General features: G+C 39.7%; 1 protein-coding gene across 1 annotated transcript; it reads left to right on the plus strand.

Moving 5' to 3' along the window:
• The first annotated feature begins 11412 nt into the window (after nt 1-11412).
• zbtb10 (zinc finger and BTB domain containing 10) lies at nt 11413-103280 on the plus strand. Its single transcript, XM_060822803.1, has 5 exons — nt 11413-12660; nt 59006-59978; nt 72807-72875; nt 90474-90649; nt 95092-103280. The coding sequence occupies exons 1-5, from the start codon at nt 11875-11877 to the stop codon at nt 95440-95442; spliced, it is 2355 nt and encodes a 784-aa protein (XP_060678786.1). The 5' UTR covers nt 11413-11874; the 3' UTR covers nt 95443-103280.
• The last annotated feature ends 40899 nt before the right edge of the window (nt 103281-144179 follow it).

The raw sequence follows: 144179 nt of genomic DNA on the forward strand, positions 1-144179 counted from the left end.
TCTTACACCTCTTACTGAAGAAAGAAGTAAATGCAAACTTCCAGTTCACTGGAACCACATCCCCTATCTAAGGAAGACTGGAAGATTATCACCAACTGTTCTATAATTGACAGTCTCACTTTTCATAGTATCATTGAATACATCCATTAAGTCCTGGTAACTTAATATGTTTAAGTGGAGGCAGCCTTTCCAGTACCTTCTCTATTAATTTTCATCTATGTAGTATTTCAATACTCCTTATGACTTTTGGCAGTATCACCTTCTCTGTGAAAATAGCCACAAAATGCTCATTTAGCACATCAGCCATGTCGCCTGTCTCCACATATAAATTCCAGTAATTTCTCCTAATCTGCTCCACCTCTATTCTTCAAATGTTTACTATTTATGTAACTAGAGACTATTTTGGATTCTCTTTTATGTTAACTGCCAGTCTCTTCCTATTGTTTCTCTTTGCTTTCCTTAATTTCTTTTTCATTTCTCTTCTGAACAATTTATATTTTACCTGATTCTCACTTGAACTATCAACCCGATATGTGTCATATCTTTTTATTGCTTTATCTTACTCTCAATCTCTTTCATTATCCATGGGGCTCTGTCCTTGTTTGCTGAATCTGTCTCTATCTTGGAAATGTAACTCAATTGTATCTGCATCATTTCCACATTACTGTTTTACCTTGCCAATCTTCCATTACAGCTAACTGAAGACAATTTTCCTACTGGCATAACTGGCAAAAGCTCAATTTGCATTGGATGTAATCTACACTGGAAATTCATGCAACTTGTTACCATGTTAATTGCCTTTCAGGAGGTGTTGGTAAGCTGTCTTATCAAGTTGCTGGTTCAGGCACATCCACAATGGTGCCAGGTAGGGAATTCAAGGATTTTGATCCAGCAACAGTGAAGGAACAATAACATAATTCATGAGATTTGGGCCAGCACAAATTTCCCATTCCTAATTGCCCTTGAGAAAATTGTCATGAGCTGCAATCATGAATTATTGCAATCCTTGGGGTGTAGGTACACTCAGGGCCAGGGATAGAAATTGTGTGCTCAGCTCTGCACCTAAAACCACTCCTATAACATGAGCAGTGATGCCATCTCCAACCTGATCACAGTGGCTCTAACCCAAGCACAGCAGTCCCACACTCTTGTCCTGAGAACAAGTGACCCACCCCCAATTCCCATTTATTGAGCCCTCTTGTACCTCACTGGCTGGGTTCTGAGGAACACTCAGCCTTATTAGAAAGGGAAGACTTTGCCCCAGTGACACTGAAGGAGTAGCAATATGGCTCCAAGTCAGGATGGTATGTAGTCTGGGATGGGAGCTTGCAGGTGGTGTTTCCATGCAGCTACTACCTTTGTCCTTTTCAATGGTCAAGACCACAGGTTTAAAAGACGCTATTAAAGGAGGATGAGTGAGTTGCTTCAGTGCACCTTGTAGATATACACACTGCTGCCACTGTACATTGGTGATGGAGGGAGTGAAAATTAGAGATGGTTCAACTGTTATTTTAAATCTACTCACACCAAAAAGCACTTGAGTTAAAAAATAAATGTGGTTTAGATTTCCATATCAAACCTATTTCACTGTAATGTTGCAATGTAGAATATGGATGAAAAAGAAATCAAAGCTAAAGCTTATGTGAGTAGTTTGGTTCAATGTATGACTGATATATTGAACAATGACAAATACACTGATGTTCGAAATTCTAATTCACGTCAATTATTTTTGGTACATAGTAAACCGACTGAAGTTTGAGGACTGCATAATTGCTCTAGTCCATTATTCCATGAGTCACAAAAATACATTTTCCAGGTAATTAGATTTCTTTTTCTCATTCATTCAGGGGTTGTGGGTTTCACTGGCCGAGCCAGCATTTCTTGCCCTTCAGAAGATAATACTGAGCTGCTTTATGAACTGCTGCAGGCTGTTTGCAAACCCTTGACCCAGCAACATTAAAGAAAAGGCAATATATTTTAAAATCAGGATGATGAGTGGCTTTCAGAGGATCTTGCAGGTGACCGTGTTCCTTTGTATGTGCATCCTTGACCCTCTCAAAAGCAGTGGTCATGTTTTGGAAGTGCTATCTAAGGATCTCTAAGAGATTTCTGCAGTGCATCTTTCAGATTATACATATGGCTGGTATTGTGCATTGGCAGTGGATTGAATGACCATTTATGAATAGCCAATCAAGTAAGCTGCTTTGTCTTGATAATGTCAAACTTATTGAGTGTTGTTGGAGCTGCACTCATCTAGGTGTGTGGAGAGTATTCCACTTCACTCCTGATTTGCCTTTTGTAGATGGTGGACAAGCTTTAAGGAGTCAAGAGGTGAGTTGTTTCCTGCAGCTGATCTACTATTGTAGCTACAGTATTTTTATGGCTAGTCCAATTTAGTTTCTGGTCAATAGTTGTTGACAGAGGGGAATTACCAGAGTGGAAGCATCATTGAATGTCAAGGACTGATGGTTAGATTCTCTTCTGTTGGATATTGTCAATGTCTGGCACATGTGTAACATGAACGTTACTTGCCACTTGGTAGCACAATCCTGAATATGGTCCAAGTCTAGCTGCATTTGGACATGAACTGTTTGAGTGTCTGACGATTCATAAATGGTGACCAATTAAATCTCTCAGGTTTTAAACAATGAGATCTAATTACCTCATAAAACACTTATTGGTTTATTATAACAACATTTAATCAAACAAAATGACACCACAGTCGGTAACATACAAGTACAAATGCAAGTACACACTTACTTACTTCAGAAAAAGAGAAAAAACATAAATCAGAAACCATTGCTTTATGAAAAAAAACTGGTCAATGAATTATTCTTGAAGGCAAAAGAATAAAGCATAGAATGTTCTGGAGTCTGTTGCTGTAAATGGTTGCCTCTGAAGTTTGCAGGGTCTTGAATAGGTTTCTTCAATCTGTCTTCAAAAGAACAAATATATTTGACCTCTAACTCAACAAACAGGATTTTGAGAAATGAGAAAACAGTGGGCAGCTTGTCCTTAGCTGGATTTCCTTCAACTGAGTTTATTTTTAGCAGACTTTCTACTGTCAGAATCATTTATTTAAGAAAGGCGGTAAGGAAACATTAGGGAACTACAGACCTGTGAGGCTGACAATAGTGGTGGCAAAGTTATTGGACCAGATTCTGAAGGACGGATTTACATGTATTTGGAAAGGCAAGAACTGATTAGGGATAGTCAACATGGCTTTGTGCATGCAAAATCATGTCTCACTAACTTGAGTTTTTTGAAGAAGTGATGAAGAGGATTGATAAAGGCAGAGTGGTGGACGTTGTCCATAAGGACTTCAGTAAGGCTTTTGACAAGGTTCCGCAAGGTAGACTGTTTAACAAGGTTAGATTACATGGAATACAAAGAGAACTTGCCATTTGAATATAAAATTGGCTTGAAGGTAGAAAACAGAGGGTGTGAAAACAGAGGTTGCTTTTTGGACTGGAGGCCTGTTACCAGTGCATGCCACAGGATTGGTGCTGGGTCCACTCTTTTTGGTAGCTATATAAATGATTTGGATGAGAAACTAGGCAGTATGCTTAGTAAGATTGCAGATGACACCAACATTGGTGGCGTAGTGGACATTGAAGAAAGTTACCTCGGGACCTGGATCTGCTGGGCAATGGGCCAAGAAGGGGCAGATGGAGTTCAATCAAAATAGATGTGAGGTGCTACATCTTGGTAGGACAAATCAGACCAGGACTTATACACTTAATAGTTGGGTCCTGGGTAGTGTTGCTGAACAAAGAGACCTTGGAGTGCAGGTTCATAGTTGCTTGAAAGTGGAGTCACAGGTTGATAGGGAAGTGAAAAAGGCATTTGATACACTTGCCTTAATTAGTCAGCGCATTAAGTATAGGAGTTGGGAGATCATGTTGTGGCTGTACAGGACATTGATTAGGCCACTTTTGGAATACTGTGTTCAGTACAGGTCTCCCTGCTATAGGAAAGATGTTTGTGAATCCTTTTCAAGTTTCACAACGATGTCACCAGAGTTGAACAGTTTGAGCAATAGGGAAAGAGTGAATAGGCTGGGGCTATTTTCCCTGGACTGTCAAGAGGCTAAGGGAAGGTCTTGTTTATAAAATCATGAGGGACAGGGATAGGGTGAATAATCAAGGTCTTTTCCAAGGTCAGCTTGGAAAAGTTGGACCAAAGGGTCTGTTTCTGTGCTGTACATCTCTATGACTCTCCATAAAACAAGCTGCTCTTCTTCTTTAAAAACAGTCTGAGCAGTGGTCCACAGAAAAGCAAGCAGTTTTCACCAATGATGCCTTACACAAAAGCCGTGTTTTAAAGATTTCCAATGTCCAAAATGAACTTTCATTGACCTTTTTTGAAGAAAGTGGCACAGTGGTTAGCACTGCTGCCTCACAGCGCCTGAGACCCGGATTCAATTCCCAACTCAGGCGACTGACTGTGTGGAGTTTGCACGTTCTCCCCGTGTCTGCGTGGGTTTCCTCCGGGTGCTCCGGTTTCCTCCCACAGTCCAAAGATGTGCGGGCCAGGTAAATTGGCCATGCTAAATTGTCCGTAGTGTTAGGTAAGGGGTAAATGTAGGGGTATGGGTGGGTTGCGCTTCGGCGGGTCGGTGTGGACTTGTTGGGCCGAAGGGCCTGTTTCCACACTGTAAGTAATCTAATCTAATCTAATTTAAACCATGAAGTGTTGCACAAAACTTGAAAAATTCATTTTCCACAATCCTTCAAAATAAGTCCTCCAAATGATGTTAAAGTGTTGTTGCTACAATGGGAAAGAATGTTTTCAGAAGGAAATTAATCAGTTCAAAAACCCTGGCAGACATTTCAAAAACTTATCTTAGAAGGAAGATAGCTGAAGAGATAGTGGAGGCATTAATGGTGATCTTTCAGAAATCAATAGAATCACAGAGGGTCCCAGAGGACTGGAAAATCATGAACGTGATACCTCTGCTTAAAAAAGGAGTTAGGCAAAACACAAAAAATTACAGAACAATTAGCCTAACCTCGGTCGTGAGCAAGATCCTGGAATCCATTGTGAGGGATGAGATTTCTGAATACTTGGAAGGGTATGCTAAAATAGGATAAAATCAACATGGTTTCATCAAGGGGAAGTCATGCCTGACAAATCTCCTAGAAATCTTTGAGGAAATACCGAGCAGGTTAGACCAAGGAGAGCCAATAAATGTTATTTGCTTCTGCAGCTGTACAGGGTCCTGGTGAGACCACACCTGGAGTACTGTATGCAGTTCGGGTCTCCAAATTTGAGGAAAGACATTCTGGCTATTGAGGGAGTGCAGCATAGGTTCACGGGGTCAATTCCTGGAATGGCGGGATTACCTTACACTGAAAGACTGAAGCGACTGGGCTTGTATACCCTTGAGTTTAGAAGACTGAGAGGGGATCTGATTGAGACATATAAGATTATGAAAGGATTGGACACTCTGGCAGCAGGAAACATGTTTCCACTGACGGGTGAGTGCCGAACCAGAGGACACAGCTTAAAAATAAGGGATAGACCGTTTAGGACAGAGATGAGGAGAAACTTCTTCACCCAGAGAGTGGTGGCTGTCTGGAATGTTCTGCCCCAGAGGGCAGTGGAGGCTCAGTCTCTGGATTAATTTAAGAAAGAGTTGGATAGAGCTCTCAAAGATAATGGAATCAAGAGTTATGGAGATAAGGCAGGAAGAGGATACTAATTAGGAATGATAAGCCATGATCATATTGAATGGCGGTGCAGGCTCGAAGGGCTGAATGGCCTACTCCTGCACCTATTGTCTATTGTCTACTTCAAGAAGGCCTTTGACGTGGTGCCGCACAGGAGGGCACTAAGTAAGATAAAGGCCCATGGTATCAGAGGCAAGGTGCTAACCTGGATAGAAGCTTGGCTGTCTGGCAGAAAGCAAAGACTGGGGATAAAAGGATCCTTCTCAGGATGACAGCCGGTGACAAGTGGTGTTCCGCAAGGCTCGGTGTGAGGACGACAACTTTTAACTTTATGCATTAACAATCTAGAAGGAGGAACTGAGGGCTTTCTGGCTAAGTTTGTAGATGAAACAAAGGGAGAAAGGTAGAACTAAGGAGGCAGAAGGATTTGGACAGGTTAGGAGAGTCAGCAAAGAAGTGACAGATTGAGTACAATGTGGGAAGTGTGAGCCATGCACTTTGGTTGGAAGAATAGAAGCCTGGCCTATTTTCTAAATGGGGAGAAAATTCAGAAGTCTGAAATGCAAAGATACTTGGGAGTTCTAGTCTATTGCCCCCTCAAAATAAACTTGCATGTTGAGTCAATAGTTAAGACAACAAATGCAATAATGGTATTTATTTTGACAGGACTTGAATATAAAAATAGGGACATACTTCTGAGATTTTAAGGCTATGGTTAGATTATATTTGGAGTATTGTGTGCAGTTTTGGACCCCTTATCTCAGGAGGGATGTAGTGACCTTGGAGCATGTTCAGAGAAGTTCATGAGAATGATCCCAGGAATGAAAAGCTCAACATGAGGTACATTTGAGGACTCGATGGAGTTTGAAAGGATGAAGGGGAATCTAATTGAAACATACAGAATACTTAATGGCCTGGTCAGAGTAGATGTTGGGAAGATGTTTCCATTGTAGGAGAGACTAGGACCTGGGGGCATAGCCTTAAAATAAAGGGAAGACCTTTTAGAACGGAGTTAGAGATACTACTTTAGCCAGAGAGTGATGCATCTATGGAATTCATTGGCTCAGAAGGCTGTGGAAGCCAGGTCATTAAGTATATTTAAAGCTGAGATAGATAGATAGGTTTTTGGGGATCCAGAGTTACAGGGAGAGAGGTAAGAAACTTATCAACCATGATTGAATGGCAGGGCAGACTGGATGGGCTGATTTCTGCTCCTTTTGTCTTATGGTCTTACTATTTTCTCACCATTGTAACACGTTCAAAAGTAATACTGTGCATTTCAAATTTATTAATCAAGGATTAATTTAGTTTTGAATGGTCATGTTTTTCATTATTTACAACTGCACATAAAATATGACAGTCATACATATGGCTTGTGCTGTTCAGGCTGTTTTGATGTTTATCCAACAAATAAGTAAGAGTTTGAGACCCCTAGTTCTGCCTTGTTCCCACATCCCTTTATGTCTGTTTCCTTTTAAATGCTTATGCAACGTATTCTTAAATGTTGACATACACTTTGTTTAAAATAACTCCAATTATTATATTCAACAATTTCACAACCATGTATAGAAAAATATTTTATTTTGTTTCCTGACCCATACCTCACATTTCATTTAAAACTCCTCTATCAAATAATTACATAGCTTTCAAACTTGTAAAGAAAACACTTTAAGGCTTCATCTGTATTTTTAGTTCCTGGTAAATCTGTACTTAGTCTCTTGATCTGCAGTTGGGAGCTCCATTATTCCAGACACAGATTTATCATTATCTTTCAAACATCCTCATTCTTTATCATTTGGGATTGCCAACATTCCAAAACTTTATTATTTTGTCTGCTTGAACAGTTAAATGATTACATGTGTATTGAAAACTTGTAAATGTGTTATATGGCTTATTTGCTAGCTCATCTTTTGATTAAAGACTTGTTAAAATATAGGCTAGAAACCATTAAGTCATGCTTACAAAAGCAAAATACTGCAGATAGTGGAAAGCTGAAATACAGAAAAAAAAGTTTCAAATGCTCAGCAAATCATACTGTGTAGAGAGAGAGAAAACAATTAATGACTTGATGAAAGATCATTGATCTTAAATATCACTTTTTTTCCTCTCTCCATAGCAACTAAGATGTCAGAAATGACTTGCAAGGATGTTGTCAGGGTTGGAGGATTTGAGCTATGGGGAGAGGTTGAATAGGCTTGGGCTCTTTTCCTTGGAGTGTTGGAGGCTGAGGGGTGACTTTATAGAGGTTTATCAAATCATGTGGGTCTTGACAGGGTAGATAGACAAGGTCTTTTCCTTGGGGTGGGACAGTCCAGAACAGGCGGGCACAGGTTTAGAGTGAGAGGGGAAAGATATAAAAGATACCCAAGGGGCAACTTTTTCACGCAGAGGGTGGAGTGGTGGAGGTTACTACAATTGCACTATTTAAAAGGCATCTGGATGAGTATATGAATAGGGAGGGTTTGGAGGCATATGGACTGGGTGCTGGCAGGTGGGACAAGATTGGGATATCTGGTCGACATGGACGAGTTGGACCGTGCTGTACATCTCCATGACTACTTACTGCTGATAGAAACAGACAAGCCAAAAATCTATGACAGATATCCACAAATGCAGAAAATTGTTTTATAATGTAGTTATAATGCCATATAGGGAGAAACTGTTTCCCCTTAGTAGAAGGGTTAATGACAAAGAGGTGCAGTTTACAGCAAGGGACAGGACATTGAGAGGATTTGAGGAGATTTTCATCCAGAGGGTAGTAGGTATCTGGAACTCACGACCTAAAAGGATGGTAGGACCAGGATCCCTCAAGACATTTGGGAAGCATTGAGATGAGCTTGAAATGCATAAAAACACACAAGGGGAAGGGAAGTGTGTGTGGTGGGGTGGGGGGAGGTGAGGCAAGTAAGTTTTAAAAAAAAAGCAACAAATATTGCTTGAGAAAATTCAATGGCTCCGGCTGCATCTGTAGAGAGAGAAAGCATAGTAAATGATTAGAGTCAGTGAGTCAGATCTAACTTCTGACTGCACTTACTGGACTCAATGCTATGACTCTGTTTTCTTTCTCTCTCCCCCCCCAGAAACTGCCAGATCCATTAAGTTTCTGCAGGAACTTGTGTGTATCTTTCTCTGCTTCTTCAGTACAGTTCTCTTTTGGATCTGTAACATATGTGGTTTGTGGTTTTTTGGTTTTATTTCAGAACAGATGCTACAGTTTGACAATGGGCCAAAGGGCCACCTTCCTTCATCATGCGATCACAAGCAATGAAAATCTGCAGACAAACATTTCTTTATGTTTGTAAAAATCACAACACCAGACTGTAGTCCAACAGGCTTATTTGGAAGCACTAGCTTTTGCAGTGCTACTCCTTCATCAGGTGGTTGTGGAGTATAAGATTGTAAGACACAATTTATAGCAAAAAGTTTACAGTGTGATGTAACTGAAATTATATATTTGATAAAAATCTGGGATTGTTTGTTAAGTCTCTCATCTTTTAGAATGAACATGTTGATTTCAGTTCTTTCATATGTAAATCGCAGAACATTTAAGAGTTAAAGTTTACTTGAGAATGTAACAATTGGTGGCCCAAATAATGCATTGAAGGTGTGAGCTGCCCTGTGTGAGGCTGTCTGTGGCACAAAGTTCAGACTGATTCAAATCTAAAAAAATGGATTTCTAGAATCTTACATGGATTTATGCAGTTTTTGAGCAAAGTAAAATGTAATTCTGCAAGTACAAATTCACCCCACAAACACACGTGTGTGTGGTGGTTATGAGTGTGGAGAAAGGAGTACAAGTCTGAGAGGGTGTATGTGTGAGAGTATATGGGTGAGTGTCTATGGATGTAGGAATGTGTGTGTGTGTGTATATATATATATATATATATATATATATATATATATATATATAAGGCCAGCCCCATGGGTACTGAATTTGGCTATGAGCCTCTGGTTGGCGACTTTTCAGTGTGGCCTGACCCAAAGTCCACCTTGGAGGACAGCCACCTGAAGGTCAGAGGTCAAATGTCCTGGACTGCTGAATTGTTCTCCAACTGTGAGGGAACACTTCTGTCTGTTGATTGTTGTGCAGTGTCAATTCATCCGTTGTCTCTGCTTGGTCTTGCCAATGGCAATGTACCATGCCTCAGGGCATCTTTTCCTGCAGCATATGAGATAGACAATGTTGGGTGCATCAGGTTTGTCCCCCTGTAATGGCAGTATCCATGTCAACATCCTGACACTTCTTGCAGCATCCATGACAAGGTTGTATGGTGATGTCCTGAAAGCTGGACAGTTTGCTGCAAACAATGACGTATTTGAGGTTTGGTGGCTGTTTAAAGGCGGAGGTGGGGGGGGGGGGGGGGGGGGGGGAAAGGTGCTCATTCTCAATGATAATGTGTTGCAGGCTGCAAAGAACATGGTGGAATTTTTTAAAAAATTACACCTTAAAATGCATTATCTGGACTAGCATGACATTAACTGTTAAAGTTCACTTTCAAAATGTTCTGCAATTTACATATGAAAGAACTTAAACTAACATGTTCATTCTAAAAGAGGAGAGACTTAAACAATCCAGGTCTTTTCAATACATAAGTTAGTTATATCACACTGTAAACATTTCCTTTAAATTCTGTTTCTTACAATCTTATACTTCATAACCACCTGGAGGAGCAGCATTGCTAAAGCTAGTGCTTCTAAATAAAGCTCTTAGACTATAACCTGGTGTTGTGATTTTTAAGCTTTGCACACCCCAGTCCAACACCACATCTCAAATCATTTATTTCAAAAGTATCCTTGCCCGTGTATGTAGTCACAAACAGTTCTGCATATCAAGGAAATAAAGCACTGGTGTTTGACTGTCCAAAGACCTCTCCAACACATACAATACCACAACTTGCATACCAAGATAGTGGAATTCTGAATTCAGTAAAAATCTGGAATTAGGAATCTAATGCTGACCGTTGTGGATTGTCGGGAAAAACCCATCTGGTTCACTCATGTCCTTCAGGGAAGGAAACTGCAATCTTCACCAGGTCTGGCCCACACGTGACTCCAGACCCCAGCAACATGGCTAACTCTGAAATGCCCTCTGGGCAATAAATACTGGCCCAGCCAGCGATGTCCACATTCATTAAATGTATTTAAAAAGGAGATGGGGAAAATTGAGAGATATGGGGGGGGGGGGGGGGGGGGAGAGGGGGAGAGAAATTGAGAGATGGGGGGGGGGGGGAAATTGAGAGATGAGGGGAGGGGGGGGGAGGGAAATTGAGAGATGAGGGGAGGGGAGGGGAGGGAAATTGAGAGATGAGGGGAGGGGAGGGGAGGGGAGGGGAGGGAGGGAGGGAAATTGAGAGGGGAGGGGAGGGGAGAGAGAGGGGAGGGGAGGGAAATTGAGAGATGAGGGGAGGGGAGGGGAGGGAGGGGGGGGGGGAGGGGAGAGAGGGGAGGGGAGGGAAATTGAGAGATGAGGGGGGGGGAGGGGAGGGGAGGGGATTGGAGGGGAGGGGAGGGGAGGGAAATTGAGAGATGAGGGGAGGGGAGGGGAGGGAGGGGGGGGGGGGAATTGAGAGAGAGAGAGAGGGAAATTGAGAGAGAGAGAGAGAGAGAGAGATTTACGTACCCTCGCATCGACATCAAACTGAACACCAGTGACTGGCTGCTTGACCTGGAAGCGGAGCCCGGCCCCGGGGGGGGGGAAGCAGGCGGCGGTGGCGCGCGCGCGGTGCAGTCTGGGAGCTTTGCCCGTTGGCGTCCGCTGCGTGTCTCGCGGACTCTGAGCCGCTGGCGCTGGCGGAGCGCGAGCGGCTTGACCCTGGACCGTGCGCGAGGAGGAGGCGGCGGCGGGAGGCCCGAACTGAACAACATCTGGGAGAGGGGGAGGAGGCGGCGGGGGAAAAATAAACCGCCGCTTGACACCTTCCAGGACAAGGCCTCTCTCCCCCCCCCCCCGCAACTTTATACCTTCCGTAATTCATCCGACCTCTCCGGAGTGATCGCTGCTGCTGCTGCTGGGGGAGGAGGAGATTGAGGCTGTGGTTGGGAGGAGGGGGGTGGTGGAAAAAAAGGTTATCGCGGGAAAGGCAACCTCCTCTTCCACCACCACCACCCCTTCCTTCCCCCTTCACCCCCCCCCCCCCCCCCGCAAACCCACTCCGGCCAACGATCGGATCAGCGACCCCTCCCGTCCCCTCCCTGATCCACCATGTCCGGCGAGAGGAACAGGCGATCGCTGGCTTTCCGCACCGGAGCCGCCGCCGTCAGGATCGACCCCGAGCTCGGGCCTCCTCACCACCAACACCAAAACAACAACAACGGCAGCAGCAGCGGCAGCGAGGCCTCGAACGGGGCCTTCCCGTCCGTCAGTCCGAGCAAATCGGCCGCGCTGGACGGCGCCCAGGCCGAGGCCCCCCCAGCTCCAGCCCCAGCCCCCTCCGCCGAGGAGGACTGGGTCGAGACGGTGGTGGTGGACGACGAGTACCCGGAGCAAGAGGTCTCCTCGGTGCGGGTAGTCGACGGCGGGTCGATCAGCAGCAACGAGTCCGAGGAGGAGGAGGAGGCGCCGGCGGACGGGCAGCTGGAAGGGATGGACGGGGGGCCCGGCAGCAAGGAGCGAGCCGCGACGCCCGATGAAGGAGCCGGAGGCGCCGTGGGTCAGGAGGACGAGGAGGAAAACGGCGGCGGCGGCGGCGGCTGCAGCAGGAGAGGATTCGGGCTGACCCTGCTCGGGCGGCCCCAGTCCTTCCTGCTGCCCCAGCAGCGCACTTTCCAAAGGTCGTGGCTGCAGGAGTTCCCGTGGCTTCAGTACGAGCAGGAGACGGGCCTTATGTACTGCTCATGGTGCCTGCGGGCCAACAGCGGGGCGGGGAGCAACAATAACCGCAACAAGTTCGTGAAGGGAAGCCGCAATTACAGACGAACCACGCTGCTGCGGCATCACCTTTACACCGAGCACCGGCAGAATGACCCATCGGCTGCTGCCTGCATGGAGGTGAGTGTGATTATAAATCACAACTGCAAAAGGCGGTCTCGCCTTCCTCTCCAAGTGGGGGAGGGTGATAAGTAGCCATTGCTGATCCTGCGTTCGTTCAGATTGCTGTGACTCCATTTACTTCAGGCTGAGAGCGCTGATGGCTCTTCAGGTTACTCCGAGCTAAAAAAGACGATATGGTTTCGAATGCTCTTTCCCTCTCCTCCCCCCACCCCCGCAGTTCCTTAATCCATTTTCACAACAGATTGAATTCAGTTTGGATCTATTGATTGGAACGGAATTTGATCTTGTACCCTGTGCCCCGTGGATTGGAACACAACACGGCGAGAGATCACATTACTGATCAGTGTACGGTGTATTTGGAAGCGGACGAAAAATGCAAGCAACAAAATAAAGTTTCTTTTGTGGGTGGCACTTTAAAAGAGTTTTGTTGCCCCCGCATAGTATGATGCCGTCTGGTTTGAGAATTTATTTTGTAGGAGTGCGTGTTGTCTTGCGTTGGTCAATAGTATTTTTCAGTTTGGTAAATTAAAATTCATTCCACTTTTCCTTGCATTGCAAGGAAGCATTCTAACATTTTAAACGATTGTATTGCTGTTTACAGTATACCTAAAAGTTGTTAGGTATGGTATTAAAACATATTTTTTTGAAAAATAAAAATGTAGATCTTGGAAATCAAACAAAAACTGAAAATACTCAAATGTTGCAAATTGGGCAGGCTCTATGGAAAGAGTTAAAAATCACACAACACCAGGTCATAGTCCAACAGGTTTAATTGGAAGCACAAGCTTTCGGAGCACTGCTCCTTCTTCAGGTGGTGAAGGAGCAGTGCTCCAAAAGCTTGTGCTTCCAATTAAACTTGTTGGACTATAACCTGGTATTATGTGGTTTTTAACTTTGTACACCCTAGCCCAACGCCAGCATCTCCAAATCTATGGAGAGAGTACACTAGTTGCAATGTCAACTGTAAAGCCTTCATAAGGATTTAGCAAAATGTTTTGAAAAATGGGACAGTATAGCTGAGGCATTACAATTTGGTTCAGTGTATAACCCATTTTAATCTTCAAGGTGGTCAAACTTCGTTATAGATTGGTTCTACACTTTGAAGGTTCTAAATTAAACCTACCAACTATGATCATTAGTGACATGAGCCTCAGCTTACGATATTTTGATCAGGAAACCATCAGCCACTGATGTCTTTTCGGAGTATTTTCGAGAGCTACAGATTATATAATAAAATTTGCAAATACAATTGTAAAATTTGCAGATGCCTATTAGTTTCATTCTGCACTTTGACTCTGTAATAGAGACATGAAAATCATGTACAGTTAATATCCAGAAGACTTTAAAATTGCAATTTTCAGATGTTGGTTATAGTCTATTCATTGTGATACATAAATTGGACTAACTTTGATTGAATTCAAGAACTGTTTTGAAGTAATTTGACCAGTGTTATCTTTTTGAATAATACCAAGTCTGTTCAGACATAGGTTTGTCAGTACTCTTGGTGTTTCGTTATGTTACAGGGCTCATAGCAATGTTAGAAAGTAAATTGTAAATGCAGTCATTGATAAGTGGACCAGTTTTGAAAAAAAAGAGGAATGTTCTCACTGGATCATTAATAGTAATTGTCAATTCATATAAAACCTTCTTGTCTTGCTGCAACATGCCTTTTTTGACAACTCCCAAAGACAGTGTTATGGAGAGGATAATTTGAAAAGGCACAGCTGCCTTGTGAAAGGTATTGTACCAGCCTAGAATAACAGTCTGTCTCAAATTAATGTAATTGCATCTATCCCAGATGAGCTCACTGTCACTCATTTACTTACATTATCTGAAAGTCTTGTTCCTTGATCAGTTTCTTCAGTTTTCTTCCAATGCATGTTTGTTTTTATAGCACTGCAGATGAAAATAGTCGAGATAGTTTAATCAGATAATATTTATTGATGTGCTCATGAAGTACATGAATATTTTAAAATGACATTGATGTATTTAGAATAACAGTTCAGATGATGTAAAGATTTTGAGTGGTCAGCAGTGACTAGTCGGGTCATTGATGCAGGGATCCCACCTATTCGCAGTGTGTTTTGATGATTTAGATGAGGGAACTCAATGCAATATTTCCAAGTTTGCAGGCAACAGAAAGTTGGTTAGGAGGGTGAATTATGACCAGAATGCGGAGATGCTTCAGTGTGATTTCAATGAGTTGAGCGAGTGGGCAAATGAAGTATAGTATGGGTAAATGTGAAGTTATCCATTTTGGTCCCAAAAACAGGAAAGCAGGGTTATTATTTCAGTGGTGATAGATTGACAAAAGGGGAGGTGCAACAAGATGTGTGTCATTTATACCAGTCTCTGAAAGAAAGCATGCAGGTGCATTAGGTGGTGAGGAAGGTAACGTATGTTGTACTTCATAGCAAAAGAATTTGAGTACAGGAGTAGATTGCTGTAATTGTATAGGATCTTGGTGAGACAACCTCTTTATTTGAAGAGGATGTTCTGGCTGTGAATGGGGTGCAGCAAAGATTTACCATATTCATAGCTGCATTGGATGGTCTCGCGTATGAAGAGAGACTGGATTTTTGGTTTGAGATCGGAAGAATGAGAGAAATCTATAAAGTTGTACCAGGGTAAATTCCAGAAAGGATGTTCCCTTTCCTGGGGAATCCAGAATCAGGGATCATAGTTTAAAGATGGGGATAGACTACTTAGGATGAGACAAGGAGAACATTTTGTTACAGTGTTGAGCCAGTGAAATCCTCTGCCACGAAAAGTGGTCGAGGCCATAATATTTGTTGTTTTCGAGAAGTTAGATATAGTCTTTAGGGCTAAAGGGTATGGGGAGAAATTGGGAACAGGATACTGAGTAGGATGATCAGCTATGATCATGCTGAATGGCAGAGTAGGCTGAAAGGGCAAACTGGCTTACTCCTGCTCTTTTATATGTTTCTACATCTGTTAGCGAATCAGGGATTCTGAAAGCATAAGTGACTTTGTACAAAATTGATGAGGTTTCCTAGTTTGACTTGAACCCCAAGATTGCATTGTTGGTTATTGTGTAACATTTCAGTGCATTTGAAGATTGTTTTTTATGCAATTTCTATGTTGAATTCTTTTTGGGAGGGATTGTAATTAGTATTTTAAGATAGGCAGATGACAATATATAGCACTTTTCTGAATAAATGGAAATAATTGTCTTGATGAAATAATGCAGGTTAATGTTTGCACCATGTTCCTGTAGGGAGTATCCCTTTAGACACCTGAATAAGTATTGTAAAAAAAATTGGGGTTTTAAATCTTATTGAGAGGTCACATGTTTTAATAAGGAAGTTGTGAAATATTCTTGAAGACTTTGATTATTCACTGTTTACTGTAGAACTGGTCAAATACACTAGAAAAATCCACAGACCAACTTGTTTTCAATGCTGTTTTATTTCTGTTCAAAGCTCTGTCTATTAGGCATTTACTTTGCGAATGCATCATCTTGATTGGCCACAACAAAATTTTTTTAAGGTTGTCAAGCAGTGTTTTTAAAGGAAGCTATATTCCCTAGAGAAGCATTTAACAAGATTTCAGAGTGAGAGATTTTTGTTTTGCATTTGGGATCCATTGGTTTCCCAGTAGAGTTTTAGTACATCAAGATTATCTTTCTTAAAGTTATTATTTTCCTAAATGTGCAGTGGCTTAAGACTAAATGGAACTGCCATGGCTAGATTTAATCATTGAATTTTCTGTTGCCAAAGCTAAGTCTCTTTTAGGAGACTTTACTGTAGTTGTGTTACTGGAAACTATTTATAATCAATATCGTCTCTTGAAAATCATCACTAAGTGATACTTTCTGGGACCTTTGTGATATTTGCTCTCAATGTTAAGGAAATGTCTTGTGCAAGATTTAACAGTTTGCATTCTCGGGTGATATCTCAAATTTATAAAGGCAAATTTTCAATGTTAGTTGTATTATTTTTGACAAGTTTTAAAAGTTAATAAATATGTTAAAACTGTGCTACGCTAGTATTTTTTTTATTTTCGTGTTTGCCCTGCATGTACCTTTTCTTTCTTGTCTTACTCGTGATAGATGAGAAGTAGGCAAAGGCTTTATGTAGAGTCACAGTGTCATACAGCACAGAAACAGACTCTTTGGTCCAACCAATCCATGTCGAGCATGATCCTAAACTAAGCTAGTCCCATCTGTCTTCTCCTGGCCCAAATCCCTCCAAACCTTTCGTATACATGTATCCATTCAAATGTCTTTCAAATGTTGTAATTGTACCCGCATCCACCACTTCTTCAGGAAGTTCATTTCACATGCAATCACCTCTAAAAAAATTTTTACTTCTTATGTCTTTTTAAATCTCTCTCCTCTCACCTTTAAAATGTGCCCCCTAGTCTTGAAATCCCTCATCTTAGGGAAAAGACAACTACCATCAACTCTTATCTGTCTGTACCTCTTATTATTTTATGAACTTCCATCAGGTCACCTCTCAACCTCCTACGTGCCAGTGAAAAAAACTCCCAGCCTAGCCAGCCTTTCTTTATAACACAAACCTTCCATACCTGGCAGCATCCTGCTAAATCTCTTCTGAACCGTCTCCAGCTTGATAATATCTTTCCCTATAGCTGGGCGAACAGAACTGGATACAGTAATCCAGAAGTCCTATACAACCTCAACATAACGTTCCAACTGCTATAATTAAAGGACTGAGCAGTGAAGGCAAGCATGCCAAACACCTTTTTAACCATCCTGTCCATATGTGACACAAACTTTACAGAATTATGTACCTGCACCCCGGTCTTTCTGTTCTACGTCACTACCAAGGCCCTTCCATTAATTGTATAAGCCCTGCCCTGGCTTTTTATACCAAAATGCAATACCTCACACTTGTCCACATTGAACTCCAACTGCCATTTTTCAGCCAATTGACCCATTTGATCAAGTTCCCTTTGTATTCTTAGAAAACCTTCTTCACTGGCTACTATGCCACCAATTTTGTGAGATCAAGAATGTCTCAGTCTCTGCCTTGAAGACATTTTAACATCCTGGCCTCCACTCCGATCCGTGGCAATGAATTTCACAGGTCCACCCGTCTCTGGCTGAAGAAATGTCTCCTCATTTCTGTTCTAAATTGACCCCCTCTAATCCTAAGACTGTGCCCACGGGTTCTAGTCTCCCCGCCTAACAGAAATAACTTGCCAGCTTCCAACCTTTTAAGCCATGCATTATCTTGTAAGTTTGTATTAGATCTCCCCTTCTAAATTCTTAATGAATACAATCCCAGAAATCTCAGCTGTTCATCGTATGTTAGCCTACCATTCCAGGGATCATCCGTGTGAATCTCCGCTGGACGTGCTCCAATGCCAGTATGTCCTTCCTGAGGTTTGGGGCCCAAAATTGGACACAGTATTCTAAATGGGGCCTAACTAGAGCTTTATAAAGTCTCAAGCACATCGCTGCTTTTATACTCCAACCCCTTTGAGATAAATGACAACATTACATTTGCTTTCTTAATCACGGACTCAACTTGCAAGTTAACCTTTAGAGAGTCCTGGAGTAGCACTCCCAGATCCTTCTGTACTTCACCTTTATGAATTTTCTCACTGTTTAGAAAAAAGTACATGCCTGTATTCTTTTTTTGCAAAGTGCAACAACTTGCATTTGCTCACATTGAATTTCATCAGTCATATCTAGGACCACTTTCCTAAACTGTCTAAATCTTTTTTGCATGTTCCTCTGTCGCTTCCAACAATGTTCTGGGATAGGTTTGATCAGGTCCCGGAGATTAATCCACCTTTATATTCTCTAAGACCTACCGAACTTGCTCTTCTGTAATGTGAACTGTTTTTAAAACATCAAAGTTTATCTCTCTGCATTCTCTAGGCTCCATTTTTTTTCCACAATAAAAACTGATGCAAAATATTAATTTAGTATCTTTCCCATCTCCTGGAGTTCAACACAAAGACAACCTCCTTGATCTTTAAGAGACCCTACCCTCTCTCTAGTTACCCTATTGTTTTTAGTGAGTTTGTAGAAACTCTTTAGATTATTGTTAATCTTACCTGCCAATGCTAGCTCAAAACCCCTCTTTGCCTTCCTGATTTCTCTCTTAAGAATGCCCCTACATTCTATGTATTGCTTAAGAGATTCAATTAAACTAAATTATCTACATCTCAAAGTAATAATCTGCATCTGCTGTTAGTATGATGGACACAAGTTTGTAAAGTGATAACTGGCTCAGTTTCAGGAAAACTAATACATGCAATTGATGTATTGTTTATGTGGATCAGTTAGATTAAAAGTAACATTTCAAAGTTCGCATTTAAATGGTTGAGAAGTTAAATTAGCATTTTACTCATGCAGACATGGAAATTAAAGGCAGTTGGTTAGTTAAATGCATTTAGCTCATAAAATAGCATTCTCAATACCTTTTGGACAGCTAAATTTAGCTCTGATGCATTTTAATTTTAGATAGTATACTCAAGTTTTCTCTTGCTTTCTTATTCTAAGCTTCTGTTAGACCGTACCAAGTTTGAGGATATGATTATGGGCTTAAATTTGCAGTTTTTGCAGCAGACTGAAATCATCCAAAATTACTTACTTATACATCCAGTACTAGATCTAGTAATGTGTTACAATATTTTATGGAACATTGGGTTTTACTTATTGAATAAATCGTTTCCCTCAGTTCACGTATTGGGATATTCATTGAGTGATCTGGATTACATTTGTATCAGATTAAATGAGTTGGAACAGCTTACTTTTAAGGTAATAAAGTTTTTGAACTAGGACTGATGAAGCACATCAGTATTGGAACATGAGCTGACACAATTAGGTAACACCTAACAAATGTTGTCAACTAATTGTGGGAATAAACTGGTAGAATTATTAGAAATCAATGCGATTATATGGATTATTGCATATGAATCAAGGTCACACATTTTGGACATCAACATTTTCATTGTTTATATTAGATATTAAATTTCAACTGGAGCTGCTTCTGTCCACATGTTATTATTCAGTAGTGTTCCATCTCATTCAAATTTGCTGTATTATGGTGAGCTTTCTGGTCATACTGTATTGCTGGTTCTTAGGTTTCAGTTCTTTGTTGATTGTAAAAATCAGGAACATGTTCCTGACTGAGCTGAATAATGAGAAGAATCCTGTGTTTGATTCCTGATCTTGACAGAATTTGTTAAATCCCATATCACATAACCCACTTTTGAGATATGCAACGTAAAGGCAAGTACTGTCTTCAAAACCATTTTCCATGAATTCCATAATTCTGTTGCGTCATAAGAGTCTGCTTTCTCAAAGGTGTAATTTCAGGTTGCTACAACCACAATTTAGTTTTTAAAGAATCAGGATAGTTGGTCTTTTAAAGAAAATACTTCTTTTTTTGATCCTACTTGAGCAAAATTATATTGCCACGCTAACGTTTTAATCAGATTTTGAACAATTGTTCTTCTAAACACCTAATATATCAGGTAATTTATTTTGGCACAAACATTGTCGCAGAACAAATGTAAGGATGCAGATTTGCTGCCTGTTTTATTGAACGTAACGTAAATATATGCAGTAGTAGTCCATTTGGCCTCTTGAGCCTGTTCTGCCATTGACTAAGGTGATGGTTAATCTGATTGTGGCCTTCATTCATTTTCCTGCTTAGCTACATGTCATTTGACTTCCTTTACATTAAAAAATTGTGACCCCGTTTGGGATAGAGTTCCAAAGATTAACAACCCTCTGATAGAATAAATCATTCCTAATATTTCTCTTAAGTGAAACCCCTTTATTATGATGCCGTTCCCTTAGTTTTAGATGCCCCAAGAGGAAGATATCCTGTAACATCTACCCTACTAATTCCTCAATATCATATTTTTCAATAAATACAGGCTGAACCTTCCCTCCTTAAAAGTTGTCTCCCACAGCTGATCTAAATATATTAATTCCATTGAATATGATGAGTAGTATGCGCTATGAATATGGATACAGAGTTGGAAAGTTTATTCATATTAGCTTTGACAAAGGGTCAGTTACGCAGCTCTTTTCTTTCCTTACAGATGCTGCCAGACCTGCTGAAATTTTCCAGCATTTTTCTCTCTTGGTTTATTCATATTAAAACTACACTGCCTCTCCATAGCTGACTTGGATCAGCCAGTCTTTAAGTTGTTAACCTGGCATGGTTCTTTGATTACTGAAGAACTTTTTCTGAGCAAACTCTGTTCTTCCTTCACTTAGGGCTGAAACTGCATGCAGTATTATAAGTGGGGTCTCACCAATATCCTGCACGGTTGTTGAGGATTTTTCTATATTTTGTCCTTTCCCCTTGCTAAAAGGCCAGTAGCTAAAAGGCCAGTACTTTATTTATCTACATAACTACTTTTTTGATTCATAATGAGGTCACCCAGATCCCTCTGTACTACAGAATTCTGCAGTCTACCTTTCCATTTAAATAATCTGTTTTCCCATTTTTCCAACTGAAGTGGACAGCCTTATATTTTCCTACGTTATATTCGGGTTGATTTTTGCCTACCCGCCTACCCTCATTATATCAGTCTTTTTGAATCCTCGTTGCAACTTGCCTTCCTCCCTGTAGATTTGGCTACTGTACAGTTGGTCCTTTCATCCAATTCCATTACACGAAATTTAATGCTTCCTTTTGTCTTTCCTGCTTGTTACATGTTCAAAAACCTCTAACGCTCTTTCGCAAAACTATGTTGACTGCACTTGTATTCTGATATTCTCGATGTCCTGCTATTACCTTCTTAATAATGGTTTCCAGCATTTTTCCAATGACAGCCTGATTCTTGTGGGACTAGGCCAATCGCAGGGACAGCTCAAGAAATGTTGTTTGATGGTCTGGAATCAATTGGTCTAAAAATCTTGCTCTTTGAGAAAAAGCGCACCATTTTAGAAACTAAGAAATGCTTCCTCTAATTTTTAAGGTGTTAATTGTCAGATTATTGTTACAGCTACTCTGTCATGCATGCAAATATTCATTGGTTGAAAGACAAAGATACTTGCACAGTTATGAAGTATGTGATTGATGGAAGACCTCTGCTTGAACCATATTAATGAAAGTACTACTCACCTTAATTTGACCAACGTTAGTCACATTCCTCACTATTTCCATTCAACATTTTGTTCTGAGCTTGAGCTGTAATTCTATAAAAATATTAAAAATTGTCTCCCACAGCTAATCTAATATTTTAACTCCATAGAATATGCTTAGTATGCACTATTTGTATAAATGTGTTATTGGAAAATTTAGACAAAAGTGAGACATCCAATCCCTGTACACCTCCATCCACCATGACCAGGGCCTCCAAGCCCTCAGTTTCTTCCTCTCCCGGCGTCCCAACAGTACCCTTCACCGACACTCTCATTCGTTTGGCTGAACTGGTCCTCACCCTTAACAATTTCTCCTTCGAATCCTCCCACTTCCTCCAGACCAGAGAGGTAGCCATGGGCACCTGTATGGGCCCGAGCTATACCTGTCTCTTTGTCGGCTATGTAGAACAGTCCATCTTCCATAGTTACAATAGCACCACTTCCCACCTCTTCCTCCACTATGTTGATGACTGCATCGGCGCCATCTCGTGCTCCCGTGAGGAGGCTGAACAGTTCACCAATTCACCAACAGATTCCACCCCGACCTTAAATTCACCTGGACCATCTCTGACACCTCCCTCCCCTTTCTGGACCTCTCCGTCTCTATTAATGATGACTGACTTGACACTGACATTTTTTACAAACCCACCAACTCCCACAGCTACCTGGATTATACCTCTTCCCACACTACCTCCCGCAAAAATGCCATCCCGCATTCCCAATTCCTCTGCCTCCACCGTATCTGCTCCCAGGAGGACCAGTTCCACCACAGAACGCACCAGATGGCCTCCTCCTTTACAGATTGCGATTTCCCTTCTTACGTGGTTGAAGATGCCCTCCAATGCATCTCATCCACATCCCGCACCTCCGCTCTCAAACCCCACCCCTACAACCGTAACACGGACTGAACCCCTCAGTCCTCATTTTCCACTCTACCAACCTTTGCATTAACCGCATCATCAGCCTACATTTATGCCACCTCCAAACGGACCTCACCACAGAGACATATTTCCCTCCCCATTCCTTTCTGTTTTCCGCAAAGACTGTTCCCCCCGTGACTACTTGGTGAGGTCCACGCCCCACAACAAACCACCCTCCCCTGCCACCGCAGGAATTGCAAAACCTGCGCCCACACCTCCTCCCTCACCACAATCCAAGGCCCCAAAGGAGCCTTCCATATCCATCAAATTTTCATCTGCACATCCACCAAAGTCATTTATTGTATCCGTTGCTCTCGATACGGTCTCCTCTACATTGGGGAGACTGGACGCCTCCTTGCAGAGCGCTTCAGGGAACATTTCCAGGACACCCGCACCAATCAACCCCACCGCCCCGTGGCCCAACATTTCAACTCCCCCTCCCACTCTACTGAGGACATGCAGGAGCTGGGCCTCCTCCACCGCCGCTCCCTAACCGCCTGGAGAATGACTCATCTTCCGCCTCGGAGCACTTCAACCCCGGTGCATCAATGTGGACTTGACCGGTTTCCTCATTTCCCCTCCCCCCACCTTACCCAGTTCCAACCTTCCAGCTCAGCACTGTCCTCATGACCTGTCCTACCTATCAATCTCCCTTTCCACCTATTCACTCCACCCTCCCTCTGACCTATCACCTCCATTCCCACCCCCATTTGCCTATTGTACTCTTTGCTACCTTCCCCCACCCTCCTCTCTGACCTATCATCTCCATCCCCACCCCCATTCACCTGTTGTGCTCTTTTCTCTCTCCTTCTCCCTTGCCCCTATCACCATTTAACTCTCCACCCTCTATTCCTGACGAAGAGCTTTTGCCCGAAATGTTGATTTACCTGCTCCTTGGATGCTGCCTGACCTGCTCTGCTTTTCCAGCACAACTCTGATCTATTGGAAAATTTAGTCATGTTAAAACTAACGGCTTATATGAACTGTTGGATGGGGTGATTCAGATCCAGCCAGACTTGAAGTGGTTAAACTAGGATGGTTGTCTTGCTATTGTGTTCAGTTCTTGGTCTAAAAAGAAATAAGCAAATGGATAGTTTGTATTACTTGTTATTATGGGTAGGCATTTCAGTGGTGACTTTATTATTTAAAGCCACATGTCTACTTATAGCTGTTACAGTAACCATGTAATGTGAAGGCAGGTCTCTTATTTAGGCATGTTGGAGGGTTGCATGCAAGGAAAATTGTGATTGTACTGGAGGAAGTAAGTGGGAGAATGCTTTGACCCCAAGAATACTGAAGCTATGTAATTTTTTAAAATGTACACTTTTATGTTTCATTCAAAATTTTGGAGATCCGGACTTGCGGTATTTTAATTTTTGTTTTTAATTTAGAAATTAGTGGCCAAATTTGGATATTTCACAGTGTAGCATTGGAAGTTTTAAGAATTTGACTAGTTGGAAATGTTGGTGAGATCATCAAATTGCAGGTGAAAAGTCTTAACAGTTGTGATCATCATCTGTTGATGCCTTATTGTGTTTTGTGTATATAACTTTTGCAAATGTCAGAGAAATGATTTATAGCAGCATGTGTTCAGGAAACTGGTGACACCTGCCATTCGCAATGCAGATATTTGGGATTTTGCTTTCCATGTACTCAATTTAAAAAAATAAGCTAGGTATTCACATGTTAAGTCGCTGCATAAATACTTAAATCTGTTGAAAAATTGATTTTTCAAATTGATAAGCTTTGATGAATCGCTTATGCCTGAAACATCGATTATCCTGCTGCTCGGATGCTGTCTGACCTGCTATGCTTTTCCAGGTCCACACACTCGACTGTTGATCTCCAGCATCTGCAGTCCTCCCTTTCTCCTATTAATGTAAAGTAGATGTCTGGGCTCACACTGGAAATTTCAGAAAGATAGATGATTCAAAACACTTGATGCAATTTCATCCAAACTACTACAAATTGGAAAGGTATTTGAGAGGGACTCTTTGAAGGAAAGATTATAGGCAGTCCCCAGGTTGAGAACGTTTCCATTCATGTGTCTGTTCACAAGGTGATTTGGAAACAAGTTGGAACAGAATGATTAATATAAAATAGCTGTTCATAAATACAGGAAATGTTCTTCTGTTGGGTTGAGAATGTGTGTAGGGTATAAGCAGGCAGGGAAAGAGTTAAGTTTTGAGTTTTTGTGACACGAGGTTCAGCTGAGCACGACTCAGATCAGATAAGAACTTGCAGTTAACATTGGGGTTCTGCAGGTGGGGTAATGGGTTAACAGGGTGGAAAAACACTCATTATGTAGAGCCATTTAACAATAATGCAAGCCTCCAGTATGTGAGGTTAGTTCAATCAGGTGAAAAGTATTCATTTTGTGAAGCTAGTTATTCATTGTGTTACAGCAAAAGACTTAGTGTTTACTGTTGATGCCTGCTGATAGTAACAGCCACCCAATTAATATGTATGTTGCCTTATCTGGATGCTCCTCCCTGTAAAATGACTACATAAGCTCACTGAGAAACTGCTGTTCGAGAGCAGCCGTGAACTCATGTTCCTGTGCACATGGACAATCTTCTCTCAGAATAAAGATGAAGGAGGTAAAGCCACTGCTGTGTCTCTGAGGGGAGAAACAGGATGACAGGGTCTTTAAAATTACAGCTATGTATATGATTTTGCATTTATAAGTCAACCATTCATAAATTGAGGACGCCCTGTAAACTATAGTTTTTTATGATAATATGGATATTGAATTTGACCCAAATTGAAATATTTACTTTTTCTGAAGTAGGTGAAAGTACTAGGAAGCCCAGTTTAGGCAATAAGGTTATTTTTGATTTCATTTTGTTACTTAACACTCCCTGTTTTGCACAATATAGGAAAGTTTAAGCTTGATAATCAATGATATAATTTTAATAATTCATTATCATTCACTGTGTATTAAACATGTCTGCAGCAGAGAACCCACCTGCCTCCATGATTATTGATTGGAGCATTTTCAAGTTGGAAAACAAAATTAATGAAGCATATTTCTTCAGGAAGGTCATCTTTAGTGCTTTCTTGATGTTGTGCTTTGAATAACCTCAACAATCCAAATGATTTTAGTGAAAGCACCTTTTGAAATTGCAATAATACAGTTGGTAATCTGGGAACCATGACAGAAATTTAGGGTAAACAGAACAAGCACTTTCCACCACCAGATGATATTGTCCGTGCATTTCTGTACGTACAAGTACATTTCAGTGATGTCTCTCATTAATGAAGAATGCACTTCGAAGTTAGTACACTGAATTTTCACTAGGTTGAATACTGTTATCATTTGATGTGAGGCGAAACAAATTAGAGGTGTATTACTTCGAACTTTCGCCAATGATCCCATTGAAACAGATGTTTCTGAAACATCTTGCCTCGGTAAGCTTTGAGGAGTTGTTATCTATCAGTTAGAGAATCTTATATACAGGCACAGCCTCAAGATTAGTAATCAATCACTTAGGAGTGAAGATAAATATCTTCAGTCAAAATGAGAATGTGTATAAGGTATAAGTAAGTAGGGGAAAAGTTCTGAGTTTTGTGAAACAAGAGATTCAACTGAGCATGACTCAGATCAGATAAAACTCGCAGTTAATGGGGTGCTGGAGGCAAGGGTAATGGGTTAACAAGGTGGAAAAACATTCATTATGTAGAGCCACTTAAGCAATACCAGAAGCATTCAGTATATAAGGTCAGTTTAACAAAGTGGAAAGTATTCATTGTGTGAAGCCAGTTAAAATTAAGAACATTCATTGTGTAATAGCAGATGGCTTAGTTTTTACTATTGACACTCGCTGATTGTAACAGTCACCCATTCAATATGTATGTTGCCTTATCTGCATGCTCCTTCCTGTAAATGACTATAATTCCTTAAGAAACTGCTTTTCAAGAGAGAAGACCCAAGTCCCTGAGCTCATGGGCGATCATTCTCTCTTCCTACAGGGCCCCAAATAAAGATGAAGGAGGTAAAACTATACTGCGTCTCTGAGCATTTTGCTTTGACTGAGGGAGGAAATGGGGCAACAAAAGAATTGTGAATTTTTGGAATCATCAATCGCACAGGTTGTGAATGCTCCATTATTGAATATGCTCATGGTCAGGATCTTTGTATTTGAGAATCAAGGTTCATGATGAAGGTAGGGAAGTGGTGTTAGGGTTGAAGACCAGTGTAGAATAATGGTACAGATCTTCTGATCTACTTTTTTGTGTTTTCATATGTCTTAAGACATACAGAGAGTAAAGAATGTTTTGAGATTATCTGCAAGTTTAACTCGGACCTTTCTGTGTGGCTAAGAAACAGAAACAGGCACAATGAGTCATACGGCACGGAAGAGACCCTAAGTTGAATAAGTTTCCCAAATTAAATTAGTCCCACTTGCCTGCTTTTGGCCCCGATTCTTCTTAAAACTTTCCTATTCATGTACCCATCCAGATGTCTTTTAAATTTTGTAACTGTACCTCCATCCACCATTTCCACTGGCAGTTCAGTCTACATATGAGCCACCCTCTGTTAAAACAGTTGCCCCTCGTGTCCTTTTTAAATCTTTCTCCTCTCACATATTCAAACTTAACTCTTTCCCTACCTGCTTATACCTTATACATATTCTCTCTCACGCATTATTAACCTCCGGTGCTGTAGCTGGTTAATCCTTCTTCCCTGCTTTAAATAACAGTACAATATTTGCAGTTCTCCAACTTTTTGGTACCAACTACTGTAGCCAGGGCGGACTGAAATACTTTGAATCAGTCTGTCGGTGCTACATTGAGGAATGTGTGGACGTACACGCCAAAGTCCCTTTGTTCCTCAACATGACTTATTTCCTTACATTTAATGTGCAATCTCTTGCCTTGTTATACTTCCAGAAATACATTGCCTTGTTTGAAATTAGATTGAACTTCACTTGCCATTTTTCTCTCAACTGATAAGAGCAGCTATAACCTTCTATCCACTAAAGCTTTCCAACTCACTGTCAACCCCATGGCCAATTTTTGTCAACTGCAAACTTGTCCATCATACCTTTGTCTAAATCATGAAAAAACACAACACTAAATGGGGTCCAGTACTAAGCCCTGCAGAATTGGACTGGTACAGCCTTCCATTTGGCCAAATACAGTCAATCATTACTTTTAAGTTTCTGCTAATGTGGATTCAATTTGCTTTGCTGAATCCTGGGGCTTTTACTTTGTTAACAGCCTGTGAGATTTTTAATCAAAAGTCTTGTCAAAATCCACAGACCCAATCCACAATATTGCCCTCGTCAACACTGATTGTCACTTAAATAATTCAAATCAAGCTATTCAGATCTGACCTTCTAACAAATCCATGATGACTTCCCTTGCCTTTCTAAATGTACCGTTCCTCAAAATTAATCAGAATAATTTTCCCACAACCAAAGTTGCCTGGCATATAACTGGATTAGTCCTTCTTCCCTTTTTATGGGACAGTACAATATTTGCAGTTCTCTAACTTTCTGATACAAACTACTACAGCCAGGGAGGACTGAAATGTTTTGATTCAATCTGCCTATGTTTTCTTTGTTTATAATTGTGTGTTCAATTTCACTGATGCTTTCTGTACCTTTCTAGGTTTTTCTGCAGTATTACGACATACCGTTCACTTTTTGTTAATTACCTTTTAGGGTCCAGCTAGCTCCATTGATGTAATGGCAAGTTCATGGTTCAAAATAAACACCAGTAGTGGGCTGAGGTGGACATGATCCATCTTCACGCCATGCAGTTGAGGCCAACACTAAAAACAATTCAGGGTGAAGCATCAACCAAAAATGAACCAAGATCCTGCCTTCAGATCGGATGATGATGGTGATTACTCTCCTTGCATTCTATCATTCCAGAAGGTTCTTTACAGGCTTTCTCCTGTTGGTTCAATTCTGGAGTCCTTTTGCAGGTTGATTTGTGTGCAAGTTGAGACACAATGCAAGACAATATAAAATAGATGTTTCTAAGTATGTGGAAACGTTTCTGTGTTGGATCTCACAAATTAATACTAATACACCCCTGTAGGTGATCGCATTTGTAAGTACAAGCATTCATTAGAGAGATATTCTTAAGTTGGGGGTCCTGTGTATTTGGCTATTCCACCATTTTTCTTCAATGTGTCCACTTCTCTGATAGTAATGTGTCTTAAAGTAGCTGTTTTCAGTCCACTTTTACCAAGTCACTAAATTTAACTGGTGCATTTCCAGTGCTTATTCCATAAGTTTCAAAGTTTTAAAACAGGAACTTCTTGTCTGTTATTATCTCAAACCAAAATGATGATTCCCTACTAGGAAAAAGATCTTTGGTATTTGAACTTATGGAATAAGCAGTGGAAATGAAGTCTATCATTTGATCAGTCCAATGGTTTATTTTGGGATGTTCAAATTTTTTTTAGCTGCTGTGTGACATGCCTAACAAGGATTGAAGGTGTGGGTAGGGGGTGACAAGTAGTCTGTTCTAGATTTAGTTTTAGGGAATGAAATTGGGCAGGTGGAAAGTGTGACTGTTATTCAGGTAAATTTAGTGTGTTTATTAAAATTTTCGATTGCATGAAGCCAAGTTGCTTTTATTAGGCAGAGAAATGACTTGGTACTTTTGACGCTCGCTGATAGTAATGGTCACCCAATTAATATGTATGTTGCCTTATCTGAATGCTCCTCCCTGTAAAATGACTGTGAGTTCATTGAGAAACAGCTTATCCAGAGAAGACCCATGTCCCAGTGCACATGGGTGATAATTCTTTCCCCCCTCCAGGGCCAAGAATAAAGAAGATGGAGGTAAAACTACTGTGTCTCTGAGCATTTTGCTTCGACTGAGGGGGGGAAATGGGTTGTCAAGTGGCAATGCAAGTGGCATGCCTTCCATTATTCGTCAATGCATTGGATGCAAGAATAAGCAGATTCTGAGGGAACTATCTACAACATGAGATTGTAGCTTGACTGCTGTCAGCGGTTCTGGCCACTTCATTACAGGAAAATTGTGTTTGCAGTGGGAGAATGCAGAATAGACTTAAGATGTTGTCAGAATTGGAAATTTTTAGCTGAGAAAGATTGGAATGTCTGGAGGTCTTTTCCCTGAATTAGAAGGGGCTGAGATATGATTTAATTGAGGTGCATAAGATCTTGGGTTTTGCAGAAAGGGACAGCCAATTTATCACAGCAAAGAGATTTTTTAAAAAAAAGGCAGGGGCCATGGATTTGAAATAAATGGTAGAAGGATTAGAGAGAAGATTAGGAATCATTTACTTTAGCCAAGGGAGAGGGATCTGTACTGCGCCTGAAAAGTTTATGGGGTGGGTTGTTAAATACGTTATTGTGATGTTCACTTACTGCTATATTGTAAGGCATTTGTTTGCTAAGACTTGTGCATGTGGTGCCAATGCTAATGCTGCAGCAGTACCTATTCTGAGAGTTCTATGGAAGAATACTGAAACAAGGGAAATTGATACACAGGCAAGGATCTATTTCGAATGGAGAATGTGTCTACCAGATACAATGGTAAATGCCAATATGTTGGTGATATGCTTGACTTATAGAGTCATAGTCATAGGGAGGGACAGCATGGAAACAGACCCGTCAATCCAACTCGTCCGTGCTGACCCAATCTAGTACCACCTGTTAGCACCTGGTCCATATCCCTCCAAACCCTTCCTATTCATATGCCCGTCCAAATGCCTTTTAATGTTGCAATTGTACCAGCCTCCACCATTTCCTCTGGCAGCTCATTCCATACCGTACCACTCTCTGTGAAAAAGTTGCCCCGTAGGTCTGTTTTATATCTTTCCCCTCTCACCCTAAACCTATGTCCTCTAGCTCTGGACTCCCCAACCCCATGGAAAAGACTTTGCCTATTTACCCTATCCATACCCCTCATAATTTTGTAAACCTCTATAAGGTCATCTCTCAGCCTCCGACGCTCCAGGGAAAACAGTGCCAGCCTGTTCAGCCTCTCCCTATAGCTCAAATCCTCCAACCTTGGTCCCATCCTTGTAAATCTTTTCTGAACCCCTTCAAGTTTCACAACATCTTTCCGATAGGAAAGGAAGAATTGCACACAATATTCCAACAGTGGCCTAACCAATGTCCTGTATAGCCGCAAACTCCTGTACTCAATACTCTGACCAACAAAGGAAAGTATACCAAACGCCTTCTTCACTATCCTGTCTACCTGCGACTCTACTTTCAAGGAGCTGTGAACCTGCACTGCAAGGTCTCTTTGTTCAGCAACACTCCCTAGGATCTTACCATTAAGTGTATAAGTCCTGCCAAGATTTGCTTTCCCAAAATGTAGCATCTCGCATTTATCTGAATTAAACTCCATCTGCCACTTCTCAGCCCATTGGCCCATCTGGTCAAGATCCTGTAGTAATCTGAGGTAACCGTCTTTGCTGTCCACTACACATCCAATTTTGGTGTCATCTGCAGACTTACTAACTGTACCTCTTATGTGCACACTCAAATCAGTTATGTAAATGACAAAAAGTAGAGGACCCAGCACTGATCCATGTGGCACTCCGCTGGTCACAGGTTTCCAGTCTGAAAAACAACCCTCCATCACCACCCGCTGTCTTCTACCTTTGAGCCAGTTCTGTGTCCAAATGGCTAGTTCTCCCTGTATTCCGTGAGATCTAACCTTGCTAATCATTCTCCCATGGAGAACCTTATCGAGCACCTTACTGAAATCCATAGAGATCACATCTACCGTTCTGCCCTCATCAGTCCTCTTTGCTACTTACTCAAAAAACTCAATCAAGTTTGTGAGACATGATTTCCCAAGCACAAAGCCATTTACTATCCCTAATCAGTCCTTGCCTTATCTGCCCCCAAATACATGTACGTCCTGTCCCCTTAGGATTCCCTCCAACAACTTGCCTACCACCAATGTCAGGCTCACTGGTTTATATTTCCCTGGCTTGTCCTTACCACCCTTCTTAAACAGTTGCACCACATTAGCCAACCTCTAGTCTTCCGGCACCTCACCTGTGACTATCAATAATACAAATATCTCAGTAAGGGGCCCAGCAATCACTTCTCTAGCTTCCCACAGAGTTCTAAGGTACACCTGATCAGGTCGTGGGGATTTATCCACCTTTACCTGTTTCTAGACATCCAGCACTTCCTCCTCTGTAATATGGACATTCTGCAAGATGTCACCTTCTATTTCCCTAGTCTATATCTTCCATCCTTTTCCACAGTAAATACTGATGCAAAATACTCATTTAGTATCTCCCCCATTTTCTGCAGCTCCACACAAAGGCCGCCTTGCTGATCTTTGAGGGGCCCTATTCTGTCCCTAGTTACCCTTTTGTCTTTTATGTATTTGTAAAAACTCTTTGGATTCTCCTTTAATTCTATTTGCCAAAGCTATCTTATGTCTCCTTTTTGCCCTCCTGATTTCCCTCTTCAGTGTACTCCTAAAGCCTTTATATTCTTCTAAGGATTAACTCAATCTATGCTGTATATACCTTACATATGCTTCTTTCTTTTCCTTAACCAAACCCTCAATTTCTTTACTCATCCAGCGTTCCCTCTACCTACCAGCCTTTCTTTTTACTCTAACAGGAATATACTTTTTCTGGATTTTCATTATCTCATTTCTGAAGGCTTCCCATTTTCCAGTTGTCCCATTTTCCAGTCGTCCCTTTACCTGCGAACATCTGCCCCAATCAGCTTTTGAAAGTTCTTGCCTAAAACCATCAAAATTGGCCTTTCTCCAGTTTAGAATTTCAACTTTCGCTGGCCCCGAAGCACTCCTTCACTGACATCTCAGTCACCTACCCAAGAGTAGGTCAAGTTTTGCACCTTCTCTAGTAGGTACATCCACATATGAATCAGAAAATTGTCTTGTACGCACTCAACAAATTCCTCTCTATCTAACCCTTAACACTATGGCAGTTCCAGTCTATGTTTGGAAAGTTAAAATCCCCTACCATAACCACCATGATCTTTATTCCTCATTCAAACAGCAGGTTGTATTCAATTGGTATTGTGTAATGTCACAGGATTATTTAATAACAGCATAGTAAAAGCACCTTAATATGGGTAGCAAATCTTAATATGGTTGAATTTTGTATTGGTTTGAAAGGAGAAGATTGGACCAAAGATTCATATTTTAAATCTAAATAAGGGCAACTATGAGGACTTGAAAGTTGAGCTAGCTGAAGTGAACTGGTGTAGTAGGCTTGGAGATGAATTGCTGCAAATGTGTTGCTGGTCAAAGCACAGCAGGCCAGGCAGCATCTCAGGAATAGAGAATTCGACGTTTCGAGCATAAGCCCTTCATCAGGAAAAAAGGGCTTATGCTCGAAACGTCGAATTCTCTATTCCTGAGATGCTGCCTGGCCTGCTGTGCTTTGAGCAGCAACACATTTGCAGCTGTGATCTCCAGCATCTGCAGACCTCATTTTTTACTTGGAGATGAATTAATTGTGACAGTGGCAGGCATTTAAGGGGTCATTTCAGAATACTGTGGTATAATCTACAAACAGTTCTAATGGAAAAATTCACAATCCATGGTTCAGTGAAGAAGTTAGGAAAAATATTAAACTTGAGGAAAAGGCACTTAACAGTGCAAAAAATGAGTAGTAGGTCCGATGATTGGTCAGAATATAAAGGGGGAGAATGACAACAAGGTTAATCAGGAAGAAAAAATTACCATATGAGAAGAAGCTAGCTAAGAGTATAAAAATGGGTAACAAGATTTCCTACAGGTATTTGTAAAGGAAAAGTGTAAGCAAAGTGAGTGTTGGTACTCGAGTTAGAACAGAGAGATAATAGGAAAATGATGGATGAGATGAACAGGTAGTTCACAATTGAGGATTGAAAAAGGCAGTAATAGCTGTAAATTAGGAGGTTGAAGGGAGAAGGAAACTTAGTATCACTACCCTTATGATTGTAATTTGACAAAGCAAACTATGAGAGGTGTGGGTTGACCAGTCTCCATATTTAGATGGACTTAAATCATCTCTGCTGATGAAGTATTTGATGCATTGATATTAGTGTTCTAAAATTTTCCTGATTCAACTATGGCTCCATGTAAGTGGGAAGTACCAAATATATCCCCTTAAAGAGAGGGAGGTAGGAAGCAAAAATCCATAGGACAATTTGCTTGAGGTCTGGTCTGTGGAAGTATTAGAATTGATCATTGAGGAGATTATGTAGAAAACTCAAGATAATTGAGAAGATTGTATATGGTTCCATATAAGAAATCACATTTCACCAATTTAGTGGAGTTCTTTGAAGGAGTAATGTTCTGTGGATAAAGATGTGCCGGGGAACCTGTACCCAGAACTTGGCAGGAACCTAGGGAAGTGATTGCTGGGCCTCTTCCTGAGATATCATTTAAAAGCCATGGGTGAGCTGCTGGAAGACTAGAGAATGGCTATCGTGGTGTCATTATTTAAGAAAGGTGGTAGACTGGTGAGCCTCCCTTTATTGGTCAGAGTATTGAGTATAGGAGTTGGGAGGTTATGTTACAGCTGTAGGGGGGCATTGGTTAGGCCACTTTTGGACTATTGTGTGCAGTTTTGGTATTCCTTCTCTGGGAAGGATGTTGTGAAACTTGAAAGGGTTCAGAAAAGATTTACAAAGATGTTTCTAGGGTTAGAGAGTTTGAGCTATAGGGAGAGGCTGAATCAGCTGGGGCTGTTTTCCCTGGAACATCTGAGGCTGAGGCTGGACTGGGTAAATAGACATGGTCTTTTTCCTGGGTTGGGGGGGTCCAGGACTAGAGGGCATAGGTTTAGGGTGAGAGGGGAAAGATTTAAAAGGGACCTAAAGGGACAACTTTTTCATGCAGAGGGTGATGCGTGTGTGGAATGAGTTTCCAGAGAACATTGTGGAGACTGGTACAGTTACAACATTTAAAAAGCACCTGGATGGGAACATGAATAGAAAGGGTTTAGAGGGATATGGTAAATCCTGGTAAATGGGATTAGATTAATTTAGGATATCTGGTTGGCTTGGGTGAGTTGTACTGAAGGGCCTGTTCTATACTTGGTCTTCCAGATGGCACTTAATAAGTTGCTTTATTAACGTTTATTGCACAAAATGAAAGCTCATGGTATAGCGGGTAACACATCGTGGATGAAAGATTGGCTGGCAGAATGGTAAGAATAGTGCAATTCGCAAAATGTGACGATTAGAGTTCATTTGGGGTCTGTGCTGGGGCCTCAACTTTTCACAACTTAAATCAATAACTTGGATGAGGGGACCAAAACTTTGTTAGCTTAATTTGCAGTCATAAAGGTAGTTGGGAAAGAATGTTGTGGAGAAGATGTAAAGAAGCTGCAGATTGATGTTGATAGGTTGAGTAAGTAGACAAAAGCTGGCAGATGGAGTATAATGTATAAAAATGTCAAGTTGCTCAGCCTGACTAGAAGAATGAAAATCAGTATTCCTGAGGTTGTAATTTTATTTATAAGGGAATGACAGAGATTTCCAAAGTGCAGAGAAATTGAGGCGTTTTGGTGTGTGAGTTATAAAAAAAGTAGTATGTAAGTACACCACAAAGTCAGGAAGTCTAATAGAATGCTATCCCTAATAACAAGTAGGATTGAAGATATATGTAAAAACTTTATGCTTCAGTTATGCAGGGAAATTGTGAGACCACATCTTGTATACAGTGTACAGTTGATCTCTTTTATTTAAGGAAGGATGTAAGTATGTTGAGGATGGCTCAGAAAAAGTTTACCAGGTCAATACTTGAGATGACCTGATTGTTTTATAGGGAAAGGTTGGACAGATTGGGCTTGTTTTTACTGGTCTAGTAGATTGAGGGCTGACTTGATTGATTTGTGAATGGTTTTTACAGGGTGGATGAGAAAAGGCTATTTTCTCTTGTTGGTAACACAGAATAGAAACCATTGTTTTAAAATTATAGGATTATGGCATCCTTTCAGCACTGAAATGAGAGAATTTTATTTTGAAGGTTGTGCGGCTCTCTGCCTCAAGGCACTCCAAGCAAGGATAGTGAATATTTTTAAGGCAGTGGTAGAGAGACATTCATTAGGCAGAGCAATCTGGGACTTTTGGGAGCAGATAGGAATGTGGAATTTGAAATAGGTAGATGAGAGAAAACCGGTTGTTGTGGTATCTCTGGATTTCAGCAAGGCGTTCGATAAGGTCCACCACAGTAGACTGTTATACAAAATGCGGAGGAATGGGATTGTGGGAGACATAGCAGTTTGGATCACTAATTGCCTTGCTGAAAGAAAACAGAGGGTTGTAGTTGATGGAACGTGTTCATCTTGGTGTCCAGTTACTAGCGACGTACCGCAGGGGTCAGTGTTGGATCCAATGCTGTTCGTCATTTTTATAAATGACCTGGGTGAGGGTTTGGAAGAGTGGGTTAGTAAATTTGCGGATGACACTAAGGTCGGTGGAGTTATGGATAGTGACGAAGGATGTAGTAGGTTGCAGAGAGACATAGGATGCAGAGCTGGGCTGAGAAGTGGCAAATGGAGTTTAATGAGAACAAGTGTGAGGTGATACACTTTGGATGGAGTAATCGGAGTGCAAAGTACTGGGCTAATGGTAAGATTCTTGGGAGTGCAGATGAGCAGAGAGATCTCGGTGTCCATGTACACAGATCCCTGAAAGTTGCCACCCAGATTGACAGAGTTGTTAAGAAGGCATACAGTGTTTTGGCCTTTATTAATAGAGGGATTGAGTTCCGGAACCATGAGGTTATGCTGCTGCTGTACACAGCTCTAGGACGACCACGCTTGGAATAATGTGTACAATTCTAGTCACCGCATTATAAGAAGGATATGGAAGCTTTGGAAAGGGTGCAGAGGAGATTTACTAAGATGTTGCCTAGTATGGAAGGAATGTCTTACGAGGAAAGACTGAGGGCCTTGAGGCTATTCTCGTTAGAGAGAAAAAGGTTGAGAGGTATTTTAATAGAGACATGCAAGATAATCAGAGGGTTAGATAGGAGAGCCTTTTTCCAAGTATGGGAACAGCAAACACGAGGGGACACAACGTTAAAGTGAGGGGAGATAGGTTTAAGACAGATGTAACAGATAGTTTCTTTACTCGGAGAATAGTAAGGGTATGGAATGCTTTGCCTGCATTGCTAGTAGATTCGCCAAGTTTAAGTGCATTTAAGTCGTCATTGGACAGGCAAATGGACGTACATGGAATAGTGTAGAGGGCTTCAGGTTAGTATGACAGGGCGGTGCAACATCAAGGGCCGAAGGGCCTGTACTGTGCTGTAGTGTTCTATGAATGGTGGAGCAGGATGGAGGGCTGAATGGTGTACTTTGATATGTTTTTAATTTCCCAATTCTCTTTAGAAGAATAGTGTCTGAGGAGGTGAGGATTGCATGTGTTGCACTTACTTTTTGAAAATGAGCTAAAAACTGAGCAAACACGATCAGAAGATAGTTTGGAAACTATAATCCAAAACAAAATGTGTTGACATTTGACAGGCAAGGGCTAATCAACAAAAATCAGGGTGAATTTACACAAGTCATGTTTGTCTAATTTGATGGAGTTTTTTGAATATAGAGAGAGTTCACAAGGACATCCCCTTGATATGTGCATGGACTTTTAAAAGGTATCTAGCTAAGTACCGCACAATAGATTTCTTAGTAAAATTGAGATTAAGAAGATTGCAGGATTGTGGTAGTATGGATAGAAAATTAGCTGAAGGATAGAAAAGATGTTGATGTAGAACATGTGTTTTTCAGAGTAGAGGGAAGTATGTTGTGTATTTTCAGAGGGTTGGTATTATGTCCCTGTTTTATTTTTAAATATTCCTTGATAATCTAGTTCAGATTATCATTTCAAAGTTTGCAACTGGCATGAAATTCATTGTAATACGTCAAGAGGCTGGTAACAGATTTCAGGATCAGGAAGACACATTGGTGTGTGACAAGGTATAGCCATGACAGTTAATGCAGAGGAGAGAGAAGCGATAACATCTATTAGGGCGAATGAAAAGAGACATTGTGCACTAAATTGTACAGCTTTGAAGAGGGATCAAGAGCAGAGACCATGGATATGTACACTGATATGTCTTTGAACCTGCCTGTGCAAATAGAATTATAGTCAGAGTGTTTTCCTATCCTGTTCCCCCCTGCTCAGTCGAAGCAGTACGCTCAGAAACACAGTATAGTTTTACCTCCTTCATCCTTATTCCCTCCCCGAGGCAATGTTCTTAACCTTGTTAACTGGATTCATACAATGGATACATTTCCCCTTCTTAACTGACCTTGCATACTGAATGCTTCCAATATTGTTAAATGGCTGAACAGAATGAATACTTTTCCATCTTGTTAACCCATTACCTTTGCTTCTAGCACCCCATTGTTAACTGTAAGTGCTTGTCTGATCTGAGTCATGCTCAGCTGAACCTCTTGTTTCACAAAACTCAGAACTTAACTCTTTCCCTACCTGCTTATAACCTAATACACATTCTCAATTAAGTCAGAATTTCGCAGCACAGTAAAAGACCCTTTGGCCTGTTGTGTGTGCTTTTGTCATCGAATGTTGCATCCTATTTTCCAGCAGTTGGCCTGTAGCTTTATGTGCTGTGGTGTTTCAAGCGCTAATCTAAATATCATTAAAATATGTTTAGGTTTCCTGTTTCTACTGCTCTTTTGGGATAATGAGTTTCAGATATTCACCACCACCTCAAATGAAAAAAAGTTTCCTCAAATTCCCTGAAACCTCCTCTTCCTCCTTCCCTTAAATCTGTGCTCCTTGGCTCTTGATTCCTGTACCAAGGGGAAAACCTTTCTCTCTGTCTCTGCCCCTCAGTCAGGTCCTTCCTCAGCCTTCTTTGCTATAAGGATTTCAACTCCAGCCTATCTAGTCTCTCATCATAGCTGAATTGCTTCAGGCCGGACAACATTCTGGGGAATTTCATAGAGTCATAGAGATATACAGCATGGAAACAGACCCTTCGGTCCAACCAGTCCATGCCGAACAGGTATCCCATCCCAACCCAATCTAGTCCCACCTGACAGCACCTGGCCCATAACCCTCCAAACCCTTCCTATTCATATATCCATCCAAATGCCTCTTAAATGTTGCAATTGTACCAGCCTCCACCACATCCTCTGGCAGCTCATTCCATGCACGTACCACCCTCTGCGTGAAACGGTTGCCCCTTAGGTCCCTTTTATATCTTTCCCTCTCACCCTAAACCTATGCCCTCTAGTTCTGGATTCCCAACCCCAGGGAAAAGACTTTGCCTATTTACCCTATCCATCCACTTGTCACCCCTTAGCCTCCGACACTCTAGGGAAAGCAGCCCCAGCCTGTTCAGCCTCTCCCTATATCTCAAATCCTCCAACCCTGGCAGCATTCTTGTAAATCTTTTCGGAACCATTTCAAGTTTCACAACATCTTTCCAATAGGAAGGAGACCAGAATTGCACGCAATATTCCAACAGTAGCCTAACCAATGTCCTGTACAGCCGCAACATGACCTCCCAACTCCTGTACTCAGTACTGTGGCCAATAAAAGAAAGCATACCAAACACCTCCTTCACTATCCTATCTATCTGCGACTCCACTTTCAAGGAGCTATGAACCTGCACTCTATCACTTTACTGATAATTGAGTGCAGACTGATGAGGTGGTGGATGTGTCCTGCCTTTTGTGTACAGGACATAACCTTACAGATGTATGGATTGGAAACCGACTCTTTGGTCCAGTTAGTCCGTGTCGACTAGATATCCTAACAATCTGCAATCTCATGGTGTTGTCCCGTTTTTCTATCCCAGTATCAGTCGAAGCAAACATTCAAGAGACACAGTATGGCTTTAGTTTCTCCATCTTTATTCCGGGCCTGGTGAGAGAGAGAATGAATGATCGCCTCTGTGCACAGTGACATGAGTTCTTGGTCTTCTCTCAAACAGCAGATTCTTAAGGAATTTTATAGTCACGTACAGGGAGCAGCATCCAAGTAAGGTAATGTTATAATCAGTGAGCATCAACAGTAAAGATTAAACCATCTGGCATTATACAATACATGTTCTTAATCTTGTTAATTGGCATTACAAAGTGGATGCTTTTTATTTAGTTAACCCACTACCCTTGCCTCCAGCACCTTATTGTTTACTGCAAGTTCTTACCTGGTCAAAGTTATGCTAGCTGAGCCTTTGTCAAGCAACCCTAAACTTAACATTTTCCCTACCTGCTTAATCCTTGTACACTTTCTCATTCCGTCCTTTTATCATTTCATGATAACCACCTCATTGACACTAGCAGCTTTCATAAGACACTGACAGCCAGTATTTAAGCCAGTTATTGACACATAGCATGCAATGATTACAACAGCAAACATTACTCGCCTGTTACAGTAGATAGACTTTGAAGAATCCTCCTATGTGTGGGAAAAAAATTCACCAGTAAAGTTCTTAAATCTGCAGTCTTTTGTGACCCCTCCATCCCCTGCAAGTCAAGTGGAAACAAGTCAGTTCTCCAAGATCTTCTACAGTAAAGTATAACCTGAAAACAAAATTCAGTCTGTCCTTGCACATCACTCCACAAAGAAATCTGAATTCTTGGATAAGGACAATTAAATACTTAACAAAACTGACAAGACTTCCAGCCTTCCGGAGATACTTCAGATGGATGATACCAGTGCATCTGAGCGTACACTGCAGCAGCAGGCCAGGTGAGTGCAGCATTCTTTGCTGCTTCTGCTCCCGTTCTGCTGTTAAATGTAACAAAGCCAACTGGTTGTTGTGATGTTGGCTTGATCAGTGAACCTTCATAACCCTGAAATGATTGAAAGAGAAGGTAAAGCTCACGTGGTGTAATGTCCATAGGAAGACCACTGACAAAAAGCGTACCGACCTCCTCTTCACTGTTGTTAGGTTCTTCAATTTTCATGCTCATGACTGAGGAACCGATTGAATCCGTTGGATCAGGTTTTGGGGGCTGGCCGGTGGTTCGAGGGTATGCTTTACCTGTGAATGGAGAAATTCTAGAGACACTATTAGCTGCTGAAAGTATCTTTGCATTTCCTCTTTCATTCCTTCCTTGCCATGGTGGATATCAGTATGAAGACAGTCACACATTTCATCTCACTAAATTGTGTCTGCCTATTTCAACATTGCCATTTGTCTTGATGTCTGTTACTCTGTTCACTATTTATGACATTATCAGGTTTTGTACAATTCATTAACTTCTAAATTTTACTGACTAAACATATCAGTCAATTATAAACATCAATCAATGGTCCTAAAATCAAACTCTCGGGGGACGCCCTCCAGGTTATTCAAAAATTATTTTCCTTTAACAAATTAATACTTGGCTAATGTGAAAGCTGTCAGGAAAAGTGTTTCCAAAATCTAGAATAGCAAGAAAACATCAAACTGTTTCTTGTGTTTAGCAATTGAAGAGGTGATTTCAGTTTGGATTTAACTCTCAAATATTTGTGGGAAACCAGCGCATAATATATTAAAATATGTTCTCCAAATGAAACTTCCCAAATAAAACTGTCGGAATTACAGTGGCAAATTTGGTAGAGATCAACATTCTTTGAATTTGCAAATGAAGAGGGCCAATGATATCTTAACAATAATTAACAGAACTGAAACAGCTCAGCCTCAAGTTCTAATGTTCTCTAAAATGTTAACAAATCATCAAACTTGAAGTACACATTTATTTGAGAGCACTCTGTATTAAAAACACAGCAGCAAAGGTATTTTCATACAATACTCTCATCTGGCTAAAGCACGACCACTGATCCAACTTATTTTTTAAAGTAGGCACCGTAGAATTTGAAACAAATCAGGGGCTTAAAACATTCAATCAATTTGTTTTAAGGTTATAAGTTTGATAATTTTAAAAAGGACAAAATGTATACAATTTCAATGTAATAACAAACTCTGCCCCATTTCATTGCCCACAAAACATATTGAATTGAGATCCTAATTCAAACAAAGCAAAACAGTTACTTAAGGATTTCTGACACAGGATTTTAATAAACCAAAATACTTAAATGTCAAACACTCACAGCATAGCACAATTTACATTGAAGCTTCCTTTTCTGATCCAGATATTAGTACAACCTTGTTTTCAGCATTTCTCTTTTTTTTTATGCATTCTCTCAATGAAATTATCCTCATAAAAAGAGAAAAATCTCGCAGCGGACCACATGGTGCTGCAGTCCAAGCAACTGTCTTCCCTCAGAAGACAGCACAAAATCCTGGACGTTTCCCAGCAGTCAATGCACTTTACTGTCGGGGGCCGAGTAGACCAGCTCCACTTTCTACCCCTTTTCCCAGTGAAGCGATGTTGTCTAAGACTACTTCTGAGGAGAGGTGTGGGGGACAAAGGCGACAATTTTAAGTAAAAATGCTAATTTTTTTCTTTGGAGCCTCATATTTTGCCACTAAGGGACTTGAATCCCATTCTCACTTTACTTCCCACGAGGTCTCAAACCCCTTCTCTTACTCTGTGTGTACGGTGACTGTAACTCCAATTAAAACCCAGGGTGCTCGAACCCCATTTAAGCCCAGGGGACTCGAACCCATGTTTGTCAATGCATTTACAAAGCTGTATCTCTTGACTGAACTAATTACCGTTTGAGGAGTCCATAAAATAGAAAGCGATTGAACGAGGGGACTGTTTCCGACACAGGAATATCGAGAGGGACCAAGGTTTAAAATCTTACCTTGTGGGACCCGTCCATCCCGCGATACTTGTGTTTCAGGTGATTGCTGATGCCGTCCGATCGTAACTATTTGTTTGGAATCCTACCTGGCTCGCCATATTGTTGTCCTGTTTCCCTATTCCCGTATCAGTCGAAGCAAGCGCTCAGCAACACAGTATGGTTTTACCTTCTCCATCTTTATTCTGGAGAGAGAACAATTGCCATGTGCACAGCAACATGAGTTCTTGATCTTCTCTCGAACAGCTGATTTTTAAGGAATTATATCGACACGTGCTGGGAGCAGCATCCAAATCAGGTAATGTCAAAATTGATTGGATGACCGTTACAATCAGCGACCATCAACAGTAAAGACTATGCCATTTGGCATTTTACAGTGGAGGTTCTTAAGCTTGTTAACTGGCAGTACACAATGGATGCTTTTCACTTTGTTAACCCATTACCCTTGTTGGTAATGGGTTCATTGGCTTCATTGTTTACTGCAAGTTCTTATCTGGTCAAAATCATGCCAGCTGAGCCTTTGTCAAGCAACCCTAAACTTGACTCTTTCCCGATCTGCTCATACCTTATACACTTTCTCAATGTTGCAGTACATCCTCCACTCAACCATGACCATCAAACCAAGGGATCAAACTTGACTCAGTGGAGAATGCAAGAAAGCATACCCAGATATATCTAAAAATGAAGTATCAACTTGGTGAAGTGACCAAACAGGACTACCTGTATGTCAAACATTATAAGGAGCAAGTGATAAACAGAGCTAAGCGAATCCACAATCAACAGGACATACCTGGGCATTTTTCCACATTGTCAGATAGGTGTCACTGTATCTGTTGTGGCACAGCTTGGCTTGGGGGAGCATGAAGTTCTGGAGCACAAGTCTTCATTACAATTGCCAGAATACTGTTAGGGCCCATAGCCTTTGCAGTATCCAGTGCTTGCAGCCATTTCTTGATATTGCAAGGAGTGAATCGAATTGGCTGAATTGGTGATCAGGAGCATTGGAGGAGGCCACAATGGATCATCCACTCGACATTTCTGGCTGAAGATTGCTACAAATGCTTCAGCCTTAACTTTTGCACTGGGCTCTTCTATTATTGAGGTTGGGGCTTTTTGTGGAGTCAACACCTCTGGGTGAGCTGTTTAAATGCCAACCACCATTCACGACTGGATGTGGCAGAACTGCAAAGTTTAGATCTGATCAGTTTGTTGTTGGGTCGCTTAGTTCTGTCTATCACTTGCTACTTATCCTCTTTAGCATGTAAGTAGTCTTGTTGGTAACTTCAGCAGGTTGCCATCTCGTTATTAAGTATGTTTAGTGCTGCTCCTGACATACCTACCTACACTCTCCATTGAACCAGGGTTGATTTCCTGACTTGATAGTATTAGTTGAATGGGGAATATGCTGGGTCATGAGGTGCAGATTATGATGTCCCACAGCACCTAGGGATCCCCAATCTCAAGTTATTAGATCTGTTCAAAGTCTGTCCCTTTTAGCACTGTAGTAGAGCCACACAAAACAATGGATGATGTTCTCAATGTGAAGACTGGACTTCATCTCCACACGAGCTGTCCAGGGGTCACTTTTCCCAATTCTGTCATGGATAGATGCATCTGCAACTGGCAGATTAGTAAGGATGAGGTCAAGTATGGATTTTCTCTCTGTGGTTCACTCACCATCTGCCACAGACCTTGTCTAGTATTTATATCCTTTAAGATCCAATTAGCTTGGCTAATAGAGCTGCTGCCAAGCCACTGTTAAGGGCAGACATTGAACTTCCCCACTGTTGAGAAATGTTGTTCCATATGGAGGAGTACTAAATCATCACTCTAGTTAGGATAATATGCTGTAATCTCAGCAGGAGGTTTCTTGTTTCATGTTTCACCTGAAGCCATGAGACTTCATGGCTGCTGAGACAGTTTTGAAGACTGAGGGAATCTCCCTCTTGACTGCACCAATGTGCCACCACCTCTGCTGGTGGGACGGGACATATCCAGGATTGGTGGTGGTGGAGTCTGGGACTTTGTAAGGTATGACTGTGTGAGTGTGACTATTCCAGGCTGTTCCTTGACTAGTCTGTGAGACAGCTCTCCCAGTTTTAGCATGAGCCCCCAGATGTTTGTAAGGAAGACTTTGGAGAGCCAGCAGGGTATATATTAGCAATATCAATAGGGTATAACTTCTATCGATGTGGTACAAGTTTGAAGTTACCATAAGAGGTTAGGTTATAAGTGATTTTTAGATTGATTTATTAAGCAGCAAAACTTTTAGTATGATATGTCGGCTAAACTGATAGAAATAGCATTATGAGCTGTGTCAGCTAAGGATGGTTTACCAGTCTTGGAGGGCACATAGATGTGTGAACACACTTTCTGCAGTTGGGAGCTGCAATGTTTTGTCCAGATTGATAGCAGCATTCTTTTCTACTTGAACTAACTGAAGTGCGAAGAAGCTAGCCCATCTTCATCTCAAGAAAACTGGTCAACATCAATCACTTTGACAAATTCTTTCCTGTCTGAAGCTTTTAAAAACAGTCACTCTCTCTTTCACGTATTTTTAAACCTTTTTCTTAAATAATTGATTTATGCAAGGTTTGTGAAGGCTTTTAGCTCAGGTTAAGGTTTAGGGTGTAGGTTTGCTCGCTGAGCTGTAGGTTTGACATCCAGACGTTTCATTACCTGGCTAGGTAACATCATCAGTGGCGACCTCCAAGTGAAGCGAAGCTGTTGTCTCCTGTTTTCTATTTATATGTTTGTCCTGGATGCAGTTCCTGGGGCTTGTGGTGATGTCATTTCCTGTTCGTTTTCTGAGGGGTTGATAGATGGTATCTAAATCTGTGTGTTTGTTTATGGCGTTGTGGTTGGAGTGCCAGGCCTCTAGGAATTCTCTCGCATGTTTTTGCTTAGCCTGTCCCAGGATAGATGTGTAGTCCCAGTCGAAATGGTGTTTTTTTTTCATCCGTGTGTAGGGCTACGAGGGAGAGAGGGCCATGTCTTTTTGTGGCTAGCTGGTGTTCGTGTATCCTGGTGGCTAACTTTTCTTCCTGTTTGTCCTACGTAGTGTTTGTGGCTGCCCTTGCATGGAATTTTGTAGATGACGTTGGTTTTGTCCGTGGGTTGTACTGGGTTTGTTAGTTTTTGTTTGAGAGTGTTGGTGGATTTGTGTGTTACTAGGATTCCGAGGGGTCTTAGTAGTCTGGCTGTCATTTCTGAAACTTCTTTGTATGGTAAGATGGTTAGGGTTTCTGGCTGTGTTTGATTCTCAAGAACAAACCACGACAAGCAGACCAAATACAGCCAAATCTGATAAATCTGTAAACTGGAACTTGGAGTGTTTAACACCTACCTCCCACACTTGCTGTTCAGCAGTTTCTTTTGTTACTGCTCTTATCTGTAATGTTGCATTCCATTCTCAATGAATGAAAAGTCAAAACAACAATAATTCTGACCTTTGTGTATATTTTATGCGAAACCTGCAGAACAGTTCTAGTATTTTCTGTCTTCACTTAAGCTCTTTCCTCTGCGTAGTCCAGATTAAGGGAGCATAATTTTGATTCGAGTACAAAGGAACCTCGACTTTCCGGCAAGATCGCAAGGTCCTGATGCTTGGCTGAATTGTTATCCGACATTTGATTATCCGGAATTTGATTAACCAAATGAAATACTCCCTACCCGAGTCCTTCAGATAATCGAGGTTCCTCTATGTCATTGAGGAGTGAAATTCGGAAATCAGAACACTATGCACTGGGTAATGAAAATAAAATTCTCTTTGCTTCTACCATCCTCCCAAAGACAGGGCTAGTTTTGAAATATTGAGACTGCGATAGACTGACAGACCTTTATTGGAAAAGAAAGATGTCAGATTTGTCTTTCAAGATTTCAAGACACCCGAGAGACCTTTACAGCCAATTAAGTGCATTTCAAACTAAAGATACTGACTGTGATAATATAAACATGACAACCAATTTGTGCATAGCTAGGTTCCTTAAACAGTGTTAAGATAATGACAAGATAACGTTTTAGCATGAACTTGTAGTAAACTCAGTTCTTTTAGGGTTTTAATATGTTTTAGGCATTGGTTGAGGAATAAGTCTTGGAGATGATACTGTGATAAATTCCACTGCTCTACATATATTACAGAAACGTTGACATCTGCATTAAATGTCCAACAAGGGTTGCTTTACTGTCTTGGCTGGGAGAAGGCATCTTTGTCAATATGATTATATCTCCATACAGTGCTGAAAGTGCTTGAGTTTTTGAAGTTGGATTCGAGAACCCAATCTTCTGATTTAGAGACATAAATGCCACCACTGGTCCATGGTTGACATTGTGGATATGAATCTAAATGTGTTGCGATGTAGATCATCCATAATCTACTTAAGTAGATAAACGTACTAAATGGGCTGAATGGCTTTTCCCCCATTCATTTTAGTACCATGTATTTTACCTTAACTGACTTTATATCCTGAATGCTTCTTTGTCTTGTTAAATTACTTTGCATAATGAATGCTTTTCCACCTTGTTAATCCACTACCCTTGCCTCCAGCACCTCATTTTTTACTGCAAGTTCTTAACTGATCCAAGTCATGCTAGCTGAACCTTTTCTTTCACAAAACTCAAAACTTAGCTCTTTCCCTACTTGCTCATACTGTATGTGCATTCTCAGAAGTAGTTCCATTTTTCTGATATAGAACTTAACGTTGTGCAGTCTACTTCGGTTATGTTTCACTCATTTCTTTGAATTTATCCTCTTTATAAAACATATGTTTTATATACGTTGACATAACTTATACACTCATCAGCGCAAGAATACAAATTTGACGGGAAAATAAGCGTTTATACTGCACGACAGGAGAATGCTGATTGGTTGACATTTGGACTCTGGTAGAAGTGTTGCAATAGGAAATGCTCCCATTAATACTGATTGAGAGTTAACAGCAAGGCTTTGTTTAAATTTTAGACCATGTAGACTGAGTTTTGAGAATATTTGTAGCTCAGGTTGATGTTCTGGATGTAGGATTGCTTGCTGAGCTGAAACTCAAACACCTAGAAAGCGAGCTACACAACCAGTGCTTCATCTGGAGGCTCACTGAAGATGTTACCTAGTATGGTGACAAAACGTCTGCAAATGAACCTTCCAGCTCAGTGAGCGAACCTTCATCCACAAGCAGACTGAAGCAGTGCATTGCCTTGAAAAATGAACCGGGGATTGGCTGGCTGTTATGTATTTTCTTGTATTGAAAGAGGTGCAATGCATGCACTTGTTTCTTCTTTCCATTTGCAAAGTATAGAACCTGGTGTTTTAGTATATATGGCTTCCAGGATGCACGTGCCATTCTCCAAAAAACAAGTTCTACGTGGCACAACCTCGACCAATTTCCAGAATACATTATGCTGTGGTTGCTGTTTATAGCTGTTATGCCATAATTATAAATAAATAGCACAGTAAAATAAGCATTCCTATTTGTAGCCACAGAACTAGATTAGGAAGCGGTTGTACATTGTTTGACTAATTCTGATAACTGATTATTCAATTTTCTATAGTTTGTCATCTTCATATACTAACCTGGGCACATGTAGCATTATTATACCAATTAATTAAACTTCATCAAAATTGAAGCTTTCTGCCTGATCAGGAATACCCTAGAACTCTGTGGGAAGCTCAGTGATTGCTGTGCCCCTCTGTGCGATATTTGTCATTGATAGTCATAGGTGAGGTGCCGGAAGACTGGAGGTTGACTAACGTGGTGCCACTATTTAAGAAAGGTTGTAAAGACAAGCCAGGAAGCTATACACTGGTGAGCCCAACGTCAGTGGTGGGTATCTTGGAATCCTGAGGGACAGGGTGTACATGAATTTGGAAAGGCAAGGACTGATTGGGGATAGTCAGCATGGATTTGTGCACGGAAGCTCATGTCTCACGAACTTGAGGTTTTTTTTTGAAGAAATAACAAAGAGGATTGCTGAGGGCAGAGCAGTAGACGTGATCAATGTGGACTTCATTAAAGATTTCGCCAAGTTCTTGATGGGAGACTGGTTAGTGAAGTTCGATCTCATGGAATACAGGGAGAACTAGCCATTTGGACACAGAATTGGTTCAAGATAGGTGGTGGAGATAGTTTTTTTCACACTAGAGCCTGTGAACATTGGGTGCCACAAGAATCAGTGCTGGGTCCATTACTTTTTGTCATTTATAAAAAAAATAATTTGGATGTGAGCATAAGAGGTATGGTTAGTAAGTTTGCAGATGACACCAAAATTGGAGGTGTAGTGGACAGCGAGCAGGTACCTCAGATTACAACGGGATGTTGATCAGATGGGCCAATGGATGAGGAGTGGCAAATAGAGTTTAATTTAAATAAATGCGAGATGCTGCAGTTTGGGAAAGCAAATCTTAGCAGGGCTTGTACGCTTAATGGAAAGGTCACACAGTGTTGCTGAACAAAGCGACCGAGGAATACGGGTTCATATCTTCCTGAAAGTAGAGTCGCAGATAGTTAGGATAGTGAAGAAGACCTTTGGTATGCTTTCTTTTATTGGTCAGAGCAGTGAGAATTGGGAGGTCATGTTGCGGCTGTGCAGGACATTGGTTCAGCCACTGTTGGAATATTACGTGCAATTCTGATCTTATTGGAAGGATGTTGTGAAACTTGAAAGTGTTCAGAAAAGATTTACAACGATGTTGCCAGGGCTGGAGGATTTGAGCTATAGGGAGAGGCTGAACAGGCTGAGGCTGTTTTCCCTGGAGCGTCGGAGGCTGAGGGGTGACCTTATTGGGGTTTATAAAATCATGAGGGGCATGGGTAGGATCAATAGATAAAGTCTCTTCAACTGGGGTCGGGGAGTCCAGAAATATAAGGCATAGATTTAGAGTGCGAGGGGAAAGATATAAAAGGGATCTAAGGGGCAACTTTTTCATGCAGAGGGTATTACATGTGTGGAATGAGTTGCCACAGGAAGTGGTGGAATCTCTCGCTCGCTCTCTCGCTCTCTCACCACCCAGACTTCATTGTTGTTCTGGGCCCTAGATGGAGATGGCATGATCGCCCGTGTGTGTAGGGTCATGGGTTCCCTGTCTTCTCTTGAGCAGCAGTTTCTTAATGAATTATATAATCATTTTACAGGGAGGAGCATCCAGATAAGGCAACATACATATTGATTGGTTGATGATTACAAGCAACGAGCATTAGCTGTTAGGATTAAGCCATCTGCTTTTACACAATGAATGTTCTTAAACTTAACTGGCTTCACATAATGAATACTTTCAATTTGTTAACTGATCTTACATGCTGAATGTTTCCGATATTGTTAAATGGCTCTACATAATGAATGCTTTTCCACCTTGTTAACCCATTACCATTGCCTCCAGCACCCCATTGTTAACTGTAAGTTCTTATCTGATCTGAGTCATGTTCAGCTGAACCTCATGTTTCACAAAAACTCAAAACTTAAGTCTTTCCCCCCCACCCCGATCATACTGTGTATACATTCTCAAAGGGATGTGGGTCAGGTGCTGACAGGTGGGAATAGATTAGGTTGGGATATTTGGTCAGTGTGGATGAGTTGGACCAAAGGATCTGTTTTCATACTGTACATCTCTGATTCCCACACAGGATAAGGGCTAGTGGATTTGTAGCTGTTGTAATAGTGTGGATAAAAGATTGGTTAACAGACAGGCAGTGGAAAGTAAAGGATAAATGGAGAACAATCTTCAGGTTGACAAGCTGTACCTATCAGAGTAGTGACAAGGATCAGTGGGTTGGGGCCTCCAATAATTAAGTCTATATTGAGACTTTGAAGTTATACATCTTCTGACCTTTAACCTGTCTGTCTCCCATGCATTGACCTATCTTTCTTAAATAAACTGACACATTCTTCCCATGTCTAAGTGAGTTGCCCCCAGGTGCTACGGTTTCCTCCCACAATCCAAGCATGTGCAGGTTAGGTGAATTGGTCATGCAAAATTGTGCATAGGTTCAGAGACGTGTAGGTTTGGTGCATTCGTTAGGGGGTAAATATTGTGTAATGGGTTTGGGTGGGAGACTCTTTGGAGGGTCATTGTGGACTTGTTGGGCTGAAGGGCCTGTTTCCATACTATAGGGATTCTAAATTCTAAGACTGCACGATACTCCAGATGTGGTTTCAACAGTTACCTGGATAACTGATGCATAACCTCCCTACTTCTGTTCTCCATTCCTTTGCGATAAACAATAACATTCTGTTAACTTCCCTAATGATTTGCTGTACCTGCAACTATTTACGATTCATGTAGGCGGTCACACCTTTCCCTCTGCAAACCAGAACTTTGCAATCTCTTATTATTCAGCTTTAATATCTACAGCATGGCTCAGTGGTTAAGACTGCAATGTCTCTGCACCAGGGACCTGGGTTTGATTCCAGCCTTGGGTGACATTGCGTGGTCTGCACGTTCATAGTCCAAAGATGTGCAGATTAGATGGATTGGCCAAGCTAAAATTGCCTCATAGTATCCAGGGATGTGCAGATTAAGTGGATTAGCCATGACAAATGCAGGGTTATGGGGATAGGATGGCTGGCTGTGTCTGGGTGAGATGCTCTTTGGAGGGTCAGTGCAGACCACTTCCATATTGTAGGCATTCAATGATTCTGCTGCTTTACTTTTTCTTCCTGTTAAATTGGATAATTTCACCTTTTCCCACATTTGTAAGATCTTTGCCCATTTAGCCTATCAGTTGTCTTTTTGTAGCTTCCTTATGTCTTTCTTCTCAACTTCTCTTTGTGGCATCTTTGGGGCTGTGGGGAGGAAATGTTGAGCCTATGGAATTCACTACCATGAAGTGGTTGAGACCAACAAATTGTATTTTCAAGGAGGAATTAGAAATAGCTCCCGCGGCTAAAGGGATCAAGGGACATGAGAAGAGGGCAGCATTAGAGTATTGAGTTTGATAATCAGCCATCGTCATATGCAGGTTCGAGGGGTGAAATAACGTACTCCTATATTTCTATGTCAGCATATGTGGCAACCTTAGCTTACATCCTTTGATCCAGATCTGTTTTATAACTTCTGAACTGTTGACTTCCCAGCATCATTCCCTATAATAACTATTTATTATTCTTGCCAACCATTTTTGCTACAATCTTTCTATTTACCAGCCAATTTTTAATTCATGCTAATATGCTCCCTCCTTGATCAGGAGCTTTAATTTTCTGTAATAATATTTGATGTGACCTCCTCAAATGTCTTCAGGAAATTTTAAGTATAGTATGTCCAATGGTTTCTCCTTTATCAACCGAGCATGTTATTAAGTGATGGGCAGCACGGTGGCTCAGTGGTTAGCACTTCACCTCACAGCATCAGGGACCCAGCTTCGATTCCACCTTCCAGCAACTGTCTGTGCGGAGTTTGCACATGCTTCTCATGTCTGCATGGTTTTCCCCTGGATGCTCAATTTTTCTTCTACAGTCCAAAGATGTGCAGTTTAGGTAGATTGGCCATGCTAAGTTGCTCAAAAAGTCCAGAGATTTACATGCTAGGTGAATTAGCCATGGGAAATGCAAAATTACATGAATAGGAAAGTGGGATGGGTCTGGGTGGGCTGCTCTTCGGAGGGTCAATGTGGACATGATGGGCCGAGTGGCCTGCTTTGCATACTGTAGGGATTCTATGATTTTGTAACTCCAATAGATTGGTCAAACATGATTTCCGTTGCGCACAATCATGTTGGTTCTACCTGATTAGCTTGAATATATCCGAATATCCTGTGATAACTTTATTATCATGAACTATTTTCCCAATGACTGATGTTAAGCTAGCTGGCTTGTTGTTTGCTTGTTTCTATGTCCCTCTCTTTTTGAGTCTTCTGAAATACTCCCTGAAATAATTGCCATTGTATCTTTTATTGATCTATCCTTTCATCTAATTTGTGAATTCACTTTATCCAGCTCTGCTTTTGTGCCGTTATACTTCCTCTGATTTTTTAAAAAATTAATATTAAAAATCTGAATTTTCTTTCCTTTCAGCGAATATAAAATTCAGTCATAAATCAATGAAGTTTTTTCATTTGTTTATTGGCCTGCACTTCATTGCCTATCCATGATAGCCAGAGGGAAAGGTGTGAACTTCTTAAAGATTGCCTTTACTGTGAGGGGATTGGATTACAAGAATAATAAGTTGTGCTACGATTAGGTAGAACTTTGGTGCGACCATATCTGGAATACCAGGATAAGATCAGCTATGATCATGTTAAATAGCTGGAAGGGCTGAATTGCCCATTTCTGCTCCTAATTCCTACACTGTGTGCAGTTTTGTTCTCCATAGTTGGTGAAAGATACACATGTTTTGAAGGCACGCATTGATTGAAGTATTACAGGGAAGGCTCACTAGTGTGATCTTTGGGATGAGAGGCTGAATAAATTGAGTCTATTCTTGAGGCTGAATAAATTGAATTTAGAGAAGTGAGAGGTGATCTAATTGAAGCATTATAAAGAGGTTTGACAAGGAATATGAGCTTTTTTCCCCAGCTGGGATTCTAAAGCAAGGGCACCATGATTTCTGGATAAGGTTCTGATGATGTAGGGTTGTGGTGAAGCATTTGTTCACCTGGGGTTGTGTATCATTGGAGTTCTCTACTCTCTACTTGCCCCCCCCCGAAATATGAATGTGATATCAAATTAAAAAAATTAAGGCTAAGTTAAGCAGTTTCTTAGGGCTTCTGAATCTAGCTATGTGGGGAATAGGTAGGAGAGTGGAGTTGAAGTTCAAGCTCGGTTGTTGCTGATTAAGATGGCAGAGGGGGCAGAGTGTTCAGACTTCTGGCTTCACCTGCTCCTTCTCGCATGTTTGCTGCATCCTCTTTCTTATTTTATTTTCTTCATTTAACTTTTGAATCAAATCATTTTTCTTCCTTCTGTGGTTGCGGTGATGGAGAGAAATTGCAAAAACCTGTTGAGTAGCATATCCAGTCCATGGCTGTGGTGATTGTGGCTTGAGCAGCTGTTTGTGTTGATGTGTCATGATTTATTTCTTTTTATAATGTACGTAATTAAAATGGCATCAGATTATGGTGATTTTTAAACATTTTACTGTATTTTCATAAACACATCTAACAAATTACTACAGTATACTAAGCTCCACCACGTTCACCTGAAATATGAAGCATGGACGGTGGGCTGAATGGTCATTGCATTCTGTTCTTTTCTTCTGATGACCTCACAAATGAATGATCTCTTGGTCCTCGGGAGTTGATTTGGATGGTTATTCGGTTCTCTGTTGAGATAGGCCCCAGTCTTCAAGAGCTGAGACAGTTTCCTAGTTATGGTGGCAACTGGAATATCGGCAGCGATGAGGCGATCTTGTCAGTGGCAGCAGGGGTTGCTTCAGCAAGCTTCCTTGTTAGTGTTGCAGCCTCAGGGACAACCTTGGTGGCTGCGAGGTGTGACCTGTAGCCACTTAGAAATCCAAAAGCCATGATGTATTGAGAAAATGAAATGTGTCATGATCTATTTCTTTTTATAATGTATGTAATTAAAATGGCATCAGATTAGGGTGATTATTTTACACATTTTTACTGTATTTTCATAAACACATCTAATAAATTACTATACTGAGCTCCACCATGTTCACCTGAAATATGAAGCATGGACAACGGGCTGAATGGTCATCTCCATTTTCAATTTCTTAATATCTGCAGTTCCTATTAATTCTCCCATAATTCTTCCACATTCTCTTAGGTTTCTTAAGCTATAAAATTTTGACATTGAAGATCCAGAGGGCAGAATCCTGGGCTGGGTAATTTTGAAATGCTTGAACTAAAACTAATTTCTACAGTAATGATGCTAAATAGGATTTCCATTCATGGTAGCAGTGTAAATATTTCAATTCTGTTCATGCTCTCTCGCTTCCTACTTTCTCCTTTCCCTTGTCTTGTTTCCTGTGTTTGGAAGAAATTCTGCCTTTTATACATCCTTCTGTTAAGAAGACCATTAAAACAATATGTTGTATAAATTTTTAAAAAAGATAGCCATTAGGATAGTACTTTTTTAATTCCTTTAAATTCCATTTTTATACACCCCTTCAATCTACCCTCTTTTCTACAAGTAGTTTTGAACAAAGACATTTTAAAATTGATTTTGCTTTAACTTCCCTCTAGGTTCAGACTTGCATTTTAAGTGGGAACAGTTTACAAAAGGTTGTGAATTTTAGCTAATCAAAAATGGATTTGTGGCATGTGGCTTTGAACAAGATCACTTTAGCCCTTATAAAAATAGAAAGGGACTGTCGCAGGAATTGTATATAGGTCAGTTTGATGATGTGCAAAACAGTAAGGATTGACCCCCTTCCTTTCACCACCAGCTACTAAAACAAAACACCCAGGATGTTCTGTAAATTTTAGAAATAAAAATTCTTTTGACGTGTTGCTGTTGGTTCCCTGCACCTGGTTTTTCATCTGTTCGTGTCGTCAGTGTTAAAGATAACTTGTCACCTGATGAAGGAGCAGCGTTCTGAAAGCTAGTACTTTCAAATAAACCTGTTGGACTGTAACCTGGCGTTATGTGATTTTTAACTTTGTCCATCCCAGTCCAACACCAGTACCTCTACATCATGTCATCAGTGTCAGCCATGATACAGTTGGTTGTGTTCTCACCTCTCAGCCAGAAGGATGTGGGGTCAAATCAGGATTTGAATACTAAATCAAGATTGATCTTTTCAGCTTGGTGCTGAGGGAGTGCCACATTATTGGAAGTGGTTATTTTGAATTGGTGTAGAAGATCTTTGAAGAGCACAGGAGTTATTCTGAGAGTCCTGGCTCATATTTATTTCTCAATCAGCATTGCAAAATCAGACTTTCTGGCCATTATCACTTTGCTGTTTGTGGGAGTTTGGTATTTGAAATTTGTCTCTTGTGTTTCATACATTGTTTAAGTGACTACACTTCTTATTTACAGAGGAACCTTGATTATCCGAATGAGATGGACGGGCACTATTTTGTTCGGATAATTGATTATTGGGTAATCGATTCAGTGCCTGTCCTCTGGACTTCAGAGTTTTCTGTTAAGTGTGCTCCCCGTTTAGGAGACTAGGCAGCAGCGCACTGCATGATGCAATGTCAGACTGACAAATCCTCTGTGTAGTTTAGAGTTTTACATGGATTCATGCAGTTTTTGAGCAAACTAAAATATATTTCTGCAAAAAAAACCATTCACCCCATAAGCTTTATGTGTGCGCATATAGAAGCGACAGGTGGAGTATGCATATGAGTGTGCATGTGGGAGTCAGTGCATGTTAGTGTATGTATATTTGTCTCTGTACAAGCTTAAGTGTGAATGCGAGTGTGATGGGGTATGCGTGAGAGGGTGCGTATGTCAGTGTGAGTACGAGAGGCGTAATGTGTGTATATGAGAGAGAGGGGGTCTGCATGGGTGTGTATCGTGCAGAGGGGTCACCTGTATGTGTGACTTGAACCCGATTGAGGCCATCCCCATGGGTACTGAACTTTGCTCAGCTTCTGCTCAGCCACTCTGCATTTTTGCTTGTCCCAAAGTCCACCTTGACGGATAATCACCCAAAGATCTGAGGCCGAATGTCCTAGACTACTGAAGTGCTCCCTGACTGGGAGGGAACACTCCTGCCTGGTGATTGTTGTGTGGTGTCCATTCATCCGTTGTTGTAGCGTCTGCTCGGTCTAGTCAATGTACCATGCCTCAGGGCATCCTTGCCTGCAGCGTATGAGATAGACAACATTGGCCGAGTCACATGAGCACTCGCCCCGTAATCAAGTTTGTGTGCGCATGCGCGCACACTCTCATCACATGCACACGCGCACACACACACACACACACACACACACACGTGCACTCAATCTGTCTCTCCTACGTGCACACATAAGCTTATGGGGTGAATTTATTTTTGCAGTTACATTTTAGTTTGCTCTAAAACTGCATGAATCCATGTAAAACTCTCTAAACTATACAGAGGATTTGTCGGTCTGACATAGCATTAGAATAGACAGACTTCACACCTATTGTTTAAAAACCTGAGCTATCTTGAGAATGTAATTTAAAAGAAACTCTGGGATTTATAGATCAAAAAATAGAAACCAGCATATCTCATTATAAAAGATGATAGTTTTAATCTCAGATTGTTTGCTGTATCACATCTCCCTGACACCGGACTCCTTTGGCTATAAATTCTGTGAGCACATCTTATTCTCCACAACACCTGATGAGAGAGCAGTGCTCGGAAAGTTAATGCTTCCAAATAAACCTGTTAGACTATAACCTGGTGTTGTGTGATTTTTAACTTAGCAGACGTATTCTTACTTATGGCATCCAACTACGATAAACTTTGAAATGCGTGAAGAAAAATGTGATTACGTTTTAGTTGTTTTTCAAAAAAGTCAATGTGTAATTTGTTTTCCTCTCCAGGACTTAGCTATTTGCATCTAAACTGTTACGTGTACTATCTCTTCTAGTACAAAAAGAATATTGCATGCTTTGAGAAAACTTTATTTGCCGATCTTTTCTTCCCCAGAAAAGGCACAAATTGTCTTTCTGTCTGTATCCGTAATGTTTATTGGCAAGGCAGGATGATATAGTCTCCAGGCATATTGGTAAATCATAATAAAACTCCTAACCAGTCCTCAAGAAGAAATTCAAGAATGGAATTGGTGAAACCTTTGTTGCACCCCTCCCACAACGTGTAGGTTCTGAATAATAAACATGTTTGTAAGAGTGTTAGTGTTGTACATACGAGCTCCTTTGTAATTAATGATGAAAATCAATTTGTAATTGCAATTTAACATTGTTTTGCTGTGTAATTGAATTATTATTGTGCATGAGGTGAATGGTGTACCAGACTTCCTCCCACCAAAGCTATTAATTCCACCATGTTTTGCTCATCCTATTTCTATTTAGATTCCTCAGTTGTAATTTCTCAAGATACTCTTCCCTTCCCAAACAAAACCCAAAATGACTGCAAGTGTATGGACCAAATTCAGTGGATTTTCAGGTTAATTTTGTTTTTAACTCTGGTTCTAGGTAATTGCATTGACATTCTTCACATTGCTGTAAGTTTTTTTTAATCAAAATCACATTCTGTAAAATATCAGTGATTTGACAGTTTAAGGTTTCACATTATTTTACAACTATTTAGAGAAATGCATTTATTTGTCAAACTTGTGAAGAAAAATTATTGTAAATTTAGTAGAATGTAGTGGTCTTTGAAAATGCAGTTGATGAGTAATTAGTATTCTTTTCAACTCATGCACCTTGATACTTCATATAATACTAGTATTACATTATACAAAAGAAAACTGCTGAAAAATTGAAGGAACAGTCGTCACCAGTATATTGTGGAGCTGGAAAAACCATGTCACCTGTTTGTTGATTGTAGGAAGTCTTTGGCGGCGGAGAACACTGAATGGGAGACAACAGGGCTAATATACCACATTAAGAATAGTGGTAAATCCTATAAAAACAGAATTGTGTTTTTCATCTTTGCACTGCATTTACAAATATTACCATATAAATACAATTGAATGTATTTTCAGACTTATCAAAACACTACTGATTAATTCCAGTAGAGTATCAAATGACATTAAACATTGAAACTGTTACCTCACACAAATGAATAATTAACACACTGAGAGATCAGCTTGCTCACTTGGCTTTTTGAAAAATGTCACATGACTGTGGGAATTTTCATTACACCCTTCATGAAGTGGACTGTGCCTCTCTTAGTCTTCGTAACAAAACTTTTGTGTGGACTCAATAATCACTGTTTACTGGTTCTAAAAGACCTCTCATCCAAGGAAGGGAGCATTATATCTGATTTTTGTTCCAAATTGTTATCCACTGTTTTTCACTAACTATGCATATTAGTGTTGACTGATAACAAAACTAGACATGAGTGAATTGGATAAATAGTTTGTACCATATTAATAATGAGAAGAACATAGCATTTTGGGCAAGTTGTTGATCAGATGAACAGAACTAGCTTCTTAATAACATTTCATTGTCTTCTCAAGGGAATGGAATGGGAGAAAATTGAAGACAGTGAGTAAACTAGGTTATTATGTATTTTAAAGGAAAACAGGATGCGCCATTGTCTCAAATGAGAATTGTTTGTTCCTATCATGCTTCTTACTCCTCACGTAAAAAAGTCTTTGTCCTTTTATCCTCCATTGAAATATGATCATCTAAAGCATCTACACACTTCATTTGAAGCCATTTCTTGCCAGTGCACTTGCAAGGGGTGGAGGAAACTGGATCTAGCAGTCAGATACCACACTGCCTAAAATTTCTGAAACTTAAATTTGAATTCAGCCGAAAGGAATGGATTGAAAATCTCTTTTGTATTTTGCCACGCTTGAATCAGTTTGATATGTTCTGGTTAATTTCCTCAGCAAAATGCAATATTTTATCAACAATCTTGCATTGTGAAAAAGAAAATGGAATGATTTGCAAGCATACAGTTTGACTTGCAGAGTGCTGTACATTCCATCTAAAGCTTACACAATCCAGTTGTAAACTCTGTAGTTGTTGTTATTCTCAGCTTTCACAGCTGCTGTCCCCAAACATTTATTTCACTTCAACGGATCGAGGGTAGACTTCAGGATTACAGCAAAACATAATTTGTACTTTTTTAGAAAAAAACTTTTATGATTTGTTTCTCTTTTCAGGAGTCTACAATTACATCGAAATCAACAGATGAACTGTACAGTGAGTACAAAAGTGATCGAAATGAAATTTCCTATTGTTATCAACTGCTTCAGGAACTAAATGAACAGCGGCAGCAAGGCATTCTGTGTGATGTCAACATTGTGGTGAAGGGTCAGGTTTTCAAAGCCCACAAGAATATATTAGTTGCTGGCAGCCGTTACTTTAAGACACTCTATTGCTATACTCCAAATGACAGTTGTGACCAGGTCACAGTGACTCACCTTGATGTTGTTGCAGTGCAAGGTTTCACTGTCATTCTTGATTTCATGTACTCTGGACATTTGGTTTTAACCAGTCAGAATGTAATTGAAGTAATGTCTGTAGCGAGCTATCTACAAATGACAGACATTGTTCAGGCTTGCCGTGGTTTCATAAAGGATGCCCTAAACATCAGTACAAAATCCAATGCAGCAGAGAAAATAATAATGCAGTATGAAAAGGTAAAAGCCTCCAACCGGTCCCAAAGAGAAAATACTGTAGCCACATTGAAACATGAATCCAACAGTCCTTGGATAGTCAAATCTACAACTGCAGTGAATAACTGTGCTGCTGGAGGACTGCATGAAGAAAGAGCTAGATATGAAATGGAGAACTACAATTTTGATGTGGGTTCAGTGATGGACCAGAATGAGAGTTACCAGATTAATGATACTGTCTGGAATCAAGATAACTTTTCAGATTATGTTGGAAAGGATCTGCAGATGGGACTACCTCAAGATCAGGGTCCTGCTTTTTCATGGGGAAATTTAGGAAAACTAATGCTTCATCAGACAGTTCCTCGAAGTGGACGAAGGAAAAACCACATAACTAGAAGAATTGTATATGATGTTGCACCAAAAGCTGAAGAGGGAGTTGGAGATAATTTAATGATGCAGCCACCTATGGCATTCTCTGAAGATGGATTACAGGAAATTCCTGTTGACTCATTTGGAGGTACTGTGTGTATAATATACAGGTTGTTCTACTTTAATGCATGTTTCATAATGTGAATTTGCTGTAATGCGATTGATGATTTGGGGATACTGTTTTTAAAGCGGGTATTGGTTATAACGCAGTTCTGGGCCCATTAGTTTCAATGATGCTGCTATCTCTCGGTTTTGTTACAATGCAGGATTGCACAAGGATGGAACTATCACATTGAAGCAGAATCAACCGTATTAGATTTTCTTCTATTGTTCTTGAAGGCAGCCCTGTATGGAATAGTTCTTCCAATGCCAGCAAAACATTTTGGTCAAATCCATCATGTAGTTGATGCCATTCCTTGCCTCCCACTTTTCCTGTACCATACAGATGGAAAGCATACCAAGGAAAAGGGCTATTTGTCAGTTTATATCATACTTTGGAGTTAGTAACACTGATCCACGTTTCCAACAGGATTCCCATCTCCATTTCCTTGAATATAATCTTTAATACAGACCATTGCTGCCTCACAAACCCTTGTGGTGAATTCCACAGCTTATCAACATTGTATAGTAATCTTTTTCTGTTCTTTGTATTTAGTCCATATCTTGTGACTCCTTATCTGCTGGACATAGTCTCTTTGTATTTGCTCCATTCCATTCTTTCAAAATTAGAAAAGAAACTGTGTGCGATCCGACAATAAGTCATCCTGTTGAAATTAATGCAAAATTAAAGTCTTTGGGGATCGGGAGAACAGCTGTCTTGTAGTTGGAATTGTACATAGCGCAAAGGAAGATGGTTTTGGTTGTTGGAGGCAAATCACCATGGTCCCCAAGTACCTCAGATTAGATATTTTCTAATCAATTTGTTGATAACATCAAGGTGTTAATACACACCATGAGAGCAGCTGGGATTTGAACTGGGCCTCCTGGCTCTGAGGTAGGGACACTAACACGGCACCACAACACCCCAGTTCCTCAAGATAAATATTTTTGAATCCGCTTGTTCAAAGGTGTTATTATGCAGTTAGATAATATGGGATTTGAACTCAGGACTTCTGGCTCAGAGGTAGACACACAATTCCTAGGATAGATTATTTCTAATCATCCTGTTCAGAGATTTTATTACAGACCTCTAGTGCGGGTGGAACTTGAATCTGGGCAGATAGGGACATGATCACTGTGCCACAAGAAGCCTCAGTTCCTTAGGATAATGACCAAAGCTCAACCATCTTCAGCTGCATCATAAAGTCAGGAATGGAAATGTTCATGGATGATAATGCAGTATTCAGTACCTTTCAAGACTCAGTCTGCCTCCGTATGCAGCAAGACCTAGACAACATTTGGGCTTGGACTCTGAATACATATAACATTACTGACACAGTCATGACAAGCAATGGCCATTTGTAACAAAAGAGAATGTAACCATCCCCTGACATTCGATGGCATTACCATTGCTGAACATTATTATCAACATGCTGAGGTTACCTTTGACCAGAGGCTAAAACTCAATAAAAATATTGAGACCATAGTAACAGGTTAAAGGATAGGAATTCTAAGGCAAATAACTCCCATCCTGACGACTCAATGTCCCCGTTGACAAGCAGATGTCAGGAGTGTCATGGATTACTGTCCATTTGCTTAGATGAGTACAGTAGCAACACGACCCCAGTTGGGACGTCTAGGAAAAAGCAGTCTGATTGATTGGCATTCCGTCCACTTCACCAATAAAGATGAGCAGCAGTGTGTACAATATCTAAGATGTACTGCAGAAACTCAGCAGGCTTCCTTCCCAACCACACCTTCCAAAACGTTACCACTAAGAAGGGCCAGCAGCAGAAGTGTGGGAATGCTGTAGGCTATGTACCAAACAATATACCATCTTGATTTGGGACGGTATCAATGCTGTAACTACCTTCTTAACAGCACTGAGTTCATTGACACCAGGTGGACTGTAGTGATACAAAAAGGTGGCACAGTATCACCTCAAAGGCGTTTAGCAATGGGCAACAAATTTTGGTCTCATCAATGGCAATTGCATCACGCAAAGAACCACAAATTGAAAATAACACTGTTTAAAATTATCATCTTGTGGAGTCCAGTGCTCTTGCTATTATTAAAATTTTATAAAAGACTCATATTTACCTCATGGTTTTTATTCTGTACCTCATGGAAAAAAAACCAGAATTCCATTCACTCCTTGCTTTGAAGACTATCAATCTGCAATACTGTGTCTGTTATTCCTAAACATTTATCTTTAAATCACTTTGCTTCTCTACAAAATTGAACCTACAACCTTTCAAAGCATATTCATTGAATGTAGGTTTGCTCGCTGAGCTGGAAGGTTCACTTTCAGACGTCTCATCACCATACTAGGTAACATCTTCAGTGAGCCTCTGGACGAAGTACTGCTGATGTTTCCTGTTTTCTGTTGATATGTTTGGGTTTCTTTGGGTTGGTGATGTCATTTCCTGTTCTTGTCTCAGGGGGTGGTAAATGGGGGTCCAAGTTAATGTGTTTGTTGATAGAGTTCCGGTTGGAATGCCATGCTTCTAGGAATTCTCGTACGTGTCTCTGTTTGGCTTGTCCTCTGAGGGATGTGTTATCCCAGTCGAAGTGGTGTCCTTCCTTATCTGTATGTAGGGATACTAGTGAGAAAGGGTCATGTCGTTTTGTGACTAGTTGATGTTCATGTATTCTAGTGGCTAGTTTTCTGCCTGTTTGTCCAGTGTAGTGTTTGTTACAGTTCTTGCACGGTATTTTGTAAATGAGGTTAGTTTTGTCTGTTGTCTGTATAGGGACTTTCAAGTTCATTAGCTGCTGTTTTAGTGTGTTGGTGTGTTTGTGGGCTACCATGATGCTAAGGGGTCTGAGTAGTCTGACAGTCATTTCTGAGATGTCTTTGATGTAGGGGAGAGTGGCTCGGGTTTATGGAAGTGTTTTTTCTGCTTGTTTAGGTTTGTCGCTGAGAAATCGGCGGACTGTGTTCATTGGATACCCATTATTTTTGAATACACTGTATAGGTGATTTTCCTCTGCTCTGCTTAGTTCTTCTGTGCTGAGTATGTGGTGGCTCGTCGAAATAATGTTCTGATGCAGCTTCGTTTGTGGTTATTGGGATGATTGCTTCTGTAGTTCAATATTTGTTCCGTATGTGGTGTTTTCCTGTAGACGCTGGTTTGAAACTATCAACAAAAATATTGACTTGGACCCCATTTACCACCCCCTGAGAAAAAGAGCAGAAAATGACCTCACTATAGGAAATGACATCACCAACCCAAAGAAACCAACCATATAAATAGAAAACAGGAAACTTCAGCAGTGCTTCATCTGGAGGCGCACTAACGATGTTACCTAGTATGGTGACGAAATGTCTGAACGTGAACCTTCTAGCTCAGCGAGCAAAACTACACCCAGAACCTCAACCTGAACTACAAATCTTCTCAAAACTTACTAGTATATTCACTGAGTTGTCATATTTAGTGATATTAAATCCCAAATGCTGTGTTTACACCCATTCTCCACCTTATCAAAATCAGTGTCGTGGATCACTTCTAAAGACCCCCCTTTGGTTTTTTTTTAAAGGATTAAACTGTACTTCTGTTTTGATATTGTGTGCAAATATTGATGTCAAAACAAAGACTTATCCAAATCATTGATGTACACAGTGAACAGAAGTGACTAGACCTGCGCCCCACTGGTCACAGTATCCACTTCCAATCATCTTGGATAAACTGTCCTCAACTCCTACAGCTTCCTTACTTTCAGCAACTTGCTATGATCTCTCTTATCAATCTTATTCAAACATCTGTGGTTATCTGTGGTACAGTACAGTGAAATTCATTCCTAAAATAGATTCATGCAATACCTGTTGCATTTTTCTCATCAATTATGTCTCTGTTCTCCTCGACATATTTTGAGGTTTATTCCAGAAGATTGACTTTTTGAAATCCATCCTATTACTTCTGTTTCACTTTGATCCTTAATTTGTGTTTTTTCTTCCTGCCACTGAGATAAGTGGTCAACAATTATCCAAATTAATTCTGGTGCTGTTTCCTATTCTTGACGTGATACACTCATACTCCACAGTGCACTGAAATATCAATTGTACGGCATCTGCATTTTTTGGTCCTGTCTCCCTCAAGCTCCAAACATGTATCATACCAAGTCCTGATGATTGGACTTTCAGTTCAACTTATCTGATTTGTTTTCCTTCATTCACTATAATTCACACCTGATCCTCAGGTAGTTCACAATTCACAATCTGTCGGATTTTTATTTTATTTTCATGGCATATTGGGATCACTGGCCAGCATTTGTTGCCTGTCTTGTACATGATCAGTGGAGTGAGTGAATGGCAGCAAGTCCACTAACAAACAAGTGAGCTACTTTGTCCTGGATGGTGTCTGATTTATTGAATGCTGTTGAAGCTGCATTCATCCAGGCAAGTGCAGAATATTTCTATCCTACTCCTGACTTCTGCATTATAGAAACTGAGGAGGCTTTGGGAGTTAGATGATGAGTTACTCACTGCAGATTTCCCAGAAACCACTACATTTATATGGCTGGTCCAGTTCAGCTTCTGGACAGTGATAATCCCCAGGATGACAGTGCGAGATTCTGTGATGGTAATGCCACTGAATGTCATGGGGTGATGGTTAGATGGTCATTGCCTAGCATTTACATTCCATGAATGTCATTTGCCATTATCAGTTCAAACCTGGATATTGTCCAGGGCTTGTTGCATTTGGACATGGACAGCTTCCATATCTGAGGAGTTCCAAATGGTGCTGAACATTGTGCAGTCATGAGCGAACATTCCCTCTTCTGACCTTATTGTGAGAAGGTCATTGAAGAAGCAGTTAAAGATAGTTGGACTTGGAACATTCACCTGAGCAACTCTGGCTGAGATGCCTAGAATCAAAATGACTGACCTCCAAAAGAGCTCCTTTGCACCAAGTATGATGTGTGAAGAAATCTGCCCCCAACCCAAATTCCTATTGACTCCTGTTTGGCTGGAGTTTCTTGATGTAAAGGACAGTTACTGTTGCCGCTCCTCTAGTTGAATTGACATTCTCTTGGACTGAAACCAAAAAACCGTATTTTACAACATGAGCCCAGGGTGTGCTGTCAAATTACTTGCATTTACCCTATCTATCCCTTTAAATATTTTATATGTTTCAATGAGATCACCTCTTATTCTTCTGAACTTGAGAAAAAATATTGATCCGGTTTCTCTAATCTCACTCCACAGGATAGCCCTGCTAACCTTCAATATATTCTCTTCATGTCAATCATGTCTTTGCTGAGATAAGGAGACCAAAACAGCCCACAGTACTCCAGTTGTGGTATAACCAAGTTCCTATACATTTGAAGAAAGACTATGCAGTTCTTGTACTCAGATCCTCTTGAAGTAAAGGCTAACATTTCATTAGCCCTCCCAATAGCCGGCTGCACTTGCCTTCAGTGACTTAGTGACAAGGACACTTAGTTCCCTTTCTAAACTTGTGCCATTGAAGAAGTACTCTGCACATATGTTCCTCCTATCTCATGTTTTTCTCATTAAATTCTGTCTACCATGTTTTTGCCCATTTCCTGAAGGCTGTCCAAGTCCTCCTGAAGCCATTTACGTCTTTCCCACAATGTGCCTCTCCACTTAGATTGTATCATCCATTCAAATCTAAATCATTCATTATGTATTGTGAACAGCTCAGGTTCAAGTACTGATCCTTGTCGTACCCTACCACGCATAGCATACTAACACAAGAGTGGCCCATTTACTCCTATTGTTTTCTGTCTGTTAGCCAATCATGAAATCACCTCAGTACACTACCTTCTAAACAATGAAAAGCTGACTGAAGTATACTACTACATCCACCAGCTCTCTTTTATCAGTTGTGTTAGTAACATCTTTGAAAACTCCAAGCTTATCTGACATGATTTTCCATATACATATATAAACTGACTATACCCAATCAGATCAATGTCAGACAAATGTTTATTTATAATATCTTTTAAAAGATTTTGGCGGTTTCCCTACTATTGATGTTTACTTAACAGGTTTGCAATTCACCTTTCTATCTCACCTATTAAACAAAAACAAATAGTAGGGCAACATTTGCTACCTTCCACTCCATGGGAATACTTAGAGAGAATCTATCAACTTTTAGAACATGATCACCAAAGCATCGACTATCTCTGTAACCAGCTCCTTCAAGACTCAGATGAAGACTGTCAGGTCCTGAGGATTTATTAACTTTCAGTCCATTAGTTTCTCCTGTATAATCTTCTTACTAACACTTAATTTTCTTCAAGTCCTTATTCTCCCCAGCCACTCAGATCGCTAGTTTTGGAAGATTTCTTGTATCTTCCTCAGGGAAACCAGACACAATATCATCATTTAGCTTCCCTGGAGTTTTTCTGTTCTTCATTAATTTTGCTCTTTGCCTGCAATGGACTCTCGCACTTGCACCAAATGTTTCCTTTTTAGGTACATGGAGAAGCTTTTACAATCTGCTTTTAATGTTGTTTTGCCAGATAGCATTCTCCCTTTCCTCATCAGTTTATTGGTTCTCTTTTGCTGCATTCTGTAAATCTCCCAATCCTTCAAATTACTGCTATAACTTTATTAGCCTTTTCTTACAATCATATACAGACCTGAACATCTTTTTTGCCTACAGTTGATTAACCTTTTTGGAGTTTTTGAACCTTGAAGGAATGTAAACTTGTTATAAGTCAGGCAATTGTTCTTTAAAGATTATCCATTCTCTGTGTAAATTCATGTCTTTTGATATATTTCCTCAAACCACCTGAGCCAGTTTGTGCATTAGGCGTTCATAATTTCCAGTATTGAAATTTAATACCCTTGCTTTAAAATAAACTATCTCACTTTCAAATATAATGTAGGAAATGTAAGAAAATTACTAGAGTCAATCATAAAGTTATATGAATGTCTTAAAAAATCTGAGCCCATCAGAGGTGATAACTCCTCAATAACGTAGAACATTTTTTGCCCCTGCACAACGGGTGTGTACTTAATCCCCAGCAGTGAAGGTTGGCTGTGCATCGCCCCTAGCTTCTCCTGGATCTCTTAGGGCAGGTTCACACTCACTGGTTGTTGTTGTTGTTGTTGTAGTAGTAGTAGTAGTAGTAGTAGTAGTAGTAGTTAAAAGCCTGCCACTCAGTGAATGAGGTTTGTCACAAGCAATGTATTACAGATTTTCTGTCTCCCGTTCCTTAATCTAAAAGATGTCTGCTTTGTTCGGGAAGGTTGCCTCGTATGGGACTCTGAAATGGAAAGTAGAAGGATTGAACATATCACCATGGTGTGGGAATTGAGGTGCAACACAAATGGTTTCAAGCAACTTATGTATTTTCGTTAGTCAGCAGATGTGCAGGGGATGGCGTTTACGAGGATAGGAAGCCAGTGAAGGTGTCTTAAGGGAAGAGTTCCAGTTCTGATGCACATTAGGAAAATGCAACAATAAGACACTGTTGCCTAAATTTGAAGTTCAAGGACTTGAAGACAAATTACTGAAAAAGTTAAGAAATTGGCTGAGCAACAAAAGATAAGAGTTTGAAATCTGGCAGATATTCTAATTGAATCTGTGTTGGGGTCCAACCAATCGCTGTATTTCTTTCTTAGATGATGGGATAGGTAGCCACACATCCATGTCTGCCAATTAGTGGAAAAATAGACAGCATTGTAGACTGAAGCTTAAAATTACACAGCAACATTTAAGAGGGGGTGATGGCGTAGTGGTATTTATGCTGGAATCGTAATTCAGACGAGGTAATGTTCGACAGACCCTGCAGATGGTGAAATTTGAAATCAATAAAATATCTGAAATTAAAATTCTAATGGTGACTCTTGAAACTGTTTTCTCTTGTGCCATCTTTAAATGGCATACGTATCACTCCAGAATCACAGCAATGTGGTTGAATCTTAACTGCCCTCTGAAATGACCTAGCATCCTTTCTAGTTTTATCATCTGCTAAAATGTCTCAAAAAGAAATGAAACCGAACCAAATGGATTGAAGTTACGTAGTCCTGCCAAATCCCCCAGTCATGAATGGTAATGGACAATTAAACAAATCATCAGAGGAAGCTCCAAGAACATTTCTCTCAATGATGAGGAGACCACAACATAACCGTGCAAAAGAAAGCATTGCAACAATCTTCAGCCAGAAATGTAACGGAGGCATTCCATCTTGGCCTCCTCTGGAGGTCCCCAACAGGTGCGAGTTGTCAGCCAATCTGATTTACTGCATGTGATATTAAGAAACAGCTGGCAGCACTGGATACTGCAAAGGCTGAAGGCCCTAACAACATTTGGCAATGGTACCAAAGGTGTGCCCCAGAACTTCTGCAACCTTAGCCAGGCTATTCCAGTACAGCTACAACATTGGAATCTACCCTAGAATGTTTATTTAATGTCTATATACTGTAACATTTATTGGCTATTTCTACTTGTCCTTGAGAGGGTGATGTGGAGCTGCTTTGTTGAATTGCTATAGACCATTTAGTATGGGTTGACCCAAAATGCTGTTAGGGAGAGAGTTCCAGTACTTTGACCCATCAACCCGGAAAGAACAGCAATATATTTCTAAGTTAGGATGGTGTGTGTCTTGGGAGGGGAGATTACACCTGTTAATTTTGTCAAGTCTGCTCCACAAATATGAAACCTGTCTTCATCTTGTTGAATCCTCAACACTTTGCCTTTTCCCCATTATCCTTGATTCCCTGACTGATTAAGAATCTGTCTGTCTCAGCTTTGAATATACCTAATGACCTAAGCTCGATAGTCCTCTGCAGTATAAATTCCGTTGATTTGTTCCTGTCTGGCAGAATAAATTCTTCCTCATCTCTGTTTTAAATGGGTGATCACCTATTGTGGTTATGCCCTCTAGTCCTAGAATCACCAACACAGGAAACCAACTTTTCAATATCTGCCTATTTTCAATAGCCGCCAAACAGATTTGTATAGTTTAATAAAGTTGTTTAATATGCTATTCCCTTTGAAATAAAGGTCAATATTCCATTACCCTTTGCTGTTACCTACTGAACTTGTGTGCTAACGTTTTTGTGATTCATACATGTGGACTCCCTCTGCTGCACTTTCTGCAGTTTTTCTCCATTTAAATAATACTTAACTCTTCTCTCTTCCCTGCTAAAGTGAGCAACCTCACATTTTCCCATTACATTTAACTGCCAAGTTTTTGCCAACTCACTTAACCTGTCTATATCCTCTGCAGGTTCTTTGTGTCACCCTTATCACTCTCTATCCTTGTCACCTGCAAACTTGGCAATAGTACATTCTTCTTCCTCATCCAAGTCATTGATATAATGTAAATAATTTTGACCCCAGGACTGACCCTGTGGCACTCCACTAGATATAGAATGCCATCTGAAATGCTGCTGTTGTTTCAACTCTCTGGTTAGCCAATTGTTTATCCATTCTGATGTACTGCCCCCGACTTCATGGACTTTTACCTTATCAAGCAGCCTTACGTGTAGTACCTTGTCAAATGGGTTTTGGAAATTCAAATATAATACATCTATTGGTCCCCCCTCTCTCTCTGCTTTCTACGTCAAAGAATATGAATATATTTATCAGGCGTGATCTCTCTTTCATGAAACTATGGTGACTGTTTAGTTATATCTATTACTAAATGCACTTTTTTGTGATAGAGATTGTAGCAAAAACAAAGGCTCTTCTGCCTATCACATTTGTGCCAGTCAGAAACAACCACCTAACTATTCTAATCCAGGTGATTGATCAATTTTAGTTCAATGAGCTTTCCTAATAGTTTTTCCTTTAGTGACAGATTTTATGAATGGTTTTGCTCTCCAGTTTTCTCCTTGAATATTTGTTCTTTTTGGAAGTCTATTAATTTTCTATACATTGAAGAATGATGCAGAATATTTCTAAAATGACTTTGCTATTTTGTGCTTGCCTAGAGATTTGTGTTCATTTTGGCCTTGTCTTACTTTTATATATTTAATATATTTATTGTCTATTTTTTATATTACCTGCTAGCTGTAGTTGGCAAGAGCTTTCCTTGATCTGATGCCATGAGACTTAATGGTTTGGAGTCAGTTTTCAGAACTCATTGGACAACTTCCTTCTAACTAAACACTGCCCAATATGAGGGATCCATCCAGATTTATTTCGTAGAGTCATACAACCATGTAGCTTGCTAACCCATTTCAGAAGGCTGTTAAGAGTCTGCTGTGCTACTCTGTGTTTGATGTTACATTTAGGCCATATCAAGTAAGGACAGATTTCCTTCCCTGAAGGGCATTAGTAACCCCATATGGGTTTCATAGAAACTTGATAATGATTTTGTGGTCATCATTCCAGATTGTTCATTTTCATTCAAGCCAAAAAAGCCCAAGTTCAGTGCCTTGTTAGTACAAAATGTACACATCATAGAATCTCTGCAGTTCAGAAACAAGCCATTCAGCCCATCAAGCCCATACCAACTTTCCAAAGAGCATTCCCAGACCCACATCCTATCTTACCCTTATAATCTTGCATTTCCCATAGCAATCAACCTAACTTAAACATCCCTGGATACTACGGGGAATTTAGCATGTCCAGTCCACCTAAACTGCACATCTTTAGACTAAATGAGGAAACCAGAGCACCTGGAGGAAACCTACACAGACACTAGAGAATGTGCAAACTCCACAAAGACAGTCACCAGAAGGTGGAATTGGACCTGGGGCCCTGGCACTTTGAGGCAGCAGTGCTAACCATTGTGCCGCTCTTAAGTTCCAGAATGAAGCAAAATGAAGGGGACACAGTAGTTTCACCTTCCTTTATTCCAGGCCCTGGAGAGAGAGAGGAATAAAACGATCGCCCATGTGGACAGGGACATGAATTCACGGTCTTCTCTCGAACAACAGCTTCTCAATAAATTGTATAGTCATTTTACGGGGAGGAGCATCCAGATAAGGCAACATACATATTAATTGTGTTTGAATATCGTGTGCCATTCTGATCTTCCCATCGGAAAGATGTTATCAAACTTGAAAAGGTTCAGAAAAGATTTACAAGGATGTTGCCAGGGTTTGAGGATTGGAGCAATAGGAAGAGATTGAAAAGGCTAGGAATGTTTTCCCTGGAGCGTTGGAGACTAAGGGGTGACCTTATAGGGGTTTATAAAATCATAAGGGCATGGATAGGATAAATAGTCTTTTCCCTAGGTTGGGGGAGTCCAGAACTAGGTTTAGGGTGAGAGGGGAAAGATATAAAAGAGATCTAAGGGGCAACTTTTTCACTCCAATGGTGGTACCTGCATGGAATGAGCTGCCAGAGGAAGTGGTGGAGGCTAGTTCAATTTCAACATTTAAGAGGCATCTGGATGGATATATGAATAGGAAGGGTTTGGAGGGATATGGGCCGAGTGCTGGCAGGTGGGACTAGATTGTGTTGGGATATCTGGTCGGCATGGATGAGTTGGACCGAAGAGTCTGTTTCCGTGCTATACATCTCTATGACTCTATATTTGGGTAACCGTTACACTCAATGAGTATCAGTAGCAGAGGCCAAGCCCTTTACTGTTACACAATGGGTGTTCTTAACTTTGTTATCTGGATTCATACAATGGATACCTTTTTTCCCTTGTTAGCTGACCTTGAGTATTGAATGCTTGCAATTTTGTTAAATGGATCTACATAATGAATGCTTTTCCACCTTGTTAACCCATTACCCTTGCCTCCGGCATCCCAATGTTAACTGTAAGTTCTTATCTGATCTGAGTCATGCTCAGCTGAATCTCATTTCACTAAACTCACAATTTAAACTCTTCCTGTCTGCGTATACTCTATACACATTCTCAGTCTGACACTGAAGCTGTGAATGGGCAACTAAACATTGTTTTACATTGTCAGGTTAAAGTAGGGAATAACCAAATGCTACTCATTACTATTCAATGATCCCTGCTAAAAATATGCATCTGGTTTGATGCTGGATCAAAATCCTACAGTGCAAAGCTCCCGGGTTTCCCTGCAGGGGTGCAACACTTCGAGGAGGCAGCTCACTGTGATCTCCTTCACGTTTAAGAGGAGTGTTCAATATATGATGAGTTAGCCATCAACACGCACCTCCCTTGAATGTAAAATGTAGTTGGTTTGTTCTGTTATAAATCCTATTGTGAACTGTATACCTGTCCATATTTATTGAACTCTTGTGAATAATAATCACTTGGACAAGGTTTTAGTGAGTTCCTGTGGAGTAATGCTTCCAGAATTTATTAATGCTGTTGGTGTTGTCCCGTTCCCGCCTCAGTTAAAGCAAAATGCTCAGAGACACGGTATAGTTTTACCTCCTTCATCTTTATTCTGGGCTCTGGAGGGAGAGAGAACGATTACCCATATGCACACGGGCATGAGTTCTTAGTCTTCTCTGGAACAGCAGTTTCTTAATAAATTATTTAGTCACTTACAAGGAGGACCGTCCAGACAAGGCAGCATACATATTGATTGGATGACCATTACAATCCGCAAGTGTCAGTAGTAAAGCTTAAGCCATCTGCTGTTACACAATGTTCTTAACCCTGTTAACTGGCTTCACATAATGAATACTTTTCACCTTGCTAACTTACTTTGCACACTGCTTCCAATATTGTTAAATGGCTCTACATAATGAATGCTTTTCCACCTTGTTAAACCATTACCCTTGCCTGCAGCACCTCGTTGTTAACTGCAAGTTCTTATCTTATCTGAGTCATGCTCAGCTAACCTCTTGTTTCACAAAACTCAGAACTTAACTCTTACTCTATACACATTCTCATTTGGAGAAGATCATTCAAGTGGCCTAAAATAATTTCATTACTATAAATATTCTCTTTTCAGCTGGAACTTCGGATCAATTCAGATTTGGACTGTTACAAGAAGCGCAAAACAGAGACACGTGGCTAAATGGTAAGCGTTCTTCCAAATAAATTTTAAACTACTTGTGTTCGACTTGAAGCAAAAGGCAGATACTATTTGCAGGAAACTTGTATTCAAATTATGTGAATGTAGTACAGTTTCTAACCACAAATTATACTTTTTTTTTATTCTTTAGTTTTTTTTTGCCAGGTGCTCGATGATCATATCCAATGAGAATTTAGTGTAAACGTTTTGGAAACTGGAATTTCTATTTTAAAAACGAATAACACAAACAACACATTGGCCCATTGAATCTATTTGTTTCTTTAATACCTTTTTGAATTATTTATTAAAAATAATTGCCCTTCTTGATAACTTTTGTTTAAAGTGGGTACTGAATTGAAGCCAAATTATGTAGTCTAATGGTATACAGCATAATAAGTTTCCAAAGTCCATCAGTATTTTTTGAACAGCTAAACTGGAATATCTTTCTGAAGCATATAGCAGTCGTTCAAACTTTGTCAGATGAATTTCCAAAACAACATTCTGAAAAGTTTGTGATTTTGTTATACAAGTTTTGTGTCTCTTGTATACATAAGTCTGAGACAAGAAGCAGACAATTTTCATGACGGTAAACTTTAGAAAATCTACCCTAATTGACGTTCGAAATATTGCCTCATTAAGTAAAGATTTTGTGTTTTCTGATCACACCTTCCTTTAGTGATGGGAAATAATGCTAATTATTTGATTTTTCACATGCCTTTACACATACCTTTGAACTCTGAAGCACTGGGATACCCTCTCCACCCAATGGTGTTGGGCAGTGTTCAGAAATTCACTGGTTACTTCCAATTCAGCCTCAGATTTGCCAACTACTGTCATAGTAGGCCAAATAAATCTTGATGCTTCAAAACTTCAGGATCCTGATCCAAATATTGCCAAAGCATCTGAAGAAAAGCTAAATTCCCGTCTGCTCAGTACTGTGGAATATGTGTTTAACGCAGCAAACAATAGATTTCTAAAGATTAAAGGACCAAAAGCTATGGGATTGTGCAGGAAAATGACTTTGAGATTAGAATTTTAGCCATGATCACATTAAATGACAGAATGAACGGCTATTTGAATGGCTTACTTGTGCATGATTTTCTTACTTTCCTATCTACCTCCACTGTAACTTCTCTTACACCATTTTGCAAGTACTCAACTTATTTTCAAAGAGAAAATTTAGAAGTATTAGTAAAGGAACTTTTCTTTAAGCATCTTGAACTCCTTTCTTAAGCAGTGGGAGTGTTCTTGCACCAGTGATTCAATGTGATGTCTCACTAATACCTTGTTGAGGGCAGTTATGGATGAGCAACAAGTATTGGCCTTGCCATTGACACTCACATCCTTGAAAGAATATTAAAAGAATCCAAGGAATAATTTTCCTTGAATATTGGAGCAAGATTTTACATAGAGTCATAGAAATGTACAGCATGGAAACAGACCCTTTGGTCCAACTCATCCACACCAACCAGCTATCTCAACCTAATCTAGACCCACCTGCCAACACTGGCCCATATCCCTCCAAAAACTACCTATTCATATACCCATCCAGATGCCCTTTAAATGTTGCAATTGTGTTTGCCTCCACCACTTCCTTTGGCAGCTCATTCCATATACGTATCACCCTCTGCATGAAAAGGTCCTCCTTAGGTGTCTTTTTTTTAAATCTTGCCCCTCTCACCCTAAACCTATGCCCTCTAGTTCCGGATTCCCCCACCCCAGTGAAGAGTCTTTGTCTATTTATCTTATCCATGCTGCTCATGATGTTATAAACCTCTCAAAGGTCACCCCTCAGCCTCCGATGATCCAGGGAAACAGCCCAACCGATTCAGCTTCTCACTGTAGCTCAAATCCTGTGGCCCTGGCAATATCCTTGTAAATCTTTTCTGAACCCTTTCATGTTTCACAACATCCTTCCCTGAGGAAGGAGACCAGAATTGCACGCAATATTCCAAAAGTGGTCTAACGAATGTCCTGCACAGCTGTACTCTTTACTCTTTCCAATAATGGAAAGTATACTAAATGCATTCTTCACTATCCTATCTCCCTGTGACTCTATTTTCAATGAACTATGAGCCTGCACTCCAAGGTCTCTTTGTTCAGCAATACTCCCTAAGACCTTGCCATTAAATGCATAAGTCCTGCTAAGATTTGCTTTCCCAAAATGCAGCACCTCGCATTTTCCTAAATAAAACTGGATCTGCCACTCCTCAGTCCATTGGCCCATTTGATCAAGATCTCTGTTGTAACTTTATTACTATCCACCACCAATTTTGGTGTCATCTGCAAATTTCTTAACTATATCTCAGACGGTCCCATCCAAATAGTTTATATAAATGACAAAAAATAGTGGACTCAGTACCTATCCTTGTGGCACTCCACTGGTCACAGGCCTCCAGTCTGAAAAAACAATCCTTCACCAATACCCTGTCTTCTACCTTCGAGCCAGTTCTGTATCCAAATGGCTTGTTCTCCCTGTATTCCATGAGATCTGACCTTGCTAATCAGTCTCCAATGGGCAACCTTGTCAAATACCTTACTGAAGTCCAGATAGATCACGTCTACTGCTCTGTCCTCATCAATCCTTTGTTAGTTCTTCAAAAAACTCAAACATGCACAAAGCCATGTTGACTGTCCTTAATCAGTCCTTGCCTTTCCAAATACATGTAAGTTCTGTCCCTCAGGATTCCCTCCAACAACTTGCCCACCACTGATATCAGGCTCACTGGACTATAGTTCCCTGTCTTGTCCTTACCATCCTTCTTAAACAGTGACATCACGTGGACTTCCAGTACGGTTATCTCCAGTTTGCTTCCAGTTCCTCAGGCTGGAGAGGGCAGGAACAGGTAGATAATGGACTTGAATGTGTGGCTGAGGAACTGATGCAGGAAGCAAGGATTTAAATTCTTGGATCACTGGGGTATGTTTTACGGTAAGGATGAATTACACAAGAGGGATGGGTTGCACCTTAATAGATGGAGGACCAGCATTCTGGCAAGCAGGTTTGCCAGTGCAATACAGGTGTGTTTAAACTAAGTAGCGGAGGGGGAGAGGACAAATTGGAAATTCAAGAAGGAAATTAAAGGGAAAGTGTGAATAAGAGAAGTTAAGAAAGGCAACAGAATCAACCGAGCAGAAAACTCAAGGGATCATACAGTACAGTCAAGTGAAATAGGGATTGATAGGAAGGGTGAGGGGAGTAACAAAAAAAATTATATATGAATGCACGAAGCATAAGAAATAAGGTGGATGAGCTTGAGACTCAGTGGGAAATTGGCAGGTACAATGCTGGGTGGATAACAGACATGGCTTCAAGTGGAAATGAATACTTGAGGGTCTCCGTGCTATTGAAAGGACAGACAGAGGGGCTGGGTGGCCCTGTTGGTGAGGAATGATGTTTAGTCCCTTGCGAGGGAATAGAATCAGGAGATGTAGAGTCAATATGGATAGAGCTGAGAAATTCTCAGAGTAGAATGATCCTAATGGGAGTTATCCACAGGCCTCCAAACAGTAGTCTGGATGTAGGGTGTAAGTTGAATAAGACGTTCAAATTGCGAGATAGACTGGGTGAATCAGGATAGTACTGGACTCCAAGAAGGGACTTTGTGGAGTGCCTCCGAGATGGATTCTTAAATCAGCTTGTACTGGAGCCTACCAGGGAGAAGGCAATTCTGGATCTGGTGTTGTGCAACGAACTGGATTTGATCAGGGACCTCGAAGTAAAGGAGCCTTTCGGAACGGCAGGCAGTGACCAGTCACTCTATTCTCATAACATCCTCCTCACATTTCACCCTGCCACACAGCTTTGTGTCATCAGCAAAGTTGCTAATATTACTTTTAATACCTTCACCTATATCATATGTATACTGTAAACAAGTGTGGTCCCAGCACCGAACCTTGTGGTACTTCACTGGTCACTGCCTGCCGTTCCGAAAGGGACCAGTCTATCACTACTCTTTGCTTCCTATCAGCCAGCCAGTTTTCAATCCAAATCAGTATTTTGCCCCCAATACCATGTGCCTTAACTTTGCTCATTAATCTCCTGTGTGGGACTTTATCAAAGGCTTTCTGAAAGTTCACATACACTACATTCACTAGCTGTCCATTGTCCACCTTCACAGTTACATCCTCAAAACATTCTAGATTAGTCAAGCATGATTTCCCCCTTCGTATGTCCGGTTACTGCTATCCAAATGAATTATAATTTCATCTTTTATAATTGACTCCAGCATCTTTCCCACCACTGACATCAGGCTAATCAGTCTATAATTCCCCATTTTCTCTCGGTGCTGGGACCACACTTGTTTACAGTATACATATGATATAGGTGAAGGTATTAAAAGTAATATTAGCAACTTTGCTGATGACACAAAGCTGTGTGGCAGGGTGAAATGTGAGGAGGATGTTATGAGAATAGAGTGACTTGGACAGGTTATCCACTTTGGTAGCAAGAACAGGAAGGCACATTGCTATCTAAATGGAGTCAAGTTAGGTAAAGGGGAAGTGCAACAAGATCTAGGTGTTCTTGTACATTAGTCAATAAAAGCAAGCATGCAGGTACAGCAGGCAATGAAGAAAGCTAATGGCATGCTGGCCTTCATAACATGAGGAGAAAGTGAGGTCTGCAGATGCTGGAGATCAGAGCTGAAAACATGTTGCTGGAAAAGCGCAGCAGGTCAGGCAGCATCCAAGGAACAGGAAATTCGACGTTTCGGGCATAAGCCCTTCATCAGCTTCATAACAAGAGGAATTGAGTATAGGAGCAAAGACGTCCTTCTGCAGCTGTACAGGGCCTTGGTGAGATCACACCTGAAGTATTGTGTGTAGTCTTGGCCTCCAAATTTGAGGAAGGCTGTTGAGGGAGTACAACATAGTTTCACGAGGTCAGTTCCTGGAATGGCAGGACTATCATATGTTGAAAGATTTGAGTGACTGGGTTTGTATACACTTGAGTTTAGAAGGATGAGAGGGGATCTAATTGAGACGTATAAGATTATTAAAAGATTGGACACTCTGGAGGCAGGAAGCATGTTTCCGTTGATGGGTGAGTCCAGAACCAGGGGACACAATAGGCCATTTAGAACAGAGTTAAGCAGAAACTTCTTCACCCAGAAAATGGTGGATATATGGAATGCTCTGCCCCAGAAGGCAGTGGAGGCCAAGTCTCTGGATGCTTTCAAGAAAGACATGAATAGAGCTTTTAAAGAGTGTTGAATCAAGGATATAGGGATAAGGCAGGAACAGGATACTGAATGTGGATTATCAACCATGATCATAATGAATGGTGGTGCTGGCTCAAAAGGTGGAATAGCCTACTGCTGCACCTGTTGTCTATTGTCTATTATTGTTAGCCAACCTCCAGTCTTCCGATACCTCACCTATGACTATTGATACAAATATCTCAGCAAGGGACGCAGCAATCACTTCCCTAGTTTCCCACAGAATTCCAATGCACAGCTGATCAGGTCCTGGGGATTTATGCACTTTTATGTATTTCATGACATCCAGCACTTACTCCTGTGTAATATGGACATTTTTCAAGATGTCACCATCAACATTCTATATCTTCCATGTCCTTTTTCACAGTAAACATTGATGCAAAATATTCGGTTAGTATCTCCCCCATCTCCTGCTGCTCCACACAAAGGCTGCCTTTCTGATCTTTAACAAACTAGTTGAGTGGACAGATGCATGGCAGATGCGGTTTAATATGGATAAATGTATTTGTAAAAACCCTCTTATTTGCTTCTTTCAATTCACAGACCCAGAAAATTGCACTGTCTTATTCCTCTACAAAACACTGCTCCAGGCTAACTTAGTACTTATGGCTTATATTTTAAAGCTTAATCAAGAGACATATCTCAATAAAACATGTAATCAAGAAAGAACCCACTTTACTCACTACTGCAGACTTACAGTAAGGCCACAGTTAAAAATATTCACTTACCTGTTTCTGCACTGTAACCTTTCCTCGAACTGTCGCTGTTTCTTAATTTTCCCAGATGCACTCCAGTGTCCATATGAATTCAAACAGCAAAAGCAGTAACTGCGCAGGTCCACTGCTATATCAGTTAGCAGTGTGGGTTTATTTCTTTCTCTGTCTCTCTAATGCACTGCCTGACCATGTGCTGCCTTTTAAAAGAGCTGTTGTTTTGACTTCTTTTTTTTTAAATCAAAGTTCCAAAACAATGCAACAGCACATAAAACAGTAACTGCTGCTCCTGGAACTTTTAATTTAGAACCTTTCTTTCCTTCCCTTTTTTCATTGTGTTGTGATTCCTCCTGATTTGATTTAAAGTACTGGTGTCCTGTTCCTGTCTTTTTTGATTCCACCTAACTCCTAATTACAATGGTGTGTCTGACTTAAGGAAATCTAAAATTGATATACGTGGACACCATTACTTAGGTGTCAAAATGATCACCTTTCAAGGAAATACATGATATGAATATATGAACAAGGACCTGGGGTAGACCATTCAGTCCCTCAAGGCTGCTCCGATGGTCAATAGATCATGGCTGAAGTAATTATAATTTCAAATCCACATTCCTGCTGTCTCTGATGAGGTTTCGCCTTCCTTGCTTAGTAAGAATCTGTCAGCCTTGGCCTTAAACATATTCAGAGATGCTGTTTCCACCAACTCTTTCATTCGGTGTTCTGAAGACACTTAATCCTTGGAGAAAAGATTTCATCTGACCTCCGTTTTCAATAGGCAGCCCTGACTCTTAAATAGTAAACCCATGTTCTTGATGCTCCAGAAGAGAAAGCATCCTCTCCTGTCAAGGTCATTCAAGATTTTTTAATGTTTCAATCAAGTCATCTTTTTCTCTTCTTAGCGCCAGAAGATAAAAGCCGAACCTGTCCTCCATTTCCTTGTAAGAAAACCTGCCTGTGATATTAAAAAAAAGGAGAGAAGGATATGCCGACAAGATATCCACAACCAGTCTAATCCCATTTGCCAACATTTAGCCCATAGCCCTCCAAACACTTCCTATCAAATGCCTTTTAAATGTAATTGTACCAGTTTTTCCATCCTTTCTGGCAGTTCATTCCAACCGTTGCATGGAAAAGGTTGCCCCTTAGGTCCCTTTTATATCTTTCCCTTCTCATCCTGAACCTGTGCCCTGTAGTTTGGACTCCCCCACTGCAGGGAAAAGACCTTGTCTGTTACCTTATCCATGCCCTCGTGATTTTATAAACCTCTAGAAGGTCACCTCTCAGCCTCCAATATTCCAGGAAAAACAGCCCCAGCCTATTCAGCTTCCCTGTAGCTCAAACCCTACAACCCTGGCAACATCCTTGTGAATCACTCTCTGCTCTGGAATTCTGTTGCCTCCCAGTTATAGAATTAATTTTGACATTTTCCCAAGAAAATGAACCATGAAATTACCAAATTAGTAGCTATGGTGAAATATGAGGGAGAATGCAGCAATTGCAGGAAAACAAATGAGTAAGAGTGGGAAGGTTAGTTGCCGATAAAGCAAAGATATCTCTGCAAAAGAAATGTGTGCCTTTAAATGTCAATGTCTAAACTGAGCATGACACAGATCAACTGTCCATCCACATTCTTCCTGACCCATCTGTATCTTTTGACAGAACCGACCACAGCGTCCTGCTCCAGTACTTCAACATTGCCGTCCTAATGGGTTGAACTGCACTGAGCTGTTTTTATTTTTATTTATTGAATCTCATAGAGAGAAGACTTTCATTGCCTTTTCTTACATTCTGTACTGTTAACCTCCAGTGTCCCCTGAAGAACTGTACTTGGTCCACTTATAATTTTACCCACGTACTATCTTCAGTGACATAATTGGAAACAATGCCGGCTTCCACATTACATAAATGATATACAGTTAAAACTGGTCTCTTTCTCCCCTGTCTCCTACTGTCTCGACATTGTCAGACTGCTTGTCTAAACCCCAGTACTGAAATGCAAACGATTTTCCAATTAAGTAATTGGAGGGCAGAAGCCATTACCTTCACTCATTAGCTGCCTAGGTCTCTATTTCACACTTTGGAAACTGTTGGAGGCTGAATTAGGCCTGTAACCTTGACTTTCTGTTTGAACCCAGATAAAATTGCATTCACAGACCCAGGCTATCTTTAAAGTGGCCTATTTTTACCTGACTCTACTCTATCCCTGCTCACTTGCCGAAACACTTACCTCTGCCTTTTGTTACTTCTCAACTTCATTACTGTCTTTCCTACATCATGTAAACCTGAGCTCATCCAAACTTCAGCTGTCTGTATACTAACTGTGTCACTATGTCCTGTTGAGCCATTACTCCATACTCCCTGACTTTCATTGACTCCTGATTAAGTAATGCCTCTATTTGTGCTATTCCCACAGTTACTTCAGGTATCTGTCAACTGTAATTCTTGCCAACTATAATTCTGGCAACTTGTTTGTTCCTGATTTAATAATTCTGCCATAGTTAGCTCTTAGGCCCAAACTCTCTTCATTTTTCCATTTAAGATCTTCTTTGAATCGCTTGCATTCTGATCAAGCTTTGTATGAGTTGACAGAAATGTGGAAAATAAAGGAAGGAGGAGGCTATTAGGTCTGTTGAACCTGCCCTGGCATTCATTATGATCATGACTGATACTCAAACTCCAAAATCTGTTCCTGCTTTTCCTCCATATCCTTTGACTCCTTCAGCCACAAGTGCTATATCTAACTCCTTCTTGAAATCATGCGATGTTTTGGCCTCAACTGCTTTCAGTTGTAGCAAATTCCATAAGCCGAACACTCTGGAAGAAGAAATTATTCCACTTTCTTTTCCTAAATGTTGATCCTGAATTCTGAGATTGCAACCCCTGGTCTGGACTCCCTGTTATTGGAAACATCCTTCCTGCATCTGCCCTGTCTAGTATATGGACAGATGTCAGATTATATTTTAAAGTATTGCTCTAAAACATCTTGGGATGACAGTGTTCAAGATACTTACCAAATACAAAAACATTGCATTTGTATAGCACTTCTATCAGGTGACCTGTATTCTAATATAGGAAACCGAGCAGGCCTACTTAGGCACAATAAGCTACCAATTCCAGAAATGTGATAAAACCAGATGGCCTGTTTTTATATTTTTGGATATTTTTATATCAGGACTCCAGGAATAACTCATGCTATTTTTGGAAATGGGATTTTTTTTACATCTATCTAAGAACACAGACTTAGTCTCTGTGATATTAAACATTCAGAAATGCAGCACTCCTCCAGTACTGCAGTGGCAGCTTTTAAGTCCTGAAACTTGACTTCAACCCACCACTTTCTGACGTTGGCAATCATGCTACCACATGAAACACAGCTGTTAATGGTATAATTCTTTTAGCAAATAGAAGAAGGAAGAATTCTATAACTGGAAATCCATGAATGCTTAAAGGTGGGTATGCAGTAGAAAAGAGCATAATAGACTTGGAAATTAGTAAGGGAAATTCAATGTAAATGTGAACTTGTAAGAAATATTGGCTAGACCACTGTTGTGGTTTTGAAAACTGCACGCAACACTACAAATTTTAGGAAGCATATTAAATGTTATATCAAAGCTTCACTCAACTGCTGTCAGTGATGGGAGGTGGTTGTTTGCAAGAAAGGATGGAAAAACTGTGATTCTTCACCAGGATAGTCTAATTAAGGTTTTCAAAATGGTAAAATGATTTTGACAGAATACAAGTCTTGAAATTAACGCAATGGAGTAAATTGGAATTAATTTTCACAGATTCCACCAAAACTAATGATTGCATCCAAGTAGTTGCAAAAGAAGAGTACAATAAATGATGTGCAAATGGCAGGAAAATATAATTGATTGTAGAGTTAATTTATAGGCATGGTGGAACTTTGTCAGATTTTCGGCAAGAACCATTTTTGATATTAGTATCAAAATCGTGTTTTTGTGTTTTGAGTATTGTAAATTTGCATCTAGATGATTACTTTGCAATAGTCTATCCTTTGAAAGTTTAGTTTACAACTTTCAAAACATGAAGTTCAACTTGTGAACACTAGAAAGTAAAAGAGCCAAAAAAATTGTGTTTCTCAAAGGTAGAATTCACCTGAGCATTTCTATTTCTATAAATGAACAGGTTACAATTGTTTTTGTAATTATTATGCATTTTCTGCCTGCTTCATAAGCTGTGATCATTCTGTTAAATTGCATTTAACATCAGAAATTATCCATGAATACAAGATGTGTTTCAATACATTTTAGCAATGTGAAGCTGGTATGAACTCATCGCTGAATGTTGATGCAAGATTACCAAATTTTGTAATCTCGTGTAGAGATGCAATGATCTGAGTTAACACACTCATCCTTCAATAACAATTAAGAAAGAATTGGCTATGAGCATGATGTTTGCACAAAAGGCAAGCTTCAAGTAAGGAACACAGATAATTGCCAGAATGATGCACAGGAATTTAAGACGCATCCACACCTCACTCTTATGTCACATTAGCAACATTCATGAAAACGGCAGTGAATTTTGATATGCCCAACAGCTGCACTGAAGAGTTGAAAGATTGAAAATGATTCCAGTCCACACAGCATGATGTGACAAGTTAAAATTCACAGTACTACTTGCCTGCAAAGCACACAAAGCAAAATGTACACTCAATTGTAAAACCATGCCAAAAATCGAGTTCATTGCAGGAGTTTTTGTTGGTGGGACTGGATCAGTACAAAAATGACAGTGGAAGGATTATCATACATAATAATGTGTGGAATAGCCATTCTGGTCCCTGTGTACAGACAACAGCATTAGCATGAGAGACTATTCATATCCCATATAACACATGATTATATAATGCTACTGAAGACACATCACAGTTATGTTGGAATCTAGTGTCTGTAGTTCAACCTTCTGTTCAAGACGCCAGTTGAGGAAATTGCTTGCACCAAATGGATGAGATGGAATGATTGCTGGTGAAGAAACATTTGAGTGGAAATATTCAATCTGTCCTACTTGATATTTTGTGATTGCATCACTGAATTGTGGGATGTTTTGCACAAACTGTCATCAGTTTAGTGGATCAGGTTAAAGATTTTTGGATCATTGGAATTTCTTCTAGGTTAGAAGTGACCAAAAAAGACTGACTGCTCCTGAATTGGAAGGGGACTAATATACTTGCAGGGAGATTTTGTTCAGGAGGTAGTGAGGAAAGAGATCAATCTGAGACTGATACAGTTGAGAAAAGAAGCGAGTCAAACAGTCAGGGCAGGCAAGAACAAGGTAGGACTGATCAATTAAACTGTATTTATTTCAGTGCAAGAGGCCTAACAGGGAAGGCAGATGAACTCAGGGCATAGTGAAGAACATGTGACTGGGATATCATAGTGGTTACAGAAATGTGGTTCAGGGATGGACCGAACTGGCAGCTTAATGTTTCAGGATACAAACGCTATAGGAAGGATAGAAAGGGGGGGGCGGCAAGGGAGGAGGGGGAAGTACTGTACTGAAGGAGGATATTCCTGGGAATACATCCAGGGAAGTTACTTGGGTAGAACTGAGAAATAAGAAAGGGATGATCACCTTATTGGGATTGTATTATAGACTCCCTAATAATCAGTGGGAAATTGAGAAACAAATTTGTAATGAAATTACAGTTACCTGTAAGAATAATAGGCTGGTTAGGTAGGGGATTTTAACTTTCCAAACATAGACTGCCAGAGTGTTAGGGGGTTAGATAGAGAGGAATGTACAAGAAAATTTTCTGATTCAGTAAGTGGACGCTTGGGAAAAAAGGCAGGGCAGGTAACAGGTGTCAGTGGGAGAACACTTTGGGGCCAGTGACCATAATTCTATTAGTTTCAAAGTAGTGATAGAAAAGGATAGACCAGATCTAAAAATTGAAATTCTAAATTGGAGGAAAGCCAATATTGATGCTGTTAGGCAAGAACTTTCTAAAGCTGATTGGAGGCAGATATTTGCAGGTGAAGGGACGGCTGGAAAATGGAAAGCCTTCAAAAATGAGCTAACAAGAGTCCAGAGACCGTATATTTGTGTTAGGGTGAAAAGGAAGGCTGGATAACTAGAGAAATTCAGGGTTTGGATAAGAAAAAAGAAGGAAGCATATGTCCAGTGTAGCCAGGAGAGATCGAATGAATCCTTAAAATATAAAGGCAGTAGGACTATACTTATGACGGCAAAAAGGGTACATAAGATAGCTTTGGCAAATAGAGTTAAGGAGAATCCAAAGGATTTTTACAAATACATTAAGGTCAAAAGGGTAACTAGGGAGAAAATAGGGCCCGTCAAATATTAGCAAGGCAGCCTATGTGTGGAGCTGCAGGAGATGGGGGAGATACTAACCGAGTATTTTGCATCAGTGTTTACTGTGGAGAAGGACGTGGAAGATACAAAATGTAGAGAAATAGATGGTCACATTTTGAAAAATATCCATATTACAAGAGGAGGAGGGCTGGACGTCATGAAACACATAAAAGTGGATAAATCCCCAAGATCTGATCAGGTGTACTCTAGAACTCTGGGAAGTTAGGGAAGTGATTGCTGGGCCGCTTGCTGAGATGTTTGTCTTGTCGATAGTCACAGGAGAGGTGCCGGAGACTGGAGGTTGGCTAACGTGGTGTCACTGTTTAAGAAAAGTAGTAATGTCATCCAGTTTCCACCTCAGTTGAAGCAAAATGCTCAGAGACACATTATGGTTTAACCTCCATCTTCATCCTGGGTCCTGGAGGGAGAGAGAACGATTGTCCATGTGTGCAGGGACATTTGTTCCTGGTCTTCTCTTTCAAACAGCAGTCTCCCAATGAATTATATAGTTATTTTATAGGGAGGAGCATCCAGATAAAGCAACATACATATTGATTGGGTGACCGTTAAAGTCAGCGAGTGTCAATAGTGAAGATTAAGCCATCTGCTATTACACAATGATAACTAACTTCACATAATGAAGGCTTTTCACCTTGTTAAACTGGCCTTACATACCGAATGGTTCCAGTACAACTTGCAACTAATCGAAAACGCAGGGAGATGGGCAGAGGGGGCAAGGTTGCCTTGTTAAGAATGAAATTAAATCTATGGCACTGAATGACATGGGTTCAGATGATGTGGAGTCTGTGTGGGTGGAGTTAAGGAACCACAAAGGCAAGAAAAACACAATGGGAGTTATGTACAGACCTCTTAACAGTGGTCAGGACCGGGAGTGCAAGACCGGGAAATAGGGCATATCAGAAAGGCACCATCTCGGTGACCATGATAGAGTTTAGTCTGCAGTTTGAAAGAGAGAAAGCAAAATTGGATGTAATGGTGTTACAGTTAAATAAAGGAAATTACAGGGGCATGAGAGAGGAACTGATGAAAATTGACTAGAAGGAGCGTCTTGTGGGTAAGACAGTGGCACGAGTTTCTGGCTGTAATTGAGGACACGATACAGAGGTTCATCCCAAAGAAATTAAATATTATCCGGGGAGGTGGGGTGGGGGGGAATGAGACAGCCATGGCTGACAAAGGAAGTCAGGAAATGTATCAAAGAAAAAAAGAGAGCCTATAAAGCAGCCGAGAGCATTGGGAAATCATAAGATGGGGAAGGCTCAAAAACAAACAGAGGATAACAAAGAGAGAAATAAGCAAGGAGGACCAAATATGAAGGTAGGCTTGCCAGTTGTATTAGAAATGATAGTAAAAGTTTCTTTCAATACATAAGAAACAAATGAGAACAAAAGTAAACATTGGGCTGCTCCAAATTGATGTTGGAAGGCTAGTGATGGGAGATAAGGAAATAGCTGAAGAATTTAATAAGTACTTTGCGTCAGTCTTCACAGTGGAAGACATGAGTAATATCCCAACAATTATGGAGAGTTAGGGGGCAGAGTTGAGTATGATATGCATTACAAAAGAGGAAGTGTTAGAAAAGCAAACGGTCTAAAAATTGATAAATCTCCCAGCCTCGATGGTCTACATTCTAGAGTTCTGAAGGAGGTGGCTAAGGAAATAGCGGAGGTGTTGGTTGTGACATTCCAAAAGTCAATGGAGTCAAAGAAAGTTCCAGATGACTGGAAAATCGCTGTTGTGGCCCCTTGTTCAAGAAAGGATCAAGACAAAGGTTGGAAAATTATAGGCCAATTAGCCTAACCTTGGTTGTTGGTAAAATTCTAGAATCCATTATTAAGGATCAGATTTCTAAATTCTTGGAAGTGCAGGGGGTCGGATTAGAACAAGTCAACATGGATTTAGTAAGGGAAGGTTGTGCCTGACAAACCTGTTAGAATTCTTTGAAGAGGTAACAAGTAGGTTAGAACAAGAAAACCCAGTGGATGTTAGCTATCTAGAATTCCAAAAGGCCTTTGATTAGGTTCCTCACGGGAGGCTGCTAAGTAAGATGAGGCCCCAAGGTGTTCGAAGTGAGCTGCCGGCATGGATTGAGGATTGGCTGCCTGACAGAAGGCAGAGAGTTGGGATAAAAGGTTTGTTTTTGGAATAGCAGCCGGTGACAAGTGGTATCCCGTGCGGTTCAGTGTTGGGTCTGCAGCTGTTCACTTTATAAATTAATGATTTGGATGAAGGGACTGGGGGCCTTCTGGCAAAGTTTGTCGATTATACAAAGTTAGGTGGACAGGCAGGTAGTACTGGGGAGGTGGGAAGGCTGCAGAAAGATTTAGACACATTAAGAGAGTGGTCCAGGAAATGATTGATGAAATTCAACATTCTCAAATGCAAGGTCTTGCACTTTCCAAAAAAGAATACAGGCATAAACTGTTTTCTAAATAGTGTGAAAATTCATAAAGCTAAAGTAAAAGGAGTGTTAGTCCAGGGCTCTCTAAAGTTTAACTTGCCGGTTGAGTCTGTGATTAAGAAAGCAAATGTAATGTTATCGTTTATCTCAAGAGGGTTGGAATATAAAAGCAGCAATGTGCTTCTGAGACTATATAAAGTTCTAGTTCGGCTCCATTTAGAATAGTGTGTCCAGTTTTGGGCTCCACACCTCAGGACAGACATACTGGCACTGGAGCGTGTCTAGGGGAGATTCACACGGATGATCCCTGGAATGGTAGGCCTAACATGCAATGAACGGCTGAGGATCCTGGGATTGTATTTGTTAGTATTTATAAGGTTGAGGAGAGATTTAATGGAAACTCACAAGATAATGCATGGCTTAAAAAGGATGAACGCTGGGAAGTTGTTTCCATTAGGTGGGGAGACTAGGACCTGTGAGCACAGCCTTAGAATTAGACGGGGTCAATTTAGAACAGAAATGAGACATTTCTTCAGCCAGAGTGGTGGACCTGTGGAGCCAGAACGTTAAATGTCTTCAAGGCAGAGATTGATAAATTCTTGATCCCGCAAAGAATTAAGGGCTACGGGGAGAGTGCATGTTAGTGGAGTTGAAATGCCCATCAGCCATGATTAAATGGCAGAGTGGGGTTGATGGGCCAAATGGCCTTATTTCCACTCCTATGTCTTATGGTCTAATATTGTTAAATGGCTGCACATAATTAATGCTTTTCCATCTTGTTAACTCATTACCCTTGCCCCCAGCACCCCTTTGTTAATTGCATTCTTATCTGATCTGAGGCATGCTCAGTTGAACTTCTTGTTTTACAAAACTCAGAACTTAACTCTTTCCTTATCTTCTCATACTCTACATACATTCTCAGCAAGGAAAAAGCAGGGAACTATAGACCAGTGAGCCTAACATCAGTGGTGAACAAGTTATTGGAGGGAATCCTGAAGGATTTATGTATATTTGGAAAGACAAGGACTGATTAAGGATAGTCAGCATGGCTTTGTGCGTGGGAAATCATGTATCTTGAATTTGATTGAGTTGTTTGAACAAGTAACAAAGACGATTATTGAGAACAGAGGGGTAGGCGTGATTTAGAAGGACTTCAGTAAGGTTTTCAACAAGGTTCCTCATGGTAGACTGATTAGCAAGGTTAGATCTCATGGGATACAGGGGGAACTAGCCATTTGGATACAGAACTGGCTCAAAGGTAGAAGAGGGATTACCACAATGATCGGTGCTGGGTCCACTGCTTTTCATCATTTATATAAGTGATTTGGATGTGAATATAGAAGGTATAGTTAGTAAGTTCGCAGATGATACCAAACTTGGAGGTGTAGTGGACAGCTAAAAAGGTTATCTCAGAGTACAACAGGATCTTGATCAGATGGCCCGATGGGCTGAGGAGTGGCACATGGAGTTTAATTTAGATAAATGCAAGGTGCTGCGTTTTGGAAAGGCAACTCAGAGCAGGACTTGTACACTTAATGGAAAGGTCCTGGGGAGTGTTGCTGTGCAAACAGACTTTGGAGTGCAGGTTCATTGTTCGTTGAAAGTGGAGTCACGGATAGATAGGATCACGAAGAATGCATTTGGTGTGCTTTCCTTTATTGGTCACAGCATTGAGTGTAGGAGTTTGGAGGTCATGTTGCGGCTGTACAGCACATTCGTTAGGTCACTTTTGAAATATTGCATGCAATTCTGGTCTCCTTCCAACAGGAAGAATGTTGTGAAATCTGAAACTTCAGAAAAGATTGACAAGGATGTTGCCAGGGTTGGAGAATTTGTGCTAAAGAGACAGGCTGAAAAAGCTGCTGCTGTTTTCCCTGGAGCATTGGAAGCTGAGAGGTGATCTTGTAGAGGTTTATAAAATTGTGAGGGCATGGATAACATAAATAGACAAGATATTTTCCCTGAGTTGGGGAAGTCCAGAACCAGAGGGCATAAGTTTGAGGTGAGAGGGGAAAAATTTAAAAGGGACCTAAGGGGCAACTTCTTAACACATTGGGTGGTGCGTGTATGGAATGAGCTGCCAGAGAATGTGGTGGAGGCTGGTATAATTACAACATTTTAAAAGGCATCTGGATGGGTAAATGAATAGGAAGGGTTTAGAGGGACATGACCTAGGTGCAGGCAAATGGGACTAGATTAGATTAGGATATCTGGTTCGCATGGATGAGTTGGACCGAAGGGTCTGTTTCTATCCTGTACATCTCTATGACTCTTTGACTTATCTCGGGATGATTCTGAAACAGAAAGCAAATGTGATCCAGTGCTATGTTTGTAATGCCTGAGCTAAGTGACTCAGTGATTTCATTGTCTTTCACATCAGATGTAAAAAAAGTCAAATCAATTTGACAGTTTTTAAAATATTTTAATCATGATTAAAGTATGCTTATAGAATTAACTCATCCATTCAATCAAATGTGTCAGAACTATGTAACTTCAGTTACCTGTGTTCTGTTTCCTTGCATCATAAAATGCCAGTTTTTTGTTTTCTCATCAGTCCATTCTATAGCAAGAATGTTTTCATTACTTGTGAAGCCTACATTATATAAGAGAAATCGTGTGCATTCAACCTATTGAAAACAAGGCACACTACATTCAGTATATTCACAAAAAAAAATCTGCTGCAGTTAACTGAATTTTATATCTACGTACTTCTATGCTGTGAGTCAAGTTATGTTCAGAGCTATAAAGATGCCTGAATTTAAAGAAATGTATTTCTGTGAACACTTGATTAATTTTTCTGTCAATGGTCAGCACATCAGGGAAGAGTTTTCATCATTGACTATATTTTACAATATCAATAATTACAAATAGTATTCAAAGCTTTTAATGTAGACTGTATTTAAATTCTTTATGCTAGGTGATGCTTCAATTGGTAGTCAAAACAAATTCAAGTGCCCACATTGCAATTACATTGCCAAGTATCGACGCACGTTGAAGAGACATCAACTAATACATACTGGAGTACGGTCCTTTGCTTGTGACATTTGTGGAAAGTTGTTCACGCGAAGAGAACATGTAAAGCGGCATTCACTGGTAAGTATAATTGCAATATTTGGGAATTGTACTTCAATGGCTGAACATTTGTGCTTCTAATTTGTTAAAACTTTGGTCAGAATAAAAGTGGTTCTGCCTTAATAGAGGTTTTGTTTTTGCTTGTATAAATATGCATTACTTTCCTCAAAACAGAATCACAGTCAAATTGGCCCATTTATTTTGGAGCAATTTTAATTGCACTTTGCAATAACACACCATCTTTTTGCTACTGTTCTTATATGATGCCCCCAGCATTGGAAGCAATCCTCAGCCACACATCTGCACATTGCTTGCAAAAGGGCCTGTGATTGCAGAGTTTTCATTTCTCTTTTGTTATTTGTAATCGCTCCTCAATAGAGAAACATCCTGTCTTGCTCAGGTATGCTTTCCAATTGCTATATTACTACTGCTGGATGCACCTTTATTCTGGACTCAAGTTTGCCTTTCTTTAAAGTTGCCACAATACCAGCAGCTGGTAGTTTGTTCGAACATCCCTTAATGCCTTTGACAGACAGGATATAGAGGATCTTAGCCCCTGTTTTATCAGTGCAATTGATCACAATCCCCATGGGGACACCAAAGAAAATGCAAACTTTCGCTCCATTCGAATCGCCATGTTTCTCTTAGACGTCATACCCCCTAATGTGAAAACAAGACAATTCAGTTGTTTGTGTTAGTATATGAGCTTGTTGAATTAAGGATGGTGAGGAAGAGGGTTTGAAGGAGACTTGGTTGGAGTAAAGTAGTTGAGGGTTATCTTATTTCCAGGAAATGGGAGAAGAGGAAGATTTTTCAAGATCATTTTAGCATTTGTACGCCAGTTATTTCAAGTCTATACCACTAGGATTCCAGGAAAGGAAAATTGATACTTCGGTCGGGTAGAATATGAATGTTTTTGCTTGGGAAAGGGTTTGAAAGACAGAAATGAGGAATTGGTTGAGTAAATCATCCCTGTCAGTAACAGGAAGAGGATCATAGAAAAGCAGCCAGTGAGACTTGAACGTGTGTTTATAAGCTACTAAGGATCATGTAATTTCTAATATGGAGTGGTTGGAGAATGATCAGGAACATTTTTCTTCCTCAGCAAAGAAATATCAGTATAATTGTATTTCCACCATCTATTGAGATTTGCTAATTATTGCTAACATTTGACTTAGAACCGTCTTATTTTGTGATACTTAGCTACAGTAAGAATGTACATATGCAAAAACCCAGACAGTTATAATCGAGAAGGAGGCCTTTTAGTCTATCATGTCTGTACTGGTTTACAAAGAGCTCACTACCAACCTTTGGTCCATAGCACTGGAGACTATGACAACACATGAATATCTGAATAATGCTTAAATATTATGACAGTTCCAAACTCCTCCACCCTCTGAGTGAAAAGAAATTCCCCATAACTCTCCTCTTGGCCTCTTACCTATTAGTTAACATCTCTAACCTTAATTATTGACCACTCCAATAATGGTACAACTGCCTTCATAATCCACTCTATATATGTCACTTATTTACCTCAATCAGGTACCCTCTCATCCTTTGCTCCTCCAAGGAAAACAACCCCAGCCTATCCAGTCTTTCCTCGTACCCCTTGCCTCAGGTTAGGCAGCATCCTGGTAAATCTCTGTGCGCTCTCTGGTGCAATCACATCCTTTCTATAGTTATAGTGACCAGAACTGCACATAGTTCATATTGTGTAATTAGATGGTTAAAATAAGAAGCTTGTATTGATTTAGTGTTAAGCAATTTAAACACAGCATGTCCCACAGTCAACTATTAAAATATGTCGGCAAGGACACTTCAAGAACTCCCTTACTTTTCAATTAATAGTCCTTAACTAATGGTGGAAAATAGCTTTGACCTTGACCCTGTCAAAATCACTCATTCATCCTTTCTCAGAAAAACTACAACTACCCTTTCTATCCTTCAACTCTCTCTTCCTAACCCCATTTCATTGAAATCCTGCTTCCAAATTCTCGCTCCATTACCTCATTCAGTGATCTGGTTTCCTAAAACATAGAGTCATAGAGATGTACAGCATGGAAACAGACCCTTCAGTCCAATTCGTCCATGCCGACCAGATATCCCAACCTAATCTCGTCCCACTTGCCAGCACCCAGCTCATATCCTTCCAAACCCTTCCTATTCATATACCCATCCAGATGCCTTTTAAATGTCACAATCGTGCTAGCCTCCACCACTTCCTCTGGCTCATTCCATTAGCGTACCACCCTCTGCGTGAAAAGTTGTCCCTTAGGTCTCTTTCATATCTTTTCCCTCTCACCTAAACCTATGCCTCTAATTCTGGATTCCCCCACCCTAGGGAAAAGACTTAGTCTATTTATCCTATCCATGCCCCTCGTGATTTTATAAACCTCTATCATGTCACCCCTCAACCTCTGACGCTCCAGGTAAAACAGCCCCAGCCTATTCAGCCTCACCCTATAGCTCAAATCCTCCAATCCTGGCAACATCCTTGTAAATCTTTCCTGAACCCTTTCAAGTTTCACAACATCCTTCCAATTGGAAGCAGAAACAAGCCCAAATCTTTCAATTTAAAATGATATTCTCTGTGACTTTGTCCATGATAACTCCTCGTCTATGACTTTTAGCATAATTAACAATACCAATTTCCATCAACTTTGTTCTCTTGTTACTCTCTGTTGAACTGCTTTTGTTGTGCTACTCTTTAAATATTCAACCAGAATGAGAATGTCTCCAGGACTGACTTTTCTTCCTTATTGGGCTCTATTAGCTCCTTGATTCCTAAAGATTTGTTTTATCTGACTAATTTACATGCTACACTTCGGTGAATACTTCCAAGACATGGGATTAGCTTCCTTGAGTACAAAACCTCATTCTAGTTCACATCATTTCCACCAATTCCTCCTCTGCTTCTGTATCACCAACTGCTTGTCAGCCATTCAATTTTAGAATATAATTACAATTTTTGGAAAAGCTATGCTTTCACAATTCCCAGCACAGAACATAAGCTACCTTGTCTGAAGCTGACTCACTCTCCTACTTCAGCATCCTAGTCAGCAGCTGAGTGCACTTTGTTTCCATCACAAATTAGGGTGTTTTAAAATCTTCAGCTTGTCTTCTCTGCAGCCCTCATCGATGTCTTCCTCATCTCCAAACTGTCTATTCCAATATGGTCTTCACATAGGCATCCCATCCTCCACATTCCATAAATGTACATTTCTGTAAAACGTAGCTACATCTATCTTAACTTATACCATACCCTCCTCATCAGTTAATCCTGGTTTTGTTGACCTATATTGGCTACCCATTTTCCTAGTACCTCCAATTTACATTTCTTATTCTCATGTTTAAATCCCTTTCAAGGCCATAACTCTTTCTAACCTATAACCTCTAACCCTAGAAAACAAAAACCTGAACTGCCCATATTCTATGTTCTGCACTACAGATTTTGCCAAAATCTCTCCCCCCTGCTACTGCACCCCCCCCAAAAAAAAAGCATTCTATCCCATTTGTTACCAATGTCTTCAGTCACTTCGAATTGCTTTCCTGAAGTTCCTGCTGCCTCTTCTTTCTGTCCTCATTTAGGCAATTCCTAAAACATACCTCTTGGACCAATCTTTTGGCCTATTTATTTTAATTGTATGACTGAAGCACTTTATCATATTTTTCTGGGTTTAAAGGCTTCATAAATGTTAGTTTTTGTGTTTTGTTTGTTCTTGCATTTTATGATGACTTTAATGTGGCAAACTTTCCATTTGTGATAACACCTCAGTACACAGGGACCCTGATTTATGAACATGCAGTTTACAAATATAATCCCATAACTGGTTTTAAATACCCAACATATGAATGTTTCCTGTACTTATGAATGGAAGCCTTCCATTATCATATATTGTGTTCCAACTTGCAAAAGGACTACAGAACCCCCTTGCAACCTAAGAACTGCCTGTGACATTGAATGTTCCAGTGTCTTTAACTGGCGTTGCTTCTGGAAAGTCACCATTCATCTTTGAGTTGCCTACTACTTTTCAAGTTAGTGAGGTAAACTAAGTCATCTTTAAGTTTGGATAAGCAGTAACTATGAGCACCAACAGGAGAGAGCAGTCTATCCTATATCATTCATTACTGAGCACTTGTGTTATCTTTATAGATGAAGTGTACAATTTTACAGTCTCAGCTGAAATTTCTTGAATTGAAAAATAAGGACTTGATTCAGGACATACTGTAATCAGGATTCCAACTTCCTCTTGCCAGACTGTCCAGCAAATTCATCAGTTTTCTCTTTGTAAGAACAGACTGTCTTAAAATAGCTGAATGATATTCTAGTGTACTGGCAGTCATTATTTCAATCCCTTACTTCATAAGAAAATCAATGCCAGTAATAGAATTTACAAGCTTATTTTCTTTTTCTTTGTGGAAATGTATTCCATTTGTTAATTGTCTTATTTTTTATTCTTCAGGTACACAAGAAAGATAAAAAGTACAAATGTATGGTTTGTAAAAAATTCTTCACTCTAGCAGCCAGCGTTGGAATTAGGCATGGATCTCGACGTTATGGCGTATGTTTGGACTGTTCCGGGGGTGATAGACAGCCAAAAGGTGACCATGATGGTATGGACCTGATGGTTGATCCAGAATTTTTTAAGGAACAGCAAGAAGAACGAGAACAACCAGGTGAACTGGAGCAGGAAGAAAATGAGAGAATGGTTGATGAAGATATGGCAGATGAAGATGGAGGAGGGGAAATGGATAGAGAGCAGTGGGAAGATGTTGAGGCTAGTGAGACATATGTCATTTTAGACAATGATTAACTGGCGATTAAGCTGTTATGTTAAACTGAGAAGTGTAACTATGGTTGTTCACTGTATAAACAAACCCTATGAATTTTATTTGAATTGCAAAGATTATGGATTGGCAACAAAACACTAAATTTTCCATATTTTGCTGATAACTATGAATATTGGATGATTATTGATATTTTAATTGTAGTAAGAGCGGTTTCACAGCAGTAATGATAAAAGTATATTGGTGTCAGTGATGGGCAATTCCTTATAATAATTGGGATTGAAACTGCAATTTCTTCTCAAGAATCTATGTGAACAAGTATGGTGTGGAAATGCAGGAGTGTATGACTTCAAGTACATATGTGCAGGAGACTGTCTTACTAATTGGGATACAAATCAAAATTGAATTTGAGAGCACAGGGTTTCTAGTAGTAAGAGAGGGCCATTATTTATTGAATCTCTTTATACTGCCTACTTCAGTTAGCCTTTCCTGATTATTGCTCCACGAGTAATGTAGCCCTTTGGATGAATCAGGTCTGCATGTTGTTTCTTCTAATTTCTCATTTTTTTATATTTGTCTTTCATATTCTTTCTCATAATGCAGCTGAAACGATTCAGTTTGTAATCTTGAAAAGTCAGCTTGGATCACTTAAACTCTCCTTTTAGCCAAAGAAAATTATATTGGCTTCCTTAGCTTTTTTCCTGTAGCCTAATTTCCTTCACTCAGGATATTTGCTTACGTGTCTACTTTCTTGGCAATAAAATTCTTCCTATGATAGCTCAGCTAAACTGCATGCACAATTGCAGTTGGGCTCTGATCATCACCTTGTGATGAAAAAATATGGTTGAAACCTCTGAAAGGATTGGGTCTGAAATTCAACCTGAGGTTTTTGTGTTTCTATGCATTTTCAAGTTTCAGCCTTTTCAAATGAAAACACACATATAATGAATATATTATGTAGGTGCTAATGACATGCAAGTTTTAAAGCTGTGCTCTTTAAATTCAGTAATGCCAATATAAAATCTTATTGTGGGTCAAGGAGAGAGAACTGCAAAATTAAAAGAAACTTAAATAACTGCTGGGTTTAGAGTTTAAACAAGTCACTGTGGCACAATTAATAAAGACCAGGCGATAAATAATATTTCTCTCTGATAACTGAATGATGTAGGATGTGTACATTTTTAAATCGTCATTTACTTGTTATGGAATACATTAAGTTGAGTTCTTACTGATAACTAGGAATCAATGTAACTGAATTCTGATTCACCAGAAAGTAATGAATACTACTATCTCCCTTTTGAAAGGAGAGGAAAAGCAATGCTTTAGTTAACTGGGTGTGAAATATGAAAACCGCTTTTCACCCTCCTTAATCTCTTTAACGTAGTTGCATTCCCTCTTCTGTCATTCTTGATTCTGACTCGGTTCATACACTACATCATCAAAATATCATTGCATAATAATTGTTTCAGTATAAAAAAATTAACTTTACAACTTCAGACCTTTAGTATACCTGAATGGTTGAGTCTATCATCTTAACTCTGACAAATAATAGGCTGCTAATGTTTTGTAATGTTTGCCTGCCTTTAATTTGGAATTATGTTTAAAAACAAGACATTTTAATGTTTTCTTTCCTTCTCCATTCTTAGTTTTATGAACAAGGTCAGTAATGCTGCAGATTCAGATGTGAAAAATGAAATTTCGGGGGATGGAAAATAAAATTATTTGAATCTAAATAGAGCAGATTTTGTTTGTGACCCACTTCAAATTAAATAAGTTTAATATTGCATGGAGATAGATCAGTATCAGATAACTTGACAACTTCTTGAATTACACCTAAATGATTTGTTACAATTTTACTGTTTCAGCAATCATGATCCAGTTAACTCGCCCACAAGAACAGAAGTTGCTGGAAATGCTCAACAAGTTTGGCAGACGTTGAGGGAGGGTCACCAGACCTGAAAATTAATTTTGATTTCTCTGCATAGCTGCTGCTAGACTTGCTGAGCTTTTCCAGCAACTTCTGTTTTTGTTTCTGATTAACAGCATCCACAGTTCTTTCAGTTTTTATCTAGTTAACTAGTGTTCATCTGTCAAAATTATGGAATGTTACATCAGTATAAGCATTTTGAAGGATGGACATAGTTAAAGTTTTTTTTAAAAGAAGCCACCTTAAAAACTAGAAATTTTCCTGATTTGTATTTCTTCCTGTGAACAAACACAGCATAGCTAAAATAACCACCCATGATTTTCAGTCCTCCATAGCAAATGGTAATGTTGTGGTGCAAGTGGTCAGCATAATAAAGAAAAACATATTTGCTTTTATTAGTTTTTGAAACTGTTGAGCCACAGTTGTATTAGTAATTTGTTTCCTGATTTTGACAGTGATGCCTATGGTATCATATTTTCAAAATTTGGTATTACGTTTGGATTTGAGATTGATTTTGGAGAGCTGGGCTTCCTAAATAGAAAAGTGAAAACTGTATTATAATGATTATCTAAGACACCCTGAAACTGAAACCATGAGTCCCATATCAACAAACTGTTATGGGAAAACAGAGCACTGGTCGAAATGGAAACAATGACAGACATCTAATGAGAATAATATCTTCGGTAAAGTGGATTTTTTTCAATCTATTCCTCCAGCCAGCTTTTGAAGACCACCCACTTGACTGAATAAAGCAATTGTTGTTAACTTTTTCATATTTTGCAACTTGAATATAGGAATGAAATCAGTAATGTAAAGAGAAGTAGTTCCCTTTACGCTTGAACATGTGTTTTGTCAGTGTTTCCTCTTCACCTTTTTCCATGTAAGTTATTTTCTGTCCTAATCTGCAGATATTGGTGTATTGTTCCACAGGCTCCAGTTTCATCTAGAGATTTTTGAAGGGCCGTCAAGCTGAGCCTGATTTTGCTCTCATCAGACATCCACATATGTACTTTTGGTGTTGCTGGAAGTGATCAGAAATGGGAATGCTGGCCAATTTCATCTTCCATGGTTATCCTAGCTGAGATGAAGTAATTCAGCATAAATCAAGCTTGAGAATCCCCTGTTTAATACAACAAAACTCAGGGCCATATCAGATGCAATAATTCCTCATTAGGCTATGAATGGTGCTAGTTGCTCTGTTCTATGCTTTTGAATTGATTAGAGACACTTGGGAGCAATGGTGTGAATGAGATCTTAACATTAAATTCTGCCTACAGATAGGAGGGCTGGTGCAATGTATTTGGTGTAATGGGAACTCTGTGTGGACTTCAACATACAGATGAAGGTCCCATTTACGATGTGGACTTGTTGAACTCCTTGGTTGAAATAACTATATTCATAGTCCCATTCCCTTGATTTTTCTTTATACCCCTTCAACTATTCTGTTTCCATATTTGTGTTAGCTCTTTCACCAATACCATCATATTTTAGGAAAAGTTTAACATACTTTTAGCTGCTTCCTGTCAATCTGTCTAACAACTTTAATACTAAATAATGGTTAACAGACTTAAGTGTATTCATGTATCACCTTCTTTCTTTTGGAATTCTTCAGAGTATATTTATCTTTTAATACTGGAAGCAATCTTATGAAAAATTGCCATAGTTTAAGATAATTTTGGAACTGAATTCAATAAGTCTTTATGCAGTCTACTATTTATACTATTACAGAGTGGTATTGATGCACTTTTCCATGTTTGTAAACAGAGTACATTGAGAATTGTGGATTTGCAGTGAACTTTAGTGCAAAAAAACTGCAAAGTAAATCTGAGACCCCTTTGTGGTTGGGTCTTTGTAAAATACTATTTTTAACAATTCCTTTTACAGCATAACATTTTTTTCAGTAAGTAGCGCTGTCTCCAATCATCCCCGACAGTTTATTTCCCTTGCAATGTAACCATGATGGTTTTACTTGGTTCCAAGGACTTCCTATTCTTCCCACTACTAGGTTTTGACCCAATAGCTTCCTTTTTTTTTGATTTCTTCTTTTGCAATATATTAGGTCCATTACGAGAATATTATTGTGACCTTATTAATAAGCACCTTTTAATAATCGCACCATTCAGTAAATGTAAAGTTGCAGACATCACTTTTTGAGCTCAATAGTGCACTAGTTTGGGTACAGAAGTGAATTGCCAGTCTTTGATCTACTTTTCTTTTATTAAAAAAGCTTAATTACTTAATGAGTTAGCATTGTATTAGCACAGTAGAGTTTCTTATTTTTCAAATTTTGGTGCATTTTTGTATGGGCTAAGTTTAAAACAGATCATTTTGAGAAGCAAATTTCTAGTAACTATCAAAGCTAATGTCAAATAATTCAGGCCAGAGATGGTAAGCTAGGATATTCTATTCCAAAGGTGGGCTTCAATCCATCATCCTCAACGGTAGTTTTCACTAATCACTACTACCAAAGATATGTATTGACAAAATGCATTTAAAATATTATGGTTACTCTAGTATGTACAGGACAATTACTCTGAAATTCAAATTGAGTAATACTGGATTATCATTTAGAAAAATCTTCCAGTTCCTTCAGTCATTTGAGTTTATTAAAGCAGTTTTATTCTTTGAAGAACAATGACAGGACATATTTAAAATGTTTGTGGATTAAATATTTAATTGTATGAATTAAATCAAACAAATTAGTGCATTGTAATTTTGTTCTCTGATGAAAACTTGTTTATTATACATTCAGATGCTGTCTTCACCTGTAATTTTACATTTGATGTTGACACATTTATTTTAGTTTAAATTGGCGTGCACCAAAATAACTGACTGAATTGAATCTCTTCTGCGTGGAATGTGACCATTGTGAAATATTTTAGACTAAGCAAGATTTTGGAGCATCATAATGCTAAGAATTGGGACCTGTGAGGATTTGCCCACCACTGATTTCAGTGGAAAATAGCATTCTATTGTTTTAAGGCAGTTGTGTCTAATCCATAGACAAAGTTTATATTGTATATTGTGATCAGCAAGTCTGACAGTTTGTAACACTGCAGTTATGTTAATTATCCATGAGACAAAATTAATTGCAAGCTGTGCTTTGGAAAAGTAATTTTTGCAAACCTTTAAACATAGTAAATTTTAGTTCCACACTTGTTTCCTATCAATTATTTATTTAGCATAATGGATTTATTTCCAGTGTATAGACTGCTGTGTGTAATAAATATCTGTAGTTTGTAGCGGCAGCATAAAGTAGCTGATTTATTTATATTGTGGAGGGAGAATTTATGACGAGGAGAATGAGCTGATTGAATCATCACATTTGTAGACTTGACCGTAAGTCTAAAATGTAGAAAGGAAATGAAGATTTCCCCACAAAATGATTCTAAATCAATTGACTTGTGCTAATCCTAATTAGCCCCTGGAATTTACCTCAGATTTAGAAATTGTGGTTTTTGAATGGCAGATTGCTTGATCTGTTCGGTATTGATGTCAGGACTACTTGTGACTCAGTGTACAGAGTGAGCATCTCCAGTTCTGCAACACTGAATTTCTTTTTGTACCAAATGAGGAGAAAAGAATTAACAAGAACACAATCTAATGTAAATGATAGTCATTTCCAAAAGGACAAATTGGAACAGACTTCTATATGGTGCATTGCATTCAGCTGATGCAGCTTAATGCAAGGTGAAAATTAAGCTTTTTTTAAAAACACTTTATACAAATAATATATACACTGCAACAACTATCTATTTTCCTATGTGTATAATTGCAGTTCATTCAAACCATTTTTAGTTGTAATAAATGCATTCATTCTGAAAAGGATTAATGATCTGCTTCTGCATCAGTTTGACAAGAGTTGAGGACAGAGGATTTTTTTTTATTTGTGAAAATGATTTGCATATATATTTGGGATCAAAGGGGCCAACTGGTCTGTTTAAATTTTGTTGAGTCAAAATGAAAAATCTGTTCTTAAATTATGATCTGAATTCATTATGTTCCCAGTAACTGTCAAGAGTAGATGATAATTATGAAAAATCAAGTCTAAAAGTAAAAAGGAAAGTGATTTGGGAGAGAAGAATAACACTGGGAAGAGAAAAGTGGACTATAAAGGGGTTATTGTGTGTATTGGGAGAGAATTGAAGAATTGTAATCTTAAATGAATGGGTGAACCAATCATGGTTCAAATTGTCACAGAAAAGTTAACACAATGCCACAATCTTTGTAATGAATGCTATTGAATTTGAGTGGATATTAGTCAAAAACAGTAAATAGAAAGTAACATTTTCAACTTGATATGGAAATTAAAGAAAATAAAAATGATATAGCCTGAATCCAAAAGGATTGTGTGCACTAACATCTACGCAATTGCTGACTGGAACATATAATCTCACTGTGTTGCTTCAGTTCCTGAAGATTATTGTTTGTAAATGTTGACTGAGAAACTATGCATTCTAATTTTAAAAACCCAAATCAATTGTGTACCATTACTGTTAGTGTCAAAAAATAATATACTTGGCACCATGTACACATTTTCTGTACTTAGTTTTTGTACATAAAATTGTACATTTTTTGAGCACAGAACAGAAAACAAATATTTGCTAACATGAATGTGACACAAGTTCACCAAGGCAAATTCTTTATACTACAGGATGACAGCCTCTATGTAAAATGATTTAAAAAAAACTTTTTTTCTTTGGAAAATATTGATTAACGACTTATTTTTAATTTTGGAACTTGTTAAAGAAACTCCAAGCTCTTGAACCACTTGTATTTAATACACTGAAGTCTGCTGTATATTGGTATTCCATAGTTCTGCTTTCACGTCAGTTTGTGAAGTTTGCTTCTCCCCTCGATTAAGACCCTTGAGTTAAAATTCAACATTTTAGTTTTTGCATTTGCCAGTGATAATGCAGCATTTTGAGAAAAAGGAGAAATATGTTCCTGAGAACCCATCTTTTGAATCAGCTAGGAATTGGACAAACTGCCCTTCAAAAAGATGTTATAGATCCCATGACACTTCCCAGATAAGAGAAGAGAGCTCTTTAAGCATGTACAGTCATTCCTTCCTCAATCAACAGTGCCATGAAAGGTTTGACATCTCATGGCCGTTCATGGAATCCTGTTGTTTACAACATTTATGTTCATAACACATGGCTGTATTATTCAAAGTAATTAATTTTATTCAAGATGTTTTGAGACATTTGTAACAAAATGTGACTGTATAAAAGCAAGTCTTTTAACACAAAGATGTGTACTTAATATGCAAAATATACAAAAGCACACAGCAGACCAAATCTCCAGCTGCTTATTTCATAGCCAGGAACAAGTCACCTGGCTTCATCCAGTGACATCAGTTGTTCTGATGAAATTAATGGCTTTACTCAGGTAAGATAAAACATCCAGCTGGAAATTTTTATTTCTCCTTTTGAGATAGAATAATCAAATTGAAGTATACAGCCAGATATGTTCTGTGTATTAAATAGGTTGTATTAAAGGCTGGAGCTTTCTTTAAAAAGATGGAAATATCTTTTAGTTTGAGAAAATAAATTATTTCCTTCTCTCTTAATCTTCTAATAATTATCTCAATCTTTTTCCAAAGGCCTCAGGGTAAACATAACATAAATATTGGGGTATGTAAGATAAACAGCTCACTTTAAATAATTGAGATGGTTGTGTTGCACATTCACCTTTTCCTATCACTGATTTTCATTCAGATTTGATGTGATTTAATATTAATCATGTAAATTTCATAAATGATCAGTTTATAGATTGTATGTAGTAAACTGTAAATTCTTCTTGTACAGTCTTATTATTGGTGACTATTTCTGCTTGTCTAAGCTGGTGCTATACTTGTACTAAACTCAACACAAATGTTGAATGATTTGTTTTTGATATCTTGGATCTTTAATCCATTTTTTTTCACATGTTTCACCATTGAATAAGAACCTGCGATTTTAATCTGCCAGCTGTGTTGAATTTGTGATTTCCCATTTCAATACACAGTTGGTATATCACATGTTAAAATGATCTGATTCTGATAATATATTTTAATTCATGCCCTGCAAAATTGAGTTTTAGCAACATTAATGGAATAATTATTTTCTACTCCAATTTATTACCAAAAAATCAGCATTATTTTAGTTCACTTATTTACTTTAACTTACTTTTTAAATAATTGAACCAGTGAATGCCAGATGCTGAAGGGGACAAGTACAACTTGCAGGTATGCATCAAGTATGACAAAACATCCCAAACAACAGACAAACAGACATGTTGTGAATAGCCTGTGGATTCAAGATTAGCCTAAAAATGCAACAAAAAATGTCAAAATTTGTAAAATTCACTGGGGGAAGAATGGTTTATGTCTCATGTGCATTCCTTCATTAGGATTGAAAACAGAGCTTAGTATTTTAATGGCTTTGTGCAATTAAGCAGGAGAAAGGAAGAAATAACATTCTAGCCACAAACTTGCAAACTGTTCAGGAAAGGGAGCTTTTGGGAAAGATTATGGAGGGATTGTGGAAACCATAACTTAATTAGAAATGGGATAGTACATACAGGCTTTGCGAGCTATGCCTTATGCCCAATAATAATCTTTTAAAAATAGAGAAGGCATGGTAAAGATGTACACCAGGGGGAAAAGAAATGTTGCGAAGGTAAATGCATAAGGTCTTAAACTACCAAAGAAAATGTTTCAAACTTGGCAAAAAAAAAGTCGGTATCCTTAGTGTGAACAACTCTTACCTCCACTGAATTTTATCCTTGCCTGCCAGTGGTGTGCAAGTAATGAGAATGTAAAAGACATTAGGTGGTCTTCCTTTACATCTTGACATGTTTGAAATTTTATGGGGGCCAGTGAGAGCATTGAGTGGTCTGCCACCCTTTGGTGTGTTGGAGCGCTAAGCAGCCAATTTACAGCAATGTAAGACACATATCCCATTCTGTGTTACTTTTCCAATGACAGAGTCAAGTTCATGTTGTCTGGACAGCAACTGTAATTCAGGATGTCCTTAGTTTATTGAGACTATGTTGAGCTGGTTTTGTTATTGTAATTCTCCCATTATTGGCCAAATTGTGAAAGATTCAAGAATTTTGATTGTATATTATGTCAAGCATACATATTGCTGCGATACTTCAAGATTTCAATAACATCAGCCTGAACCTGTCTACAAAACTGGCCATACCCTCTGATCATATTAATGATGGAGTTACACTCGTTTTCAGGCTTTCAAGGTGGCTCTTCAATTTGAGATGTTTTGCTTGGAAATATTGAAAAATCTTAGATGAAACCAATTATTGTACACTAATAAAACTAGTAAATGGTTTGTTTAGTTTTTAAAAGTCATTTTTCAAATATTTAAAATCTAGTTATTGGATCAAATTGGACTAGACTGTTTTGTGATAAAGCCATATTCAGTTCTATTAATGAGACTACATCAGATTACCACTCTTAAAGATATTAGTAATGTTTTAGTACAAGAGAAAAAATAATTACATTCTCAAATTTCTGATTGCACTGTTTTATAAATTTTTTTATGCGTAAGCAAATCAGTTTGAGCACAACCATGAATCCTAATCTCACTTCCAAAAAGCAGCACAGTTTGCAATTGGAATTCTATTAAAGCGTCGAGGTTAAAAACTAACCCAGTGTTCAAACTATAGAAAAGCAAATTGAGATGAGGTTGAACTGTTTAGAGTATGACAGAATGTGATTTCAAGAAGCTCAATATCATATTCACCAAAACAATCGCCGAAGCAGAGAGTATTTAAGTGTTGCCCTCCTATATTTGTGGACTTCTGGAAGAATGTATAAGACTGCAAATTGCGGCGACTGGATGTTATGCATGCTGGTGGTGTTTTAAGGTAGGTGGCCAGTAGTCTGGGAAATATAGAGAGAATCTTCGGTATGATTGGGAGGCTGCCATTAAGTAAAAAAAGAGTTGCAAAGGCTTGGGAGGTGGCAAATGTGTTCAAATATAAATGACAATTTGAATAATCTTTACATTGTAATGGATATATTTCAGAAATTTAGTGGAAGGATAGAGAAAGCGACCAGTGGGAATTGGAATTTGAACCAAACAACATAAACAGCACAAAAGCAAAAATTCAGCCCATCTTATCTCATAACATTTACAGCAGTCCAAATTTATTCTCATCACTAAGTTCATTATTCTTGTGTTCACTGAATTTAATATTAGTAGATTACATCAGATTACTAATAATTAGCTGCAGTGTTACACAGTGAATTTTGCTTTATGTGCAACTGAAGTGTGACACACTCCTTGGATTTAAAGTCAGTATTCCATTTGTTTTTCTGATTGTCATGCATAGGTGCAGAAAACATTTTAATGACCAATTTACCAGTATAATCCAAGCTGATGTTACAACTGGACAGGTCTGATTCCAGAGTGGAATTCAACTTGATCATATTTTACTCTCCTCTTAATTTGGTGGTCTTTCACTGAAACATAAACATGCCTGACTGCAGATTTGGTTTTAACAATAAAACAAGTTCATTACACAAAAAAATCAAACTGTCTACATATAATAGTTTGAAAGGTTTCAAAACACGTCAAATATAAAGTCCCATCTATTCCCCCACACCATCACTCTACAGTTACTCAAAGGAAAAGATAAAAATCCCTATCCAGGCCAATCCCTAGGTTTAACTTAATGGCATTTTTTACATCCACCTTAGTTGCAAAGCTTCTCTTTTTGATCCACACAACTAAAGTCTTCAATTTTTGTTTGGAAGAGGAGTTATGTAACTCTTATTTCTGTCCCCAGTTGGTGTCAGACCTGCTGGTTGTCCTCTGTATCCTATGTGTTTCAGATTTCCAGCATCCACAGTATTTTGCTTTGATAAGAGCTTAGACTTTGTCAATGTTGAATAAATGGTGCAGATTTGTAACTGAATACTTTTGATTTGGAAGTTTTCACAAATTGAAACCTTTACACTGAGGTGACTTTTATTCCCCTACTTTGAGCAAACTCCTTCATTTCAGTGAAACTGTTCTTACATTCTGACTTAAAGTATTCTTTGAACTGAATTTAAAAGCCTTTCGATTTAGAAAATAACAAAACTTGTTCATTCTCCTGCTAAGCTAATGGTTTACTTTTACTCTTCTGTCATAAATACCATAATATATATAAATTTTCCATTAACTCTCCAGGAGTCTTTTGTGCATTGACTTTCTGCCACATTGCTTTAAAATCACAGTTTTGAAAAGATTGATCCAGTTGATTGTTAAACCCCTTCCCGAAAACCTTGTATACCTCTAGTTTGAAACTGAATATATGTTGAATGTAACATATCAAAGTAGCTGAACCTCCAATCTTTTTAGAATTGTGATGCTTTCAGATTTCCATCTTTCAGTTTGTACCATTTTCAGTCCTTTCTCTGTCTATAGTAAACTACCATTTGCATGCATTGAGATCTAGTTGTGACAGTACTTTTTTTGTCCATTCATGGGATGTGGACCAGCATTTTTTGCCCACCCCTGGTTCTCCTAGGAAGTGGTGAGTCACCTTGAACCACTGTAGATCCACAATGCTATTATGGAAGGAGTTCAAGGGTTTTGACTCGGTTACACTGAAGTAATGGTGATTTTTTTTTCAAATCTGGATGGTGAGTGATTTGGAGGGGAACTTGCAGGTGGTGGCATTCTCCTATCTGTTCATTTACTTAGTCTATCAACATATCTTTAGAAAAATTACATTCTGTTTGAGCCCTTGCTTATTCTACATTATTTTTATATTATTATTCTTTCAGTGTTTTGTTTGGAACTGAGAACTGTGAGTTTTGTGAATAGCAGCTTGTGTTAAAAGAAAAATAGACCACACGGCCTCTTGTTTATTCATGATCAAAAGGTTAGCATAGACCAATTAGATTACTGTTTAATTTTGCTTTAAAGTTACTGTATTATAAACAAATTGCAAAGTCTTGTTTAATATGCAAACCGGTATCTGTAATTGATTATTTGTAGAGTATGGTTTGGCTTAGAAGTCTGGGTAGGTTCAATTTTAAGGGTCTTTAAAGGTTCAAATTTCGGTGATGTGAATAGAAAGGCTGATTTGGTTCAACTGTCTATCTTTGTGTTGTAGCAATTCCAATCTCTACTGATCACAGTGTAGTAATGGAGGCAGGCCAGGGTTAGATAATTGTAGAGCATGTCAGGAGCAGAACATCGTGAAACAGACTGGAAGTGGCTTATGATCTGGAAATCTGAACCAAATAGGGCTGAGAAGAAGTGGCAGCATTGAACAAAGAGTCACATAGGATAAATATACTGTTAAACTTGTAATTTAATCTGCTATAAAGTAAAAAAAAGTGTAAAAATTATGGTCATGTGTGATTTACATTAAAATAAAAACAAAATATTGTGGTTGCTGGAAATCTGAAATAAAAAATAAGTGCTGGAAAACCTCAGAGAGAGAAACATCTTCAATATGACTCATCTTCAGAATTCAGTGGACTGCAAATGTTAATATTGATCATTTACAATATAGTTAAATTTGGGCTCAATTAATCAGATCTGAGGGATAATACCTAGTTTTCCTGTCCTCTAGAATCTTAAGGAATCTGAGACTTTTACATGTTAATTGAGTAAAGATAATGTATTTATACAATGTGATATTAACATAGGAATTGCTGATTTAGCAGATGGCAAATCCAGTCAATTTAATATTCTGAAAAATAGAGGCATAGTGGGGGAACTAGGACCCTGAAATCTGCAACTGTGTAAACACAAAAGTGTAGAGGCAGCAAACCTTCAGAGAATTCCAGATTCTTCAGTCCAAGTGGCTCAATTTTGGGGCAAGGAGAGATGCAATGCCCAAGCATTTATTCAGTTGAAAGGAATTGGAAAGAGGTGAGACATTAAATGGCTTTCAACAAGATTGAGCACTTTCAATTTGATGTGTTGGGCAACCAGGAGCTCTGTAATGTTAGGAATAATGAACGAACAGTAATTAGTGGTGGAACTAATACAAGCTGTAGATTTTTTAGATTACCTGAGAATTATGGAAATGGGACAGTGAAAGACAAACCAAAAGCTCATTGGAACGGTTCAATTTGACGAAATTGTTTTAGTGACAGGATTGCTCTGATAGAGTGGGAGTTGGTAAATGCTGTGGAAGTAAAAGTAGGAAAATCTTGAGATGGAAAATATAATGGGTTGGAAATTATCGACAATATAATGAAATTCTCAAGATCAGAGCATTACTTAATTTGGAGATTTTTTTTCCACTTTTGCAAATTTTGTTTCTAATCCAAATACTAAAAATGATAGTTTGCCTCACAAACTACTTAAAACTGCAGATCAATTATTTGAAATGTCCCCGGCAGTAAATTAATAAGTATTTATTGTATTGAAATGAACTGTGTTGAATTTGCAGTTTAAAAACTTGACATACTTTGTGTTTGGCAAAGTTTTATTTGAGCTTTCTTGATACAAAACACCATAAAAAGTAAAGTTCTGCAGCTCAACTTAATATGCATGCTGCAAATTTAGAAATGTGTACTCCAGTAACCATCCTTCATTGAATCTCAGAATTGAATACTACATTCTTCCCACACACCCACCAGCAACCAATTTTATTGGAGAAAGTGAGGACTGCAGATGCTGGAGATCAGAGTCAAAATGTGTGGTGCTAGAAAAGCACAGCTGGTCAGGCAGCATCCGAGGAGCAGGAGAGTCGATGTTTCAAACATAGGCTCTTCATCAGGAATGAAGGGGTGGTGAAAGGCAGCTGAGAGATAAGGGTGGGGGTGTGGTATGGGGGAAGGCAGCTAGGAACATGATAGGTAAATAGATGAAGGCGGAGGTGATAGTGATAGGTTGGAGAGGAGGGTAGAGCGGATAGGTGGGAAGGAAGATGGACATGTAGAACAGCTCAAGAGGGTGATGCTGAGTTGGAAGGTTGGATCTGGGATAAGGTGGGGAGAGGGGAAATGAGGAAACTGGTGAAATTGACATTGATCCCTTGTGGTTGGAGGGTCCAAAGGCGGAAGATGAGGTGTTCTTCCTCCAGGCGTTGAGTGGCTAGAGTTTGGTCGTTTTGGAGGCCCAGGACTTGCATGTCCTTGGTGGAGTGAGAGAGTTAAAGTGTTCAACCACAGGGCAATGGGGTTGTTTAGTGCACCTGTACCAGAGATGTTCTCTGAAATGTTCCACAAGTTGGCGTCCTGTCTCAGAACGTTTCAGAACTTCTCCAGGGGACACTCACTAAACAACCCCACCGCCCTGTGGCCGAAACTTGCTCTCCCACTCCGTCAAGAACATACAAGTCCTGGCCACCTCCACTGCCAAACACTAGCCACCCAATGCTTGGAGGGAGAACACCTCATCTTCCGCCTTGGGTCCCTCCAACCACATGGGACCAATGTTGATTTCATCAGTTTCCTAATTTCCCCTCCCCCTACGTTATTCCAGATCCAACCTTCCAACTCAGCCTGCCCTCTTGAACTGTCCTACCTGTCCATTCCGATCTCCTCTCTGTCCTATCACCATCACCCCCACCTTTATCTACCTATTTCATTCCCAGCTACCTCTCCCCACCCCACCCCCTCTCAATTTCTCTCTCAGCTTCCTTGGGTCACCCCATTATTCCTGATGAAGAGCTCATGCTCGAAACATCAACTCTCCTGCTCCTCAGATGCCGCCTGACCAGGTGTGCTTTTTCAGCAACTAATTTTATGACAATTTTTCAGACTTTACACAAAGATCACTCAATATAATTGGTTTGTAAAATTAGGAGTATATTGAAGTGGTGTTTACATTCCTTTGGTTCATTGTATTTGCTACTTGTTTCATGTTATCAGCAATGCTAGAAATCTCTTTCCAACTTCCTGAATGCAGGCAACTTTCCATCTTGAGTTGGGATTTCAGACAGTTTAGCTCCTGAGCCAGTCTATGAATATGTGCTTTCATGAGAAAAATTTCATCATCTTTTTCAGAAATCTGTATAGAGCAATGTGATAGACATACAACATGATTAGAGGAATTAGATTAAAGTGTAATAATAGACATCACTGCAATATTTACACTTAGTTGAATGTACCTTTTTGACAATTGTTTCGGAGTGCTATCATCATTTGCTCCATTGCAGTTGCAAGCTTTCACTTAATTAAACAGAATTGCAACTTTCCTGCCATTTTACGATCTGTTCAAGTCCATGTTAATCAACTGTAGTTGCTACTGTCAAATTATATAACTGAAACACATTAAAATGCATCTCTATTGACTAAGTGTCTTAATATGAAAATACAAATAGGAAGCAGGAGTTGATTGCTATGACTTCTGGAACATGCTGTAACACTTAATAAGATCTTGGTTGATCTGTTTTGAACTGCAAATGTGTTGCTGGTCAAAGCACAGCAGGCCAGGCAGCATCTCAGGAATAGAGAATTCGACGTTTCGAGCATAAGCCCTTCATCCTGATGAAGGGCTTATGCTCGAAACGTCGAATTCTCTATTCCTGAGATGCTGCCTGGCCTGCTGTGCTTTGACCAGCAACACATTTGCAGCTGTGATCTCCAGCATCTGCAGACCTCATTTTTTACTCGAAGATACTTACTGATCTGTTTTGAATTCCATATTGCCATCTACTCCTAATAACCAATTCATTTCCCAGCTTTTAATTGCCATTACCAATCCTCCAGTTTCTAAAAGACTTTCTAAAAAAATGTTTATAGAAACATATGATCTGTATTCCTATTTCTGGCTAGCTTTCATTCAGATTTCGATTTTTCCCTATTTAGTAATGTATTAGTCGCCATTAGTCCATTCTTCTGACATGTACCATGATATGCTTTTCTTTAAGTCAGATGCTATCTTTCAATGTTTCCAATCTACCATGGATCCTGTCTCCATCCCTTAGAATTTATTTACTCGTAATGTTTGTTTTTAATTCTCTCATTGGCTATCGGCATTGCTAGCAAGATGTTCAAAGTTTGTGAGAAGATTTGTAACTCGGGTGCTTGCTGTGGTTCGCCGAGCTGGGAATTTGTGTTGCAGACGTTTCGTCCCCTGTCTAGGTGACATCCTCACTGCTTGGGAGCCTCCTGTGAAGCGCTTCTGTGATGTTTCCTCCGGCATTTGTAGTGGTTTGAATCTGCTGCTTCCGGTTGTCAGTTCCAACTGTCCATTGCAGTGGTCCGTATATTGGGTCCAGGTCGATGTACTTATTGATTGAATCTGTGGATGAGTGCTATGCCTCTAGGAATTCCCTGGCTCTTCTCTATTTGGCTTGTCCTATAATAGTAGTGTCCTATAATAATAGTATAATGAGTTGGAACCACTTCCATACTAGTCTGTAAATTTGATTTGCCTTACGTCAATTGGTTTGTGGCTCTGGTAATAATGCAAAGGTGTTCTTTGAGGTTCCACCACTTAGTTTTCTAAATCTTTTTCTTTGTACAGCCCATGTTGTTGTTACCTACATGGGATACAACTACTGTTTCCTCCCCTCCCACGACAAATGAGCAGATGTCCCAAATACTGGCAAATGGCAGGCAACACAACTATCTGGACTTGCTTTTTGTATAGTGTCAGAATTTCCAAAAGAGTCACAGCATGGAAATAGATCTTTCGATCCAACCAGTCCATGCTGAACATTATTCCAAATTAAATTAGTCCCACTTGCACAAGCTAGAGGAGCAAGGGTTTCATCCAATATCAATTATGGTTGGATTTATTCTTCCCGGAGATAATGGTGTAGCTTCAGACTTCTTTAAGAACTCCGTACTTCTGTTGATGAGGCCTTTCGATAGGTTTTCAATGGTTTTCAGAGGAAAAGAAAGGGCAAAGTATTTCCAGTGTGGCAAGTTCTCTTTGATGGTCAGTGTTCAAAAGCAATGTCTTTTTTTACAGTCATATAGCATGAAAACAGACCCTTTGGTCCAAACTATACATGCCAAACGTAATTCCAAACTAAACTTGTCCAACCTGCCTGCTCCTGGCCATATCCCTCAAATCTTCTCTATTCATGTACTTATCCAAATTTCTTTTACACGTGTACTTACATGCACAACTTTCTCAGAAGTTAATTTCACATTCAAACCACCTGTGCAAAAAATCTGCCCCTCATGTCTTTTTTAAATCTCTTTCCTCTCACTTTAAAAATGTGCACCATTGTCTTGAAATCCCCATTCTAGGGAAAAGACAACTACCATTAAGTCTATACCTCGTTATTTTATAAACTTGTATGCGGTCGCCTCTCAACATTTTACGCTCCAGTGAAAAAAGTCCGTCTGTCCAACCTTACTTTATAGCTCAGACCTTTCACTTCAGCTTAATAATATACTTCCTATAATTAAGCAATACTTCTATGAAATAACTTTTTTTAACCTTTTCTCAGGACTAACCAGATTGGGGATTGCAATTAGTTACTTCACTACTTAAATTAATTCCAGAAAGGTATATTAACAGTATACCTTATATTAAAGAAATTACAATATAATAGTCATGAGACTTTAAGGATCTTGTTGAGGGGGGGGGAGGGGGGGGTCATAAAGGCTGTGAATTGACCTAAAATGGTTTGTTTGGATCCATGTTTCCATTTCCCTGCCTGACACCACAGCTAACATTGAGATGTCATTGGTATTAAATTGGAAATTTGAGGAATCAAAGTGAATTAATCATGTCAACAGCGTGACCATAAACGCTGTCTATAAGCTAATTGCTCAGTAGAACGTGATTGAATCCTTGACTAGAATAAAGAGTGAGGTCTGCAGATCAGAGCTGAAAACATGTTGCTGGAAAAGCGCAGCAGGTCAGGCAGCATCCAAGGAACAGGAAATCCGACGTTTCGGGCATAAGTCTTGGATGCTTCTTGACTAGAATAGTCAAGTTGGGTTTCACCAGAAGTCAGGAAGCTTAACACCTTGGACTGCTCCATCGGCAGAACATAACAACACGACAGCTGGAGGAGGAGCACCTCATCTTCCGCCTGGGAACCCTCCAACCACAAGGAATGAACTCAGATTTCTCCAGTTTCCTCATTTCCCCTCCCCCCACCTTGTCTCAGTCGGTTCCCTCAACTCAGCAGCGCCCTCCTAACCTGCAATCTTCCTGACCTCTCCGCCCCCACCCCACTCCGGCCTATCACCCTCACCTTGACCTCCTTCCACCTATCACATCCCCATCGCCCCTCCCCCAAGTCCCTCCTCCCTACCTTTTATCTTCGCCTACCTGGCGCACACTCCTCATTCCTGATGAAGGGCTCTGGCCCGAAACATAGAATTTCCTGTTCCTTGGATGCTGCCTAACTTGCTGTGCTTTAACCAGCAACACATTTTCAACTGTGATCTCCAACATCTGCAGACCTCACTTTTTACTTACTGACTAGAACTGACCATTCCAGGTGCCTGCAGCGACTTTCTGTACATATGGTAGGATTATCTGAAAGTATCACACCATCCTGTCTTGGCAATGGTATTTGTGATATCCAGGAATGGCCCACGTAACACCATCATAGGAATATTGAGAGGAATTCAATGGAAAAGTCTGCCAAAATCTTCTCAGGCTAGCTAGAGGAGGCATCAGAGTGTAATGTGATGATTTTTTACCAAAACTATCTGCCCCTTTCTGATTAGTCTTGGGAGAATGTTCTTGTGCCCTCCTCTTTCATTTCTGCTTCAGAAGCTATAAGGGGCTAGTTGAAGATACGTAGAGATAGTATTTCCAAGATAAAAGGATGGAACATTCTCAAAATCTTCAGTTAAACATAAGTTTCATCTTAATGATAAATAAATATCCTGTTCCAGTGGTATTTATATTGAATTACAGGTATTATCAAATCATGCTCAAAATTGTTTGAAATAATTCAAAATCTGTCAAGAGTTTCAGGAGCACTTTTGCTTTTGAAAAAATTGCCTGCATTTTGGCTGAAAGATTAAATGAGCTAATATTGTTGGCTTAAAGTAATTTGTTTCATGGTTCAAAATATTACTAACAATTCCAATTTACTGGAGCAATTACCCATTAATAATCTAGACATGGGTGAAATGCCTGGCATTTTTAAACTCTTTCTTTAGATTGTATTTGTCATGAATAATAAGAGAGATAGATAATGTTATTGGTTTTTCTCTAGGATAGGGGATTTCAAGACAAGGGGGCACATTTCTAAGCTTAGAGGAGACAGATTTAAAAAGGACATAAGGGTCACATTGTTTACACAGAGTGGTTCATGTGTGGAATGAAGAAGGGGTGGATGTGCATACAATTGCAATGTTTAAAAGACATTTAGATAAGTAAATGAATAGGAAAGGTTTGGAGGGATGTGGACCAGAAGTAGGCAAGTGGGACTAGTTTAGTTTGGGATTATGTTTGGCATGGGCTGGTTGAATTGAAAGGTCTGTTTCCAAACTGTATAACTGACTATAAATTGCTTGAAATGCAAATTGATAATGGCATTGTAATATCAAACGGCAAATCTGGGACCTCATGGAGGTTGGCTACAATTGTCTAATGCCCTTCATTAAGTGTAAATAAATATGGTGGATGATAAGGACTCAGGTGGCCATGTGATAATGTCCCTACTTCTGACCCAAGAGCCGAAGGACACACTCCCATCTGCTTCAGAAATGTATAATATCATTTCTGAACAGATTAGTGAATGACTGTGAAGGAACTAGAATAAGTCAAATTATCCATTCTTCCCATCATCTTTTGGAGAGACTAAACAAAAGTAAAACATTTGAAAGCTTATAAACAAGTTATGCCTGGAGGAGTTGACCTCCACCAAGATTCCCTTTCGAGGTATCCAACGCTGAAGGGCATGTTAGAACCATAAATAATGTCATTAACTGGTTCCTTGTGGCATAAAATAACAGCACTAAATGGTTATGCTGGTATCTATTTATTGTTTACATCCCAAGTCCAGCAATTTCTTGATCTCATGAGGAAATTATGGCAAATTTTCCAGTAATCTTAAGATTTGAAATTTACTGCAGTCTATGGCAAGGAGCCGATCCCTGTTGGATTTTTTTTTCCTGCATTTATAATAGCAATCACCATGAACCAATCATTTTTGTTCAATTTCTCACAAAACTTCTATCAAATTACCTGTTTATGTAATTCAGAGATATGTTCAACTAGACTGGCTTTCTCTCTCTTTAACTGGGTGTTTTCCAGCTTAGTATTGGATTGGCGATTCTCCAGTGTAGCCAGTTGATTCCGAAGTGACGATCCTTTCAGTTCACCAGAGCTTTTTCCTTGTTCTAAAAACTGCAACTAAAAAAGATAAATGTATGTCAGATGAATAAGGTTTGTAATGATTCACTTGTCTAATTTTGCCCTCTGTATCCACCAACTACCCCCTCCAAACCTAAGTTCTTACACATAATATTTTTTTCACCCTCTTCTGACAAGTTTTCTTGTACTATATGCAGCTTTAAATTGATTGAGTAACCAGATAACTAATGCCAAACAGTTGAGTGTACTTATCACATATGCATTGAAAAAATTCCCTTGTAGATGGATCAACTGAGATTAAAAATACACTAGATGGATCATCTACATCCCACCCATATGTTACAGTAGTCCAAATCTAAATCTTTCATTGATAGTGAACAGTGATGCATTTTCTGGTTATTCATAGATTTAAAAGATGTTTTTTTCTGCAAAGTTCCACATCAGGTTTGTTTTTGCTCTGTTTCTCTTCACAGATCCCTGACCTGAGTTTTTTTTTCTGGCCTTGTTTTTATTTTGGATTTCCAACATCTGCAATATTTTGCTTTTTAACATCCTAATGCAGTTTTTGACAGCATGATAAATGGTCAGCTCCTCAATTCTCCATTAAAGTTATTTGCTAACCAACCTGCTCTGAGACATAATAACGCTTCTGGAACAGTTGGGACCTGGGATCCCTGGGTCAGAGGGAGGGATACTGTCAGTGTGCCATTCGAGCCCTCAACACAGTTTTCCATCAACCTGATAAGTCTCTCACTTAAGACTATTATTGATGCAAATGAGAATTCATTAGTTTGTTGGTCATTAGTAAATACACTGAAGAATCATGGCAGTGCATCTCAGTTCCATTGAATGTACATATTGTATCATGTGGAAGCTCTAAGGCAGCGATTATTACTTCCTCAACAACATATGGAGGAAGTGTAATCAATTGGCAAAGTTCAAACAATGGGCTTTGGAGATTGAGAAACAGTTAGCATTACTACATTACAGTATGAGGATAGCACATTTCAGGAGATGGTCACCCTTCAGCTTAGAGAGTACAGAAAAAGAAATATGGGGCAACAGCCAGAAAAGGCCAACTTAAATAATCAATGAGGTTCCTGAGTGTGCCTTGTTCTCCAGTTCAGAGCTGTCACCAGCACTATGGATAGCTCTCCTGTGCTAAATTTTCAGGGGTGAAATGAAAAGGTGGGTAAGGGAAGGGAGGGAGGTCAGGGTGAGGGGCATGGATAAGATAAATAGACAAAGTCTCTTCCCTTGGGTGGGGAAGTCCAGAACTAGAGGGCATAGGTTTAGGGTCGAAGGAAAAAGATATGAGAGACCTAAGGGGCAACTTTTCATGCAGAGGCTGGTACATGTATGGAATGAACTGCCAGTGGAATTTCTGGAGCCTAGTACAGTTGCAACATTTAAAAGGCATCTGGATAGGTATATGAATAGGAAGGGTTTAGAGGGATGTGGGTCGGCTGCTGGCAGTTGGGAATAGATTGGGTTAGGATATCTGGTAGCCATGGACAAGTTGGACCAAAGGGTCTGTTTCTGTGCTGTTCATGTCTGACTCTGAATGTAAATAGTGAAAACTGATATATTTGTATGGCCACAGATATAATTCTAGGATAGTATGATGATCCCAAAGGTAATAATCTCCAGATTTCTACCAGTTCCAAGCAGTTGTGAATACAGAAATAGGATTGAATCCAAAATGTGTAACTTGAAAGATCAAGGAAAGGTTTTGATTCCGAGGCCATTAGAATCAGTTCTTGGGGAGATGAGACTTGTACCAATTTAGTGGTCCAAACACAATTGATTATGACCTATATACTTATAGGGAGATTCAAGAGTGTTGATTGAGAGGGTTCATGTTAATTTGAAAGGAACTTAGGAACCAGGATATAGCAGGAGAATGCAAAATGAGGTAAGCAGAATTGGGGAGACAGCATTAGACAAGCAATTGTAAGTTATAAGATTGGATCAGATTTTGAGCAACTACAAGATCTCATTTAAATATTCAGTGTATGTGTAGTAAATAATAATAATTTGGCTGTACGCACAAATGGTGACATGAAAGTCTGATGTCAAGATGTGGCTCCAAAGAAGGCAGAAATAGATATTACATATTCCTACCTACAAGAAATTACAAATACAAAGTACAAGGTTGAGGGATAATTGGGAATATTGATTTATGGGGTGTTTTGAGTCCTTGGAGAGAAGGACAGACCCTACTAGGCTCGAGTTAAGAAACAAAGTAAGTACCATTGTACTGGTGACCACCAACTAGTGGAAAGGAAACAGGAACATTTTTGCTGGGAAATTGCAAGTTCTAGAAAAGGCTTCAGTTATCTGAATATAGGATAATACTATAAAGATTAGAAAGAAATAAAGATTACTAAGGCATGTTCAGAATTTTCTTATTTATATGTTTCGAGCCCAATGAGGAAGGAGTCTTTGTGTCCTTTATGGCAGAGGAGAACATTCAATTCATAATGTCCAAAGATGCTGAGAAAAGTCCTACATAGCACAATCCCAAATTCCAACATTTGTCCATTAGTTCAAGTATTTTGTTAAATTTGAGGATTTCTGCTTCCTCAACCTTTTTAGCCAGTCTCATTTACTCTTAAATTGCAGCATATGATAATTGGTGTTCCTCTTTGCTTTTAAAATTACTGCACAGTTTATTGAACAAAAGGTTATCATGTCAAGGGCAGATCATGTCTTACAAACTTGATTTTTTTTGGGGAGGTGATGACGGTAAAGCAATGGATGTTACTCACATGGGTTTTAGTAAAGCTTTTGACAGATCCCTCATGGTTGGCTCATTGAGAAGATTAAGATGTATGGGATCCATGGTGACTTGGCTATTTGGAGTTAGAATTGGCTTGCCCATAGAAGATAGAGGGTAGTGGTAGAAAGCTGGAGGTCCATGACTAATGGTGTTCCACAGATTTTCGTACTGGGACCTCTGCTGTTTGTGATTTATATAAATGACTTGAATGAAAATGGAGGTGGGTAGCTTACTATGTTTGCAGACAACATTCAGATTGGGGGAGTTGCAGATAATGTAGAAAGTTGTCGAATGACACCGTGAGATATGGATCGGTTGCAGATATGAGTGGAGAAATAAGAGATGGAGTTTACTCTGGGCAAGTGTGAGATGCTGCACTTTTGGGAGGTCAAATATGAAGGGAAAGTATATAGTTAACAGTATGACCTTGAGCAGCATTGATGCACAGAGGGATTTTGGGGTCATAGTCCATAACTCAGTGGAAGTGGCCACACAAGTAGATAGAGTGGTAAAGATGATGTATGGCATGCTTGCCTTTATTGGTCAGGGCACGGAGTAAAAGAATCAGGAAGTGACATTGCAGTTTTACACAAGTTTGGTTAGGCCACACTTAAGAGTTTTGTATTCAACTCTGGTTGCCATACTACAGAAAGGATGTGGAGGTTTTGGAGAGGGTGCAGAAGAGGTTTACCAGGATACTGACTGGATTACAGGGTCTGAGTTGTAAGGAGAAGCTAGGCAAACCAGGGTTAGAGCAGCAGAGGTTGAAGGGAGACCTCGTAGAAGTTTATAAACTTGAGAGGCATAGATAGAGTAGATAATCAGATTTTTTACCCGGAGTTGAAGTTTTAATACGAGAGGGCATACATTAAGAGGGCCAAAATTCAAAGGAGATGTGAGGGGCTAGTTTTTTATTTGTAGTGTGGCTGGAATCTGAAAAGTACTGCTGGGGTAATGGTGGAGGCACATGCAAGAGGGGCATTTAAGGGGCTTTTAGATAAGCACACTAGTAAGCAAGGAATAGAGGGATATGGACCAAGAGCAGGTAGAATGGATTAGTTTAGCTTGACATCATGTTTGGTACAGCATCATGGGCTGAAGGGCCTGTTCTATGCTGTACTGTTATAGGTTGTAAAAAATCCTGTATTGTGAGTATCTTGCAAGTGATATTTCAATGATATTTCACAATTTCAACAATATAATTTGTTTTGTGTGGATGAGTCTTGGACTAATGTCTCTTTGAATAATTAGGTAAAAGTTCATGCATTTAGAGTTATAGAGATGTACAGCATGGAAACAGACTCTTCGGTCTAACTCGTCTATGCCGAACTGATATCCCAACCCAATCCAGTCTCAGCTATTACACAAGATTCCATATCGTAGAGGCTAGGTCATTGCGTATGTTGAAAACAGAGCTAGATCTTGAATGTCAAGGCGATCAAAGGTACGGGGGTGAGGGGTGGGGGAGAGAGCATAAAATTGGAGTTTAAAAATCTACCTGCCATGATTGAATGTTAGAGCATTCTCTATGGGCCAAATTGCCTAAGTTCTGCTCCTATGTCTCATGGTCTCACAGCAAAGAGTTTAAAAATTGACTTCAGGAGATAAAAGTAAATGAATATAAAACAAGGAATGTAGACGTCTGGGTCATTTTATGAAATTCTCAAATAACAGATTTACTGAAAATGCACAATTTTGTAGTGCTTTACAAAGTTATTAAGAGACCCTGCAGATAGTAACTTTCCTAAAATCTTTCCACCAACTGCAAGGCACAAATCAGAGGTAAGACTTAGCAGATGAACGGAAAACAGAAAAGATGTTAGGGCGTTAGTTTTATATAAGGGAAATCATGTTTGACTAACTTGGAGACAATGGAATTTTCTTCTTCAACAAGTACTTCTTGGAAACTGCGTCGTTGTAGATCATTACTGATCTTGTTCCTTGAACTCACTTCAGGGAAAACATGTGACTGGGTTTTTAATGACTGGGCTGTTATGTTTGAACAGTGTTTTCAGGCTAAAGGAGGGTTTTTGTTTTCAGTTGGGGGGATTTCTAACAGATTCTGGATTAGTGGTGCTGGAAAAGCACAACAGTTCAGGCAGCATCCGAGGAGCAGTAAAATCGACGTTTCAGGCAAAAGCTCTTCATCAGGAAGCTGCTCAGCATGTTTCTGAAGAACACTTATTGTGAACTTAGTTGTCCTTGTGAGTGAATGAATGTCATCTTGATATTATGGGCTGGTGAGGGCTGTGGGGAGGATGACCAAACTGACCATAGCACTGTGGTACAGGGATCCATTCCAGCAGGGAATAGAAGAGAGAAATGTAGTTGTAATCTGGGACACAGAAGAATACAGTACAGGAATCGGCCCTTTGGCCTTCCAAGCCTGTGCCATTACAATTTGGCCTCCCATGCTAAAACCGTCTTCACTTACAAGATCTGTATCCCTCTATCCTTTTCCTATTCATATATTTGTACAGGTGTTTCTTGAATGTACAGTATAGTCAAGAGAAGAGGCACTGTTCTCTGAAGTCTGTGTTGCCTGCCTGGTTCAGGATATGTCATCTGGGTAGCAGAGGAACTTGGTGGGGAGCGGAAAGATCCAGTTGTCATGATCTTCTGCTTGTCAGTCCCTTTTCCTTTTTTCCCCTCTTTGCTACAGTTTTTCTTCCCCCGCTCCCAAACTTAGAACATCTACCCTACCTGTAGGAAATGGAGAACAGCATCAGGGAACAGTCTGGCACAGGAGACTAGTTGGAGACCAGGCCAGTGCAAGAAATGAGTCAAAGCTGGAGCAGGAGAAGTCCAAGCCTAGGTCGACCCGAGAGGCAGGTCCCGGAAGGCAGTCATGGCCGGAGCCCAGAGTGGGAAATGCAGCGAGTGCAGGCCAGCTGGGGGGACAGGTCCTGGAGACAGGTCAGGACAGAGGCCAGTGCGTGGATGCTGCAAAGCCTCAAGCTCTGAAGCATCGTGGGCATGGACTCAGTGGAAGAGCATTACTTTAAAGATACTTTTTATTATCATTCTGGACATTTAAACTCTCTATTCTCATGGTAGCTTTTTTTAACAATTTCAATTCTGTAACAACACTTAAAGTATCTGTACCTAGGTACTCTGTAGATTAGATTAGATTACTTACAGTGTGGAAACAGGCCCTTCGGCCCAACAAGTCCACACCGACCCGCCGAAGCACAACCCACCCATACCCCTACATTTACCCCTTACTTAACACTATGGGCAATTTAGCATGGCCAATTCACCTGACCTGCACATCTTTGGACTGTGGGAGGAAACCGGAGCACCCAGAGGAAACCCACGCAGACACAGGGAGAATAAAGATGGTGCAGAGAAGTGACATTTCACTTTTCACTGCACTCATTCCACTTATGTAGCAATGACATAGGTTGAAAGAGGTTCTGCTGAGGAAATATAAGCAGCTAGGAGCTAAATTGAAAAGCAGAACCAAAAAGGTAATTTCTGGTCTACTACCCAAACCACAAGCAATTTGACAAAGGATCAGTAAGATTAAACAGGTAAACACATTAGCTCAAAGATCAGTGTGGGGAAAACCGGTTCAAATGCATGGGACACTGATAGCAGATTGGGGAAAAAGGATGACCCCCACTGAATCATTGGAATTGAGTCCTGGTGAATTGCATAACTAGGGCTGTGGATAACGTTTTAAACTAAATAGCGGGGTGGGAGTTGGGGAAGGGTTGGCAGAGGTGTGTGAATTGTAATGAAATATAAATGCATGCTGATAGGCCTCTCAATGCTCATTCTCGAACATTTTCATCTCACTATTCCAACTTTGGGTGAGAAATTGAGATTGTTGTCCTCACCATCAAGAATCTAATTTTCCCACTGAATCGCCATTGTTCATATTGTTCAGAGGCTGGTAAAATTCAGCCATAGTAAAATATGCTAACAGCAAAATTGAACATGTCTCAATTTCAGAACTGACTGAATAAATACTTATCACAGTAACTGCAGATGAAAATTGTAAGTGAAATCACATACTCCAAGAACCAAAGTGTAATTATTTCAATTCTTGTTTGTCACCCTTCGTTTAAAAAAAACAATTATTAATTAATATGACAATTTATAAGTTAACTCAATAGAGAACTTTCCAGAACCCTGCGTACCTTACATGAATGTATGAAGAAAATACAATCAATTTTAAAATCATCATTCTGCTTGCCTTTGCTCAATAATTAATAGTTTGTGAATGTGTTTTATCATGAATGCTTAGTATCAGTTTTTAAATGGTTCCATTAATAATTATGCTCAGCATAATCTTGAAGGAAGAACACAAGAACTACTGTACACTGGTCATGTAGAAGGAGTATTACCTGTTCCATGGCAGTGAGAACCTTTTTCTCCTCTTCCTTCATCATTCTTTTTAAATGAGATAATTCCATTTCAAGTTGTCTCTCTTGCTCTTTTAGAGAAGTCAACTGTATGACATTGGTTGAATGCTTAGAATTCTTCTTGTCCCTAAGTGCTTGAACCTAATAGAGATATTTTCATCTTAGAAAAAACTGCAGTTGTGAGCTAAAATTTAACAATAACTGATCTGTTAGCAGTCCACAAACAATCAGTATTCAAGTCTATCAGAACATCATAAGAATCTTAATATTTAACATTGGGATCTTTCGCTGTGAAAAAAATCATTAATTGATCAATTCTGGCCATCACAACATTATAGTTTTAGTCAGAAAAACACTCCATGACAAATTATCACGTTAACAGGAAAGAAATGTTGGTTTTCTAATATACTGAACCATAAATATTTGTGCAGTTTAAAAAAAATTAACTTAGTGATATTTTCTAATCAACCTGTTTGAAGATTTTATTACACTCTTCTGAAACAGGTGGGGTTTGTACCCAGACCTCCTGTTTCAGGTAGGGCTACTACTACCCTGCATCACAAGTCCCAATATATGAAGGTTATGCATGTAAATTAACACACGTGTGCTGCATCGTCTAACTAGCTTATCATTTATCTTTACAATTAAACCTGCTTTATTCACTGCAGTAAATTCTGTCTCAAACCTGCTCCAGTGCTCAGTGCAAGCTGGAGGACAGCATCTCAATTTGTGCCTGGGGGCCTTGCAGTCCTCAGCATTCAATATTGAGTTTCAATACATTTAGAGCCTGAACACCGCCTTCCATGACTTATACCCACCCCAACACCCTAGGTCTTGTCATGAAGTGGGTTGCTTTCAGTACTGCCAAACCATTTTCGCCTTGTCATAGCTCCCATTATTTAGCTTTTCTTCTACCCTGGCCTACTGTCAATAATCCCTTTGTCTACCCAATTTTTATTCTCTCGCTCGCTCACACTCTCTCACTGTCTCTCTCTATCTGTCCCTCATCCTTGTTCCCCAAAGCCCTCAGTCATCAAGAAAACCATACTAAGTTTTTTTTCCTACACACTGTAATTTCTGAAGAAAGATCACTGGACTCAAAACCTTAACTTTGTTTTCTCTCTACAAATGTTGCCACACCTCCTGAGTTTCTCCAATAATTTGTTTTTGCGTTAAGCCAGATCTATTGGTTATAAGCTCATTTAGCTCAGTCCACCTTTTAGTATGCAAGTAGTCCCACTTTGTAGCTCATGAGATATTTCATTTTTAGGAATATCTGGCACTGGTTCTAGCATGTCCTCCTCTACTCTTCTTTGAACCAACGTTGATCTGTCTTCATAGTAATGATAGAATGAAGGATACCTTGGGGTTGAAAATTATCTTGGTAATATAATTTTGATGATCTTATGGATGCCCAACCTTGAGTTGGTAGATCTGTTCAAATTCTGTCCCGGCTAGTATGGTGACAGTGCCATTCACATGAGAAGATCTCCAAAATTTGAGAAAGGGAATTTGTCTCCACAATAACTGATGATCATGCTTAACAATAGGCATGGACAGATGCACGTACTATAGGTAAACTGGTTAGGATGAAATCAATTTTTCTTTTGTGTCTCATTCATTCCACCATTATATGCTACAGACCAAAACTAGCAGCCATATCTAGGACTCAGTCACCTCATTCACCTCACAAAACTCACTAAGTGGTACCTCTGAGTGACTCACAATAGTGACATTGAAGTCATCCGCCCAGAGTACACGCTGTGTGCCCTTAGAACTTACAATTCTTTTTTCAAGTGATGTTTAATATGGAGGCCTGATCCATCAGGCAAGTACTTTTGGGGGAGTGGTGGTGGTCAGTAGTAATCAGCAGGTGGTTTCATGATCATGTTTGAACAGATTCCATTAGACTTCATGAGGTATCGTATCAATGTTTAGGACTCTAGGTCACTGTCTGTACAGTTTAATTCCACAAATATGAATATGTCGGGGTGTTGCTTGACTAGCCTGTGGGGTAGCTCTCCAAATTTTGGCACAAGTTCCCAGATTTTAGTGAGGAGAACTTTGCAGGGTTAATAGGACTGGGTTTACCATTGTCATTTCTGGTCATTAGGTCTATGCTGGCTGGTGTGTCTGGTTTCATTCCTTGTAGCAGGTTAATACAACTGAGTGGCTTGCTAGGACATTGAAAGAGCAGTTAAGAGTCAACCATACTTTTGTGACCGAGATACTGATTGGATTTTCCTTTGTTAACATGTCCTTCATTTAATACAAAAATTTTAAATTTACTAATGCTCTTGACTGTTAAATTTAATCACCCTCCAAACTCTTTGCTGAGGTTAGGTGCTCAACTATCTCAGAGCAACTCCCAACAAAAACAAAATAATCCCTAATGCAATCTGAATAAGAGCCACAGAATACCGTATGCCAAGAGGAAATCCACAACCAGGTGTATTTGTTTATATATAGTTCTTACATTTAGCAGAATTGTGATATACAGCAAGGGTCTACAGCATGCTGCTGAATTTACTGTAATATTTTTAATACAAGATATGGATCAGTGAAGATTTGGCCCCTCCTCCTCACCCGATTACCATTCAATCCATGTCAGACATTTCTCTCCAATGGTTATATAAAATATGTGCCTTCAGTGTATTTTTAAATAATTGGATAAATATGAGTATGTTTGATTCTATCTATATGCAGTAATTACCAAAATAACAATATTCAAAGTACACCAAATGTACCTACCCTTTCCAGCTCTTTAGTTAGTTCCAGTAAATGAGAGTGCAAGAGGGCATTTTCCTTTGTCAAGCGAGCACAATCCTCCGCCACTTTATTTCTGAGAAACTTGTCTTCCTCCATCAACAACACTTTGTCCCTCAGCTTTTGTTGCAAACTGCTGATCTCATCCCTGAAATTTTGTTTTATAGTAGATTTGTTAATAATTTAACCCAATAAATATGTGACAACCATTGACCCAGAAGCAATTTATAAAGAAAATCAGTGATGTATTTAAAAAGTCTGTTCAATCCATAATTATTTTAATATTTGAAAGGGATTTTGAAGTGTTTGTTCAAGCGGAAAAGGATCAGTTATAATTTTCCTCAGTCAAAAATATTGGTCCATGTAGCTTGACAACCCTTGACCTGGAAGTAATGCCAACATGAAGGAAATTTAGATATACGCTATGGAGGCCAGTAACAGTAATGTCCCCAAAATCAAATCCTCAGGAGTTGAAATCCACTGAGATAGCTGTCAGGTCTTACACTCTGCAGCACTAGGGAGTAGATTGTGGCTTCTGCCAATAGGTGAACTAACGTTGAAAGGATAAAAGTTTAACTTGGCTTCTGATGGTGGGGATTGAGCTCTCAGCAGACACTCTCTTTATCCGATGTCCAGTCATTTGATTGTGCACAAATTATTGATCAAAGGACCACAATCCTACTCATAACAAGAAGAACAAAAATATGAACTTTTTTGTACAGAATTGTCAAGAGTATTACTTATTTTATAACTGAGTTGTCAAGAGCATCTTTTATGGTGTCCCTGTTTCTGGTCAGAAAATCCAGGTACAAGTCCCACTTGTCTCAGAGGTGTGTCATCTCCATACAAGTTGGTTAAAAGTATTTATATATTTTTCACATCTTAATGAAAGTGATAAACGGTTTTCGCAGTGGGATTCAAATTGCAAAGCATCGGCAAAGAATCATCATGGACACAATCGTCTTCTGCTTTTGTAAATATCTCTGGCTTTCTGGAATTTGACCAAGAAGGGAAAACATAGGCAATAAGAAGGTTCAACATATTTAAAAAACTATTTTAGATGGAGAAAATATAAAATAAAAATGTGGCAAATGGAGAATCAATGTGGGGAGAAAACAAAAAACAGGATTAATGTTTCTTGTATGAAAGCAAAATATTGCAGGTTGTAGAAATCCAAAATAAAACAAAATTTTAGAAGTACTCAGCAGCTCTGGCAGAATTAATAGAAAAAGAGTTAATGGGTCATGTGATAAAGTGTCATGAAAGATCCAGCATGTGTTTTTCCCTATATTTGTTATTTATGAAAATATAAAATATTTCCCATATGCACAAAGAATAATTGGTTATAGCACAAAGTGAGGCCATTTATTCTGTCATGCAACAAATTTAAAGTTTAACCTTAACTCAGTTTTACCATCTGCAAATGCTGCCTGACTGGCTGAGTATTTCTAGATTTTTTTGCAGTTTTAAACTAATTAACCTCACTGTGCTGATAACTTGCATTTCTACTCAATTATGGTGTGACATTCTTTAAAACTGATGGATGTAGGAAAAACGAATTGAGATTTATTACTAACCATATCTTTTCACTGCCGGAGCATGGGACCAGTAAATTGACAAAAAAAAAATCATTTTTTGGACAAGTTACAAGTCCAGGGATAAAGACAAAATGACGCTGGGTTAATTCAATTCTTGGACCAAATAAAACAATCATCACTGTAAATAGTCAATTTAGAATTATTTTTTAGATTAGATTAGACTTACAGTGTGGAAACAGGCCCTTCGGCCCAACAAGTCCACACCGACCCGCCGAAGCGCAAACCACCCATACCCCTACATTTACCCCTTACCTAACACTACGGGCAATTTAGCATGGCCAATTCACCTGACCCGCACATCTTTGGACTGTGGGAGGAAACCGGAGCACCCGGAGGAAACCCACGCAGACACGGGGAGAACGTGCAAACTCCACACAGTTTGTCGCCTGAGTCGGGAATTGAACCCGGGTCTCAGGCGCTGTGAGGCAGCAGTGCTAACCACTGTGCCACCGTGCCGCCCATTACCATAGACAATTGTGTGTACAACATACAGAATTCTGGGAGCAAAATAAAAATCATGCTCACACTGCAAACACAGCTTATCATGAATTAAAGTAATTGCTATCTAATCCTCGTGGTTACTGGATGAAACATAATCATTTGAAATGTTAACATGTTAAATCCCTTAATTACTGTCACAAAAGCTCCTTCTCTTTGCTTTTCAATATCTGTTTTAAAGAAATGGATTACGTTCAGTTTAAAAGTACTTCACGTTATAAGAGGAATTCACAATCTCCTCACCTCAGTTCCTGGGCAATGTTGTCTTGTATGGATGCAGTACTGGTGTAGTACTTCTCCTCAAGTTGATGAAGGGCAACCTGGGTCTTTAATAACTCTGACGTCTTTTCTTCAAGTTTAGTTTCTGTAGCCTGGTGCTTCTCCACATGCTGATTAAGCTTAAAACAAAAACATTCCTTTAAAAATATGTAATGGTCATCCAAACTTCTCTTACCCATGCCCTATCTTGCACCAAATCATGTGCACCCATCAACTCTGTTTGATAAATGATACTGGCATTATGTTACATAATACCTTGATTTTGAAATTCTTGTTTTCAAATTTATGAATAAAATGACCCCTTCTAATCTTCTCCAGCCCCAGGACTCTTCAAGATACATGATCATCTTATTCTGTTTTTTTTCAGGATCACAATTTTAATTATACCAACATTGGTAGCCACTCTTTCCCACTTCAAGACACTTAAAAATCTACATCCTTGACTTGGTCACCTGCACTGATATCTCATGTTCCTTGGTGGCACTTTCAGGTGATTACTTATGTTAAAGATACTATGCAAATCATTATTTTTGTTGTAATAATTGTCACATACCACCAAAGGTCAGCAACTAATCCCAGGTCGAAATCAATCATGACCACCAGTTGCAGATTAAGTACATTTCACAATTCTAAAATGAAGAAAACTGGGAATATTGGTTGTAAGGGCAGAGAAAGTGGCTGTCCATAGGCACGCCCTTTCTTGATGTTGGGCCCCCCAATTGGGCACTAGGTGCCAAAGAGACAATCTCTGGGAGGTCTCAAGCAAACTCAACGGGGTTTCTAGGTGGCCTTCAGGGGGCCTTGGAATAATTCCTGAATCATCACTAATTTAGAATGCAAGATTAATAGTCTTTAACTAAATAAAGAGGAGTTTAATTACTATCTGGTAGGTTCTCCATGTTGGGCCATTCCTGTTATTGACTATTTTTCTACAAGCATAAGTGGGCCACATAGCCTCTCCCACAATTGTGCAGATCATCTAGTCCAGTGGGGTATGCACCATTAAATCCTGCCTGTACACAGAATGACCATAGTGTACTACAAATTGGTCAGGAGGACGGAGTTGTTGTAATAATATACAGTTATACAAACATGTTTAGTCTGGAGCTTTGGATAGTGATGGTAGAGCTCCAACTTTCCATATATTGCTTGACTGACCAGGAATCCCTTCTTCCCCTAACTGCCTCCATGAAGTACGTGTTGGAAGAATTTGCAGGTATTATCAGTCAAACAGGTTGACTATCTGAATGTACCTTCAATATCAACATTTCGGATGCACTTAAGCTTCTGACTCAGGATCACTAGTGACTGCCACAAGACCTCCATCTATCTGAAATAAATACTGAAAATCCTCAAAGCAGATGAAGCAGCATCTAAATGAGCGTGATGTGCTGCATGAATGATCAAAATTGAGGATTTCTATACATTTACAATACACACTTCAGAAATATTTTATTCATCTGAGTCTTTTACATTTTGTTCCTAATGTAATAACTATTAGCTTGCACTTCATCTCAAAATGTACAGATTTAAAATTATTTTACTAGTCATTTTAATTGTTAAGATTAGATTAGATTCCCCACAGTGTGGGAACAGGCCCTTCGGTCCAACCAGTCCACACTGATCCTCCGAAGGGTAACCCACCCAGACACATTTCCCTCTGACTAATGCACCTATCACTATGGGCAATTTTAACATGGCCAATTCATGCGCTAACCTGCGCATCTTTGAACTGTGGGAGGAACAGAGCACCTGGAGGAAACCCACGCAAACTCCACACAGACAGTCGCCTGAGGCTGCAATCAAACCTGGGACCCTGGTGCTGTGAGGCAGCAGCACTAACCACTAAACTACCGTGCCATCCATCTGAAATAAGGTACTCCAAATATTTCTGAGGGATCATCCAGTGAAGATATATGGGAGGAAATCAGAAATAAGAAGGGGATGATTACCATGATGGGATACTACTATAGCTGGATATAGGCTTGCTCACTGAACTGGAACATTCATTTCCAGATGTTTTGTCACCCTACTAGGTAACATCTTCAGTGGACCTCAGGTGAAGCTCTGCTGGTAAGTCCTGCTTTCTATTTATATGTTGGGGTTTCTTTGGGTTGGTGATGTCATTTCCAGTGGCGAAGTCACTTCCTATTCTTTTTCTCAGGGGGTGGTAAATGAGGTCTAATTCGATGTGTTTGTTGATAGGGTTCCGGTTGTAATGCTATGCTTTTAAGAATTCTTGTGCGTGTCTTTGTTTGGCTTTTCCTAGGACAAACCAAACAAAGACACGCATGAGAATTCTTAGAAGCATGGCATTCCAACCGGAACTCTATCAATAAACATATCAAGTTAGACCCCATCTACCACCCCCTGAGAAAAAGAACAGGAAGTGACTTCGCCACAGGAAATGACATCACCAACCCAAAGAAACCCAAACATATAAATAGAAAGCAGGACTTATCAGCAGAGCTTCACCTGAGGCCCACTGAAGATGTTACCTCGTAGGGTGTCGAAATGTCTGGAAATGAACCTTCAAGCTCAGCGAGCAAACCTACATCCAGAACCTTAACCTGAGCTACAAATCTTCTCAAAATTCACTTTTACTACCATTGCACCCCACTACCCCCCAATAGTCAACAGGAAACTGAGGAGCTAATATGTAGAGAGATTTCAAATAAAGAACAATAGGGTTGCAATAGTACGGGTTTTAAACTTTCCAAACAAAGACTGGGACTACCACAGTGATAAAGGTTTGAACGGTGAGAAATTTGTTCAATGTGTTCAATAAATCTTTCTTTATCAATATGTAGATGTGCCTACTGGAAAAAGAGCAAAACTTGACTTTTTGTTGGGAAGTAAAGCAGGGCAAGTGACTGAAGTGTTAGTGGGGGAGCACTTTGGGACCAGTGATCATAATTCTATTTTTAAATAGTTATTGGAAAAGGATAGGCCTTATATAAAAGTTAAAGATCCTAATTAGAGTAAGGCAAGTTTTTACTGTATGAGACATGAACTTCCAAAAGTTGATTGGGTAATCTGATCACAGGTAAAAGGATGACTGGCAAGTGGGAGGCTTTCAAAAGTGAGATAACAGGATTTCAGAAGCATTATGTCCCTGTCAGAGTGAAGGGTAAGGCTGTTAAGAGTTTGGAACAATAGATGAATAAAGATATTAAGGCTCTGGTCAAAATAAAAAGGAGGCATTAGATAGAGACAATTGGGATCAAGTAAAACTCTTAAAGGGTATAAAGGTGTGGGGCATTCTTAAGAGGGAAAGCAGGAGGGCTAAAAGGGATAGACTTGGCAGATAAAGTTGAGGATAATCCAAAAAGATTCTACAAGTACATTAAGAGCAAATGAGCAACTAGAGAGAGAATAAGGACCCTTAAAGATAAACATGGACCCACAAGAGATGGGAGAGATACTAAACAAATATTTTGCGTAATTGTTTTTATTGTGGAGAAATACATAGAGACTGGGGAACCCTGGAGAAATAAATATTGGATGTCTTGAAAACAGTCCACATTACAGAACAGCAGGTGCTGGAGGTCTTAAAAAACACGTAAAAGGGGATAAATCTCTGGGACCTGATTGAGTGTATCCCAGGACATTGTGGGAAGTTAGGGAAAAAATTGTGGTGCTTTTGGCAGAGATATTTGTATCATCTATAACCATGAGGGAGGTGCCAGAAGTCTAGAGCGTGGCTAATGTTGTGTGTTTATTTAAGGAGAAGCCAGGAATCGAAAGCCTGGTAAGTCTGACATCAGTGGGTGGGTAAATTGTTGGAGGGATTCTGAGAGATAGGATTTACATGCATTTTGGAAAGGCAAAGACTGATTAGGGATAATCAGCATGGCTTGCGCTGGGGAAATAGTGTCTCACAAATTGATTGGTTATTTCCTACAAAAACTCAAACAGATTGATGACGGCAGATTGGGAGACATCTGCATTCCTGATGAAGAGCTTATGTTCGAAAAGTCTCATGCTGCTCGGATGCTGCCTGATTAGCTGTGCTAGATTATATGGGGTTCAGGATACAAAATTGGCTTGATGGTAGGAGAGAAAGGGTGTGGTGGTGGGGGTTTGTTTTTGGACTAGAGGCCTGTGATTGGCATTGTTCCACAGAGATCGGTGCTGGGTCCACTGTTGTTTATCATTTACAGAAACAATTTGGATGAGAATTTAGGAGGAATGGTTCGTAAGTTTGCAGATGACACCAAAATTGGTGATATAGCCAGCAGTGAAGAAGGTTATCTAAGATTACAAAAGGATCTTGATCAATTGGCCCAAGGGGAGTGGCAGATGAAGTTTAATTTGGATAAATGTGAGATATTGCATTTTGGTAAAGTGAACAATGACGGTTAACAGCAGATCCCTGGGTACTACTATCAGAGAGACCTAAGGGTTCAAGTTCTTTGAAAGTTATGTCATTGACAGGGTGGTTAAGAAGGCATTTAGCATGCTTGCCTTCATTGCTCAGCTTATTGAGTATAGGAATTGGGTCGTCATGTTGAAGTTGTATAGCACATTGGTGAGGCCACTTTTAGAGTACTGTGCACAGTTCAGGTCACCTTGCTGTAGAAAGGATATTATTAAATTGGAGAGGATTCAGAAAAGATTTATTAGGATGGTGCCAGGACTAGAGGATTTGATTTATAAGGAGAGACTGGATAGGTTGGGACCTTTTTCACTGATGCATAGAAAGTTGAGGGTTGACCTTACAGAAGTTTATAAAATCATGAGGGGAATAGATAAGGTGAATATCAAAGGTTTTTTTCTCCCTAGGGTGGGAGAGTTCTAAACTAGAGGGTATATTTTTAAGGTGAGAGGAGATTGATTGAAAAGGGACTTGAGGGGTAACTTTCTCACCCAGAGGATGGTTCATGGGTGGAATTAGCTGCCAAGGAAGTGGTAGATACAAGTACATTTACAACAGAGAAATATAGAAAATAGGTGCATAGAAAATGTAATTTCAGCATCTCACTCCCACTTTCTCTCCATACCCCTTGATCCCTTTAGCCACAAGGGCCACATCCAACTCCCTCTTGAATCTATCCTATGAACTGGTCCCAACAGCTTTCTGTGGGAGAGAATTCGAAAGGTTTACAATTCTTAGTGAAGCAATTCTTCCTCATCTCAGTCCTGAATTGCTCACCCCTTATTCTTAGACTGTGACACCTAGTTTTGGACTACACCAGGGAACATTTTCCTGCATCTGGTCTGTCCAGTCCCATCAGGATTTTATGTGACTCAATGACTCTATGATTGCAACAGGTGAGAATGTTTATAGGTCCAGTAATCCCCTCTCAGGAAATTCCTCAATGCACTAAATGTACCTTAAGGTCTCTCATATTCTCACTAAGATTAATGTTTACATTAACCTGAACTTTTATATGCATGTTTCAAAGCATTTCTATCAATTATAGCTGTCTTACTGCTAACAATGTATTGATTTTATTAATATATTTATTGCATCCGGTTTCTGGTGTTGACAGCTTTTTCCAATACAAATTTATACAAATTCCAAATGTTACTGTCTTCAAGGAACACCAAGCTTTTTAGAAAATTTGCAATAATAAATTATACACATGAGATTTTGGCTCATCTTCAACATATCATGCATTTAAAAATCCATAATATCTTGACCAAAATAAAGATTCCATAATTCCAGTCAAACATGCCTGTGTTTCTAGCAACTGGACTTGACGTGCTTCATCTGTTAATGCAACAACAGTCGTTTCCAGCTCTTGTTTGATCTTCTTCAGCTCAGATTCCTTGTAAGCCATATCCTTGTTGGCAACTTCCTTCAGTTTCTTCATTTGAATCAGTTCCTCGGTCAATAATTTTTTTTCACTGGAACGAGCATCTGTCGCAATTATATTTTTAGTCTTTTCATATTTTAATAAACAGCTAACATTGATTAATACATTTTTTAGGAATGGGAGGTAGGAAGCATTGGGTGTAAAAATAATTCTAATACTTTGTTCTTTTATGTTTGTGAATAATCAAATTATATTTTATTGATTCACATATCATAAAAATCTAAGCACCTATTGCAGAAAGAGGCAAGTTATACTGTTTCTTTTCTACAGTTTGAAAGACCAAGAAAACTTACAGTTTGGAATGTAATTATTGATATAGGAGAAGAGTATTTTTTGTAGAAAATGCTAACCTTAACCACTCTCAGTACATTTTAATATTAAGCTGAGGTGTGCTGCCTATTGCTATGAAGCTTACATTATTTACTTATTTTTTTACCACAATGTAATTATGGGAATTGTTTTAATCTTGTATAATAATTGGATCTAGTATCCTTTCAGAAGAATTTGAAATCAGCTTGCCAGAAAAATAAACTACTTTAAACAATGATGTGAGGGTGCCTGTGTTGGACTGGGTGGACAAAGTTAAAAATCACACAACACCAGGTTATAGTCCAATAGCTACCTGAAGAAGGAGCAGCATTCCAAAAGCTAGTGCTTCCAAATAAACATGTTGGACAATAACCTGGTGTCATGAGATTTTTTTACTTGAAACAAACTACTTCTCAATAGGAATCTTTTGATAAAGTTTTAAACAGGAGCTTTGTTGCTTCTATTAATTCAATTGAAATAAAGCAAATTAAAAGCCAAAATATTGGCTAAAAAATTTGAAGCATCACATTCAAGCATTCTACATGCCACAAGTCAAGTGATAACTTTCATGCTACTTGCTGAAAACATCTTGGTAAAGGTTTAGAAGAAAAATCTCAACGTATTAGTTTTCAATGATTGAACTGCAGAACTGATTAGTTCTGAAAGACCAATCTTTATGTTTTCTATTGTGTGACCTCATTATTTTAGAAGGAGTGGACTGATGTTGGGTGGGGGGAAGGTGGAGGGGATGTGGAGTAAAAGCTTTTAAATCTGAAGACTGTCACGCCACAGAATATTCCTGCTGCTAATACAACTAGTATGCATAGGTAGTATCTAGCTGACAACTGAAACTCAGAATACTTTGTTGGAACCAGAGAAGGAACCTTGCATCTGTTAGCTCAACAAAATAAAGTTTTAAAATGTCCTTTTCAGGGATTTTTGCATCACCCCCACAAGCCCAGTTCCTTCTTTGTGAGTCTAGCTAACTATCCATTCCTTCTCTTTTATAAATTTTGATCCTATGATAATGGTGTCCCTGATGATATCCTGAATAGGACTTCACCACTAAACCCACTGACTAAACACCACTATCTTAATTGTTTCTCTCAGTAGACATCATGTATCATAGTGAAATTAACAGCCCCCATCACCATAATGCTTATATTTGTTGAGCATCTGATGTAAAATAATGCAATGTCTAACATCAGTTAATACTCACTGATTACTTAATTATTGATGCCCCAACCTTCCCTTCATTTCAGTGTTATAACCAATGATGTTCTAATTATGCTAAATTTCTAAAAAGGACATTTAAACATGGCTCAATTATAATTCCTTTGTAAATAAAAAAGTTGAAAATCCCAAAGTATGACCATGAATCCCATTGTGCTTTCATATATTGCACAAATCTCTTCTCTTCAGGAAGTAGGAGTTTTACCATCTTTCAAGATTTTTATTTTCAAAATGAATCCACTTTCATTCATGTAACCTGAGAGTGTAAATTTTCCCAGCTATATTTAGGAAGGCTCCAGTATAACAAAGATGGGGCCTTAAACGGCATTTCCATTAATGCAAAACACAATCATGGTAAAGAAATTCAAGCGTTGATATTTTTAGTCACCCTGTTCTATGATGACACACCTTTGGATGAGACTGCACCACAAGAGCTCTTGGAATTGAAGTATATAGTGGGAACATTGTTCTTGTGGCACATTGGTTTTGTCCCTAACTTTGAGCCAGAATGTTGAGGTTCAAGTCCCACCTACTCCAGAGGCGAAACAGGCCAGACAGGAATGTAGGTAATGGATGGCTTTGGATGAGCAAGGGTGGGAGAATAGTATGGAACATAAACATTGACATCAATTTATTGAGGTGATAATAATAGTTGCAGTGTAAAAGAGACTATACTATCATATTTGCAAAAGAAAAACCAAAATGTTAAGTCTCTTACTGAAGTGGTCCAAATTAGGAGGGAACTTCCCAACTTGAGGTCATGTATTATTATAGTCTGAGATTCTAGCCACCCTGTAGCAAACTCTGAATATTTAGAAAAAAAATTTGAAAAACAGGGCAAAGTAGCACAAGTTCAATTAACTAAAGGAAAATTTATAAATGATATCTGGAAGATATGTGCACAAAATTAAGTAAATATATACCACTGAACTCTGGATCACATATTAAAGATTCAATTTCGGGAGTAATTTCAGCAACGATTTGATGTGTCCACATGATTTTTCAAGATAGGGAAATGAAGATGGATCAAATGATCTTTCTTATCTATACCTGTACCATGATTCGGGTTTATCATATATGTATCATATTTACCAAATTGTATACCTACTAAGTGTCTATACAGGTCAGGTATCCTTTAACTGCATGTCAGAAAAGAAAATCACCTGACAAAAAAAAGTTTTCTTTCAAACATAGCCTCAGGTCAATTGGTATGGGAAATCTGCGACCCAAATGCACCCGAACCATTTCACCAGTCCTCACCTGCTTATGCTGCCAGTTCTCCTTTAAGCATAACCTCAGTGTTCATCTCCCTAAGAAAATTTACTCAAATTCCATTGGGACCCTACTAATAATTACAACAGTAGCTCCAGAAAACCACCCGAGGTAAGGGGGTTCATCTTACCATGATGAAGGGCCGATTACTGTCAAAGGAATGGGGGAGGAAGTGTGATCGTACCGGGTTTGGGGAGGGTTAGTTGAGTTTTCAGTGATGTACATGTTGATATTCTCCTGTACATACTTCTCTCTGTGTGGCCTTTCTATGCAAAATTATGGGTCTATTGAAATCGGCAGTTCACCTGGTCATATTTTCTCGATTTAAACTGGTGAAGAAAACTACCTCAGGTAATTGCTGACTCTCCTTAATCCAAAAATCAAAATTATATGAAATCTGATATGTGATCAGTCCTGAAATTTTCAGACAAAAGATACCTAACCTGTACCACATGTTCAAAAGTTTTAACAACTGCATGATTGAATTGCAGCACCTTGTGCTAAATGAAGGTTCCTGGAGAAGATTTCCTGCTCAGAGTGCAAAGCTGCAATTCGGGCATCTTTCTTTCTAATTTCTAGCTGGATGAATTCAACTTCTGCTTGCAGGTCCTAAAAAATTCACAAGCAATCAACAAGGATCTTGAGAATGCTAGTATATTTTCATAATCAAAAACTTTTATGACAAATTCACACTTCATTATTAGAATATTTCATCTGCTTTCTCATTTAAATCATATCACAGTTTTCATTATTTTCTCACATTTATCATTAGATAAAAGTAGAAAAGATCTTTTGATAAGAATATATGGAAGAAATGTGTGCATTTTGGAAATCAAAAAAGAGAATTTTCAGCACTTAAAGGTCAAAATGAGAAAATGACTTTGGATCATTTCAACTTGGAGCAGGCAAATATCCTCAAACAAATTATAATTAACATGAATTGAACCATCATAAGCTGAAGCAGAGTAAGGCCAAATCATCTGGATAAGTAAAAGACTACACTGGATTCTGCTAATTGATTACAATTTTAGACATATGATTCATTTAACATATTACAAGCTCTGCAAAGTAAATGGCCGACAGAGCTAAATGTTTCCTTAGATAATGTGAACAACTGTGGATTCCCAATTATTTTGAGAGTTACAACATTTCAAAAAGTCTAAATTTTTAAATTAAAATTTGGAAAGATTTCACGACTAAAATCTCAAATGAACTGGAAATCAAAAGTTCTGACATGAATTTCTAATTCTATTAGTTGTAATTTTGAAGGTGAATTCAAACCTAAATATTTTTTATATTATACTAATCTGAATAGGATGGAGCAAAGGTGGATAAGGAAAAAGTGAGAGAAAAACCAAACTACACTGGGCAGCGAACAATCCATGTTATCAAAAAATTTCATAGAACAGTGGGAGTCAGAATTCAATACAAAGAAAGTTCAAAGTATGACAAAGCAGAAAAAAAACAAATATATTTTCCAAATGTTTGTAGATAGCTAAGGGGGAAGTTGTCATTTAGGGCCCCAGGTATTGAATGTAGTTTGGCCTGCTGTCCTCAAACATAGCCCATAGGTAGTCACATGGACTGCTGAGTGTTAAAGTGGGCAATTTAAAAGATTCACTTTGGTTCTCTGGGTCCCTGTCCAGTTGCTTTTTTAACAACTTGGCACCTTAAAAATGAATTTTTGTAATATTTTCTGTGTAGCATGAATGTTTATTTAATTGATATTACAGCAGTTCCATGCATTCTCCAAACAAACAGTTTATAATAAACAAGACATGCAGATGACACCAAAATTGGAGGTGTAGTGGACAGCGAAGAGGGTTACCTCAGATTACAACAGGTTCTTGACCAGATGGGCCAATGGGCTGAGAAGTGGCAGATGGAGTTTAATTCAGATAAATGCGAGGTGCTGCATTTTGGGAAAGCAAATCTTAGCAGGACTTATACACTTAATAGTAAGGTCTTAGGGAGTGTTGCTGAACAAAGAGACCTTGGACTGCAGGTTCATAGCTCCTTGAAAGTGGAGTCGCAGGTACATAGGATAGTGAAGGAGGCATTTGGTATGCTTTCCTTTATTGGTCAGAGTATTGAGTACAGGAGTTGGGAGGTCATGTTGCGGCTGTACAGGACACTGGTTAGGCCACTGTTGGAATATTGCGTGCAATTCTGGTCTCCTTCTTATCGGAAAGATGTTGTGAAACTTGAAAGGGTTCTGAAAAGATTTACAAGGATGTTGCCAGGGTTGGAGGATCTGAGCTACAGGGAGAGGCTGAACAGGCTGGGGCTGTTTTCCCTGGAGCATCGGAGGCTGAGGGGTGACCTTATGGAGGTTTACAAAATTATGAGGGGCATGGATAGGATAAATAGGCAAAGTCTTTTCCCTGGGGTCGGGGAGTCCAGAACTAGAGGGCATAGGTTTAGGTGAGAGGGGAAAGATGTAAAAGAGGCCTAAGGGGCAATTTTTTCACGCAGAGTGTATGGAATGAGCTGCCAGAGGATGTGGTGGAGGCTGGTACAATTGCAACATTTAAGAGGCATTTGGATGGGTATATGAATAAGAAGAGTTTGGAGGGATATGGGCCGGGTGCTGGCAGGTGGGACTAGATTGGGTTGGGATATCTGGTCGGCATGGACGGGTTGGACTGAAGGGTCTGTTTCCATACTGTACATCTCTATGACTCTAGGACAAAAGAAAGGAGACGATAAAGAGCACCAAGGTCACAACGTTCGAAAAGTAGATGTCAAAGAACTATACAGTACCATATGTATCCTATTATCAATGCAGTGGTGAGAAAAATAAAATGTTATTCCCAAAAAGGATGAAAACGAGCCTTCAGATGAAATGGACAAGTGGGAACAGTTATCCTCACATCATAAATGGCTGTTCCGAGCCTACTAGGTAGAAGATTCAAATGGGTGATTAACACGGTGTAAACTACAACTTCTATAAAGACAGTATGTCAACAAATGCTCAGCGTCAGAGGGCAGTCCTTGTCAGGTGGCCTTTGTAGGGGTCAGCTCTTATCAGGGAGTGGTCTTGATCAGATGGAAGACAGACAGAAGAGACTGAGGGAGGATTTAGGGAAGAGATCCTAAACAATTTAACCGGAATACAGGATGCTGTCTTTACAACTTTAACATTCTGTGCCAAGTGCCTGTTGGTCCTCTGGTATCAGAGATACAGTTATATACTTACTTTTATCAATTAACCAATGTGATAAATGTAAAAACTGCTACTTAATAAATTTAATAAACTATCTGAAAATTCCTTACAAATGGTTAACCCCTCATATAGGACTCAAGAATAATATCGTGGTTATGGTAGAGGATTTTAACTTTCCAAACGTAGACTGGGACTGCCATAGTGTTAAGGGTTTAGATGGAGAGAAATTTGTTAAGTGCATATAAGACAATTTTCTGATTCAGTATGTGGATGTACCTACTAGAGAAGGTGCAAAACTTGATCTACTCTTGGGAAATAAGGCAGAGCAGGTGACCGAGGTGTCAGTGGGGGAGCACTTTGGGGCCAGCGAGCGTAATTCTATTAGTGTTAAAATAGTGATGAAAAAGGATAGACCAGATCAAAAAGTTGAAGCTCTAAATTGGAGGAAGGCTAATTTTGACTGTATGAGGTGGAAACTTTCAAAAGCTGATTGGGGGCAGATGTTTGCAGGTAAAGGGATGGCTGGAAAATGGAAAGTCTTCAGGAATGAGACGAGAGTCCAGAGACAATATATTCCTGATAGGGTGAAAGGCTGTAGGTGTAGGGAATGCTGGATGTCTAAAGAAATTGAGGGTTTGGTTAAGAAAAAGAAGGAAGCATATGTCAGGTATAGACAAGATAAATCGAATGAATCCTGAGAAGAATATAAAGGTAGTAGGAGTATACTTAAGAGGGAAATCCGGAGGGCAAAAAAGGAGACGTGAGATAGCTTTGGCAAATAGGGTTAAGGAGAATCCAAAGGGGTTTTACATATACATTAAGGACAAAAGGGTAACTAGGGAGAGAATAGAGCCTCTCAAAGGCAAGGCAGCCTTTGTGTGGAGCCACAGGAGATGGGGAGATATGAAAACAAGTATTTTGCATCAGTGTTTACTGTGGAAAAGGACATGGAAGATATAGAATGTAGGGAAACAGATGGTGGCTTCTTAGAAAATGTCCTTATTAAAGAGGAGGAAGTACTGGGTGTCTTGAAATGCATAAAAGTGGATAAATCCTCAGGTTCTGATCACCCTAGAACTCTGTGAGAAGCTAGCGAAGTGATTGCCGGGCCCCTTGCTGAGATATTTGTGTCATCGATAGTCACAGGTGAGGCGCCGGAAGATTGGAGGTTGGCTAAAATGGTGCCACTGTTTAAGAAGAGAGTTAAGGACAAGCCAGGGAACTATAGACCAGTGAGCCTGATGTCAGTGGTGGGCAAGTTGTTGGAGGGAATCCTGAGGGACAGGATGGAAAGGCAAGGACTGATTAGGGATAGTCAACTTGGCTTTGTGCATGGGAAATCACGTCTGACAAACTTGATCAAGTTTTTTGAATAACAAAGAGGATGGTTGAGGGCAGAGCGGTAGATATGATCTATGTGGACTTCAGTAAGGTGTTCAACAACGTTCCCCATGGGAGACTGGTTAGCAAGGTTAAATCTCATGGAATGTAGGGAGAACTAGCCATTTGGATACAGAAGTAGCTCAAAGGTAGTGGTGGAGGGTTGTTTTTCAGACTGGAGGCCTGTGACCAGTGGAGTGCCACAAGGTTTGGTACTGGGTCCACTACTTTTTGTCATTTTTATAAATGACTGAGATATAAGCATAAGAGATATAGTTAGTAAGTTTGCAGATGGCACCAAATTTGGAGGCATAGTGGACAGTGAAGAAGGTTACCTCAGACTACAATGGAATCTTGATCAGTTGGGCCAATAGGATGAGAAGTGGCAGACAGAGTTTAGTTTAGATAAATGCAAGGTGTTGCATTTTGGGAAAGCAAATCTTAGCAGGTCTTATGCGCTTAATGGTTAGGTGCTGGGGAGTGTTGCTGAACAAAGAGACCTTGGAGTGGGGGTTCCTAGATCTTTGAAAGTGGAGTCGCAGGTAGATAGGATAGTGAAGAAGGCGTTTGGTACACTTTCCTTCATTGGTCAGAGTACTGGGTACTGGAGTTGGGAGGTCATGTTGTGGCTGGACAAGTCACTGGTTCAATAGACAATAGACAATAGGTGCAGGAGTAGGCCATTCAGCCCTTCGAGCCTGCACCGCCATTCAATATGATCATGGCTGATCATTCCTAATCAGTATCCGCTACCTGCCTTATCTCCATAACCCTTGATTCCACTGTCTTTGAGAGCTCTATCCAACTCTTTCTTAAATTAATCCAGAGACTGGGCCTCCACTGCCCTCTGGGCAGAGCATTCCACACAGCCACCACTCTCTGGGTGAAGAAGTTCCTCCTCATCTCTGTCCTAAATGGTCTACCCCGTACTTTTAAGCTGTGTCCTCTGGTTCGGCACTCACCCATCAGCGAAACATGTTTCCTGCTGCCAGAGTGTCCAATCCTTTCATAATCTTATATGTCTCAATCATATCCCCTCTCAGTCTTCTAAAACTCAAGGGTATACAAGCCCAGTCGCTTCAGTCTTTCAGTGTAAGGTAATCCCTCCATTCCAGGAATTGACCCCGTGAACCTACGCTGCACTCCCTCACTAGCCAGAATGTCTTTCCTCAAATTTGGAGACCAGAACTGCACACAGTACTCCAGGTGTGGTCTCACCAGGGCCCTGTACAGCTGCAGAAGCACCTCTGCTTCTATACTCAATCCCTCTTGTTATGAAGACCAGCATGCTATTAGCCTTCTTCACTACCTGCTGTACCTGCATGCTTGCCTTCATTGACTGGTGTACAAGAACACCCAGATCTCTCTGTACTGCCCCTTTACCTAAATTAATTCCATTGAGCTAGTAATCTGCCTTCCTGTTCTTGCCACCAAAGTGGATAACCATACATTTATCCACATTAAACTGCATCTGCCATGCATCTGCCCACTCACCTAACTTGTCCAGGTCACCCTGAAATCTCCTAACATCCTCATCACATTTCACCCTGCCACCCAGCTTTGTATCATCAGCAAATCTGCTAATGTCATTGCTGATATCATCTTCTATATCATTAACATATATTGTAAAAAGCTGCGGTCCCAGCACGGATCCTTGCGGTACCCCACTGGTCACTGCCTGCCATTCCGAAATGGAGCCGTTTATCACTACCCTTTGTTTCCTATCAGCCAACCAATTTTCAATCCAATCTAGTACTTTGCCCCCAAAACCATGTGCCCTAAGTTTACTCACTAACTTCCTATGTGGAACTTTATCAAAAGCTTTCTGAAAGTCCAGGTACACTACATCTACTGGATCTCCCTCGTCCATCTTCAGAGTTACATCCTCAAAAAACTCCAGAAGATTAGTCAAGCACAATTTCCCCTTCATAAATCCATGCTGACTCTGTCCTATCCTGTTACTACTATCCAGATGTGCCGTAATCTCATCCTTTATAATAGACTCCAGCATCTTTCCCACCACTGAGGTCAGACTAACTGGTCGATAATTTCCTGCTTTCTCTCTCCCACCTTTCTTAAAAAGTGGGATAACATTAGCCACTCTCCAATCCTCAGGTACCGATCCCGAATCTATCGAATTCTGAAAATAATCACCAACGCATCCACGATTTCCCGAGCCACCTCCTTCAGTACCCTGGGATGTAGACCATTAGGCCCCAGGGACTTATCAACCTTCAGACCTAACAGTCTCTCCAACACCAAATCCTGGCAAATACAGATTCCCTTTAGTTCAGGTCCTTCAGTCATTGTTACCTCAGGGAGATTGCTTCTGTCTTCCCCAGTGAACACAGATCTGAAGTACCCATTTAATTCTTCCGCCATCTCTTTGTTCCCTGTAATATATTCCCCTGTTTCTGTCTTCAAGGGCTCAATTTTAGTCCTAACCATTTTTTTGCCTTGCAAATACTTCAAAAAGCTTTTACGATCCTCCTTTATATTATTGGCCAGTTTACTTTCGTACCTCATTTTTCCTCTGCGTATTTCCTTCTTAGTAATCCTCTGTTGTTCTTTAAAAGCTTCCCAGTCCTCTGTTTTCGCACTTATCTTTGCTATGTTATACTTTTTTTCTTTTAACTTTATATGTTTCTTAACTTCCCTCGTCAGCCACGGCCGCCCATGCCTCCTCCTGGGATCTTTCTTCCTTTTAGGAATGAACTGATCCTGCAACTTCTGCATTATACACAGAAATATCCGCCATTGTTCCACCATGGTCATCCCTGCTAAGGTATTGCACCATTGAACTTTGGTCACTTTTGGAATATTGGATGCAATTCTGGTCTCCTTCCGATCAGAAGGATGTTGTGAACTTAAAAGAGTTCAGAAAAGATTTACAAAGATGTTGCCAAAGTTTGAGGATTTGAGCTATAGACAGAGGTTGAATAGGCTGGGGCTGTTTTCCCTGGAGAGGCTGAGGGGTGACCTTATAGAGGTTTATAAAATGATGAGGGGCATGGATAGGATCAATAGATAAAGTCTGTTCAACTGGGGTGGGGGAGTCCAGAACTAGAGGGCATAGGTTTAGGGTGAGAGGGGAAAGATATAAAAGAGACCTAAGGGGCACCTTTTTTCACGCAGAGAGTAGTACGTGTGCAGAATGA

Source organism: Hemiscyllium ocellatum, chromosome 4 (genome assembly GCF_020745735.1).
Source record: "Hemiscyllium ocellatum isolate sHemOce1 chromosome 4, sHemOce1.pat.X.cur, whole genome shotgun sequence".
Lineage (NCBI taxonomy): Eukaryota > Metazoa > Chordata > Chondrichthyes > Orectolobiformes > Hemiscylliidae > Hemiscyllium > Hemiscyllium ocellatum.

Coding starts and splice junctions, on each gene's coding strand:
- zbtb10 (XM_060822803.1), top strand. CDS start 11,875: ATGTCCGGCGAGAGGAACAGGCGATCGCTGGCTTTCCGCACCGGAGCC. Junction 12,661..59,005: donor CGGCTGCTGCCTGCATGGAG/GTGAGTGTGATT, acceptor TTCTCTTTTCAG/GAGTCTACAATTACATCGAA. Junction 90,650..95,091: donor ATGTAAAGCGGCATTCACTG/GTAAGTATAATT, acceptor TTTATTCTTCAG/GTACACAAGAAAGATAAAAA.